Source organism: Scaptodrosophila lebanonensis, unplaced genomic scaffold (assembly GCF_003285725.1).
Source record: "Scaptodrosophila lebanonensis strain 11010-0011.00,11010-0021.00 unplaced genomic scaffold, SlebRS2 tig00001412-arrow-pilon, whole genome shotgun sequence".
Classification (NCBI taxonomy): Eukaryota; Metazoa; Arthropoda; class Insecta; order Diptera; family Drosophilidae; genus Scaptodrosophila; species Scaptodrosophila lebanonensis.
The window spans coordinates 328,915-450,810 of NW_022060739.1; the positions used below are offsets into that span (position 1 = coordinate 328,915).

Sequence of the window (121,896 nt, forward strand, 5' to 3'; positions counted from 1 at the left end):
GCGCACCGACAATAAAACCAGCGACGACGACGACGACGAAGTCAACAATTAAGACCGGCGGCCGTCGCCAGTTACCGACGGTCAGACTACACAGGCAGCCGTTTCTATACCCTATAGTCAAGGGGCGAAGGGGTATGTTAGAATGCCAGAACTGGCTATTGGAACAAAATTATGAATGCATTTCAAATTCCAACTGCTGGGTGAAATATAACTGAAAAAGGTTAACACTTATATTCAGTTGTGTCTAAAAATAGACTTGAATTCACAGTAAGTGGGCGTTATTTGTTAGTATTACAAGTCTAATTTGCTTTCTTTGCATTTATTTTTTCTTTCGTGTTCGCAACAATTCACTAGAAATTAATGTGTTTATCTTTGAAATATTTAATAAATAATTTAAAACCTTTTTAATAGTTTTGAAAGAGACTTTATATTCTAGGTGAGTCTAAAAGCCTTTTACTGTTGATTATTTCATTATCGTCATGAGAAGTGTCGCTTTGCTTTAATATTTTATTAATTCGTATACAGTCTAATATACTTATATTCCAGTTGATCCTACACATACTCTAGCCTGGTGAAAAAAGTACGAACTTGTATTGACTTATATTGATCTTTAATTAGAATATTTGCCATTTTTTTAATATAAGTGAAAACATTTTATTATCCATTACCATTAATAGAAAAACAACGAATTTAAAGAAATTTAAAATATTTGAAGAACAAATTTTTTTAAAAAGAGTCCCAAGACAAAAATCTAATAAAAATAATTTTTACTTTTCATTATAAAGTCATATAAAACGCACAGATAATAGGTCGAGACGGACTTTGTCAGATCTTTTTATCATACGAGTATGTACGAAATGATTTGGAAAGAGTTTTTTTTTGTAGTCATAGCAGTTTAATTTGCATCTCTAGTTACCTTGAATGACTCTAGATTTCTACAAGTAATCTTGACAAATGCTTCTTTCTTTAGATTCCAATACCAATTTATTTAGTGAAGCTTTAATATTTCTAACCATGTCATGGTTTGACAGCAAATGAACTGCTGTTCCTAAACTAAAGCCTGGTGACCCTAAATAAAACAACCATAGAGCTGACAAAAGGGAATATAATTTTTCTTCATAGAAGAATTAAACGAAATATTGTTTTTGGTGTGAATATATGTAGCAAGCAAAAAAATCATAATAAAAATACAAATCAATATAACTATATCCGTAGGTTTTTCTTCCAACATTTTTCATCAAGGTTGATATACGCGTAGTTTAATAATCTGGAGTTGTTACTTCCCTGCTAAAGGGTATTCCCGCTGCACTGTAGCCTACCTTTCTCATATATTTATCACATTTGCATTGGGCGATCGTAAGTCTGTGTGTGTGTTGTCCGAGTAGCCGAGCCGCCTTGAGTGTGTCATTTCGGCTGCTTATCTGTGGAATGTAACTTAAACTTTAAGGATTATTACCTACAATAAATTTGCGCAGCCTGTTGTTGCTATTGTTTTCAATCTGTTGTTGTCGTTATTGTTGCTGTTGCTGTTGCTGCTTTTAAGGCTGTAAGCCAATACGTAGCCTACTATAAGCCCCCCACCCTCCACATTTTCCGTACCATTCATTGCTAATTGTAGCCATGGACATTACGGTGTTGCTTGTCTCTCATCATTAGCGCTAATTAAAAGTGTATAAACTTTCAGTGCGTTGTCAGCAACCCTGGGTGAAAGGATTGAAGGATCGCTTGGGGCACTCTGACAAAGGGGCACGTGCCAGGCGCTAAGTTACCACCTGGCAGCCACTAATGAGTCTGTCTCAAAGAGCTTCAAGAAGATTCTGTTAACTGATGTGTGATTTATGACGCCATCAATGGCCAAGAGTCTAAACAAGTCACACGCAAAAGTCAGCCAAGTGTGAGTTGTCGCGGCACTGCCTCTTAGTTGTGAGTCCAGCCTGAAGCTCGTCGTCCTGTGTACACACTTGAGTGACCCCCCCACACACACACACACTTACAAATCTCAACATACGGACCAAGTAACGCCCCCGAGTCAAATCATTCAACCATGGCTGATGTGGCGTCCACATTCATGGAACTTCTTTTTCTTCTTTTTTTTTTGTGTGCGGTTGTCAAAAATATATTTTTATTGCCACCAAAATGACAACACTTAACACAAGCCCCTACTCCTTGCGACCGTTTCGGGGGTTGTCCTTCGCGTTCTGCTCATTCAAATCTTCCGCTTGATTAGGCGCCAATTCGCAGCAAGCAAGCCAGCAAGCAACAGCAAGTTTCCGGTGGGCGTTGTCTCGCCCTGCAATTATGTAATGTGCGAATGTGTGCGATAGTTATTCAGTCCTATCCAGTCCTTCCCAGTCCTCCCTGGCCCCACCCCTTCATCGATGCTTCACTGCATTTGCAGTCAAAGGATTTAAACGACAACACGCGTCGTTGCCCGTTGCCGACACTTTCCTCATAGCATTTGCCTTTTTAGCAACATTTGTTTTTTGCTTACTGTTGTTGCATTAATTTCCAGTAAATTTGACAGAATTGTTACATTTGCTTGCTGCATTAAAGTTAATGACAATATGGCGCCGATAATTGTGCGTTCCGTTACCCATATGTGCCAAATATATACACGTACACTGCTGTCTGTCTGCCAACACAGGTAAGGGTTAAACGACTCGCGTTTGAACTGACAAATCGCGCCCGAGGCCGACGTCATGACAACTAGACCATAATAAACTTCAACACTGTCCGGAAAGGGTTAATAAAAACGTTCGCCTAGACCAAGGAGCTTACGCATAAAACTAGAAATGAGGAATGGTTTATCCGTTGGCATTATGTTTTATTATGGCAGAAGCCATCAGACTAAAGACTATACCCAGTGCCAGGCTCTAGGCTAGAGCTCAGTTTCGTCGCTACGTTGATTTTCCTCCAGCTTCTAGCCCGGTGCTGCCAACCCGTTAGACATGTTTGTGTGCTCCTCATACTCTACCACCTGAAATTGTTTGAGAACGGAGCATATGAAGTTTGTAAAAGTGTGTGTTACGGCAATTTAAAAGCTTTGTAAATAATGTTCGTTCTCGAAAAGATGAAATTAATTCGCATTTGTGCGGATAGAAAAAGTTTGAAATGACTGTCGAATTTTTATTTGAAACGAAATCATGTCTTAGCTTTGGAGGCAAAACTGACTCTCCTTCAATTGATCTACTAATATTTATATATTTTTGCTCAATTTTAATTATACATATATTTTCAGTTCATTTTCTATCCGTTCAATCAAGCTAAATCGCTTGAACTAAATATTGAAAAGTTGGCCTTAGTTTTTCTTTTGAAAAATGCAACCCACCAATGGGCAACAAGTCATAGTTAAATGTCCTAAGTTTTATTTAAAATAATAATCAAGGTTGGGTTCACCGAGTTTTGTGACAATTCAAATAGTTTCTTGACGAAACTCGAGAATGTAAAATTGCTTCCTGGTCTTAGACTTGATAATAAAGAATTGTTGGGAATATATTGCTTTTTGTTTTTGGATTAGTGGAAGCAAATGCAAATTTATGATGAAAACGCGCCAACCTTGCCCGAAAATATGTCAGTAAAAGGACGCGGTGGCTTAATATTTCGTTTTGGGGTCGACAACAAAATTTGATACTAGGAACCCACAATGTGAGTTCGTTCCTCGGGTAGGCACTTGGTTCGAATCAAGCCGCAACCATCATGACAGAAGCATGATTAAAAATGGCATAGTTACCTTAAAATTTTATAACTGTCCTACCTAGGACAGATCGTAAATAAAGATTAAAGAGATAGAATGAAATCTCTCCAGCGATGCATTTTTAGTAACCAACGATTCTATGAAACACAAATCGATAAAGAACTGCACGCTTCATTCACTTTATCTGCAAATATTCGATCTAATTAAAAGCTCTTGCTGTCTATGAAGAAATTAAAATTAAGTTTTGATTATGTGTAGTGCATTCGAAAGTCTTTACTTTCTGGTTACATTTTGCTTTTGCTTTTTCTTATTGTTGCGCACTTTTGTTCACCATTTTTGCCTTTGCCCTTGCTGAATGGTTTAGCTGCTCTGCATAAATTTCCCCTTAAGAATTGCCGCTGACAAAAGCTTTGAGAGAAGCGCTCGGTCGCAGGTGCCGCCGAAAGGGTAGCGCAAAGGCGATGGGTAGACCAGACCTGAACAGACCAGCGCATTGGGCAGGCGGCGTTACCATTCGAGTGGTGGCTGCCCAGCCCGCCCGTTGGTGCTTGGGTTCTTTGGCCGTTTTGTGGGTGTAGACAAGTTGCAGCGGTGGCAACAGCAACAACAACAACAACAATAATAGCAACAACAGCAGCAGCAATGTTTGTTGTGTGTTTTGCCTGACAACAGCCGAGAGTAGGGCTCGCCGCCATTTTTAATATGGCGCGCAGCAAACTCTCCATATACAGTATACACGTACACACACACACATACACATAAACAGCATCGACTTGAAGGTAGAAAAATGCGCTGCCCTTTGCCTCTCCGCCCGCCTGTTGCCTTCTTTCTACTTTTATGGGGAAGCTGAAGCTTCTGTTGCTGCTCCGTTGGATTTGCATATAAAACATTTGCAAATGTATGCGCGCGCACACACACTCACATAAACACTCATCCACACCAACACCCACATACAGACTAGCACACACACACACACATACATACATACATATATATACAGCCTGTGTGCTATTTGCATTGCTCGTTGCGGCTGCTGGCGAGTTTTGTGTGCGCTTTACCGTCATATAAATTTTCGATTGATATGCAAACTTAAAAGGAACCGCAAAAATTATGCTCCAGTGAGTTGGTTGGGGCTTCGGTCTCGCTATGGCTTGGTCTTTGGCTCAGTGACGGCTACACGAGTGTGTATTAGTGAGTGGGTGTCTGTGTGTGTGAGAGTGGGTCGGCCACGTAATAAAAATTCAACGAGCTGTTCTGCTGCTTGCTTGTTAGGGCTGCCTGTCTAAGTGAAAAGTTACAGTGGAGATCATGATTGCAAGAAATTGTCTAAGTACTGTTAGTAAATGGTCGATGTCCATTACAGCTAGTTAATATGTACTTGAAGCAAAATGTTTCCAAACACCAGCAATCCTCACAAAGTAGACCAGTAGTTGTCTCAAAACTTTAATACTCTTCTATTCAACATAAGACATTTTAGGATATAAACTCACATTTAAATTTAAAGTTAAAGAATCGTAGCATTAATCAGAGATGGCATGCAAGCTTTTTACAGTTTTTGTTTGATTTTCAATGATATGTGTTTAGAATGTAAAATTTTTGTTAAGCTGCATCGATGGTGGCAGCACGACAGATTTTGTTTACATTATGATAACTTAATTATATGATATAACCAAGAAGTTTATAGAGCCTTCTTTATTGGATTATTTGTTAAAGATAATACTACAATTCAGTTTTAGAGAAGCAGTACTTGAAATAAGAACCAAACACTGACAGAGGGTTAAAAGATGTCCAAATCTTGTTTGAAACAAATGAGAAAGTAAATTAATTAAGAATTAATCAAAACAACAATTTAAAACGAGCATAAATATTCTTATCATCCTGCTTAAGTTATGAAATATATATAAATATTCTTATCCTACTAAAGTTATGAAATACTTTAATTTATTTTGAAACAGAAGGCATAGCATTAAGCACAGAAACAATCAAAGAAACTGATATTGAGCAGCTTTTGTAAATACAAACAACGTATTACGTATTAGTTATAAGTATTATTTGTCTGATAGGAGGATACAAATATGAGACAAAATAAACAAATTTCTTATCAATTGGTTATTTTAAAATAATTAAATGAAATGAAATTTAAATACATTTTGTGTATATGTTTGTAGCCGACCAAATGTTAAATACTCTAAAAGGCTTTTCAATAAAAGATTCGATTGTAATAATACAGTAGAGTGTATACTCGCAGTTTGAGGAATAACATCTTGAAAGGTATGTAAAGCTTTGTTTTTGTTAAGTTTTTGCAAATCAAAAAGGAATCTTAATGAAATGTCATTCAGAGCGGAATTTCTCGTGAAAACTGAATTCTTATAGGCGTTGTTCTTAATCGATTGCCACTGTTTATGCACATTTATGTAGATGTTTGTGTTTGTTTAGAACTTAGCCACGTCTGTACAAATAGCTTTAGCTGGCATCCTTCTAATATGCATACATACTATACAAATGTACATACGTACGAGTATGTGCTTCTATATCCATGTGTGGGAGTGTTTGCGGTCTATTAAAGCGAGTTGGAATGCTCATAGATGTATATATCGCGTTTGCCAATGCTGGCTTAAAGACTTCAAGCTACTATCCACAGGATGGGAGCTTAAACATTTAACAAACCGAGCATTTAACTATGCGCGATCTCAACCTAAATCCCAGCACTCTGACCAGCTCACATGCATACTCGTATACGCTCTATCTGTATAGGCAGATATATACCGCAAGTCAGCGATTGACTGACATTTGGTTGCCTTTTTTTTGCATATTTAACAAGTTTTGTTGCAAAACAAAACACCATGAAATATTTCCAATCAAATTGAAACTGGCAGCATCAAGCGGCACCCGGGTGGAGAGGTGTGTGGGTGGCAGAGGCAGTGCTTGGGGCCTGTGTTGCAACGAGTTTGAATTGGAATTTGCAAAGTCATGCCCAAACAAATAACAAACGTATGTTGGTGAAAAATTGCAATGCCGGGCAAAGGCAATACGTTCACATTCGTATTCGTATTCCTATTCGCATTTGGCGTTGACTTTGAATGACAGATGAGCTGCTGGCGGTTGCAGCAGCAGCATCTGGCAATAGCAACAAATACAACAACAAAAACGACAACAAAAATACTAACAACAACCAATAACAGCCACAAAACGTTAACAATGAAAATGTCGCGCGTTTGGCAAAACAATGACAGCTGCAAAATAGCACGTGAAATATGCAAAAAAAAATAAATAAAATGAACAGAAAATAATAATAGAAGGAACAACAACAACAACGAAAATTGGTAGCAAAAACATTTGACAGCAGCAGGCGCTCGAAATTTAATTCAAAATCAACAGTGGCTGGCAGCGAGGCGCGTCGGAAACGGAAGTGAATGCGTCAGTGACGACGACGATGAAGACGCTGTCTCTAATAACAACAACAACAATAACAGCCAACAATAGCAACAACAACAGGCGCGATAAATGGCGGCAACCTGCGTTAATTTTTGTCTAGCGAATTGACTGACTGACTGACTGAATGACTGACTAAATGAAAGACTTACCAACTAACTGAACAAGTGACTGAATGAGCGAATGACTAAATGACTGAATGACAGACTGACTGACTGTTCGGCCTTTAGTTGCTATTGTTGTTGCCGTTTCTGCTTCCGCTTTTTACGTTCATTGCCTCTGCCACAATTTTAATTTTCCTAATGGATATCGATCCTTGCTTTGCGACGAAAGGCACAACAAAACGACGCTGGCAGCGACTGCGACGCCAACAGCAGGAGCAGCGACAACGGCAACAGCAGCGGCAGCGGCAACGGCAACGGCAACGGCAACGGCAAAGGATAATAGACTTCTTTATTGTGCATGCGACTCTATAAAAGTCAACTCTGGACTTTGTTGTTGCCGTTGTTGTTGTAGCGAGCGGGTTGGTTTACGTGCGTCTGACTGACATACAAACAACGGCGCACGTAACACACACACACACACGCTCACACACGCACACATATAGCCCTGCTGCATAAATACTTAAATACAAATACGGTCAGGCAGCATAGGCAACTACAAAAACAACACAAACAACAACAACAACAACAACAGACCCCGCACAATAAATAAACTGCTACGTCATGCAAGCAGCTCATGCGCCTCCTACGTCCCAAGTATTCGCCCGTCAGTTCGTCCTTCTGCCCATATTGCTATCCTGTCTCTTTGCCTTCTGTTTTGGCCTGTAGTGGGCGTTGTGGATGAGTGTAAGTGTGTGTGTGTGTGTGTGTGTGTGCGGGTGTACGGTTTGTGCTTTAAAGCCTGCCCGCTGGACATTTAAAATTAGATTTTTGGCGTAAGACGGCTGACCATCTACGAGTCCCGTCCACCTCCTCAATATACAACCATCAATACCGTTTGGATTATGCTATGGTAAACGGTTTTGGAAAGTCAGGATATTTTTACAACTTGAAAATGTTCCAAAATCTCTACAAATTTAAAGATAAATTAACTAATATGTTTTGTATTCTGCTCGACTTTTTGTCAGATTGACAGTTATAAGACTGAATATTCTTGTCTATATCTAATACGTCAACAACCTTCCATAAACGACGACCTAGCGGTCTTAACGGTGCAAATAAAGAACTTGGATCCGATGGAGTTGGCGCCCGCATTGGCAATAAATGGAATGCCAGAACCGGTATGCTTTAGCTCGAAGTTCTTATTAGGGAATTCGTTGACTTAGATGGACTTGCCACAAGTGGCATCGTGGGTGGCGAAATCATCTGCCTGTTACATGAAGTTGGAAACGAGATTCACTTCTTAATGATGAACCGGGCGCTTTACATTTAAAAAATTTAACAATATATAATTAATATTATTACAAATATTAAGAGTAATACATAGTCAATGTCCTCCAAGTTAAGATACAAATTTTCTGTTTATGTCATTAAAATAATTGTTTTAGTTTCTTCAATGTAAGTATGTAGAATACTTATGTGTACACCCATTATTAATATCAATAAGTATTAATAGGAACTATTTTCTAATACTAGCTAGTAGTTTCAAAGAAACTTTTTGCTCTTAGAGATTGAATAAACACCATAGGAATATAAACAAATAAAGATTTTTCAATACTTATGATTTGATTTGACATGAAATACAATTTCAATATATTTTATCAACAATAAATGTTAATTATTACATTTTTTAATTTCTTATCTTATTATCATTATTAATTTTGTAAAATTTCAATTACTTAATAAAATTTTTGACAATAATGTAGCTTCAAAAGAAAAAAAAGAAAAAAATCTAAAAGAACTTTAAATTTATGTATTATCCCTATTTCTGTCCATCTTCCAGCGGTTATCAATTTATTTACCTTTGGTTTCAAGTCATATCACAACATCCTCTAAAAACATGTGTAATGCAGAAATTTATTTAGGATAATAAATAAATGAAAAGTAAAGTAAAATTCATTTAGTTTTAAAAATGGTTTCCTGAAAAGTTTATTGATTATATTTACATTTTTTGACTTCTCCCACAAAGCTATAAATTGCATCAATATTATTATTTTTTATTCAGTTAAGTACGTTTTTCACTTAAATCGAAATAAAGACGAAAAAGACTCAGTCACTTATACCAGATGAAGGAAAAGTAAGGACAACTTTGCTGCATTTTTCAAACAATTTAAAATCTAACAGTGTTTCTCAATATTTAAAAAAAATTAAAGTAGTTTAAAGTAATTAAATAATAGCCAAATATGTTATTATTTATTAAATTCATGAATAGATGTAAAATAAATGTTTTGTTACATAAATGAGATGCTCCCTTTATACAAATCCTGTGAGTCTTAGTTAGCTTTTGTAAAAGTGAGTTATGTCTGAATTCAATTAAATTGTTTCAGATATATTATAATGCTTAGATTGTTCTTCAACATTGTAAATGTTGTACTCTATAAACAACAATAAACTTTCCTTGCGTTGCAATACTTTCATCAAAATATGTCAGTTTTTCACGCAGCAAAACATGGCCTTCTAAGCTGCCCCCTTCTATCCTTGTATCATTTGTATTGAATTTTTTATAAACTTGAATTTTTTCTTCTGTCCGTTTTGGGTTAGGCGCGAAAATGAAATGAAGCGCAAGTCAGGTGAGCCCATTGCTTTCCCGCAGCAGCCCCAACCCCGACTAAAGTTCATCCCCACTTTCGGCTTCATAGCTAAACAGCTAAACGTTGACCCTATCTGCTACCCTGCTTTTCATTCGCTGACTGTTTGCGTTGGCGCTGCTGTTTCGTGTTTCTATTTGCATATATTTTTGCTATTCGCTTAGTGTTTTGACAGTCATGACGGTAATATGGAGGCAGGGAGATAGCCATAGATATCTGGCATTAGACCACAGTAGGCTAAAGACTGTCGATTGCTACTATGGTGCCGCATTTGCATTTCGAAAAACGGGTTTGCAGTTTAGTTAGCTTTGCATTAGCAATGAATGGTTTTGGGCTAGTAGGGTGTGGGTGAAAGTGAGAGGCCTTCTCTGGCCAGATGAGATGAAATGAGATAATGTGAATGCAGCTGTTCAGAGACAACAACAACAACAACAACAACAGCAACTTAACCCACCTTGGCCATAGACAAGCCACAATTAGAGCAAAAGCAACAAACTTGAAATGGCCAATAAGTTTGGCATATTGTTGTTGTTACTGCCATTGTTTTGCCCACCATTTTGTGTGACTGACTGACTGACTGCCTGACTGACTGAGTGAGTGAGTGAGTGACATGTCCTAATTCAGAAAGCGCGCGCAGACTTTTACCGGCATTTCAATTAACCCAATTAATGGACGACGGGACCTAATTAAATTTTGAAATCATGCTGCACACTGCCCGCACATGCACACGCATACGCACACCCACTCACACACACACACACACACCCAAACACTTCTATGTATATCAGCTGTATATAAAGAGACGCCGCCAGTCAGCTGTTAGCCGTGCTTTGAAAGTAGTGCGTTTGAGAGAGATGGCAAGCTTTTTAGCGGGGCTGGGAGACGTCTGTTGGCTAACTAAGCGCTGAGACGCCGACTCAGCTATGAATGAGTGGCTGGCTGCTGGCTGGCTGGCTGCCTCATGATGACCTTGATTACAACATGACGGGCGGAAGCAGCGGCAAATAAAAATGGCAAAAAATAATGGCAACAGGGGAGCTGGCGAGGCAACATGATGCCATCGCAAAGAAGTGGCAACCAACGATGCCAGACTGCCGCCATTTACAACAAATCAACAGCAGCAGCAGCGGCAGCGGCAACTGGGTGTGAAGTCAACGAACTGGTAAAGCGGCAACAACACTAACAGTGGGGGCAACCGCAACAGCGCAACTTACCAATTCTGAACGTACCACAAAAAGAAGCAGCAACAAAACCAAGACCAAAAAAAAAAAAAAAAAAAAAAAAAAAAACGAAAACCAACCAAAACCCAGTCACGAACATTCACGACAGCTACCAGCTTATAGTGGGTGGTCGGCCACATATACAACGTGTGGCAACAACAACAACAACAACAATAACACTGAGACGGTGCCTGCACATGTCGGTGGCATCATTAAAATTGCACTCGCTTTGAAAAGCAGGGGCAATACCAAAGCCGCAGCCGAACAGACAAAACCCATACGAGCAACGAGACAAAATCAAAAGATCAATAATTATTATGATGTAGCTACAAGACAGCGACGGCAAGGATGCCAACAACAACTGCAATAGCAACAGCAACAACAACAGCACAGCATTACGACAACTTGAAGGCAAGCCGCAGCCAAGTCAGCACAAGGTAAGACGGCAATTGTATGCTCCTTGAGAATATCTCCGACGAACGCTGTTGCTGCTGCCAAAAGTTCTATTCGACAAGCGCATTACACAGCCAACAACGACAACAGCAACAACAACAGCAGCAACATGGAACAGCCCACAAAACTGATGCAACTTTTGGTTCGTCGCCAGAGCACCGATAGCGGAGCGACGCGACGCGACGCATCGGGGAGCTGGAGTTGAGTTGGGCATTTGCTTACAAGTGCAACCATTTTGTAGTACAAACTTCGAAAACCAAAAGCGAAATTGGCAAAACAAAGCACAGCATCAGCATCAGCACAGAACAAAATTTATATACGTACATATAAAATAAAAGCGAGGAGATTTCAATTTGAACGCCACCATTTGCAGAAGGAGCAACACACTCAGAGAAAATGGGTTCTTGAAGCCCAAATCACTGCATTACATTAATTTGAAATAAATTCTTATCCATCCAAGCAGATTCGAAATGTTTAGTTTCGTAAAGAAAACTTTAAGAGTCTTCAATGATCGTAAGTTATTCTTCAAAAATGTGTCACAAATATTGACAATACTTGTATGTTTATATTTGTATTCATTTATTGTTGAAAACAATGAACCTAAATTTTGAATGTTAATATGTTTATATATAGTATATATATAATTTTTTAAAATGCGACAAATACACAAAATGTATAATCTAAATTTATCTTTCTCTGAAGATATTTAAAAAAACACGAATTAAAAATGTAGAGAAAATAAATCTCCAAGTATTTTAAAGAACCTTTGAAGTTCATTTTATATTTTTAACCGCTCGGGAACATATGTATTTATGTGTCAAAAATTGTGCTTTTTATATTACAAATGACTTCGAGATATTGATGTCAACATTAAGCTAAATGCCGGAAAAAAGAAGACACTAAAAATGCTATGTTGGTGATAAAGATTTCTTATCTTAAATCTTAAATCGATATTTATTTAGAGGCCCGAAGCACAGCCGCTTTTTAAGTTGGGGGGCTGTTGTAGTGTCGTTAGTCCTTAGAGAATTAATTCCATAGCTTGATTCCTTTTAGAGCCTTTTCGTTTTTTATAAATTATATCCAATGTATGTTCGAATCCTTGCATTCCAGGTAAAACTGATACTTGGAAAATAATTGGTGCTAAAGCTTTCCTTGCCAACAATGTTGTGTTTGTTTCTGGATATAGAGGTGACAGCTTCAAACGAATCGATCAATTGTGGTTCTGTTTTTTCCTGAACACCACATTTTCTCTGAGTGAAGCAACAGCGCTGACGACGACAATGACGACGCCTGTGTGGACATCAAATGAATGCATATGTGGATATCAAACCGGGCGCCAGCTGCTTTCGAACCACCGCTGTGGCTGCTCTAAGAGGGGAGCCGCCGCCGGCTGGACGACATGCGCAGTGGCGCCAACCGATTGGCCCGCTTGGACGCCATTTAGAAAAAGCAAGGCGCAGCAAGTGCGAGCAGTGTAGCCAAACACCTGTTCTGCATTCGAACTTCCAGATGAGAAGTGTGTGTGTGTGTGTGTGTGTGTTTGTGTGGTGGTGTGGTGGTGTGGTGGTGTGGTGGTGGTGAACCAAGACGACAAACCGGTTGCACCACTTGCAACGGCCGTGGCAGAGCGCCAGCGATTGTGCGTCGACCGAGGCAGGCAGGCAAGCAGGCAGGAACCTTTAAAGTCTAGCCAAGCTCCTCTAACACAGTGCGGGCCTGCGGAATGGCCAAGCAGTGCAGAGATATGTTCGAAACGCAGCCACAGCCGTGTGGACTATGGGTGAGTGGTGGTGGGGTGGTGGCTGCGGCAGCACGGCGGCAACGTTGCTGATTCTTACTGCCAGACGAGCTAGCGAGCAAACGAGCGACCGGTTTAGTCGTTCAGCAGTCTTAGCGTTGTCAGCATCGTGAGTGTCGCGTCCGTCGCGTTGCGCTCGTTACAGCAACAACAACAACAAGAGTATTCACATAAAATAAAGCAACAACAACAGCGAAAACACCCACCACGTTCACGTTGTCGTCGTTGTCGTTGTCATCGTCATCGTGGTTGTCGCTGTCGTCGTCAGAGCTCGTGGTTGTCGTCGTCGCCGTGCCGTCGCCTTTGGATACGATATATGTATAGTATATGCGATAGATATACAGCGGCATTTTTACCTGTAGGGCAAAATTTTAGCGCGTGTGTATTTTGCGACAACAGCAACAAAAAGTGGGCAAAAGTAATCTTTGATTGCCAAAACTGTCAAGTGCCTTAAAGCAGCAACAACAACAGCAACCGCAACAACCAAATAACAACCAAACAACAGCAACAGCAGCAACAACAACTACAACATCAAATCAACATTTTGCTCAAAACATCAGAAAAAAAAATATATATATATATACGACAAATATAAACAAACAAAACAAACAACAAAAACAAATCTGCATGTGTCCTCAATCGAGAAAGGCGCGTTTTTGATTTTAGTTTTTTCCTGAAATTACGGTTTCAAACATCATTTCTTCGAGTGTTCGTGGCGCCGGTTTTTAAGCCAAATATATGGTAATGGCAGAGATTGGTGGCCATTTGGCTCACCAGCTACCATTGCACAATCACAATCAAACTGGATTACAGCCATCGCTGGTGATGAATCATCACCTGGATTTGGATTGTCATGGGCATGATGTGATAAGTAAGTACAAAAGCCGTCGGTAGTCGTTAGTTGCCGAAAAAACCAGTTTCTGTTTCCAATTAACAAATTTGCACAAAAAGCAATCCATCCAGAACATATAGTACGAGTATGGAGTATGGCTTAGTCAACTCTTCCAGCAATTACTCCATTACTCAGAAAATAGTTAAATGCAGGTTTGAAAAAAGTATACTCACACACACACACACTTTAACATTATCAACATATCATTTGCTCTAATAAAGCTATTTAGCCAAGTTAATGACTTATTTACGACGGAAAGCTGAAAGCGCCAGCAAACAAAACAAAGCCAATTTGCAAATAAAACTGCTTCCAAAAAACAAACTGTTAAAAAATTAATAGCAGCGAACGCATTCGCTGAACTGTAATAGACACGATCCGGCTAGAGAGCCTATAATGTCGAGATACTTTAGCGTTTTTTGTTTGTTTGACATTAAAAGCTTATCAAATGGCATTAACCTTGTTTACATTTTTATATTTCGATTAGTGGAACAACTATTTTTAATTTCTTCTTTGTATAAAACAAATCAGTGCACTGCATAAATAAATATATTTTGGTAGACAGGTATATCACTAGATAGGTGGATAGAGGGGGGTGGATTGGGGAATGGATGTATAGAAAACATAGTGATATAATAAGAATAATATGAATAGTAATGTCAAATTTCTTAAAACTAGTTGAAAATATCATTACAAATCTGAGCAAAAATGTTTCATTAAAGGATCTATTTCGTTTAGTGCCAAAGAAGCCTGTTTGATTCTTATTGTTTGGCTACCACCTCATAAGAAAAGAAAAACAAACAATGTATTTGCTCAATTGTGCAATCAATAAATATATTGTAAGCACCTTTTAAATATTAAACATATCTGGTAAATTAAAAATGCAATACAATATTTGTATTTCTCTGGCCATTGGAAATCTGGCTATTGCTTGCTTCTTTCGAAGAGATCATCGTAATCTAAAAAAAACTATTGATTTCATAATATAAAAGTGATGATTGGTTGTACATTTACAAAGTAGGGGGGACGATCCTTATCCCTCATATAACATCCCCAAATCAAGTTCATCACAATATCTATGTATACTTGTATATTTCAATTACTATTGAAATGGTTCTCATCTTTTGTATATTAATACTATAAATACTGTAAGTTTTGGACATAATTTGACGAAGGAGAACCTACTAGAAAATAGGAGGATATTCGAGTATATTGTACAAAATAAAGACAATTTCTTTATTAGATATGCACGAGTATTAAGAATACAAGTTCGTTTCATAATGATTAGCTTAGTTATTTACAAAGAAGTAGCAGCCTGTGTTGGATAGCTATTAAGCCATCTTATTTTCAATTTAAATTGCAGATATGAATATATTTTTTTAACATTTTATATACTTTCTAGCCCTAAAACACTTTCGTTATTCTAAATTCGACGCCACTCTTATACCATATTTTAATACTAATAGGCTTGGCCTATTTATGAGTTCGAACCCTAAGTCTAACCATAACATACACTTCAAGTATCTGTGAATTACGTGTGACATCTTTATCTTTATATATTCGATTGATTTCTTCAATCATTGCAGCATAGAAAGTACAATTTAGAAACATTTTAAGTGCTTTTCGTCTAGTTTTAGGAGTTCAACAGTTCAAGGATTCTTCCTTGCTATAGTCCACGATGCTGATGTCTTTTACCTGCATTTATCAATTTTATTATTATAAATCCATGATTATTGTCGCCGCATTAGCTGATTGTGATTTTAATTTCAATTCTGCTTTTTCCGACTTTTTGCGCGCTCTCTGCACTTTTGGCGGCGTTAGCTTTTGTGAGTTATTGCTGAATTTCAGTTAAAGTATCTTTGCCTTCGGTCAGTTAATTAACGGTTGAATGACATTTTAATGTGTGCGGAGTGCGAAGCAATTAAAAATCGTTGGAGCGCAAGCAAGTACGCTACAAATACTATACTATATGTACGATTATATACGATTATATTTAGAATGCGATTTGTCAAATGCATAAACGGTTTCGCTTGACAAATTTGCCAGGGAAATTGTTGGCGATGTGCATTTCTAAATTGTCTCATGAATTTTTAAACAGACATGCAAAAATGCATAAACCAGAAGTGTCATTAAAAAATGTGCGCAAAAATATTGAAATTTTATTTAAATTTTATTTGACGCTAAATTGTGACAAATGTTGGCTGTCAAATTTGTAACCAAACAAAAGACCGCAAAAGCAAAGCAGAACAAAACGAATGGAATGAAAAAAAAAAAAACAAAAACTGGGAAAATGTTGTGCCAAAAAAGTGAGAAATATATACAAAAATGCTATTTGTATGCATATGTATAAAAATCATAATCACAAACACGTTGTTGTAAACGCGTTGAATTATAAATGACCCAAAAACACCAGCAAATAAAAAACAGAAACGAGCATAGATACACAGATATGGATGTAGATACAAATGTATCTGGCAGCTGTGCGCTGCTTTAACTATTTGGCTTTAATTCTAATTAGTTTTAGTGCGCGCAAGCATACGACATACCCGTGCACATGAAATATTTAATGCACAAATTTTAATTTGAAAACTTTTGCGCAAAGTTTTAAGTTTGTGTACGTTGTGTGCTTTAAATGGGCGTTTGGGGGGCGTGGCAGCAGTGTGTGTAGTGCCAACTAAATACGAAAAACTTATGGCGAGTTCAGTTGATATTTGAAATGAAAACAAAAAATTTTGTGAGTGCCCCACTCCCCACTCCCCCTTCCCACAACACACTGCCATCCTCTTTGTTCATCTCAGTGCCTCACTCGTCAGTTGACAGACTGTGCGAGTGACCGTCGCTTTGTTTGTTTGTTGATTTTGTGCGCTGTAAACATTTTAATGAGTTTTTCATGTCCCAGGCACCGCCTCAAGCCCCCGACAAGTCAACTATACATACATATATACGAGTATATACATATACGAGTATATCGTATGTAGGCCCACACATGCGCCCGAACACTGAGCAACGCGACATGTCGTCGCTAACTTCTCAAGTAGTCGTTAAATTAATTAAATATAGTAGAAAAGAAATATACAAAAGACTCCAAGTTGAGTTTTGTTTACATAAGCGAGCAAAGTCGGCGGCCAAAGTGACAGTTTTAGTGCAAAACAGTAACAACAACAACAGCGAACAGATTGAAATCGTTGCCTACTTCTGGGCGCTACATAAACTGTTGTTTCTTGTTGTTTTTGCTGTTGTTGTTGCTGCAGATATTTATGTATTTGGCAGGCGCAACTTTTTTTTGGCTAATAAAATTGTAACCATTTTATGTTAGTCCGTTTGTCCGATAGTTTTTGATAGCGCCTCATAAAAAAATTGACAATTATTTGCGGCCATAAAAATCAAAACGATTTCCATTTTATAGTTAGCCAATTAGCTCAGAAATTTGCATAAAGCCTATGCAGTGTGTGTGTGCGTGTATGTTGTGTGGGCCGCAGTCTGTGTGGTCACGCTTCAGCTAAACTATAACAAATTGCTCGCCATAATTAAATTAATATTAATTACACTTAAATGCTAAAAAATTTCATTAATCGTATGCTAAATAAAATTTGTGAATTGTGGAAGTAGCGTCGTCAAGTTGATGCGAATTAAAATGGAGGAGCAAAAACAAAGCTAATTGTGAAAAATATATTGAAATGTGTGAGGACGAAAAAAATTTAAATATAGTTCAAAATATAATTTGTGATGTGACAATTATGGTTGCGTGACAATTATGGCTAATGCTGGCCATATTGAGGGGAAGAGCCGAATTAGTGAACGAACGATGATAACGCTTAAGAATGATTAATTGCTCGTGCGTTACGCAGTTAGAAAGTCAAATTAATTAGCATATATAGAGTCACATAATGTCAGCAACAATCTCTGGCTTAAGCTTTATAAAAAAGTATATGGCGTCCAAATTCCATGCTCTTATGTGGGGGTTAAGTTTGAATCGTTAATGCAGCTTGGTTTGTTTTTATAGGAAAGTAGGTTTTTTGTTTTATTATTAGTATAATTACTATTGGTTATAAGTGTTGATTACAAGTAGACAAATAAGCTTATTAATCTTTTAATTTGTGATATGTTGTATTTTTTGCCATTGGAAGCTGAGCAAATTTTACTTAAATTGTTTAAATCCCCTATTAAGCTTAATTTGTTACCAAAAATTATTTCGCTTTGCCATCATATGAGTATTAAATCTGCAATCGTCAGACCCTTTTGTAGAATAAGTGTTAATCTAAGGTTTTATTTTAGCTATTCCAACAACTTAACATTCACAACTTTTTAAAAATTAACTTATTTTTAATGCACTTTACAGATAATAAAAAAATACTAAAGGGTTTTCGAAAAACAAATTTTTCTTTAAGCTTTTGAAAATATTAAAATGTCTAATGTATACGTTTTTAATAAAAACATTAAGATTAATTTAATTTCAAATAATAAATATATATGTATGTAATTTAAATTTAGCGTTCTTTCCGTAGAGTTTGAAACACACCACATAAGTAATAGAAGGAAAAATAATGGGGGACTCATTGAAAGTTATATATATATATTTTTTTTTTGTAATTGAAGCTAGTCTTCAATTAAGACTATATCTAATTATCAGCTCGATACTAAATATTCAACCAACTAATCAAGCCATTTGAAAACAATAGCATATTCTGGAGTTCAAATGAATGACATTATATTAAGTCAAAAATTGATTTCTAGTGTACATTTATTAAACACAACTTTTTGAAATATCGTTGAGAAATTCTTCGATGGCATCTAAGTCGGAAAAGAAAATACAACGGTAGTAGTACATTAAAGTAATCTAAATAAATTTGATAAATACATTTCTCTCATCAACATTAACTACAGCTTTCAATTTTGAATCATACTTCAGACTCTCACATCACACTACTTCACTTCCCTTTCCAATAAATATCAGCAATTTGCATAAATCCCTTCTTTATATACATATATTTAAAAATAAAAACAAACTCGATTTTATGGCAATGTACGTCAGCAGCAGTTTATAATTTTTAAGCCATTTCATTATCATTTCCAGACAATATATTTGCCATATCACAGACCTTGGTCGATGGGCCGAATGTAGTGCCCGTTTTTTCCTCTTTCGCCGCCTCTCCCTCTATGCTGCTGTTTGTGAACGGAAATTCCAGGCATAATTTTCTAATTTCACAAGTCAAACGGACGCGCCAAGAGCTGTTAATTAAAGCCAACCAGTGAGCCAAGCGAAAACAACAACAACAACAAGAACTACTATACAGCAGCAAGCAAAATGAAAAAAATATATCTCACGCAAATTTACCTGAAAAGTAGTCCGTCCGTTTATTTGACTGTTTGGCTGTCTGTTTTTATTTTTTTCGTGTGTGTGTGTGTGTGTGTTTGTCACCAAAGGCAAATACATTTCAAATGTTGGACGCAACATGTGGCGCAGGCGCTGTCACAGCTGTGTGGCTTTGGGCAGGTATTGGGACTCGAGGGTGCCACCAACACCAACACCAACCGACGAAACATTGACATCGCCGTCTCCTCCAGCATCAGACTCAGGCAGGAAGGCATGTCCAGGAGGGACAGGCGAATGCCACACATTGATCTAGAGCCTGGCCGCATTCGCAGCGAAGTGCAAAATCAGATAAGCCACGGTTAGGGTTTGGAATTTATGATTTGCGCCTAAATAACTTTATCACCCAGCTCGTTTCAATTCGAAACAGATTGGACTGGGCTCGGGGTACTGCAGTATCCAGACTCGGCCGGAAACGGACCAAAAACTTCAAATGAAAAAAAAATAATAAAACGAAGCAAACAACGAACTGCTCATAAAATATAGACGAAATGTTTGCGCACGTCGAACGCCATCCACATAAATTTTGCAATGTTTTTTAGCTACGCAGCAATGTGTAGGCGGTGGAGGGACGATGGGGGGAGGTGCGTTGGGGTCAGGTCGCATGTACATTCGACGATTGGATGTTTTTCGGGGGCTGCAGTAGTTTATTTGGAAGTCAGCTGCAATTTATTGGCTGGATTATGTTTTCGTTTTATTTTTGATATTATTAAATATTTATATGGTCGCATGCGACGCCGTTGACTTCTCGGACGCGACATACAAAATGAATGAGCCCCCCGGTAGCATAGGAATGTCAAATTATTGTTGTTGCTATTAAAGTTGTATCGTGCTGTGAAAGTTCAAGTTAAAGCTCATGTGGCTCCCATGTGAATGACCAAATGTTTGGCCTAATTAATGCGCCACCTCTGGTTGACTGACTTGGGCATATTAAAGCACTGGCAATGGCAGTAGCGCTGATGACGTCGTCGGCTGCGGCGCCTATTAAAGCGCAATTAAAATTTCAGTTCTCTTAAAGTTCATTCAAGGTGTCAGCGCTTGTCAGCGCCACTGGCTACTGTTTAATAAAAGCAGCAGCGGTAGTCCAGGGACACGCACACACACACACACTCACATACATACGAGTATGCGCAAACTACAAACAGACGACTGGTCTCATGAAAAATGGAAACCACAAACACACAGTTCGTGGCAGCAAGAAAAAAATTTATTAAATTTCAAAAAAAAAAGTTAAAGCATATCTTTAAAAGAGAGTGTGCGAGTGTGAGAGAGGGGTGTGGCAAAGCGGCATGCATATGAGGCAAGTAGACAGGCAGCCTGACTGCATTATGACCAGCTTCACATAAATCAGCCGATAAATAATGCCAAAACCAGGAGACCGTGGGGCCAATTGGGAACTGTTTTAGAAACAATTTTGCAATTTTTTACAAATGTTGTAGATGTACCTTATAAATATCTCAAGGCAATTACTATGGGCTATCCTAAAAGACTTTTTTTAATAAGATTATGTTTAAATCAGTGTTTCTCTACTTTAAAATATATGTTTAAAATTGTTTGATAAGTATATTACAGAACATTTTGTAAATGCAAAAAAAGCTCTGAACTTTTAATATCACTTTTAAGATGATAAAACAATTAATGGACAGTGTGTTTGTTATTATTTTTGCACTACTGTATATTTTTGTGATTATTCGGTGAAAGAGTTTCGGGCAATAGTCAGTTTTAATTTCCATAACTACGAGTATATTGCTTATTACTGTGCGTTTAATGCGAATAAATCTACACATGTATAGACATCTAACTATCTGCATTTATAAAAATTCAAAAAAGTGAAACTAAAATTAGAGTTATAATCCTTTTGGCAATGTATTTGTTTTCATATGCCTTTAAATTTAACTTAATTAGATAACTAATTTTGCAAACTCCAAATTAAATATTAAAGGCTAAAGAAAACTTAAAAAGAAATGTTGATTTTCATAGCTCAAGAGTTTCTAATTTCCCTTGTTCTTGATAATTCAGACTGATATTTTTAGCTCTGAATAATATCTAACACCACCATGAAATGTCAACTTGAAAGCCCAGTTCTAATATTCGCAATGCGGCTTTTAATCACAAGAGTTATCTATGGGTTCCATAGTGTCTGCTGTCTACTGTCTGCTGGCCAAATTAGTTTCTCAAAGCCGGCCACGAATTGCGGCCGGTTCGGCTTGGGCTTGACATGCCACGCCTGTTTATCGCGTGTTTGTTGCACGCTGAAGGCCAACAGCCCGTGCCTCAAAGCGCTCATTAAGCAGCAGCAGAAGCAGCGGCAGCGGCAGCGGCAGGGCGATGGTGGCGTTGGCGGCAACAACAACGACGTCGCTGCATTTCCCGCTGGGATTTTGGGGCAGGCGCTTCGTTCTCGTTCGCCGGGGGAGCGCGCGAAACACCCGCTGCGCCATATGACACCTTTCAGCCAGCGGCGCGACGGCGGCACATGTGTCGTTAGTCTGCATCTCTGTATTGTATATACATATAAGTGAGTATGTGTGTGTGTGTGTGTGTGCTCAGGTGCATCGCTGGCTGGCAGTTGGCTCTTGGGTTGCTTGGCGTGTTGCATGCAACGCGCTCGTCCTCTCCTGCTTGTTTGCTCACTTTAATGGCGTTTGGACTTAAAGCTGCACTTTTGAGCTCCACACACGCCCCATCTCGCTCACATGTGCCCCATACTCTTCTTCTTTCATTGCTTTGTTCTGAGCGCCACTGCATTTGATGCTCTTTTTTACGAGTGTCATTTTTATAACCCACCCAAGTGCCTAATGACTAATTAACAAAGACAATAAAATATTCGCTGTTCCCGACCCAACTTTTAAAACAGGATGCTGTGCTGCACATTGTGACGAACATTTTGGTAAGCAATTCTTCATTTCTATGTTGATAGAGATTTAGTTTATACCCTCCGATATGTGGTTATATTCGGTTACAGACCATTTAAAATTTACGAATAGAATACAGAAACAGGTCCTGAAAATTAATTTAGATTGTGACGAACGTTTTGGTAAACAATTCTTCATTTCTCTGTTGATAGAAATTTGTTTTATACCCTCCGATATGTAGTTACATTCGGTTACAGGCCATTCAAAATTTACGAATAGAATACAGAATACAGAAACAGGTCCTGAAAATAAATTTAGATTGTGACGAACATTTTGGTAAACAATTCTTCATTTCTATGTTGATAGAGATTTAGTTTATACCCTCCGATATGTGGTTAGTATGTTTAATTATTCTTAATATATACCAGGCATAAAAGAGATGTAACATTAATTTGATTTATATTATATGGATATGTATTACAATTGCATAGTTTATTTTTACTTCACGGCACTACTTATTTAAAACCACTGTGCCTTGGTCAAGCACAAGTCAAATCTTAGTTTTTATGAGCGTTTGAGGTTGAGGGGGCTCTTTAAAAGCCAAGGCCTTGGCATATTGCGACTTACTTCATCACCATCATCAACAACAACAAAAGCAATAGCAACAACAATGGCAATAGCAATAACTACTTCAAGTTTACACTTCAAATAGATGCCATAGAAGTCGCCGACGTCGTCGTCGTCGTCGTCTTCGTCGACATCGCTAGCGCCGTCGCCACTCTTCGAACTGGCGTCGCTCTCAAATTTTAAAGCGACACTTGAGGCCACTTCGCAGGACTGCCACTGCTGAGAGTTGAGCTGCTGACTGCCGACTGCGACGCCGTCGTCGATTACCAACGGTCTTAGTCGTTGCATAATTTATGTATCCTATTACAAGCGCCGTCCAAAACTTCTGACATGACACACATTACTTATTTATAGGCTACAGCTACAAACTATGTGTATGACAAACTATGCCAAGTTGCATGACCGTCTCGCAGACAGCGACGCCTGTTCCTTTTTTTTGTTGTTGTCCACTTACATACATATAGTACATCTCAAGTGTCGTCGTCCACTCTCAAGCAATCAGGCAGGCAGCCAGGCTGGCGGGCTGTCAGGATAATGTTAGAGAGGCAGAGGCTGAACAGCCATCAACAGGTTGACCGCCCTCAAAAAAAAAAAAAAAAAAGAATCTCTGGATCGCTCTATCACTTGAAGGCCCGCATGCTGGGAACAGCAGGGGATCTCATTCATGGACACGGTCCATGGTCACGGCTCGGCTCTTGTACAATTAGCTGCTTAGACAATTTTATGACCTGGCGTCAGACGGTAGCCCGAAGTTGTAGCCGCAGTCGCCGCCCAAGTCAACAACAGCGGATGCGGCGAGTGTGTTTTCTAATTACCGTTACCTGCAAATATTATGACTGACAGACTGACTTAGCAACTCAACTATTACACTGTGAAAAACGATGCCTTCTAAGGCATACATTGTAAATGTAAAAGAAAAACAAGTTCTAAAGCAGCCTAACAATTGAATAAAAAACGTACGAATATTTTCAACACTCTAATGTTTCTGCTTTCGAGTTATATAGATTCCTTGACTCCTTCAAAAAAGAAAGCAGCAAAGCCAAGGAAATTTGACTTACAAACCTATATCGAAAGTGGAGAAAAATTAATAACAGACAACGATAAGTGACTTTTCTTATTTCAGTTGCTCTCTGTTCTTATACCTCAATAAAATAATTATACGTGTCTCATATTTTTGTAAGTTTGAAAATGTATTTTTAGGTTTGTAGTTTTATAGAACACAAAAAATTAGAAAAAAGTTACAAAAATCGTATTTCAATACATACAAAACGTAATGAGAAAATTTATTTCATTATATAGAATTATATGTGACTTTTCATGATATGCTCAAGAATAGTTTGTCACATACTTGTATAATTCATTTACTGAGGTAGAAGTTGAACGGAAATACAAGCATTTATATTTGTATATAACACTTTCGTTATTTATGTTTTCAAGGCTATTTTTGTGTTCTCATTCAGAGGTAACCTGATAAACAACTGCATGTGAATAACCTGACAATATGCCATACACATTTACATAACAATAAAGCCAAAGTGGGCTTTTGAACACAACTTGTTGACAGTTTTATAGATCTTCACAGACTCTACTCAGTTTTTGAGGTAAAACGAATGTGTTTTTTCTTTTTGCAATTTCTCTCAGTGTAGTTGTTGTTACTTACTACCTGTACACTGAATCTAAGAATCCGGCTCATTATGTCAAATTGAAATGTTGCAGCAAATAAATGTGGCACACGTTGCTACAGCAGGCTGGCAGGCACAAACTGGCCGAACAAGCTGCAACATTGCACAGCTCTTATTTATGAGGAAGTCGCTGCAACGTTTTGTCGCGCACAAAGTGGGCTTAAAGCTGTAGGCCGTGCTCCGGTAATAAGTCTCAGACGATGATGATGACGATGACGATGACGATGTGATGCAAACGCTGACACTGATGCTGATGCTGAAGTTGAGGCTATGGCTATGGCCATAGCTATGGCTGACAACGACCACACAGAGTACATGAATCATAGTCCTAGGAATAGGATAGTCCGGTGTGAGCCTTGCCTGGGGACTGGGCCATAAAGAAAGGCATACTTAAAACGCCATAAAACAAACAATTTATGCCTTCATTCGTAGCCGACTTGCCGCGTCGCTACAATCAACGCCGACAGCCGAACATGCCGAAGCGGTGCAACGCTCCTTTGAAATTCAAATTTTATGAAGCTCATTAAATATAAATTTGTCGTTCAGACGAACGCGAACGTCGGCAAGAAAGAGACCGACCGACCAATCGACCGACCGACCAACCATCGAATGGTCAGGCAGGCAGTAAGGCAGGCGGGGAGGTGAGGAGAGTGTGAGTGCAGCCACAGGCTTGTCGTTCGCTCTGTTTATATGCGATACCCAAATAAAATAATATAAATTAATTAACAAAACGAAGCCGAAATGAAGTTAAAATTTGCATGAACAGCAACAGCAACAACAACAACAACAACAGTAACTGTCTTTGGCGGCAGTCTTAAATGTGTCCGCTGACCATGTGCTCAGCGCTTGCGTGCGCGTAATCGCAAAGAAATAACTTGGGCCCAGCCCTATAAAAGGACGACATCAGCAGAAGGAGCAGCAGCCGAAGCTGCAAGCGGCTGGCGGCCAGGAGTTTCTTGGTCCAGCAAGCGCATCATAAAGTCGAGCCAACGACTTTAATGAGGTCTTAACTTTTTATAACGGATCGAGTCTGCGATTATATATATATATATATATATACGGGTATTCAGGAATGCGAGACACACCTTAGCCAAGGATCGTGCGATCGTCCCTAGACTGAAATTGCAACAAGTTGCTGCCGCCGTTGCAGTCGAAGTCGCCGCCTTTGTGGCAATTGAAATGAAATTAGTCGCATTGACATGTGCGGGCAAAATACTATGACCAGCAAAAAAAAAAAAAACAGAAAGAAACGAAAACAAAAAATGTTGCTAACGCATGTTGCACGCAACATGTGGACAAGCGGAGCAAGCCGCATAAAGCAACAGTGCAAGAGGTGTGCGCATGCGCAACAACACCAACATTTAACAACAGTACCAACAACAAGAACAACGCGAACAGCTTCGCTAAACAAACTCACAAGGCACAATGTTGTCTGTAGATTCTCTGGACCTCAACTCGGCTCTACCGACTTGATTGTGGGGCAGCAGGGGCTGAGAAGGTGGGGGGCGAGGGGGCATGCCACGCCATGCCATGCTTGCCTGCATGTTTGCGCAATATTTGCGACAAATAAAGCATAAAAACTGTTAAAGTTCACACGCGTCAGGTCAAATATTTACATAAGCCGCCTGTTAAGTCTACAGCGCACAGAACACAGACCCCCCATATACATACATACATACATACAATAATATATAGAAAGATAAAGAGGGACCCAAACCAGTGCTGGCTATGAAATTGTTACGTCTCGTCGTTTATACACAACATCGAAATTGTGAATCGAAACTGTTAAAGGAATTTAAGTAAACAATTGTCAATTACAAAATGTTTGCATTCAGTTTTTGTTTTATTAACAAATCATAAATCTAACCCGTTGCGAAAAGTTCAATAAAGTATAAAAGCACTTTCGTGTCAAGATGCTTAAAAATGCTGGCTGTTTATTTCTCTATTCCTGATTTCTACTCAAGTATGAGGAAATGAAAATTACCTCAAAGCCTCTCTGAGCTACTTGTATGAAGTGGTGCTGCAATATTAATTTATTAATTCATTTATTTTAAATAGGCTCGTATTAATTGTATTTATTATTTTATTTAAGCCTTGAAGTAGTTTTTAAATTTTATAATGACAGACTTTAGCGCAAATTTAAAGAGTTAAAATGGCTTTAAAGTAAAATTTAAAATAATGAATATTAGAAAATGGTTTCACATGGAGATCATAAATTGTCTCTAAATAAAAAAAAAAACGAAAGTGGTGTTAAGTCGACTATCATAAAATATTTAAATGATATTTAAATTTTAAAATAATATAAAAGCATCATAAAAACTTAAAGAACTTGCCTTTGGGATAGGTATGGTAGTCTTATTTGGTATATCCTAAATCATCGTTTAATTGAATTGAATTCTGGTTCTCTTTGCTTTGAAGGATGCAACACCCTAGAGATACTAAGTAGTACATGACACAGATCAGTGGTAGATTCGAGGAGTTAATTCTGATTCTGATTGAACTATGAAAGCTTTCAGTGATGTGTGCTCTGACTCGGGAGAATTAGGAAGTACTTTCTATGCTGCCCGTTTTCCATATCTTCAAATATGAATGTAAATACTATAAATGCAATTTAGTTGGATTGCTCACATAATCGTGTGTTTAGTTTCTTCAGTAGAATGTATGTGAGAAGCTAGTACATGTTTTGGTATTACTCGTAATTATTTCTTTTGAACCGGTGTGAAAATTCTGTGTGCTTTCTGTGAATTGCGGCTCGAGCATGTGGCACGCAGTTCCACTTCACTCGCCATTCGGCTGGCTAATTAGACGCAGCTAACTGCAAATGCCAAAAGCAATTATGATAAAGCCGCATAAATTATGGCCAGAAGTGTGCAGCAGCAGAAAACTAGATGCCGACACTGGCAGCGACACCAAAAAATGCACACACAAATCGGCTAATCAAAAATGGCTGTCGACATGCGTCGACACCCGCTAACCCACTCGGCCCGCTGAACCCCTAAACCTTGCCCGCTTAGCCGGTCGCTTAGTAGAGACGGCTCGGCTCGGCTCGACTCGGTTGGCCTTAAAAGGTTAAACTGCATTTTGAATTTGAATTTGTAGCTGTGAGCGGTTTAATTGCAACTGGCGGCTGTCAAAAAGGCCGCCAGCTTTTTTGTTTAAATCGGAGTCTCCACTCTGTATGTGTGTCTGTCTGTTTGTATTTGACGTGAGCATTGTTAGTTTTGACGTTAATTTGACACTTTTGAGCAGTTTTGTGAGCGCTTCAACGTCAGAAAGCCCCACAAGCCACACAACACAGCAAAGACAATAAAGTGAAACGGTTTCTTTTCCTTGACTGATAGCGTCTTTGTCTGCGGCTTAAATTCGTTGCTCGTTTTTTCTTCAGACTCTTTTTTGTTTTTGAAGGTGTACTCGAAATGAGTTTAAATGCGCTTGGCGCCTAGTTTGTGGCTGCAACACTTGCCGCTGTGTTAAAACACCATAAATAAATGTCGTCGTCCGCTTATCAGACACACCCAAAGACACAGAATGGACCGAATGGGTAGACGGAGACCCAATCGAAGAGAGTACCCTGCCTCAGGTCTCACTTACATCCTGCGCACATTTGCGTCGGCGTCGGACAGCAAGGCAAAAAGTCGAAAGAGAGACAAATGCGTTGTCAACGCAACTGCCTAATAACCCATCATGATCATCACTTAGTCGATGGCGATCCCAACTGAAACGAGCGAACGAACGAAAGAAACGAGCGACGATCGCTCGACTTGACCAGTTGAACAAGAAGCTCAGCTCGACTCCGACACTATCGCAACTTGTCATCTGTCTGTGCGTTGCGAACACGAATGCAGCAAGGCTGCAATATATTGTTGTTGCTGTTGGTTTTGTTGTTGGTGCTGCTGCGGCTACGGCTGCTGCTGCTGCTGCGGCATTTTGTTTTGAGCCAAGCCACACAAAAAAGGTCATTTCCGTTGTTGGGTCCAGTTGCTCTGACTCTGAGGCTAACTTTGAATCTGTCTTGGATTCTCTGGCATGCTGCTGCAGTGCAGGCAATGCACACACAAGAAATCTGTGCACACACACTCATACATGCATACACTCATATATTTAAATACATACAGTGGAACCTGTTTAAGTTGGTCAACATTTAAATGGATGGGCTTATTTGAAGCTCTAATTGGCTGTACAACTAGCTAATCTGTACGTGAGCTTAACAGCCAGCTGTATTTGAATCCTTATTACGAGTTATATGTAAACACTGACAAGGAATCATCAAAAGATTTAGAATAATAGCCTGTGGTAATTGCCAGTTATAACTATCTAGTTAACGTTTTTCTTGATGAACGATTGACGACTGGTTTGCTGCTACCACGCCTTAATCTTTTGGTGACCCCGAGCTACTTGATGAAGACTGAATACCTATCGATGCAAATACATACACGTATGTAGTACTGATGGTCGCTTGGCTTTGGTTTACTGTACACATTCATTACACACACACTTATGCACACTTACACACATGTACGCACGCTGGCATAAATTGTTGCAGCCATGTCCATTTTGAGTCCAGGCACTCTTTGATGTCGCGACGGCGGCGGTGGCGGCAGCTTCTACGCTTGTCTTGTATTCAAATTTGGCTTCAATAAAACGACAGCCAACAGCAACGGGCAACAGCCAGTCAGCAATAACAACAACAACAGCAACGGCAATTCGAAAATCAAACACTTCAAAGTGGTGTCTGGTCGGTGGTTGATGCGGTGGTGGTGTCGTTGGCGGCATCGCCATCGGCGGCTTCTTTTGCTTGGCCAACTAAAGATGAAGGTGAGGCTGAAGCTGAGGCTGAAATCGATGTTGTAGCTGGGCAACTGTTTGCATTGATCAGTTATTGCTGCGCTTTCGTCGACATCTTCTTCTTTTTCCGAATCTTCCATGTGGTTGTTGTTATTGATGGTTGCTGCTGCTGCTGCTGCTGTTGTTGTTGTTGTTGCTGTTCGGTGTTTTGTGTAATTAATTAGGCAAATTTATATGTGCGCGTATTGTCGGTTCGCCTTTTTGATCTGAGCAGCATGCATTGAACTGAAGATAATGTTGTCAAATCTTGAAGAAAAGAGACGAAAAAACACAATTGCACTTAATTAAGCGCCAAGTCAGGCCTAAAACAAGCACACACACACACACATATATATCAAGATAATTGATGGTATCGTAAATAGATAGTGCAAACAAATCAAAAACCACAAAACTTCCTTTGCGAACGGAAGGAGACACGAACACGGACACAGGCCGAAGGACAATCAAGCAGACATTGCCAACCCACGCAAAACTAAAACAATGGCCCTGATTGTCGTTGCTGACCATCGGTGCCTAATCAGTGTTGGCCAACAGTCCGCACAAGGACAACTCTCGTGTATCTTTCCAGGCTCGTTCTGTCGTTCATTCGTTCGCTGTCCATTTCGTATCTACAAAATTGATGAGTCTGTCAAAATGTGAATTTTTCGAATCGTTGTCGCTGCTCCGCTGTCGTTGTCTCTACTGCTGCTGCCGCTGCTGCTGTTGCTGTTGCTGGCACGTGTTCCAAATCAGAGATTGGTCCCAAACTCAAAAAAGAGCAGCAATACATTCAAGGCGCTGGCAACTCGTTCTCGCTGTCATCATTAATTTTTAAGCGCTTCGCTTTGCTTCTTCCCTTTTCATTCCTTTGCCTTTCCGTGCAGGTAAACGGCAGCGACGCCAACAAATACCTGGAAAAATGACAAATTTTCCAAGAAGTCACGCGTATGAGAATGCTGCTGCTGTTGCTGTTGCTGCTGCTCATGATGATGGTTGCTGTTCCATTATGATAGGCTTTTTTGTGTTTTTTTTTTTTTTTCTTCCAATATGTTTTTTTAGCATGTCTTGTAAGTCGTTCTGTTTATGAGCATGTGAAATTCCTAGACCACTTGGTACTTGTTACGCAGCTGCTGCTCACTTTTGTACTTTAAGTTGCCGTTGGCATTCTGTGTGGGTGCCCTTTGTGGCCGTGGCCGTGGCCGTGGCCGAACCGAAAGCACTTTGCACATTTGGCTAACAAGAAGAGACAACCAAAAATTTCATTCACAAATGCGCCATAAATCAAAGGCCACTGCACTGTGTTGTTGCAGCCTCAGCGGCAGAGGCAACAATACAAGTAAGTTCGGCTTTATCAAAGGTCTAATACTCTACACAACATTTATGATTCATTTCCGAGTTTCATATTTGAAATGCAATTAGACATTGCAATGATAGCTTTATGATTACTTTGCATGATTTGCCAGACTTCTCTAAAGATTGGTTTAAAAATCCCTTTTGAAGTCAATTTGATAACAAAATATTGGTGAGCTTCATTATTTATTTGCAGAGAACAGTTTCTTTGCTTATAGTCGGGAGGTTCTACAAAAACAAAATCCTAACGATAAAGATTATCAGCTTATCAACTTAATTCTAGTATTAAATAATATAGTAGTAGACAATCGATTTTTTCTTAACATATTTAAATAATTTCAGAGTTCAAAAAGTACCATTCCCCAGTTTCTATAATAAAGCCAATGGTTTCAAATAGATATATGGCTACTATCTCAACTACTTATTAGATTCTTAATGTCTTACAATCCTTAATCTTAAAATTGAATTTCTTAGAAATACTATAATTATTCCAATATAATATAATATTCCAATATAAAGTAAAGCCATTATTCAGAATTGTTTCTTTGCCCTCTCCAATCAAACTTTCATTTGGAAGTTGCTGTAATAAATCCAAGTATGTATAAGGCTTCAGCAGAAAGCAACAGCACATTTTTTTGGAAAGTGTATAAACAGAGACGAGCGCACAGTAGTTGCTTTTGAAATCACGCGCATATCCGCAGCTTCCATAATTTTGTGCAGCAGGTACCAAAGGCAGCTCCAACGGCAACGGCAGCCACCACCAATGGATGATGCTCTTATACAGAACGTCGCGTATCTTATCGATGCTTTGCATTTGCATGTTGCTGCAACATGTGAAGTTGTCGACAACAGCAACAGCAACAGCTACAGGCGGCAGCAGCGGCAGCGGCAGGAACAGCATCCAACAGATATTGATGCAAAGAGTTGTGCACTGTGCAGTTTGCAATGTTTGCTGTGTGTGTGTTTTTTTTGTATTTTTATTTTTTTGTTACCAACAGAAAAAAGAGAGAGAGAGAGAGAGAAAGACTCTGTTCATTTCCTGCGGCCATTGCTGTCCATTGAATAACTGACTGAATGAGTGGCTGGCTGGCTGCTGTTGCAATTTTTCTTGTTCGATTTGGCCTTTGTAAGATTGCCGACACGATAAGTGGTCGAAAGCAGCAGAAACTCCACACAATGGCCGCACTCCACCCAGCTTCCCTTTGCTCTCTCTCTGCTCGTACATGCCCTTTGCGCCGGGCGGCCATTGTTTTCTTGATATGTTTATTGGCATTGAGGCGGGCCGCGTCAAAAGTCAGACTAGCGCAGACAGCACATCGATCTTGTTCATGTCATAGACCCAACTGCTTCACGATTCAAGTCCCCACCCCCCAACTTCACAATCCTCCCCACACTCCTATCGACCCCGCGAACCTAGCTAGACAGTTTGAAAAACGCGCCAACACAACGAAACGCATGTAATTAGATAAAAACGCTTAAACGCGCAAGATACTCGCTCAGATAGTTAATGACGTTGTTGTTGTTGTTGTTGTTGTTCTTCTTCTTCTTCTTCTTTTTGTTGTTGTTGTTGTTTCTGACGATGATGAAGCGCGGGCACTGGACGAGAGTCTCGTTCATGTTGTAGATTTCTTTACATTTTATCTACAAAAAAAGGAGAAAAAATAAATAATGTAAAAAAAGCACTACAAGACAGGCAGGCCGAGAGCTGTCAGGGGAGTGGAGTGGGGGGCTGGCCAGTTCAAGAGCAAGCCAAGCCAAAAGGTGCGGCGTTCGTCGTCATTGGCTGCCATTAAAAATTTAAGTACTACAAAATAAAGTGCGATGAACGCTGATGTAAAATGCTGAAGGTAAAAGGCAGGGACAAAGGCGAAGGAAAGTCAGAGCCTTGGCCAAGACAGCTTCCTCAAAATAATAATAACAAGTGAATACAATGGCAGCGCAACCCCACATACTACACGTTGCCTTAATTGAAAAATGTATTGTGCCCAGTGGAAAAGCCGTACCAGAAATAATATCTGTTGATACAGTATCAACGTATCAAATAATATTGTTCAAGAGCGCACGAGTCTATAAAACTTACATCCAAAAACTTCCTTTCAATTTATTTTTTCTGATTTATTTAGGAAAATGCCTTGTATTGTTGTTCAAATTCGCACTACAATAGTAGGAACTAGGGAATAAGGAAGACAAATCCGTCAAAAAAAGTCGTACGGCTTTAAGTAAATCTAAATAGACATTGCAACCAATTCCAAAAGTTAATATGTTAGTCACTAAAGTCTATATATTGAGCGTGAAACTTTAATATATTCAGAAACTGAAAGCCTTAACTTAAAAGAAAAATTAAATATACCTGCTATATATGTACATATAAACAATAATTATACATTATCATTTAATTTTGTGAGATGAATGAATTGACCAATAAAAAATCAGAGCCTTAATGCAACCACAACTAAGAGTATTTAGAGCTAATAAATATCTAAAAATATAATATTTTAAAATTATAAGGAAAAAAACAAAATATGACCCAATCGCTGAAGTGATAGAGTCCCTAAAAGGTCCAAAAGAATTTGAATTTATTTTATTTTCGTAAGCTTGTGAATGAAGATTTTTGTTGTAGCTTCCTTTTGGAAAAAAGTAACTGCCAATAAAATGCAAATAATAATAGCATTAAAAGTCGTTGTCTGTCCTCTTCTGTACCTTAATTCCTGGCCAACAAATGTACTTGGTGGTGAAAATTGAGGTATTTAAAGCAATTAAGTGGCATTCGATTTAGACAGTAAAATTGTTTCATAGGTTCATGTACATACAACCAATAGTGTACTCAACACATGAAAAAATTACACGCAACTTGTCGAGTATCCGTTAAAAGTGAAAAAGCCACAACTGCCGCATGCCGCAGCCGAAAAATTCATAGACGACATGAAATTGCATTTGCGTACAAAAGTGTGCTAACAACGAAAGGAAAAAATAGTCGCATGCAGTAGAGTGTGGTGGGGAAAGTGTGGAAAACTGTAAACTAAAAATCGACATCCAGGCAAAAACCGCGCACCGCAGCCAACGCAGCAAGCGACGCTCAACCGCTGCAACAACAACAACAATGTCGATGTCTACTAGGACGACGCACAACCCCCAAAACGGGCAACGCCGCAACCCCCACGAAAAACGAAAAAAAAAATTCTGCCCACGACACGAACAAAATGGCAACATAACATGCAAAAGATACGCCGCAAAAGCGGAAAACCCCCAAAAAGATACAGCCCACACCCACACACACACACACAAACACACTGCCAAGTCGGGGCGCAAGCACGCACAGAGTCACACACACACGCACGCACACACAGACAGACAGACAGACAGACATAGAGGCACACTAGCAGGCGCGCTTAAATTCCCATTACGGCCATAATGGCTGCGGTAGCTGTGCGCCTGTCTGTATGTTTCAATGTGTATGTGTGTGTGCGTGTGTGTGAGTGTGTGTGTGGCGGCTGGCAAAGAAAAATGGAGTGCAGCACTGCGCAGGATCATTAAGGCAACAAAAAAGACAGGCTGCCGGCAGGCGACACCTACACAAACAAACAAACACACACACATACTCGTATACTATACACACGCACATAAAATGCGCACAAATGAATGCGAAATGTCAGTCAGGCCGTCAGATACGCAGCTGAAATTTATACAAACAAGCGCAAAGACGGACAGTTGGACAAACAGACAGACAGACAGACAAGCGAACGCACAATCAGACAGTTGGGGCAGCAAATAAAACGCACGCATAAAGCAAAAGCAAACAAGGCGCTAGCGGGAACAAAAGAATTGCCAAGAAGATACCCAAAAAAAGTAAATAAATGCGTACAGTAGAAATCGATTAAGCCGGACATTTTGAATATTAGAGTACGTCAAAATATTGAGGAAATTCTTAACAGAATTTAATTCTTAAACAGCACAGAAGCGACCATTGATTGATGCAGAATTTCCTACAATTGTCATTTTATGCTCTTTTTCTTTACTAACTGAAAAACTGAGGCTGTTCACAAGTAACAATTTTAAAAGAATTAAAAATGGATTAGATGGAGAGACATATAGGTACTATATACGATACATTTCTAATAAACATACATATACTCGTATATCATTTACTTTCCATAACAAAATTTATTCATGAATTAAACATTTTTCACTCACGTGCCCAAAAGATTTCATTGACATTTTAAAGGAAATTAAATGGATGTCAATTGAAATGTTTGAAAAAAGAAAAATATATTAGCAATAGTTTACAGAGTCAAGAAATTGGACTGCATATTTTCCATAACAAAATTTATTCATTAATTAAACATTTTTCACCCACGTGCCCAAAAGATTTCATTGACATTTTAACGGAAATTAAATGGATGTTAATTGAAATGTTTGAAAAAAGAAAAGTAAAAATATAAGCATTAGTTCCAAATTTAGAGTATTACATAGAAAAAAGTAATATCTCACCTCGACTAGGAAATTTGTTTTGCTACTCCGCCCTCATCCACAACATGTTAACTAACTTAAGATAAAGACTGAATTAATTTCATAAAAATAATTTGAAGTGAACTTTAATACTTATAAGAAGTATTTCAATTAAAAACCAGCTTATCTGCCTGATAACAATTTATTAGCCAACAATTTATTATTAAGGCTGTTTTTTAATGACCAGAAAACACTTTCTAAAAAACCTTCAACTTGAAAGTAAACTTGTAGAGAAAGTTCATACAAATACCGAAGACTTCAATGTCGAGTCCTGTTTGTGTAGGATGGCAAGCAAAGTTTGAGATCCCCACTACAATCAATAAGACCAGATAAGGAATTTGCTTCTACTGTTCAACTGATTAGGCAATTCTTCCTACCCGTTTTGTAATTAATTAGCAACAATAGATTTGAATTGTTAAATCAATCGCCTAGTTGAACTGCCTGTTGTAGGTCTTTTGAGGAAAACCTTAAGCAATTTCAAAAATTCCTAATTATTTCATAGCTTTGTTATTTCCACAAAATGGGTTTGAATTAACAAATCTATATGCTTTAACAAAAGAAAAAAAGTCATAAGCTTCCCGATAAGCAACTTTTACTGTAAATTAAGAAAAGAAAAAAACCATAGTAAATGGCAAAGGAAAATGGTGGCCAAGTACACACACACACATACACACATAGACCAACAGGAACAGCAATAACACAAACACATACACACTTGGGCGCTTCGTCACGTTATATGGTGTATATAACAGACACGCAGCAAATTTACCTCAAATGCCTGCTGCTACAGATACGGATACATACAGGCGCAGATACATTTTTTAAGTCCCACAGCAGCACATACATATATACAATACACATACACATAAATACAAAGAGTAAGCGGACAAAAGCGCACATGCCATGGATTTAGCAAGAGGCGGCTGCTGGGCGACTGAGACATGAACATGGAAGTAAATGATGATGCTGCCACTGCCACATGGAAGACGAAGCAACAACAACAGCAACAACAACAGCGGCAGTTGAAGTACTACTTGGAGCAACAAATACAAGCAAACAAGCGATGCTATATAAAAAAGAAATGCTGGCGAAAAAAATCAGCGAAAAAGACAGTACAGACAACAACAACAAGAGCAACAACAGAAAGAAGAACAACATCGGCAGCGGCAGCAACTTGTCTGCTCCGCCTTTATAAATAATTCATGTGTAGCACATACACACACACACACACACATACGTAAATACATACACACACACACACACGCAACGAGTGCGAGAGATACGCAAGATATACCCCCAAAAGCAGATACAACTCTGAGATACACAGATACAACGCCAGCGATACACGACGTTTAAAGATACACGACGAGGAAACGGCAAACGGGCCAAAAGCGTGTTGTTGTTGTTGTTGCTGTTATTATTGTTGTTGTTGTTGCTTATGCCGCAGCAGCAGCAGCAGCAGCAACAGCAACAACGAAACATTTAAAACGTGCTAAACGCGCGTCAAAGTTTTTCTTAATTTTTTTCAACGGGGAAAAAGTTTTTCCCGCCAACAAAAAGGAAAAAAATGTATATATGTATGTATGTACATATAAATAAAAGTTTCACGCAAGCCGCCCTAAAGCCCTCAGAGGACCGAAAAATAAAATAATAATAACGTGACGCGTTCGAAGGATCTCATTTCGCACAATCCCACATCGGCGTGCACTCAAAAAGAATTTTAGTTCTGTACGCAAGAGAGATTTTCAAATTGCTTTATTTTATTTTTCTTTACGTATAAATATATTTTTGTAGTATTTATTATATGGTTGATTTATTTAAAAAGTAATGTCATACTCGTATGTTGTACATTTATTATTACTAGTTGGTCCGATTAGTCTTTAATTGTCTTTTTTTTTTTTGGAAAAAAACGCCTGTTCTTATATTCGGAAATAAATAGATTATAACTTAAATGAATTCACTTTTAATAAGTTTTGCTTAGTAATTTTTTGTTCACAATTAGTTTTATTTCACATAATTCCATTTGAGCTATTCATTAAAAATGTAACACAAAATGTGTACTGAATGTATATAATATTTAAATATGCAATGTTTCAAAATATTTTCCGCTTTAAATAATGCACTATTTAAATATTGGAACCCATTTGTATTTATATTTCCTTTAAACTTTTCTAAATATTATATGCTTATATTTAAATTAAAAGTTCTAAACTTTTGTTAAATTTTATGATTTATATATTTGATTTTTGATTCTTTTTAAAGCAAATGCATATAATTTGTTTTACTAAATCTCTTCTTCATTTGACCAAATTATATATATACTCTATTAGTGACTATATATAGTATGAGTATAATTATTAAATTATATTCTTGAAGCAATTTTATTTCATGTATGTGTTCTTAATACATTTCTTAGCTACATGTAAATCTATTAATATCTGATGAAACAACGTTCTAAACTAAGTATTATTAACAGAGTTACACAATTCCTAAAGAGAGTCTTGGAAATTACTTTTTCTCTAAATGTACATACATAGACATACGAATATATCTATGCGTATTTACTGGGAGCTGTATATGCACCCCGACTTTGAAGTACATAATGTGGCAATGATTGCATTGATTTTTTTTTTGTTTTTTTTTTTTGGCAAAGCCTGAGACCCTTAGCAGTGCGGGCTCAGCCAAAACTTTTGGCGTTTTCAATTTTCAACTTTTCTCCAACACAACTTTAATGCCTGAGAAGGAGAAGGGGCGGTGGCAGTCAGTATTTGGACGTCGTCGTTCTCTATGTGTTGCCTGCCTGCCTGCCTGCTGTTGGCGAGATTTATGAATTTTTCAAATGTTTTGCTTGCCGCGCGCAAACTTTGGTGAAAAGTTGCCACTAAGCTGCTTTCCTGCTCGACTGCCTTGGTGCTTTTTGCCAGGCGCTGGGTAAACACACGGCTCGGAAATTATGTTATAACTGTTTGTTAATTAGTGTTGCCTTTGCCCAGACATTATTGCTATTTGTTTTTGACTTTGCCATAATTACTAAAATAAATTGCAAAAATGCAGCTGCAGCTACAGATGAAAACACGGAATATTGAGAGCCGTCGGCAAATGACAAATTCAAGTGCCGTCGGCAAAAAGCAAAGCAGCTTCCGCTTATTATGGACGTTTTTTTATTGACAAGACACTGAATGGCTTTGTTAAAAGATTTAAAAACTAATATACCCATAACTGTTATAGTTATTGTGTTTTGGCAGAGTAATAAATTGCGAAAAGGCAGAATTTTATTGCAGAGAGAGGTGATTAATTTATTACAGAAATGTGCCTTCTAGGAATATCTAGTATTAAATAAATTAAATTTTTTTAAACAAATATAATCAGTATGTTACAAAAGAAAGTTAAAAGTTGCTTAATAACTAAAACATAAACTTGAGTTCCACAGTAGCAAAAAGTTTGTTTTCAACACATGTGTAAGGCACAAAATCAATAAAACTGAACATTACATGAAAGCAGCGAAGGATTTTAATTAAATTTTGTGTATGAAGTGCATTGGGAAGTTTGTTCGGTTGCGAAGTTAGTTAAGAAATTATTGTTTTTCGAAAAGTGGTTTTATAGTAAAGAGGACGCATATGATATTTGCATACCAGAAAAAAAATTGCTTAAGCTCACAAATGATTTGTAAACGATAGTTTGTTGATATAGACAAATGAAATGTTTGTGCAATATTTTTATGCATATTTATTAATAAAAAAATGTATCTATCTATTTTGCAGAAAAACAACGTCTATCCCACTGCGTTGGTTGTGGCGGTCAAATACACGATCAGTATATCTTACGCGTTGCACCCGATCTGGAATGGCATGCGGCGTGCCTGAAGTGCCAGGAGTGCCGGCAATTTCTGGACGAAAGCTGTACGTGTTTTGTGCGCGATGGCAAAACCTATTGCAAGCGTGATTATGTTAGGTAAGTATCGCAAAGGTACATTATTTTTGAGTTGCACGCGCTATTAATTTTCCGAAAAAAAAGTATCATGCGACAAGGTTTTTCAAATTGTAACGGCCGCCGCTTGTTGGCCAACCTAATTAGAAACGTCTTGTCAAGAACTTTGTTCGGCCCTGTTATGGAAATTCTAACGATGGCCCCACATGAATATTTATTTAAATATTATGTGTGCTTATTTGTAGTTTCATCATCGCTAAAGTTATGACGTGCAATAAAATTTTGATAGCAAACAAACATTTTTTTGTTATCACAAGTGTTGGAAGCGTTGCTAACTCGCTTGACCGACCAGAAAACAAACTATTTGCTATGCAAATCTTTGAATAATTGATTAACACGTGCAAAGCTATAAATTAACACTTTCCTTACACATTGATGATTGATGAACGGCCGGCAGTTCCAGGCACAAAAGATTTTTTATAGCCATAAACAAGCTTCGACTGCGGTCGTGGCTCGGGCTGCGGCAGCGACTTTAGCATCTGTTGCTGTTGTTGGAGCTTATGATGTTCTTGTTGTTGTTGTTGTTGTCGTTGACGTCGGCACTTGAACCTATTCAAGGCTATATTTACAAATTCCCAATAACTAATCATGCGCCCCTCCCTCCTTTTGCAGGTTATTTGGTACAAAATGTGATAAATGCGGCAACTCCTTCAGCAAAAACGATTTTGTGATGCGCGCCAAAACGAAAATCTTTCATATCGAGTGTTTTCGTTGCTCATCTTGTGCGCGACAACTACTGCCAGGTGAGTAAATCGAATCTAAGAAATCCAATCCAATCCATTTCAATTACGAAACGCTTCGGTCTGACCGATGTTGTTTTGTTGAGGGTCCTTATAATATAAAAAGATTACACTGAAATGCAAATTAAACAAAAGAAACAATTAACTGTCCAACGAAAGGTTGGAAATAGTATTCAAAAATCCAAAGATAATACAATTTTTGTATGGAACTAATGCTTTAAAGGAATCAAATACACAATTTGTACTCAAAAAGGCCTCCAAAAGTGAATAGAGAACAAACGAAAATCGAACATTAATTATAGAATTTTATTTCTGATTTTTTTATTTCTTTTCAAAAGTATTTCAATATTGAATTCGCATGTCTAATTGATTTCTTGCATTCAACTTAATAAGTTTCTTTAAGACAAAACGAGAATGTTGTAGAAAACTTTTACTTCAAAAAAATGAACATGCTTTGAGCTACTTATGATCATCTCATGGATCAGGCAGACATATTTAAGAAGCATATTTGGAGAAAAAGTTGCATTCTCTAGAAACTGCAATAAATTATTTATGTATATTGGCTTCTACAAAACGTTTTAAAGTTGAATTACAAACAACTTTCGTTTGGATAAAGTGTTTTGATATTGAAATCGATTCCCAAAATATTTAAATTAAATTCTAATGAAACACATTTAATCAATTTCTGTCTGATAGGTGATGAATTCGCGTTACGGGATGGCGGCGCTTTGTATTGCAAAGAGGATCACGATATGCTGGAGAAGTCATCGCAGAGCAGTTTAACATCATCATCCGTGGAGAGCAACAACAATATTAGCAGTAGTAACAACAACAATACAAATCTTAGCAATAATAATCATTCCAGCGAACTGGGCTCAATGTCAGGTGAGAATACATAACATACGACAGAACGAGTCTTATGTAAAGCAACGACGAAACGCCTGCCAATTAGTCTAAATTGCGGTGAGAGGCGGCGGCACTATAGAGTGTTAGACAAAGCGGCACGCTCGTGTTACATTCTTAGAAAAACAGCGTTACATCCTTGTAAGCGATAAAGTGTCAATAGAAATCGGCAACGTCAAACAATGTACGACAATTGTCAAACCATATCGTCAACATAATCTCATTGTTTAACGTTGTTGTTGCCCCTATTCCTGTTGTTGCTGTTGTTGTTGTTGTTGTTGTCGCTATGGCAAGTCACAATTGCCGCATCTTATCAACACGAGGCGGTGTTGTCAAAGTTTAGGCGTTGAGTGTGTAGCAAACACTAGACAGAGAGTCTTCATCTATGGGTCTCAAAGCTGCAGCACTCGACTCCAATTCGAATGGTCGCCGCTTGACGAGCGGAATTTGCAAGGGACGAAGGGGCCGGTGGGGGGAGCAAACAAAGCTCAGAGTTGCATCGAAGCGTTCAAGCAGGCAAACATTGAATACTTCTTGGGAATTTCTGTTTCCACATTTAAGTGAATGAAGCGACGACGTGGTCGTCGATCGTACGATCAATCAGAGAGCATGCCCATACACGAGTACTCCTGCATCTCATTCATTCTAAATACATACAAGTATACTCGTATTAGTAGTTCCATGCTAGTTTTTTGTCCCTTGATGTTTGTTTATTTGTTTTGAACTTGAAAAGTGCACAAACCGGCCCGTACTGGCGCGGCAAGTGTTTGCCAAACTGCGTGGCACCGGTGCGGCATGCGGGCTTTGAAGTCTCACATATTTTGGCAGCTCTTTAATTTGAGTAAAAGTTTTTTGCCATTTTGGCAAGAATGCACGATTTCAGGTCATCGGTACTCGTGGTTAAGGTCTCAAGTGATAAGAGAGCGACAAATTTTCAAATTTTCGATCTACATGTTCAAAAGGCGCGCCGCGTCGCGTCGCGCCGCCCAGATATAAATCATTTGTGTTCTGGTTCTATGTTTCCGAGTCCCATAGATGCGCCATGCTCTCTGATCAGTCATCGATCGATCGATCGATCGAAAATTAGATAACAACTTGTCAGAGGGTTGTGAAACACGACTTAATTATGTGGCATTGTTGACGTTCGTGCACCGTCTTTGATCTCTCTCCATGCCACCTCGACTCGACTGTCTGCTATTTTTGGGTGGTATTTTCGTCTATATGTCAATTGGAATTCGCTTTGTAGCTGTACGTAGACCATTTATCAGTGGCACTTCAAAGAGGGCGCAAAAATAGCGCACGCAAAAAAAGAAAGAGACAACAAATAAACGACCTCCTTTCCATCTTTCTGCTTCTCCCGGCTACTTACAGACTCTGGCAGTGAATCGGGCTCACATAAAAGTATTAGAGAAAAGCGACCGTCAGGTCCGTCGGATGGCAAACCCACGCGAGTGCGTACCGTACTGAACGAGAAGCAGCTGCACACGCTGAGGTAAGTTGGACAGGTCCAAGAAACGATGTCAAAACTGATCACCACATCTTTGCAGAACCTGCTACAATGCTAATCCGCGACCTGATGCGCTCATGAAGGAGCAGCTGGTTGAGATGACGGGTCTGTCGCCACGAGTTATACGCGTCTGGTTCCAGAACAAGCGCTGCAAGGACAAGAAGAAGACCATACAAATGAAATTGCAGATGCAGCAAGAGAAGGTAGCTAAAAACCTATTCCAATTTTTCCAATTCACCAGCTTATAATTTTATTTTTAACATTATTCAAGGAGGGTCGCAAACTAGGCTACGGCGCCATGCAGGGCATTCCAATGATTGCCAGCTCGCCGGTGCGCCACGACTCGCCGCTGAATCTGCAGGGCCTGGATGTGCAGACATATCAACCGCCATGGAAAGCCTTAAGCGACTTTGCGCTCCACGCCGACCTCGACAGCAATGGCGCCATCAATACGCACACGCCGGCGTTCCAGCAGCTTGTCAATCAGGTAGGTGTTGAGACTTCAAAACTTTTATAAATTTCAGTTAATTTGTTGTGGGACCTTAGTCTTAAAACAATCCCAAATAAAGGATTTTCTTCTCATAAAGACTGTAATAAAATATCAAATTATACGTTTTCGAACATTTTTCGCCAACTTCAAAAGATTCTTATATATTGAATAACTACAAATTTTATTCAAATCGGTATTATAAAATATGAAAAAAATGAGTTTTATTTTTATGAAATAATCACCTTTGCTTGAGTAATAAAATAACTAAAAATATAACAATCACTCTTTTCTCCTATAAATCATGTTTTAAAAATGATTCCATTCTTCCAAATGAATGCTTCGTTTTTTCACATCTCTACCTTCTATTTAGACGTATACTTAAAAATGTTCATAAGATAGCTCATATAATACGCAAAATATGATGATGCTTCCTATTCTTAATAAAAAAAACCAAACTCAAGAAATAATTTCTATCTCTATGAACTTATTTGTTGAAATATTTTCTTATAATCTCTTTTATAATAAGTTTCCCCACCTAACGACCAGTATATCTTAATATTTGAAAAATATTTGCTGGTTTTTTAATAAAACTTTTAAGACCTTTCAACTGTCAGCAAAGAATTGTTTGTTAATGTAACTACTGGTTGTTTCTTACAGATGCACGGCTATGACTTGAACGGAATGCCCGTCCTGCCACCACATCAACCCCAAGGACCAAACCCACCGCCGCCGGGCCAGCAAATGAACGGCCCGCCTGGCGCTAGCAGCTTGGACTCGGGCATCACTTCACACCATCATCCGGACAGCACAGACTCCTATGTGACTTACCTGGAGAGCGATGACAGTATGCAAGGCAGTCCGTAGAACAGACAAGAAACGAATCTAATCACAGCTTCTTTTGTTGCTCCAGAATCCAAGCTGGCGCTGACGCCGTCATCCTCGTCATCGGCATCGGCCGCGACATCGATCTCCTCGCCACCCTCGTCGGCGGCTCACACGGTCGGCGGGGGCGGCGGCGGTGGCGGCTTGGGCGTGGGCGGAGTTGTGGGTGGGGTCGTCGGCGCCGCAATGGGCGGCAGCAATCAGTCAGCTACGGAACAGCTCATGCAAATGCTGCAGAAAGTTACCGGCTCGCCTTCATCGCATGCGGTGCTCTGAGCGCGCCCACTGCGGCAGATAGTGGGCGTGGCAGCGTTACAGTTACAGCTGCTGTGAAACAGCTCGCGGGCTTGTGCAATGTAGCGGAGCTTTCTCTCAATTTCATTTTTGATTCGGTGCCAAAAATAGTCTGTGGGCCAGTGGCCGTTAGCCGTTCGTATTCGTGGCTGACTGTGGGCCTGAGTCCGTAATTTCCTTTGTTATGTAATATAATTTTGTTGTTTTTTGACATTAAATTAATTGCGATTACGCGCAAAATGCTCACACACTTGAAAAGTTTAAACAATAATAATTATTTTGTTATCAAGCAACAAAAACAAAATGCAATGTTTCTTCTCGTCACGTAGGGAATTTCATTAACAAAATTGTAAATAATTTTTATATTTTCATTACAAATGCAAAAATTCATATGCGTACCATTTATCAAATGCAAAACAACACAAACAAATAAAAAAATAAAAACAAAATAATATTAAAAAGAAAAAACAAAAACAAAACAAAAACGAGAAAGTGACTAAACCTCGAGTGTATTGTATGGAATATACTTTAATACTGAAAAGTAAAGTAAACTATAAAACACACTGGGCAACTTGTAAATCGAATTGAAAATGACCGAAGCAGCTACGTGTTAACGAATCGTACTGCGAGAAAAAAAGCTTAAATAAGTGAGAAACTGTAACTAAATCTAGACTTATTTGTTAGTTTTTAGATATTTCCGAAATGCATTAACACAAAGAATAATAGAAAAGGAGACAAACAAACAAAACAAAACACTTTAAGGCAGCGAAAGTACCAAGGATGTTTATAATAAATTGTTTCGTGAAACAACTAATGTATTTTCAATAATATTTAACTAATATTAACAGTGCATAAGTAATTTTAGTAATTATAGAAAATGTTTAAATGAAATTATAAACAAAAATAAAAAGAGAATAACAGAAAATCACACCATAAGTTTGTATTAAATTGTTTTTTTTTTTTTTTTTTTTTTTTTTTTTTTACATATATACAATTTATTAAACTAGTTTTCTACTACCAATATGGCAGCTTAAGCTAGTTGAAAGTTAGGGAATACAAAAGTTGTCTATAGTAAGCATCTATAGGACGCACTTATATCTATGTACATATATACAATATTTACAATGTTTTACATTAGAAATGAAATTATATTTTATGATATATATTATATATTTTATACAAGGGATCTTGTGGGGAGATCCTTTGGATGGCACTTCTTCAATCTTCTCTTCTTAGGTTTGGACAGAAGCCGCCTCGCTAGTGCGTTGGGGTGACTGCCGAGTCGCTTCTCGTAATTGCTTGCGTGCATTTGAATGACATCGCCAACCTTGGGGACACATAAGTCTCTTTCGATGTCCCTAGTGCGCATATACCAGGGAGCGTTGCATATTTTTCTGAGTATTTTAGCTTGCGCAACTCTTATTTTATTTAGGTTCGATGCAGCGGCAATGCCATAAATTGGTAGCGCATACTTCCATATTGGACTTAATATGGACTTGTATACTGTCACCTTACTGTGCAGAGACAGCTTGTTGCAGGGTGCAAGCAGCCATGCCATCTTTCCGGCTTTTGCCATGACCGATCGCTTGACCATTGTTGTATGCTTGCTGAAGTTGAGTCTTCTGTCCAGAATGACACCAAGATATTTGTGCGAATTTGTATGACTGAGCGTGGACCCCAACATTGTGATATCTCCGCATGACGACGGCCTTGTTGTAAATGTGACATTCGCACACTTGCTGGCGTTGATACCAATGTTCCAATTCAGAGCCCACTTCTCGAAACTACTTACATACTGCTGTAAGGCTTCCGAAGCTACATCGATATCTCTGCATCTGGTAAGCACCACAGTGTCGTCTGCGTAAGTAGCTATTAGTGCGTCATCCTCGTCTACTCCAAGGATCTCTTGCGGTGCAGGCATATCAGCAGTAAATAATGTATACAGGGTAGGACCGAGAACACTGCCTTGGGGCACTCCTGCACAAATTGAGCGCCTCGTGGATTTCACTCCATCAACAGCAACTCTGAAGCTTCTGTCCCTTAGAAAGCTTTCGATGAGTTGAAACAATTGAGGAGTTAGCATGCCTTTCAATTTGCAGAGGAGACCATCATGCCACACTCTATCAAAAGCTTGTTTAATATCCATAAACACAGCCACTGAGTACATCTTTTGCTCCATGGCTTCCAGGGCGAAGTTGACCACACGGTGGAGCTGTTCCGGTGTTCCGTGACTTCTTCGAAATCCAAATTGCCATTTTGGAATTCTGCGCGTCACGGCTTCGAGCTGGAGAATCCGGTCCAGAATCACGCGTTCCATCATCTTCCCGAGGGCAGGTAGCAGACTAATCGGCCTATATCCATCTACTTCAGTATGCTGTTTCTCTGGCTTTGGAATCATCGTAATTAGCGCCATTTTCCAGCAGTTTGGAAAGTGCCTCAGCCTGAGTATGTTATTCATGAGCAAAACAATATACAGCAGAGCCCTTGTGGGGAGCAGTTTCAGCGTCCTGTTGTCTAAAAGGTCTTCTCCAGGCGCTTTTTTGACCTTTAGATTTTTTATCTGCTGTACCACTTCTTGCAGTGTAACTGGGCTTGCAGGCAAGGCCATTTGGAATGGCATCTCCAGCCTAAGCTCGACTACCCTTCGCCTATCTGCTGATGTAAAGTCAAAAGGCTTAAATCTTTCCTCTAGGCTGTTTGCAAAGATTTCAGCTTTCTGCTGACTGGAATAGCTCCATCCACCTGTAGGATCCTTAATTGTGTATTAAATTGTGGGGATCAAATTGCTTAGTGAAGGGACTTTTTAAAAAAATAGCGTCGCGGGCTACGCATGCCAAAGCTGGATGCTGGGACATCACTCTTCAGTGAGATGGGCTGCCAGTTTTTGTATTTCAAATATGCTAAGCAAGTTGTATATGCGATCTAGAAACATGACAACAAAAATTGCATTAAATAGACTTTTCCAGAGAAGTCAGGAGGATTCCTTCTTCCCCAAATTCTAAGTCATATGTAAGATATGAAACGTATGATACAAACAACTTTCTAAGACATTCCATTGCAATAACTGCTCTACAAAATCCCGATCGAATAAATTCAAGGAAAATAATATGACACGATAATAAACAGATGGTAAAGTAAACGCAGTTGGGCATGTAACTGTGCTGTGTCTTAAAAAGCCAACTGAAGTTCAGTTACTGAATTTCCAATTGCAATGCCACCAATTGTTACCGGAATCGGCGTTTTAAAATCCCAAAGTGGTGGGAAAACATCTAAATTGGTAGCACTGCCACCATAATCATCGATACGTTTTCCCATCTCTAGCACAGCTGTCACATGGAAAGAAGCAAAGCGTCAAAATAATTGTGCCGCCGGAGTGGAAAATAATTTTATTTTTGTTGAAATAGCTACTATTCAATTAAAATTAAGACGCAATGTCGATAGCAAAGCGTGTTCAGGTAATAAAATAATCATAAAATAAAAGAAATGAAGTAGTAACTGTTGAAATTCGTATTTTTAGCAATGGGCCACTTTTGCTCGTACTTGGCACATTTATGATTGTACCTGGCAAAATCCTTTTGAGTCAGCTAAGCTCATCAAAACACATCTAATGGGACTGCACAAGCCCATATACCATCCAATGAGTAAGTTAACTACAAAATAGAGTTAAGTTGCTATACTTTTAAGTTAAAAATGTGTGCCGACAAGCGGTCTCCTCATTACGTCACATGTGCGCGATTTGTTGTTGTGGGTATGCAAGCAGAAAAAAACATTTATTTGCCCTCCTTGTTTCCCTATGAAATGGTAATTATGAACAGCACTGTATAGCTTCAATATCTTTGATGCGCTCTGTTTTTCTAGGTTACCGCCTAAGCAAATTGTGAGCTTCAATCAAGTCATAAACTTAAATACGTCTTTGCAGATGATTGTGGCGACCATGTGGTACTGATCAACACAAGGGAGATTGCGCTACCCGGTGATGAGTGGGTCAAGCGTGTCTACTTCCATCACACTGGATATCCTGGTGGTGCTTCGTGGACTCTGGCCTGGGAGCTGCACTCGAAGGATCCCACATTGGTCATGAAGAAGGCCGTTTACAACTCGATGAAAGGCAATCTGCAGCGCCGTCACACAATGCAGCGCCTGCATCTATATGCGGATGATCAAGTTCCAAAGGATATACTAGCGAATGTTACGAACCAAATACGCACGCCGCGTACTGTGCCTCAGCGTCTCGATCATATTGATAAAGAGACACTGGAGAACTTCCCCACGATTATGGATTATCCAAAGGACTACATCTTGCGTTAATTGCGGTCGCATTTTTGTTAATTGTAGTAAATAAATACGTTTAAAAAATGACCATCGTTCGTTTTGTGTGTTGGCAATGCCGCCGACAACAGCTGTGATGCTGCCAGACTGTGAATTGAAGTTGTCACTTTGCCGGCTACAGTCGAAGTCGATAGTGATTTGCAATTTATGCTCTCACAGAGACGCAACGCCCACAAAGAAATAGCTTTGGCGTGTGATCATATTGTACAATTAAATTAATAAAAGGTAAGCTTAGAAACCTTTGGGACACATACATACATGTACGTGTTTGTGGTTGTCTTATCAAATACGTTGCATGATAAATCGAGCTGTGATAAGCTTAATCGCACTTTTTATTTATTGCACTTCAATGAGATTAACGGGATCTCTCTTTCGTTTGCAGTATTCAAACGCGCCTTGGGCACGACACAGGCACAACTTTTGCTAACTCAGCCAATTTATAAGCTTCAAAGACGCAATATGGGTCGTCTGGGTACAGTGGATCCGAGCTCCTATTCTGAGCCAGACCTGATTACCACCGAGCACAGTGCGCTGAACTGGACAGTGGACTTTGCGGCAACAAAGTTGCGTGGCAGCGTCTTGCACCGCTTCAATGTGCTGTCCACCAATCTGGACAAGATTGTAAGTGACAAAGATATGTCTTTCTACCATTTCTGTTTTAAATATATTTTCCCTTTCCAGCTGCTCGATGTACGCGACATCAATGTGACGAACGCCACGTTGCTAGCCGATGGCTCCGAGTTGCCTATCAATTACTTCATCAGCGATCCGGTGTCTGATATTGGACAAAAGCTGACGCTGGAGTTGCCAGCCGGCACTGCTAAGGGCAAGTGAGTATATATATGAGTAGTGCGCTAATCTTTATTGGGCCAATAAATAATGCCGTTACCATATCTCGGTTGTAGCTTGAACGTTCGCATCGATTACGAGACTGCCAACAATGCGAGTGGCCTGCAGTGGTTGACGCCCGAGCAGACGCTGGGAAAGCAACATCCGTACATGTTTTCACAATGCCAAGCCATTCACGCACGCTCTGTGGTGCCCTGCCAAGACACGCCATCCGTAAAGTTCACCTATGACGCCGTGATTCAGCATCCGAAGGAGCTGACGGCTCTGATGAGCGCCATTATCGACAAAAAACAGGAGGGCCAGACTAGCTTCAAGCAGGAGGTGCCCATACCAGCTTATCTATTGGCCATTGCCATTGGAAAACTTGTGTCACGCCCCTTGGGCCCCAATTCAAATGTTTGGGCTGAAGAGGCTATTGTTGATGCCTGCGCCGAAGAATTTTCCGAGACAACCACAATGCTAAAGACAGCCTCCGACCTGTGTGGTCCATATGTGTGGAAACAATACGATTTGTTGGTTATGCCGCCTTCCTTCCCATTTGGCGGCATGGAGAATCCTTGTTTGACCTTCGTCACGCCCACCCTGCTGGCCGGTGACAAATCGTTGGCCGATGTCGTAGCTCATGAGATTGCCCACAGCTGGACGGGCAACCTGGTGACCAACAAGAACTTTGAGCATTTCTGGCTTAACGAAGGCTTCACCGTTTTTGTCGAAGCAAAGGTTGTGGGTCGCATGCAGGGACAAAAAGAGCTGGACTTTAAAATGTTGAGCAACCTCACCGATCTGCAAGAATGTGTAAGCGCTCGGGGCTTGCCCTTTCCATTTGACTTTAATTTATAATTCAACGTTTTATTCAGTTGCGCACCCAACTCGCCGGCACGCCAGAGCTCAGCAAGTTGGTTGTTGATTTGTCCAACTGTGGACCAGACGATGCATTCTCCTCGGTGCCTTACATGAAGGGTTCGACCTTCTTACGTTATTTGGAAGACTTGTTCGGTGGCCCCAGCGTCTTTGAGCCATTCCTGCGTGATTATCTGAAGAAGTTCGCTTACAAATCAATTGTTACCGATGATTTCAAGGGGGCGCTATATGACTACTTCAAGGACACTGATAAAAAAGATAAGCTGGGGGAAGTTGACTGGGAGCTTTGGCTTAAAAGTGAAGGCATGCCGCCTATCATACCCAAGTAAGTTTGATAACATCATTGTGGTATAATTCTCCGTTCACACAGCTTTTGCTTTCTCTGTAGATTTGATGAAACCCTATCTAATGTTACCAAGGAGTTGGCGAGAATTTGGAGTAAAAGTACTGTTGCCGAACTAATTGACAACAATAATATAAAACAGAAAATTTCGATACATCAACTAATCGACTTTTTGGGCAAACTGATCGAGCATCAAGATATAGTGGATTTGAATGAGCGCAAGATCGAGTTGCTCGAGGACACGTACAATCTGAAGCAGTCGAAGAATGCCGAAGTGCGTTTCCGCCTCAATCGCTTGATTATACGCGCCCGCCTTATCAAACGTCTAGATGAGATCATTGAGTTTGCCAACTCGAATTTCCGAATGAAATTCTGTCGTCCAATTTATCGCGATTTGGCTGCCTGGCCTGAGGCCAAACCCATTGCCGTGCGTAATTTTGTGAGTGTGCGCGACCAAATGATGGCCGTCTGCTCGCACACAATCGAGAAGGATTTGGGACTTAAGTAGAATTGAATTCTAAATTAATTAAAATTAAAATATGCATTTCAAAATTTCTTAGTGAACATAACGTCAATTTCAAGGATTCTTATATCCGCCCACTTGTGGTCTTTTCGTTTTATTATTGTTTTTATTAAAAAATAAGCAAAACTACGTTTATAACAAGTTGATTTCAATTTTTAATGCTTCTCCGTGTACGACCCAATCCACCGGCCAAGTAATTTCGTAATTTCTCTTCTGCTTTTTTAAATAGTTTTCTGTTGCCATTGTGCAATTTGTGTTGTTTTTTGTTTAGCTGGCAATTTAATTGTCCAAAATTTGTGGCTTTTGTTTCGGTTTACAATGTGCCAATATCATTGTTAATTTTCAAAATGTTGTATTCAGTTATATGCGTTTGACTAATATCAAATCGTTTCGTCTATAACATACAAGTAATCGTTAAATTTCGACTGCTATGCGACTGCTGCTTGCCCTTCTGCATCGTCGCCGTCGTCTTTTTGTCATACAATTTTCAATTAAATTCTTTTTAGTTCGCCTCTTCATAGTTTACGCTTACACACACACAATTATTAAATTTATTATTGTTTTGCTGCTCTCAATTTCTTCAACTTTTGCTGTTTCAACTATTCAACAATTTGTTTTTTGTTTTGTTTTTGTTTTTTCTATATATTTCTTTTACATTTAGCAAATGCAACGCCTCAACATTTGACTCCTCGAAATCTCCGTTCAGTTATTATTTTTACTTTGTGGACAATTTGTTTGTTTCTTGTTTTTTTTTATATAAATTTCATCTTTGTGTTGAGGAATAAAAACTATCACGCACTGGAATTATCATTGGAACGGGATGTGGATGGACCGGCACCCTGATCATCGCCTAGGACGAATGTGGGACTCTGGCGGGACGTTGACGCAACCGGTTGGTAGTGATAGCCCTCGCGATAACGTTGATTCGGTTTAATGCGAGCGGTTTGACCCAAAGTTGGACGCTGATTGTTAAGCTCATTGGGTCGTTTGGCTGAAAGAAAAAACAGGAAGTTTAAGCACTTTTCCATTTTGTTTATCTTACAAAGAAATTTAATATTTTCAATAGCTTGAACATAGAGGACGATTTTCAGCTGAATTGTGGGATGCGTGTATCGAAGTTTTTTAATCTACAAGACCAATCGAAGTTATCCTTAAAAAGTTGTTGCAAATTGGTTTTCTATTAATCCGCATGGCCTGCGGTACTTTGCTAAATTTTTATAATGATCTTAGAGCGGTAATTACCTCAGAAATGGCCGACAATGGTAATAGACTGCCGATGAAATGGAAATACATTCCACAAGGTTTTCGAAATTACGAAATTGCGGATTATACTTTTCTAAAAGTAAAGCAATGGCCTGATATCCGTAGAAATAGATCAGCATAAAATATTCATAATTTATCAAACGAGTGGGCGTTCTGAGATTGCCGACAAATTGTAAAGTGATTTGTGCCTAAACTCTATCAGCTTAAATACCAGTCTCAAATTGTTAGGTGAGTGATAAACGTATCAAAACTAATTCTACATTTACTATATTTCAATGTATTCGGAAAACACATTGCAAATGGCTGAAATATTGAGCAATGTTTATTTGAAATTTATAATTCGTAATCATTGAATTTATTAAAAAAGTTCGATCCGCGACTAAATGTAACCATTGCTTTGGCCGTTCCGAATATTGAAGAACAGAAAAGCTAAATAAAAGCTATAGCTGGGGATTTCTTACCAGGTATATAAGGCTTTTGATTATAGGACGATTGTTGCTGTTGGTTGTACACATCAGCCGCCGTGGTTGGCGCATTTCCATTGTTGTGGCTGCTGTGCTGATACGGCGAGTGGTTGTTGCCCGGCTGTAGGTCTGTGCTGTTCAGCGGACTCATAGGCGTCATTTCCCGATCCTCGATAAACAGTTCGCTGACATCGTCCGGCACCTGACGATACTGAGTCCAGGGCCAGGAGGCGATTCCCGAAAGTAGTAGAGCCTCCAAGGCGCACACGTAGCCTATTATCTGTTTATTTGAACATACAAGTGGAAAGATAAATTGAAAGCTCAATGAATAATTCCTTTTCGGTTACTTACGCCCGTGGCCAGGAGTGTGTCTTTTGAGTGCTTCGATACCCAAGTGTACTCTGTGGCGTAGAGCACCATGTGAACAAGCAGCGTGGAGCTCAAAATCAATATCAAACCAATACTCAGGTACATCCACGTATTCTGTGGAATTAAAATGCAATTTAAACTGGCTTTTAGATGCAATTTTCGCGAGCATACTGACCACTTTCGTCCAATTGAATGGAAACATGAGCGCTATATGCGATATATCCAGAAACAGCATGAGACATGTGATGAGTAGTGAGAAGAGCGCACAGAAGACCATCAGCCTTAGGCGTCCAATGAGTGGCAGTAGAAAGAGGCCCACCTGCACGGTGCCCGCGGAGCATTCGCAGGCAAGGCAGGCAGCCGAGGATAACTGCAAGGCAATGACAAGATTTGCATTTTTAATAATCAAATATAATAAGTTGAAAGTTAGCTACTTTCGTATCTCATAATAAAAGGTAAGCAAAATGTTAAGCATAGACCTTTGTGGTCTAATTCTCAACTGATAAGTATTGCGAATTATACAACTTTTCTGGAAGCTGATCATTTAAGTGCTAGCAGTATATGTGCATGCGATTTAAATGAATATTCCCAAGGATGAGATTTCCATGATTCCGGTCTTCGTGCGGCAAAAGCTGAATGAAATTAATCTAAACTAAACCAATCTATTACTATAGTTAATAGTTTATCTGCTAGCTACTATATATGAATTGACCTGCTCCCTATATAAAACAGGACTTATACTTAACAAGAAAGGAATGCTAAAGTCGAGCAGGCTCAACTCTTAAATACCCTGTACCACCCCACAAAAAAGTAATTAAATTAATTAATTAATTTAATTTAATTAATTAACTAAATTAATTTAATTAATTAACTAAATTAAATATAAAATATTCCATGCATGCATACATACATTTACATTTACATCAGAATCGTGCCTTATGCGCGTTGTGTACTTGTACATATGTATGTATGTGTGCATTGGGCCTAGTTATATGGCTATAACTTTCTTTCCGATCATTCTATCATAATGAAACTTGGTATACGGATATATAATTACGAACCTAATGTGACTACCAAATAGTTAGTTCAAAATTCCAAGAATTACGGGAGTTATAGAAAATCGTTAATAGGGGGGGGGGGGGGGGGGGGGGGTGGATCAGAAAAAATGAACAAACTCGTCCTTTCTCGGTCTCAGGAGAATCTGTATACCAAGTTTGGTTATTCTAGCTCTTATACTTTCGGAGATCCTTGCGTTCATACAGACAGACAGACGGACAGACAAACGGACAGACAGACGGACATGGCTATATCGACTCGGCTTGTCATGCTGATCAAGAATATATATACTTTGTGGGGTCTACCAAGCCTCCTTCTGTGTGTTCCATGTGCACTCGCACAAAACTAATATACCCTTGTACCCTTTGGGTACAGGGTATAAAAATGTCATTTGCTTTAATGTGTACCTAAAATCGACCTATTTCATTTTTAATATAAATAGTTACAGAGGCACACAATTAAAAGTTTGGCAGAATTCTGGCAAACGAGTGTGGGCCGAAAATGGATAAACTATGTAAATGGTATGGCTTCCACAAAAAGTTGTTGGTTCGTAGCTGCTTTCTTTGAAAATTGTATTTATTTATTTATTTAAATGTATGTCAACAAACATTGACAGCCGACATGGGAAAAGAGCATATAAAAATTATTAAAAAAAACCTTATAAGCTCGGAGAGCCTAAGTGGGAAAAATGTAATTAAATTATAATAATATCTGATAAATATATATTATCAAATTAAATAAATTATATTGTATTATTTGCCATTTAGCTAGCTAAGGCCCGTCTCACAACCAAATGTGGTCAGAGGCGCGAATAGATCTACCAATATAAAAAGATAAAACTTAACCGAGTTAAGGAGTTTGGAATTAATTAAAAACTAATTTAAAAAAAAGCAAAAAAAAAAAAAACAAATTAGATCGCTCGTGATAGCTCATTACTATACAACAGCCTATATATGTATGTATATTACAAATACTTGAGCTTCATAATTCAACATCATAAAAAAGTACGCGCGCTAATAAAACAAATTTTTTTTAACATTCTGGTTATTTATCAAAATAATATGAGTATTTAAAAGAAGAACAATTGAAAATATAATGGAACAAGATACGATTCTAACTAACTATGTCATAACCGGAAGGAAGGTGACACATTCTTGAACGCAATTCAACTGGCAAAAAAACTAAAGATCATAACACATTACAATTTTGAGTTTATATAATAAAAGGTACTACTTAAGACTAATCCACGCATTACTTACCACCAGTAGTATGCGCACAATCCCTGTAGGCGATTTCAAGTGTTGCGGATCACAGTGTAGGGCGACGCCCCATGGCAGCGGTGTATGGCCGTTGCGCTGTTTATAGTTGGCGTGCGAGTCCCAGGAGGTGCACGTGCCGAGGGGCGATTCTAGGGACAGCGAGAGCTCACCGGCCCTGCTGCCAGCTATTTCAAAGTCTTGCTCATCGTCCAGCTGACAGCAGACCGGCTCCAGCTCCAGTTCACGTATCTCGTCCAGCAGCAGTTCTATCTCGTCCGTGCCATATAGATCAGATACAGACGGTATATAACGTTGGGGTTGTTGCATTGCCCGGTACGGGATGTGTCCCACATCACCGTTGCGTGGCGTCGCGTTTGAAATGTGCGGGGAATGTGCAGCCACAACCACAGCCACGGAACTTTTCTTGCTCTGAAAGTAAAAAGTGGTAGAAAATTTTTAAAGACGCCCAGAGGTATGCTGCATTGCTCGGACGCCCATTAGCCGACGCGACTCGACGCGACGCTGACTGCGATGTCAGTCATTAGCGGTAATTTAATGCGTGACACACAAATGTCTGTCACTCATACGCCATGTGTCGCAGTCCCCAAGCGACGCCAGCCGACAGCAGACAGCAGACAACATTTTAATTATGCGCGATATTTGCTTTGTGATAAACTGAAATTAAATCGAATTGCTTTTGCAACTGCCCCAGCAACATACTATATGCGAGTATGCAACACTTTCTGGCATCTGCGCCGCATGCATGTCACACTCGGGCAATTAACACGTACATACATGCACGTACACGTACATGTCCTGCAGTTGCGCCTCCGCTGTGTGAGCATGTGTGCATGTGTGTATGAGAGAGCTTTTACTGATGGCTACATGAAAGCGACTCCACTGAGATTTCGGTGCCTGCCATTCGCCCCAAAGCCTGCCACAACATTTTCCTTGAGTTGTCATAATCAGGACACAAATGAAGGTAGCATTGTTGTTCTTCTGCTGTTGTTGCTGTTGCTACAGTGTACAAGGACTCTGAGGCAACAGAATGGCAGGACAACCACAACGCTACTCGTATTCGTATTCATTTTGCGGGCTTGGGCCCAGTGCGCTGGCCAGTCAACAGTCAAGGAAGCTGATGCCCAACTAATGTGGCTACCGAGTTGGAGATGAGTGCCGGACGTGAAATGTGAGGTGAGTCGAATAAGTTATTCGTCAAAAACTGATTTTTAATTCAAGGGAAAACATTGCAGATTCCGATAAATGAATTGGATAAATTTATTAAGTCACTTCTTAAAACCCACGTTTCAGGTCTAATAACGTATAGTATGTATTTCTGTGTGTTATGAACCTGATTGAGTTCATTAGATTGACTATTATATATAGAATAACAATTATAATGACATTTACGTTAATTAACATCAGTTTTATTGCACCATACATAGGTCAGCTATTCGATAAAGCGTTCAGGAATATCAGCCTATAGTGTCCCTTTACATAAAAATCATAAATACTACATGTACTTATTACTCGGAAATGCGGTAGAGCTAGGCAGTGATTACATTTATGGCTATAACTAGCTTAAATATTGAACTATCATGATGAAACAAAAACATAAGAACTAACCGAAAGTAATTGTCGAAAAAAACAGAAAAATTAAAACAGGGGGATATAAAAAATCACTAATAGCGGAAGTGAGTTCCCCCTATCAGAAAAAAAAAAACACGGACAGACGGACATTACTATATCGACTTGCCTTGTCATGCTGATAAAGCATATATACACATTAACATCTCACTCTTTCCGAAAATGATTTTAATGAAGTAATGTCTATAAAAGTAATGTATAATAAAAATTGGCATACGGAGCCTGGGTCTACTCCTAGCCAAGGCATATTTAGTACAGATGAGAAATTTAGTGCCTAGTGAGAAATTCATACTTTTAATTTGCAAAGTATATACTATATATATGTATATATACGTACACTTTCTTTTTATACCCTGTACCCGTAGGGTAAAAAGGGTATATTAGGTTTGTGCAAGTATGTAACATACAGAAGGAAGCATCTCCGACCCCATAAAGTATATATATTCTGAATCAGCATGACGAGAAATCGATCTAGACATGTCCGTCCGTGTGTCCATCCGTCTGGATGAACGCAAGGTTCTCAGAAACTATAAAAGCTAGAATAACCAAAGTTGGCATCCAGATCCTCCTAGGTCCGAGAAAGGACGAGCTTATTTTATTTTTTGGAATTTTTCCCCCCTTCCCCCGCTACAGAATTACGTCAATAGCGTCCTCATTTCAAATGCTACCTAAACCAAACTTTGCACACATAATTTATATATAATTATCTTCTGTTGTTGTTTGAAAACCAATAAAAGAGGAACGTAAGGATGCAACTCATAAAAATGCGGATGCCTTTTAAATTATGATTTTTATTTACATCATTACATCCTGCAATGGTGACTTGAAAAATAGTCTTGGTCAGAAAAAGGATCATCATAAGTATGTACATACAAGTATACTTGTATACATACTTAAGTATATAGACATGCCTGTGTCATCACGCTGCCATCTCTAATCCATAGTTGAACATATGTCGCGCTTTGTATATATGTATATAACTAGTATGTTTGTTCCTATGTATATAATGTATACGTGTATGTGCGTGCTTGTGCAGTGGACAGGCATGTAACCGTTTTCCTCTCGCTCTTTTTTGCATGTTTTTTTCGAAGTTTTTGTTGTTGCTGCAGCAATAGTTGTCCTTGCTCCACTTTGCTCTTGCAGAGCAGCCTCAGCCGCAGCAGCAGCAGCAGCAGCAACAGCAACAACTTTACTTTGTTGGCCAGCCTATATACACACATACAAACATACCCACATATGTATGTATGTATATACTGGCAGATATGCGCAACGTTATCTCAACATTGCTTATCGTCGCATCTATCTGTGCAGTTTTTTCTCCTGAGGCAGCAAAAATTGTTCCGCCTGTGCATGCCTTTGTTGCCAGCACAAGCACTCCTCGCCGCCTTCTCTATCTATGTATATACTTGTATAGTACATATGTTCAAGTGTTTAATGATTGGCTTTAAAGGGGTCTTCGGCACTCCAGCTACTCACTACTTAATGCAACATCAGACGTGCGCTATCGTCGTCTATTGCTGAGGACGTTAAACTCTTCAGTGCTAAAGACAATGAGCGACAGAAGCACCCCAACGTTAAAACCTTCTAGCTATATGTAGATACGTAGATACGTATTATACTATATATATGTATGTACATATGTATATTTGTGACTCGCCTTTGCGGCAGCGCGCGCCCAATTTGAAATCAATTATGCTTATCTGCATATAAACTGACTTTACAGGGCTTCCTGTTTAAGGGGACACTTGCGCCATCTAGCGGAAGTACTGTCATTATAGCTGTTATTTCTGCTGTTGTTGTTGTTGCTGTGTATGCAAATTTATTGTCACTGGCCCTCGCCTGGCCTAACAGTAGAAGCAGAAAAACAACAACTTTGCTGCATTTCTTATTTATGAACATGTATAGACAATGGCTTTACTCTGTTGCTTTTGTTTGAGTTTTGAACGCTTTTAGACACACACACACACGTACACGCACACACACAAAGCAAACACACCACAGTACTGGCACTGTAGTACACACACACACACACACACATGCATACACATACAAATGTACTTCGCATATTTGCCGCATTCAATGGACCAGAGTTGCGGTAAATAACTTTTAATAGAATTTTTAATGGCCAGTCAGTATATTCGAAGCGAATGGAAGAGAGAATATGGCCGAATAAAGGACATACTTGTATGATAAATATGGGCATAAATTTACCAACACTCCTCATTCAATGTGGCGGCAACATAAGATGGACTCTTCCAAAATAACTGACAAGGCAAATAAAAGTGTTCCTTGTATTTGAAGTATGTAATTGATTAACGCTTTGTTTGGCCGTGATGCATATTTGCAACATACCATTTATATGGATTTGTTTCTATACATATTTTAGAAAAGAGCTTGATATTTATTGGATAAGCATCTGAAACGTTCCCTCTTTCGATTTCTGCGACCTGATCATATGTACACATGATTTTATCGCCAATTTATTTGGCTAATTTCCCGTACATTTTGTGATTTCCGAAAGAGAGCTCAAGTTCAAATGTTGTCTTATGCAAAATGGAATAAAGTCGTGTAACCATATATAAAATGATTAATTTTCAAACCGTGTTAAATCAAAGCCGTGCAAAAATGTGTATATTCCAAGTGCACAGGATTCTCTCAAGAAGAGTGGGCTTTCCACTGTCTTTTAACACGAATTCCACGAATATTTACTTTAATTAAATATGTTTATAAATGTTTTCAAAGGATTTGATGTTCATTCACAACATTTTGTTAATGTTTGATTTATTTGACAAAGACCTTTGCTTATAAAGATTAAATTATCACCTCCAGCATATTTGTTGCAGAAATGCAACATACATTCAATATATACATATGCTAAAGCCCAGTAAATCAAAAAAAAAAAAAATAAAAAGAAGTGAATATTTTTAGATGATTCAATTTACAAAATAATTTCTAGCAGTTCTTCTGATGATTATAAGTAATATATTTGTGCACCTGTAGTTTTATTTTTGTTGTTGTCATACATCGACGCGTTTAAGGCCAATCGTTTTTAGAAAGGCAATATTTCAAGAAAGATATACATAACATATCTGATGCTGATTATATGTTATCGGTACACTTTTGGAGTCTGCCCTCGTAAACAGAGTTCAAAGCTCGGCTCAACGACCCTTCATCGATTCTACCGCATTGAACTATTGAGTCGAAGGTGTTATCAAACAAAGGGTTGAGTCCAAATGATTTAAGTTAAACAAATAGTTATCAAAAGGAGTTAAGTCCTATAAATAGGATCTGTGTTTATTCCTAGATCAAATTTTATTCATTGATTAAAATTGGGAAAAAAAACATTTTTCATTAAAAAGCTGCATTATTCTAATATTTATTTTTCTTACTTTTAATTACTTATGTTAAAATAAAATGAAATAAACTGAAACTCATTAACTATCAATAGTTCATAGCATAATAACGATTTATGAAAGGTTTGATTAATACAGGAAAAAACATTGATCAGATTGAAAAACGTATGAATTTAAATGAGGGCCACTTTGTGAGCCAGTACAGTAAACAAACTATATATTGGTCGACTGGAAGTGTAGAGCACTCACAGATATAGAACTGTCACTAGACCATGTAAGGAAAGGGCTTAAAGTAAAGATGCGCTTGGAAAGTAAAGATTTTGGAAGCAGAAAGTGGGAATAATTTTAAAAATATACACTATATGTGTACATCGTGGCACTGACTTTAAATGTAGATTTTTCTCTTCATTTTACTGGGATTTTAAATTTATAATTACTATAAATAAATTTCAATTCCGTAAAATATTAGGCTTGAAAGCTGAGATATCCCTAGGATTGCCTATAAATGTTTTAATTCCACCGTTTTATATTCCAGGCATGGGAATCAGAATTATTTTGCGAATGTACAGTCGAGGTCTGGGAGTCAGTCAGTGGACTGTATTTCTAGCACTTGCATTGAAAAGTTTATAATCAATTTATTTGTTTTGTAAAGCTTGTTAATTAAAAATACATTTTAATGCTTTATTGATTAATGCAAGCAATAGGTAGAAGCAGGCGTGGCAGAAGCAAGAGACGAATCGATGCATTCGTCTTTCTGTTCATCCATGTGAGCATAGAGATCTTTTATATGTAGATTTGTCTTTGCTGTATGTAGTCCAAGATAAAAGCTATATATGATATATAGCTTCCATAAGGTCCAATCGATGCAAATGCCACTTCTAGTATCAATCAGTTAATGAACCCGTTTAAGCATCTATTCACTTTTTCATGATAACAAATCAAGAGACACCAGGTGGGCGTTTCTGTTGGCTTTACAGCTTCTTTAGAGATAATTCATAAGCACTGCCCTGTAACGTAATAGCCGCGACCCCAAATATTTTAATAATTGTGAAATACCTGACTGTTAGTCAATATCTATTGCACGCAGGTATTTTTGGAGCTTTTGCTATAAACTTTGCCCACGTGCCTAAGCATGTCTATTAATTTTTCAATAATCTCATATTCCTGGAAACAAGCTGACCTCTGCTTATCACACACACCCCACATTGTAGGTACTTCGTATAAATAAATTCGCTAAGTATGTAGAAAACAAAATCTAGTTGACTTGCGCCTGGGCACGAAGCGTAGCATCGCGATTTATGTGGCAGCTGAAAGCGCTCGCCATTTGGCCTGTTTGCGGCGAACAAGAAGGATGAAAGACGCGAATAAATTTTTGGCAAAATATTGGAATTTTATTTGGTGCTGCCCAAAACATAGCGACTGAGACTGGCAGACGGCATTTACCCAATTTGGCGCGACCAATGCGGCGGCGACTGCTTATTATGCCGCCATGCCCCATGCCCCAGCGCATTTGTGTGTCTGCTGTTGCTGGCAACGCTCGCGGCCCCTTTGCGGAATTATCGATTATAATGAATATTTCATTAGGACGCATGCAGCAGGCAGGCAGGAGGCAGCTGGATCCAGGCAGCCAGCCCGAGGAGCAGAGCGGGACAGTGTCGACAAGTCGCGCCCTGGTACTTGCCACTTGGCACCTGCCACTTATGCTGGCTTTATTGATTTCCGCTTCCCTTAGTTTGCATATTCTCGCAATTCTCGGTTCGCCTCCATGTCTTTCAATTAAAATGCAGCGTATTTCGAGGAGTGTTAATGCAGATGAGCAGCGTCCTCGAGTTGAAGAATTATCTGTGGCTACGATAATTATGCTCGACATAAGTATTTAAAACATTTTTGGGAAGATATAGAAAGCTCTGTTCTGTGCATAAAAGTAGAGAACTGACTTTCCTAATAGAAGAAATGTAATCATCAAGTGTGAGATTTCCCTAAAGAATTTACTTTATTGCTATAAGATAATTATTTTAAGACCGACAGAACGCAACAAAGAAACCATTCAGTGTATATACAAGTTGTTTATGTGAACAAATTATTTTATAATAACAAGTTGCTCTCAGGCAAATGTTTATTGAATATCCAATAATTTCATATCACTTATTAAAGTAGCGTTTTTGAAAGAGCATGCATTGTCTTGTTGAATAACAAGTTGCTCTCAGGCAAATGTTTATTGAATATCCAATAATTTCATATCATTTATTAAAGTAGCTTTTTTGAAAGAGCATGCATTGTCTTGTGGAATACAATTTGCTTTTCAGATTAGCTAAAGCCTAGTGCGTAAGAGTACTTGCAGAGTTCAAGTAACTGACATGATGCGGTTTTCTTATAGCCAATATTTTTAAAAGGTAGTTTAAAAAGGTATACAAATATATTTATATTCAGAGTTGATTCTTTTACTAATGAAATGAGGTGGTGTTTGCGAAAATAAGCCTTTTAAAAATATGTGTTGGAGTGACCTCATAGGTGGTAACGAAGAAGAAGAATGAGACTTTTCAAGATTTTTGTATTATGTAGCAACTCGATTAAAACTCACAATACAAAGCGCCAAGGTCGTTAACAGCTTTTAGGAGTTTGTTAGCCAGATTGTTAGCCAGAGTATAAAAACAATACAATACAATTTTGTTTATTTAGAATAGCTGCAGCTTGGAAAATAAAAGCAATATTCGAAAATGTGGAATACATGGATTATTCTGTGGAATAAGTGCTTCATATAACGGGTATTACAGATAGCTCTTTAAGGTTATATTTGAATTAAAGTAAGTCAAAACATAAACAGAACCACCACAGTGTTCACACCTAATGCTATTGCATTTGTCAAAAACATGCTTCAGCTTTTTAAATAATAACTTAATAATTAATTCCAGAAAGTCTCCTACTTACTTATATTTCGAGATGTATTTGCATAATTATATTATTAAAAAAGTCTGAGCTTTCAATACTTTTCAGGTAAATACTATAACAATACCAAAAGATAATTTAAATAATTATTTAAAAAACCTAGCATTTCTTTAGATGACAGGAGCAGATGACCTTAAAGAGGTATTATTAACATAAAACACTACAAGAAATGATTTTTATGCAAAATTTCCCACAGTCTGGAGGCTGTTCAGGATACTGAACATTATGTATGCACATCTTTGAATGTGATACAAAGAAATCGCAAAAACGTGCCCGTCTTTCGTGCGACAATCGCAGCACGACCATTAATACAAACAAAGCAATAAATGATTCGGCCAAGGAAAAGGTCACTTCCAGCAACCTACCCAAGACCTTAATCTGAGGTTACTCTGTTTAATAATTTGTATACCCGTCAGCTTTGTCCGCCACATTCTTGGTTTTCCATTATTCGAGTTTTGTCTATAACGATATCAATACCCTGTACCCAAAGGGTAAGAGAGTATACTAGTTTAGTAGTATACTTGATCTTGATCTGTATGCGCGCCAGAATCTCAGCAAGTACAAGAGCTAGAATTACTAAACTGGTATTGAGGTTTCCCTAAGCCATAGGCAGATCAAATTAATAATACTTTTGCTTTTATTTTCAATGCTAATTTAATTTCTTTTAATATTTTATTTAATTGTTATATTTTTATTTATTATTATATTATCTGTTTTTAATGAAAAAATATTTGTTTAGTTTTTATTAAATGTGTTTTAATTATTATTTTTTAATAAAAGTAGTTTTTATTTTATTTTTATTTCGATTATTTCATATATTTTGTATACATTCCTTTGTATATATATTTTCATTTTTCTTGATCATTAAATTTTTTTGATAAGTTATATATTTTATACATTTTATATACCTAATTGTATTTAATTTGAATCTTTTTGGGCTTTGGTTATTGGTTCAAGTTTCACTTATTTAATTTTTTAAATTGTATTTTTAATTTATAAAAATTATTTAGGAAGAGAATTAAAGTTTTTTATGCTAAAAGTGAATAACTAATTTTTTGAACAGAAAGAATAAGAGTGTTTTATCAAAAACGTCATTTATCTGAGTTTTTAATTTTTAATTAGCGAATTTTCTTCAAATTAGAGTAGAAAACATGTAATTCTGAAGAAATAAAAAACTACAAACCCCGATTATGCGCATATTAGCGAATAGTGAAAGAATGTAGTGAAAGGAACTGCAATCAGACAGGAGCGTATAAAACACAGATTTTAAACCAACATAAATGTTACAGAAAAGCTAAAGCTATCTTTAAGTTTCATATTTGAAACATACCAAGGGGCGTCCAGTACGTGTTCAAGAAATACATAAACTTTGTGTTCGTGCAATCGTAAGTACTAACAAACTCATTCATATTAATTAATAAAACTTTTCTTTCAATTTTCTGTTAACAATCACGTTCCAAACTCATCCCTACTTGTAAATAATGCATAACGGAAGCGCAGTGTTAGATTTAAATTGTGGATTCGTGTATTTGGAAACCAGGTTTTTGGCCCTTTATTACACTCACTGTTCTGCCACACTGACATCCTTCCCCCTTCCCCCCTTCCACCACTCTGCGTGCCTGTGGCAATGTGGGTAATTAACATGGCGACAGACATGCCAGCAAGCGAATGACAATGGCATGTCGGTTGGCTACGCAATGCGGATCGTAAAAAGTTTTTTTTAAAAAAAGTGAAAAATTATTAAAGCAGCTGCGCACAAAGCAGGAATCGGGACTCACAGGTGTGCAGGTGCTCGGGCTTACGTAAGCTTGCTCCTTACGGGATATTTAGCGTGCTACGCTGTGCATATCATGCTTTATGCGCTCCGCTGGCGCTGCGCATGAAATGAGCACCTACATAGGTTTGCTCCTCCCCGTCAGGCACTCCATCGCCCTCACCTTCGAGCAACTACCAGCTCTAAGCCCGCAGGTCCCCTGACACGTGAGCTCCATAAACTGGCAGCGTCATGTTATAAATGTGTGGGGGTATATAAATGTATATGTGTGTATATATTTATATAAATGTATGTATGTGTGTATGTATGTTAATACATATATCGTCGACTGGCAGACACGCGAACCGTTTTCACTTTTGTTACAAATCTTGCGTCGCTTTGCTTGCTGGCTTCCATTTTCCCTTTTTTGTGTTTTTGTTTTAGCAAGAGAAACATAAACACCGCCATTAAATGCTAGCTGACCCCAAACGCTGACCCAACCGTACAGTGACCGAGCGACCAAGCGCGTGCCACTTTCTGTGGCACTAACAAAAATGCAGCCCCTACCCCTGACCTCTCTCATTCCACATCATTTGGCTTAGTTGCCGTCGCGTGCCTTTTGCTGCTTTCGCTATTTTGGCTTCGACTCTGGCTCTGGGCTCTTGGTCTACAAGTATGCGTCCAAACAGCAGCACCAGCAGCAGCAGCGCTAAACAGGCGACCCCCACCGAGCGGTGCAACAACCTCGTTGAAAAGCAATTGTGGCAACATCTACAGTACAATCTCGAAGTTGTGATTGGGGTGATTCCGTCAATTTTATACTTTTTAAATTCTTTTTAAAAACTTCTTAAAACCAATAAAAAATTATTTGAAATTAAACTCAGAACTCGATTGACGATTTTATTAAAACTAAAGTTAAAGGTAAAAACAACTAAGAATTTAATTCGAAATTAAACTGAAAAATGAAGAGAAAAAATATTTTATAATATAATTTACCTTGCACAAAAGTGTTAAAATATAAATAGAAGTAATAATAAAATTAATTAACTCAATTTTAAAATGCATGTTAGTTTTTCATAGAAGTAGAGAGTCCTAGTTTTAATTGTTTATAGACTTATATGTTTTCGTTTGTTTTTCATCTAGAGATTATATACAAATTTAAAATCGAATTGAAAGTAAAAGAAAGAAATAAAAAGAAAATCGCTTTATTGAAGTGATTTGATGGAAAAATGGAAACCAAATAGAAGGCGAATAACATATTTCGAAAAGGTGCGAAGTCGTTATTAATAATCCAATATCTAAATATTACAGTCGTTTTAAAAGGATTTTATTTCACCACCATTAAAAATTTAATTATTTCTTCGAAATTCTTCGGTATATATTGGTAGTTAAAATAAAATAAGTTTATTCTAAGATGATATTCATGAGAGTGTTTATTGAAAATTTCAAAAAAAAAAAAATAAAATGAAAAGTAAAGAAAATTTTAAGATTTGTTGAAAAGTTTGTAAATTTAAAGAATTGTTAGTTAATTGAAATTTGTATTGATACTTAAATTTGATATGAAATTCTAATTTAATTTACAATCAAATTATCTATTCAATTGGACTAAAATTTAATAAATATACTTAAGATAATAAGTTTGATTTAAATGAAAGGGGGGCTAAGAAGCTAATTTTAAATTTCTATGAAATTGTTAATCGAATTCGAATGAAATATAATATAATAATGGTGTTGGATTTTTAGTGCAAACCGAAATTATTGGAGCCTATAAAATTTTTGATTAGTGCATGGATCGATCGCCATATTGTTGTTCAACTGTGCTATAAATGTGGTGGCAATGGCAATTGTAATTGCAACTACAACTACAATGGCCAAGTTGCAAGTGGCAAAGTGCTTGCTTGCTGGTTCGCTGGTTGGCTGGCTGGTTGGCTGGTTGGCTGGTTGGCTGCCTGCATTTTCATGCGACCTTGAACTAGTTTCATTTCTAATTTTGGTTATGTGAAGTTTTGGCACAACTCGAGACTTGAGCAGTTCACATCTAGGCAAGTGAGTGAGTTTGTGTGTGTGTGTGTGTGTCTCAGCATATTAATAATGAAAGCAATTAATGCTTCTACCGACTTTGTTCGAATACGCCAACCACAGTAACTTAATTAAACACGCTCGCACTCAAGCCCAGGTTAGTGTAGGATTTCTATGTGACACTAACTAAAAATAAACAAATGACCCGAACGCTTAAATGCTTGCCATCTGAGTGTGAGTGTGAGTGGGCATGTGGGCTTGTGTATAATGAAGCCAAAGAGTTGCTGACGCTTTGAGCTGTGAACTGACGAAAAGGAATGGGGCGGGATGGATGAGCTGTTTTGGACTATGAAAAGGCGCTTGCGTAGACAGGCTGAGTAGTGCAGAGAGAGAGAGAGAGAGAAAAAGCGTAAGAGAGTACAACTCAAACATGGCCAGTGTAAGCTGTATACTTTAAGACACACAGAGAGAAGACAAAAAGAGAGAGAGCGCGCGCACGTGAATAACGAAAGTGTTGCTGTAGTTGTTGTTAGTGTTGTTGTTAGTGTTGTGTAGCTGCTGCTGTTGGCTGTTGTTATTGTTGCTTTTATTTGCTGCTGTACGTTTGCGTTTTCGCAAAGGATTTCAAGGAAGTGAAATAGCTGCAGACAGGATTTTGCTGACGATGTTTTGCTGCCTGTCACTTCCTGCATATACATATATACATGCATATGTGTGCATGGGTGTGTGTGTGTGTGTGTGTGTCTGCCATGACGCTATGCTAGACCAGTTAAGACTGGAACAGTAGCCATTGCTGTACGAGTAGTTGTGCCTGTTTGTTGGTTAGCATTGAGCCGCGTGTCTATGGCCTGCTTCCTTTATATATGTACATACATAAATATACATATAAACATAACTACATAAGTGTGTATGCCTGTGTCTGTGTGTGTTGGAAAGTGTTATATTGACATTTGCTACATTTTACTAACGCTGGTGCTCTAAGTGCGCCAGTATGATGATTTATGCTGCTGCACACACACACACACACACACACACACACACGCACACACACTCTTAAACACGCTACAGTGGACAACCTATGCAAACAATCCATGTCGTCAACATTTACGAGCGTATGTGTGTGTAAATGTGCTTTGAATGTGTTTGTAATAGCATCATGCGCTATTTTTGTCGTGGGGAAATTTATATTTATACATTAACGCCCACAACTACAACAAGCGCAGCAACAACAACCAACAACAAGAAAAATAGCAGCGCAAACACGCCCACTCACACAAACGCACATACAAGAAAAGGACGTGTTTACACGATTATTTCAATCGTTCGTTCAACTGTGAAATGATTAAGAAACCCCTTGCTTGACCTTTATCCGCACATAGCTTTTCTGTATATCGTGTTTTTTCCGTCCTTATATCCTTAAATCTTTGAAAAACACTCAACACTTAAACGATATTTCTGTCTCTATCGGATCCCATTTTCCATTTATAAAGTCTAAAAACAATACTTGTATTTTGTAGTATTGAAATATATATAATTTTCAACGCCTTTAAAAGGTTTTATGTTTACAGTTGATAAATATGCTTAAACTTTGCAAATATGTAGCCGAAATGTACTATTTATTTTCTTTTTTTAAATATTAAACTGTTCTAGTTTTGAATTTTAATTGATTTTTTGTTGATGCTTTCCGTTTCCGTTTCTTTTACTTTTAGTTTATCTTGTTATTTGTTGTAGAGGCTTGTTGTAGAGGCTTTTTCACTTACTTGTATGTTCGTAAATCACGCAGAAATTACGGGTTGGGTCAAAGAGTCATTTCAAAACATTCAAGCGCACAAAAGTATGCTACATATAAGAATTTGTTTTGAGTGTGGGCTTCTGTTGACTGCATAGGGAGGGCCCCCTTAAGTGGGTGGGAGACTTGTATGAAAGCATGTGTGCTCACAAACTAGTCAAATAAATTTACACTTGACCCACCTTTTTCCTTCTGCTGCTACTGCTGATGCTCTTGATGCGCTGGTTTCGGTTTCTTAGCAAGCTGCCGCTTTTCAAGTGGCGTGGAAGCTGCGAACTTTAACCGAAATATGCGCGCCACGTTCAACGGTTGTTGTATGTAGTTGAAGCTCGTGTTTGTTGCTGGCAGGCAAGGGCACCGTCTAAAAAATCTTCCAAATTGCCTTTTTATATGCTTTTAAATGTTGAGAGCGCGCCTCGAACCCCGCCTCCGAAGTTCATGCACACAGTCAGATCATACGTAGACGCACGCACGCACACACACACACATGCTACGTTTTGTTGTGTTGGTGTAAATGCTACACACACACACACACAACCGCAGTTTTATGTCATTTCATTCATAGGCCCAAGTTGCCAACACTGAAGGCGGCTGTCGTCGTCTTTATATTTCGTATGTACAAAAATCGCAGTTGTTGTTATTGTTGTTGGTGCTGTGCGTGTGTGCTGCCAATGTCACAGTTGAGAGTAAGTGTGTGTGTGTGTTGAACTGTGATTTTATTTAATATTTTGTCGTATACTTGTAGGCACGCACTTTTATTTTTACATTTATTACCAAAGCACTTGAACTTATTGGAACTTGCGCGATGCCAAATTTTTATATACATAGACAAGTAGGTATTTTTTCTATTTAATTTTATTTGTAGTGCTCATCAATTTGTAATCGAGACACGGTGTATACTTCGCACGCACAGTCGCACATTTATCGAATTCCCCTCAATTAGCAGTTCGCAGTAAATTCAATTTTCATTTTCATTTACATGCGTGTTAAAACAATTTTCATTTTTAGCACAAAAATCATTATTCAGTGCGCCCGAAAGTAGGTACGGTTTTTTTCGCTGTCTTTTGGGCCATGGTGCTTTCAACATTTGCTTACACACACACACACACACACACAGACACACACACACACACGAAGAGACTCACACACACAAAGGCGCAGCTGGCAGCGTTCAACGTTCAACTTTCAATGGGCAGATAGGCAGGCAGACACACGCGTTGGCTCGTACACAAAAAATACACGCACCCTGGGTGCTCACGGGATGCGGTGCGGCGTGGGGCAAGGGCAGCACCACACTCACACACACACACACTCGCGTCAGTCACACACGACGTGCAACGCTACGGACGAGGCGCAGCAACCGCAAACCAAACAAGACGACGACGACGCCAACCAACAGTCAACGGTGAAAGCCAGGAAACGACTGAATGCCTGACTGATGAGTGCACGGGCCCACGCCAAGCTCTCTCTTTCTCTCTCTTCTTTTTTCTCTCTCTCTCTCTCTAATTCTCTCTCGAGAAAAAGAGAGCAAGCGACATAAGACGTTTGTGCTCCAATTTAGAGAGGGCGCCAATGCCAGACAGAAGGTCCTTTGCAGCCATGCTGGTTCCCAATTTTGGTTCCAATGAGAAGTAAAATAGAAACAGACTTTACTGTAGCTTTATAATTACGGAATCCACGTTTCTGGTATAGCACTATTACAAGTATTAGACTAAAAACTAAACGTAAATTTAGCTGGTTATGGATAATTGATTTAAGCAAACAAAATACTTATCATTTTGACAAATTTAGATTAATACTTGTAATCTTAAAATGAGAGCTTTAAAAAATAACAATATTAGCTCGCAAGTTCTCTTGCATTTTGCATTCCCGTACTTCTAAGATCTGATGTTTTATGTTGTTTCAAAAATATTTCGATTAGTTCCTTTTTGATGACATTTGTAAAAAAATGTATTAAAAATTTTCCACACAAAGTGACGTTACGAAACTGAGAATATCTCCTCTTCTTCTGTTAATGTTTGTAGATTGTACGAAGCGTCAATCAGACACTATTTAGAACATTGTATACAAAATGTTTCTAATTTATACATTTTTTGAAAATAACTTGATTTGCAACGAATTTATCACAACGATTATAATTTTTGTAAAAGTCTATTTGAAGGTTTTTGAAGATAAATAAGATAATAGTATTAAAAAAGGAAATCAAGACAATCATCAGCAATTCTTTAGGGTCCAGGACTTACAATATAACGAGCCTATATAAAACGAGTAGAACGTTAAAGTCATCCGCATGATATTTTACCATACACATACAATTAGCTTATTTAGACCAATCATTCTTATGATAATCATATTATATAATGCACGGGGCATTACAATACAATACAGGATACAAGTATGGCAAGGCACTTTACAAAACGATTGTTCGTAAATACCTTCCACCCTCTATTCTCTACTATATTACATTTAATTCAACTAGGAGTTTAGTTTTAATTCATGTAGTATTATTTATATAAATATCTCGGCAAGGTCGATCGTAAAGACCAAATTTGCTGAAAGACTCTTTCATGTCACTCAATACAAAATTCCAGGTCACAAGAAAATTTATGTTTTCTACCATTTTCGTTTTGTCCGTGCGTTGATCACTAATGAGTCAATTTATCAGTTAATCAGTCAGTATATATAGATATATATTTAGGTTAGTATATAAGGGTAGCTATAAACATTTTATGCGTATAAAATATATCAACTTTGGCGTCTCTAGCTGTTATGTTAAAAGTTCTCGGTGTCTATTCGGATGGGAGGGCGGTCGAATAGATCGACGGATATGTCTATATCGATTCATCTCATCATGCTGAAATCAATTGTACTGCTACGCCTCCTTCTGCGAATAATATGCATATGGACCTTCTGCCATTGATTAATTTATACGTTAATTAATACATTTTCTTTCAGCCTAGATGACTTCTCTTCTGCTTATCTCGATAGACCTGTCTGTAAAGCAGGTTCTCTTAAAACGAATAAATTCCTTTTTGTTGTATTTATTTCAGTTCCCCGATAAATTATTATTTGTATAATTTAATTTAAAGTTCTTGGTATTTAAATGTTAATTTTATTAACATTTTATAGTGGTTTTTTATCTTCTTTCAAATTACTAACTGGATAGTGCAGTTCTAACGAAAAGGGTTTTAAAATTTTGTTTGTCCTTACAGCAAGTTTCTTTAGTTTTCCCTTAAATTGTTTAATAGTTTTTAGAATGTCTATGAATGTGTGTTTACATATTTTTTTAATTTGATCCGTGTCTCATTTTATGGTGGATCACACTTTTAAGGAATTATGTTTTTTTTTTATTTTTTTCCCGTCAACTACGCAGTAACGGATTTTCCGGATGTAAAAATGCAGCAAACAAATCTTAGAGTATTATTTATTCCATGTTGATCTGTACCTAAGTGTCACCTATTCAATCACTGATAAGGGCTAGCGATGCCGACAGCTTCATCAGCGTTTTGCACTCTTAGTCAGTCGCGCAGCGTCAACAGAATCGAACGGACGAACGGAACGTGAAAATCGATTGATAAGGCAGCAACAGTAACGAATAAAATATAAACAACAATATACTATATATAGGGTACATATAGATCAAGCACCTTATACAAAGCATCGTGCAACGTTTCATTCACAGTTGCCGAACTATGGATAAGTACGACCTACATCTCCTCAGTAAGATTTCCATAAAAATGTTAACTTTTTACTTTTTGCAGACTTTGGCAAGAGTTCAAGTCGTTTCTGAAGACGTTGCTCTGCTTTCTGCTGGCATTGTTGTTGCTGCCTTTGTTGCTGTTGTCATTTCTATGTGAGTAAAATACCAATGTCCGACCCCATCATGCAACACCCGCGCTCGCCCCGATCGTTACGATCGGCCTGCAACGTTACAGATAAGGGATTATGTCAGGCAAATGAGCACATTAATCAAACTTCAAACGCACCGACTATAAATAAACGACGCGTGGGTTGAGTAGCCGCCCCCTGGGCTATACTATTAGGGATTGGTCGGTAGATCGTTTACTGAAGTTGTTAGTTGGCTGATAAGCACAGGCTGGTGGGCACGCTGTTTATTTTGTACTTTTTTGGGTTTGTTTACTTATAAAAATAGAGACGCGACGCTGTGCAGATTACCTGTGCAGTCCAGACGAGCGGGCAGCCTGAACCTTGACCGAGCAAATTACTCATAAAAATTTGCAACTGATAAGAAGCGACGCAATGGCGGGAATGTCAGCTGTGGGGCGATAAAGAGCGAACGTAAAAACCAAAACAACGACGGAATATTTCAAGCATCGCATATTTTATTTCATGCTCTCCCTTCGCTCTTCCAGGCGCCCACTTCGGCAACGAGCTGGCCAACTACGTGCTGAGCATCAAGTATCCCAATCTGACAATATCCAATTCGAAAAAGATACGCAGCATGATCGACACTCCCAAGAATGCAGGCATCTTTCACTTTCTGCTGCAGGTGGAGGGACCCTGCTGTTTCGAACGGATCAAGCAGCAATATGCCGCTCAGCTGACGGACCTGCGCGACAAGACGGGCATGCTGCGCTTTCCCAAGCTGCGCCAGAAGCTGGTCACATGCTGGGGTCAATACGCATGGGTGAACGATAGCAGGTGGGTGTAAAGGTTATGGCGATTCAACGATGGCTGAAAAGGTTTGGGGTAAACGAAATGAAGAGCCAATAAGATTCTACCACAAGAGAAATCGGTATACTATATATACAAGAATTTCGCTAAGTGCAGTTCTTAGAATGCCTTTTTCACCTCCTTTGCGGAGGTCCATCGAAAAACGTTCTATATACATATATGTACATATGTTTTGTAAAAAGGTGTTCGTCAAAAACAAACAATTTACAATTCTAATTTCCTTATCCATTCTTTTCATTTTTATGATTTTAAGTTAGAGCTTTCGTATAATTGTACATACAGTGAAAACTCTTTTGTACCGGACACTCACCTAACACTCAAGAGGATTGTCCGCTTAAAGGGACACTTAAATACTTAGTACACAGATCAAAAGTTCTAGAATAAGTGTCTGCCTAAGAGGGGCGTCCAAACAAAAGTGTTGTCCATTAAAAGAGTTTTCACTCTATAGTATATATTTTATCATATGCTGTTGATTTTAATCCGAAATACTTTTGTTCTTCAGCGGTTTCAGTATCAATAACCATGTTCTGCTCAGCACCCACAAGTATCGCGGCCGTGCGGTCAACGAATCGAACATTCAGGAGTATGTAAGCGAATTGGCTACCAAATACATACCCTCCGACCTACCACAATGGCAGGTGATCGTCATACCTACCACATTAGCAAATACCTCGACTTCGGAAGGAGAGTCGCCAGAAGCGAATTCTTCACCGGAGAGATATTACATTTTGGTAAAAGTGCATCATTTGATAATTGCGGAGGAGGATGACTTGCATGTTAGTGAAATGCTCCAGCTGCAGGACACAGAGCGACGTGCTGTGCTTGATATGGAGGAGCTAGATCAGCCACCTAGTCATCAACTTTCTCACTTTGTGCGTCAGCCACAGCACATTCGTAAGCTGGTGAAGCGCTTGGTGCGTCTCGTCGTCTGCCGCTGGCAACAGTTCATCTACGAATTTGAATCGCTGGAAACCCCCGATGGATATACCCGCGTTCAGGTGCGCGATCTTAGCCAGCTGTTGTCGTTAGCCCTGATTGTCATCGTGAATGTGGTGCTGGGCTATAGGCATACGATGGATATGCGTAGGAAGATGCAGCGAAGATTCAGTGGCTATCGCAATGGCATGGGTCGTTTGCAGACCATTCAAGCGATTTTAAGACGTGAGTGTGAGCAGAGAAATCTCAATTGGGAGTTGGCAACAGCAGCGTTGAGCCACAGCCTACAGCCAGCCAACATCGCAAAGGCGTGGACCAAGTTTGTGTGGCGCCTTAATATGAACAATGTGCTATTGTTGCCCTATCACATTTACTGCGAGCTAATGGCTCTTTGGGATGTTTGCTTTCGCGGACGCACCAATTTCACGGACACCTATTGCGCTCGACTACATCTCTATGTCCCGCTGCTACTCTACGCGCAGCTGGAGCTGCTGAAGATCTGCTATGAGTTGTTCAAGGCACCTAGAAACATTTACGAAGTGCTGTTTGTGCAGCCTACGCGGGAGCTCAACATTCTGCACAAGAAATCCTATGCGGGTCGCAAGATTGTCTCCTTTAGCAAGTCTATAGATGGTGCTGCATTGCGTGCTCGTCATAAGTTTGGCGAAAAGCTGCGTGAGTCTGACTTTAGTTTGACCTGCTTGGCGGGTGCGGTGCACGATTATCTGGAGACCTTTGCGCAAGAATTGCCGGTGCCAAGTCTGCTGAATACAACGTGCCGGACCGTGGAGAAGGGTTACTTCACTGATCGTACGGGCGATAAGTTGGACCACATTGGTGGGGTGGTGTTCTTGCAGTTGCCACTTCGTCTGCCGGATGCTTTGCATGCCCAACAGCTGCATGCGATTGTGGAGGGAATTAGGCAGCAACAGATTATTATTTATCTGGCCTCTATTGGACAGACCAAGTATAGTGTGCTGACCGCTCTGTTCCCGCATGTGCTCACGAAGATCTTCATCAATTTCTTCTCAAATAACTTTCCTATCACCATAACGGAGATTTATGGCGCAACGAGCGAATTTCAGTCCACCTGGGGTCAACGTGTCGAGGATGTGTTGCTATTCCGTCCCCCACAATCCAAGACCTGTCTCTCGCTGAATCTGCATCGTTTTGGCGACAAATATCGACTGGCTATTATGGCCGATACGCATCTGGCACCCGATCACACAATCATCACTCGTTCTTTCGAGCATTATATGGAAACGGTAACCCTTTGATTAATATGTCAGGTTTTGTGTATTGGGGGTTTGTAAGTCTGTCTATAAGTTATGAAAATAATAAAGTGAGAGAGGACAAGTTGAACATTATATAGTTCCGCCTTGGCCCATGGATGAAGTAAGAAAGTATCGCATGGAATTACGTGACCATTTCTATGGAAAAATGTGGACATCGGTAAGTGGAAGGTTAAGACAATATTATCGCTCGTCTTTTAAGTGCGTAATCATAGAAGGATACCGCAAGGCACTTTAAAGGACAAGTAATGAACAACCAAGGCCATGATCACTGTCCATCTGAGCAATCATTCGACTTTAAGCCATGCCAAAGCACACACTCTTCTCTCAACACACCCCCAATTGTCCGGATGACCAAGGAAGAACCTCCAGCGCCCACTCAACGACAGCAAGCCACTCAGACGTGCAGTAATGGCGGAACCCATTTATGTCCGCATCATATACCGTTTGATGTATCACGGTATAATAGGCATCATCAGATGACATCGCTGCCAACCCATCAGCATCAGCTGCTGGGGCCATCAACACATGAACACTCCCCGATGTGTGGAGGTGCTGAGGGGGATAACTTATTATACTCCAACAAGAACTTTCATCAACACAACAGCAATGAGCGAGCTGAACAGATGGGTTGTGGTAACGACGATCCGTCTCGCAGTCACGAGAAGCACCAACACAATTGCTTACACAAATGTCCAAAGACTTCTTATAGCTTTCTGGAGTCGGCGCGCGAACACCTAAAGAATGCAGATGCACGCTTTAATGCCAAATTTCCATTACCACTAAATGATTCGTCACTTCTATATAGTGACAGTGATTCCACTAGCGGTTCAAAGAAGACTCGCAAGTCAACGCACACGGTGATCAGCGCAAAGAGTGGAGAGGATTTGCGCACTATGGTGCGCTCCCAAATTAATATGCAGCAGGAGATTAAAAAGTCCATAACGCAGCTCACAGATCTTACGGATCGGCTGGTGCTAAAGGAGTCGTCTATGGATTCGGATATGACGTTATCGTCTTTAAGATTACCGACGATAAACGACCCTAACGCGCTGCGTAAGGACAAAAGGGAGATTTTGCTGCACACACAGCGCTTGTGTGATGAGCGTAACACACCCGAATTGCCACGACCCAAGTCGGCTCCCAAGACCACGAATACAAAAACGTATGATAAAGCGACACATTCGAAGAACAAGGCACGTAAAGATGTGCTACCTTTGGTGCAGACTGAGGGATTATCGTTAACCGTGGACGATCTAGTCAGCTCCAAAGTGATTACGCCCATGGTGCGCAAAATTCAGCGCATGTATTTAAACAATTTGCGCGAGGAGATGGCACTGATGGAGGATCTAGAGCGTGTGCCCCAGCTTGTAAGCGAGGTCTACAAAACAGCAGCTGTGCAGAATAAGTAGCTGAGCAATTTCTCCCGAACTTTATAAATATGTGTTACTTTGTTATATTTCATAAAATTACACAATTTCCTTATATTTTGTACAATTTACACACGATCATTAAAACACATACACAACGTATTTTGTTTGAATTTGTGCCAGTTAGTGTTGCAAAGTGAATGTTTGAATTAAGCTGTTTATCAGCACTAAAAGTCGCAAGTCCTCGCTATTGATGTATCGATAAATTGAAAACTTTGTGGTTCGCTCATCACTGCGCGCCGCTGTGTTCAGCTATTTCATTGTAATTTAGCATTTTAAGCGCTAATACTAGACTACGGTTATAATGGCTACAACTGCATTGGCAGCGGCTTCTTGAAGTAATTACTTGGACTGTAGCTCCTTCATTTGTTTTTAAAATCGCAATACAGAAAGGCACAGACAGCCGCATAAACATTTGAAAAGGAGGCGGCCGAATTCCCCAACATTGATTTTTCGTGATTTTTTTGTTTGGTGCATCTGGATTTGGTAACAATTGTTGTTGCTTGTGAAAGTTAAAATGAGTGGTAAGTAGACGAAATTATTGTAAATTTAATGGTAAAATAATTTAGTTTGGTGCAAGCAATTAAAGACATTGCCTACTTTTGGGGCGCAGCGTCTACCAAACAAGCCTGTGAAGGCACCTGCGCGCAGCTGTCTAGCTTCCACCCCCTTCAGCAATTCCTTTGCACAGCCGATGAAGTCATCATTATTTACATCGTGTTTTTTCCTTTACAGGCGACGAGAGCTGCAGCGACAAGCAGACGCTGAACTTGTCCAAGCAGCAGTTGAAAAAGGTGCCAAAGCAGGACGATGCGCAAAACATACGTAAGCTGATCCTGGACGAGAACGAGCTGCAGAAAATAGACAACATCGACTCGTATCTCAAAATTGAAACAGTATGCATAAAGAATTCACATTTTAAATTGAGTTGTAATTAACTTTCTAAACTGCTTGCAGCTCTCGCTGAGCAAAAATCAATTGCTGCGCATGTATGGCGTTTGTCGTCTTCACTGCCTGCGTGAACTGAATCTCTCCTTCAATGGCATACTCTCCATTGAGGGCCTTAAAGAATGCTTGCACTTACGTGTGTTGAACTTAGAAGGCAACAACATAAAAACCATTGAGCATCTCAATACAAATATCAACTTGGAGTGCCTAAATTTGGCAGAGAATAGCATAGGCAGCATATCGGATATATCGTTCTTGCGCAATTTACGTGAACTCAATCTGCACGGCAATCGGTTGACACACTTGCGACAGTGTGACAAATATTTGCCTGCCTCTTTGGAGACGCTGACGCTTGCCAAGAATAATATTCTTGACCTTAATGAAATATGTACGTTGTCGCATTTGAATAATTTGCAGAGCATCTCAATAACGGAAAATCCCTGTGTGAACATGACGTTGGGTGCCAATAGCCTGGAGTAAGTAAATTCTATAGTAGTAGTAATACCGATTACTAAATTTTGCTGCTCTTGTAGCGGCTTTGACTATCGTCCTTTTGTGCTGAACTGGTGCATGAGTCTGAAGTTCATCGACGGGTATGTGGTCGATCCCATTGAGAGCCTTAAAGCGGAATGGCTGTACAGTCAGGGGCGTGGTCGTCAATTTCGCGTCGGGGAGCAGGCAGCATTGGCCAAATACTTGAGCTCCGCCTGCCCACTGGTGGGGAAGGCGTTGGAGAATGAAAACGATCGAAAGCTGCGATTGATACTCAGCAAAGCGCAGCATCACCAGCGTCAGCTACAGGAAGAGATTATGGATAATGCCAATCACTCGGCCAGCACGTCGCCCTCCTCGAATCGCAAGAAGCCATCAAGTCGCATTCAGTCGCCACGTTGTGAGCCTTTAAGTAAGTTAAGTCCAAAATAGTTTAACTGATGTCGGTTGCTGTTTCAGTTTCACGCCTCAGCGGTCGCCAAGGCTCACCAGAGTCCATGGTTAATAGCTATCATGGGAATAGTTCCATGGACAATGGCTCCAACCACTCGCACACCCTACAGATGTCGACGTCGCTGATTGAAAATATCAAGAATACTGATTCGTTGGACAGCTTTTCACTTGCGAGCAGTGGCATGTCTAGCAGTGTAACCACCAAGACCTATAACTCAACGGAATCAACACCACGCAACATAACGCCAAATCCTTACAACGGTAGCTATTTGAAAGTCCATATCGCAAAGCAGGCCTATATATTCTAGTTTATTGTTGCTTAGAACAAACCTTCATTGGCCAAACGCCTGCTGGTGGACCGCTGGCCGCCGCCTCCAAAATGGTGCCTGTGCCTGAGACGCTTATGAGTCCCGACGTTTGTCCTGCAGCAGTCGCACAGCGCGCGACAATTACGGCTCTCAACACGCAGCTACACAAAACAAAGGTGAACAAAAATAAAGGTGAGTGACAGGGGCAGAAATTTGGAAAATCTTAAATTATTCAGAGTCAATCGAAATGTATGTAAATTTGAAATGTCTGCTCTCACTCGGCTAACCACAGATAACAAATTGAACTTGCCACGCATGCGTAGCCCGAATCTGAGGCGCAACCAGAGCCCCAACACGAGCCCACGCAAGGCGCACCAGGCACAAAATACCACAAGACAGCCGGACAAGTCGTCGCAATCAATGCCAGACGCTGGCGACTTCAGCACCGATGATGACGGCGATCAAATCAATCTTGAGAAGCTCAAGACTATACGAAAGATGGCGGCGCAACGTACGCAGCAGCAACAGCAACAGCAGGACAACAACAGCCTGAACTGCACGGAGCGTCTGAACGAGCATGTGACTGAAACGTCTGCTGTGACCATACAAAAGATATGGCGTGGCTATCACACGCGTAAAAAAACTAAAGACATTGCCGAAAAGTTGCACAAGCAACGCACGCATGAGTACATCGAGTAAGTGGTAACATGCTTTGGGTATATCTTTTGGTGGAAAAAGGGTTGTAAAATTATCTGGTGAAATGATGACTGAAAAAGCCAATTATAACTTAATTACTCTCAACAGTCCATTTATTATTCACACTACATTTAACGAATATAAGAACATATTTATGTATAGACTTTAGGGTCATGTAGCGATTTATTATTTTGTTGATCAATAATTTCAATTTCAAAATTTGTAGTCGTTGTATCCATAAAACAGTAACTTATTGTTAAAAGAGCTATTTCAATTTCACTTCGAAAAGCTGTATCAACTTTAATTATGTATCCTTACCTCTTACATCCCAGCAAACTCAACAAGGACATGCTACTGACCAAAGCACAGCTGGAGAATGAACGCAAGATACAGCAGTTACAGATGCAGGCCATCAATGCCTTGTGGAAGAAAGTTTCTAGCATGCAGATAGATGCCAAACCCAGCGACGAGGACAACAGTGTGGAAGCGGGTGAGGGCAAGCCCGCGCAGGTTGCCAGCAGTGGACAATTGTGCCTGGATCAGAACTCTGCGGCCGTGGTAAATGATCTGGCTAAGCGTTGCACAATGCTTACAGATCAGGTGCAACAGCTACAGAGCTCGATTGGCACAATTGTTAATTGTTTGACCATGGTGTGCAATCTGCCGCAGGACACGCTGAAGAAGTATGTGACGAATACGGACAGCGATGAGAGCATACAGGTGGTGGATTATTCCTCGGAGGCGCGCGATAGCTCTAGCACGCAGACAGACCTGGTGGCCGTACACACACCACAAATAGAGGATCTTAGTAACTTTCCTTTCACAAAGCTACGTCCTTCGACGCTGGCTCTGGACACAAAGCATGATGGAGGTACGGCGCCTGCGACCAGGATAACCAGTACGGCTATTGTTGAGGAGCCGAGCAGCAGTGTCGATGATGAGGGGCGGCGGAGGAAGAAGCATGAAGCTGTCACCGAAGTCGATGATGGAGAAGAAAAGGAGGACGACGAGGCCTATGAGAACTATACGGTGGAGGTTGCGGAGTAGACTGATATATTTTCTAATAACAAACTCAAATACCAGTGAAAACGCTTTTAAGATTAAGATAAGAAAGATCTCAGAATTGCGCTATCATAAAACGTAGGCTTTGTAGCTTTTGCAAAACACAATTGGATTCATGTTCGTTCACTTCACAACAAAACCAAAACTATTAACAGGAGTAATTAGTCCTTATTTTTGATTTTTTTTTTCAAGTGAACAACCACTTATTTGTTTCAAAAAAAGAAAAAATTGTAAGCAAAAAATACAAAGGTAAACTTTTGTAATGCACAAACAATTTATGTCTTATTTCTAAATAGTAGACCTATAGGTATTATGTACACTTCAGTCTTCATCGCTACTGTCCTCCGTCTCGTCCTCTGTGTCGTCAGCCTGAACTGGGCGATTTGTGTTGGGAGCCAATAAATCGTCCTCATCGCTGCTATTACTTCCTGACCGTGGTGGCGGCGCGTTCAGCTTCTTGGCAAAGCGCTCTGGCCACACACCCGCCTTGGTGTACTCCTTGACATGTGCCGGAGTAAGCACTTTACAGATCTCAGCTTTGACCTTGTCACCTTCCTCGATGGGATCCACCAGAATGAAGTCGCCGCGCTTGACCCACAGATTCTTGCGAAACTTTGTGGATATAGAAACTGGAAAGAGCGGATAATAAAGGTTGGTCAACAAGAAGTTCGTAATCTTGCCAAGCTACTTACCTAGAAAGTTTTCCGACTGTGCTACTGATGGTTCAACTTCAAGCAAATTGTTGCCGCGACTGCTAATCTGATTTACAGTTTTCTTTTAAATCGTTTAAATGTATAATAAACATAAACTATGTATTTACCACGCGCACGATTTGTTGTTGTTCCTTTGGCAGCTCATAGTCGTCCTCCATCATTTCCTTGATCACATGCTTGCGGCGCGTTCTATGCGACATGGTGGATACGTTCCTTAGACTTCACTCGGTTACCGGTGCTTCAATTGTGTATTTTGGGTGTGTTTCCAACGTTTTATGCATTTAACACGGGAAATTCTAAAACAAACCACAACCGGTGGGGTTAGCGATGCTGCAGCTCTTGTTATCGATATGCACCCGATACCGCTATGCTCCAAATGTACTTGTTTTGCGCGCTGATAAACACTGCTCATCAGCTGTGCTTAAATGAGCAACAGCAACATTTTGCAGCTATCTGGCAGCGCTCGGTTTCGTGAACGGAATTCATTTCAAAATGATGGAATAAAGATTTTTTTTTTTTTTTTTTAGTTTAACAGCGGTTTTTAATTTAACAGCGTTAAAATTTGTTATCGACATAATGAAATACTCGGTACAACGAGAACTTTTGCTTAGCAATGCTATTATCTAAAGCGACCTATGCTTACAACTAATTTGGGTATGTGCTACTGCTAATTATTTATTTTTATTGCGTCGCCTCAGCATGCGCTCCTTTAGGGACACTTCGGTGGTTGGCACCTTTGTAGACGGTGCTCGTTGGTTTCCATCTTGCACCTTTTTAGATTTCTTTAACCTGTAGACATAAAGAATGTTAATTGAATAAAACGAGCTTTTTGACGCTTTTTCTTACAAATCATTCATAAGCGCATCAATTTCCTTTTTCCAAATGTCCTTAAAATCGTTAGTAAAGTTTGTCCAGTAGTCGAAAAATTCATCTGGCGTGCAGTATGCTAATGCTTGTGAAGACTTTTTTGGCGCAAAATGATAGAAGCGTGTTGTTTCCAGAAAAAGCTCGCGGCACTCCTCTAGGCGTTGATGGAGCTTGGCCATGGATTTGTCTGCACTGATCATGAAATCCTTCATTTTGGACTTGAAAGGCTCTAAGCTTTGCTCGCTGGATGAACTCAGCACTTGTTTGGTGGTCTCCTTGCAGGCTAATATATATTCACTTCTGTTAAAAACGAATTTAAGAATAATTTTTCATCCAACTTACTATTCAGTTTTCTATTTAAATCCTTAATCTGCTGCCTGACCTCTTCGAAGTCCAGTTGCGCCGCTCGCTCCACGTCCGCCGGCTCTGGTATGGGCAGGCGTATGTCCTTTGGATACACACCTTCCTTGCGTCTCTGGGCGATGTATGTGCGCACGATGAAGTGCAGTAGCGTTGTCTGAGACTCCTTCGACTTGACATCCTTCAGCTTGCCCAGAATGTCGAGCGTAAAGCCATCAGCTTGGCCACGCTGACGATTTCCACCGTTCATATAGTTACCGAGAGTTAAAATAATAGAGAACACGAGCTTGAGATCTTCACTTTCGGTGAGATGCTGCGACAACTGGGCCACCGTCTCCAATTTACGCATCAGCAGCGTGTAGGCTTCATCGAATTCTGCCTGGAAGACGATACAGGAAATTCGCTCGGTGGCCATGGAGATCAATGAAATGTCCAGCAGAAACTGCTCTGGATGATCAAGTGGCAGTTCGCCACCGGCGGCCTCCTTGATTTTCTGCAGCTCCTCCTCCGTAGCTTTGATATGGCTGATTTGCTGCAGCGTCTCCAGACTGACCACCGATGTGTCCACATGGTAAATGGCATGCTCGATCTCACGTGACGGCAGATGGAGACTGCGCGAGAAGATTCCCACATTTTTGGAGCGATTCGGCTCGAGCACTTTGATGAATTTGAAGCTCTTAACCTTCGGCTCCTTCGGCTTGCTTACTGGCGCGATGGCCTGGCGCGAGAAGAGCTCCGTAAACTCGTCGATGTTGTCCAACGGCGTCTCTTCGATTTCAGTCCAGATTTCTTTGACGGGCGGCGGCGGCGTCGATGCTGTACTCGTTGGCTCATCCGGCGAGCTGCCGCTGTTGTCCGTGCTGTCTGTAGAATTGGCCACGGAGGGTGGTCGCGGTATTGCTGGAGCGGACGTTACAATGCGCGTCCAATAAAGCGGCCTCATCGGCTTGGGCGGGTTGACTGCACTTTTGCGCAGCGCTGCAGAATTAGAAGTGATGTTAGTCATAAATCTGGTTGCTCGAGATTGCAATAAAATACTTACTGTTTGTGCGATGAAACCAATTGCCCTCGGCCGGATTGGGGAGAGGTGCGGGTGAGAGATCTGAGGCGGATTTTGTGCTATTAAGCGGCGGCGGTGGCACTGGGCCAGTGCTAAGTGAAAGGGTGGGCGCTGGGGGTGGTGGTGGAGGAGCAGGTCCAGGCGCTAGCGCAGGGGGTGGCGGTGGGGGCGGTGGTGCTGGTGCTAGTGGCGGGGGTGGGGGAGGTGGTGCAGGTACTAGTGAAGGAGGCGGTGGTGGCGGTGGGGGTGGAGGAGCGGACGGACTTGTCGGTTTACTTTGTGTCTCCGCTCCTTCCTCAGATGCAGCTCCTTCCCCTTCCTCTTTTTCCACTGATGACTGTTTCCTTTTCGCACCACACTGACAAGTTTCGCTGGATAGCTCATCCGTTTGCACCTCCGCATCCGCGTAGCTTCTGTGGTCCGCAACCTCCACATGATCACTTCCCTGTGTTTTGTTGTACTCATATATGGTCGATTCACTGGCGTTGATCAAATCGGTCAACTGCACGCAACGTCTTGACGGGCGTCTCGGCGGTTCATCCACGCTGCTGAGCAGCTCGTTAACCACCGCATGCATCTCGGCCAGCGTGGCGCAGTTCAGCAAACGCTTTCGCAGAGTCTGCTGCAGACTTTTGTTATCCGCACCGGCTGTTTCCGTTCTTGTTGCTGGCGCTTTGCTTAGCGCTGGCGTGCTAGAGAAGGGCCAGGCGGCCACCTTGTCCAGTTTTCCTGGTGTCAAGGGCAGCGAGGTGGTTGGCTGTTCCGTGTGTGTCCACTGGTACATCTCGTACGGCTGTTAGGCAAAAAAAGAAGAGAATTAAGAGATAAATCCACTTTGGAAAAATTAAGAATAGAAAAGTCAACAATTATAAGAACTGCTGGCAATCTTACTCTTCTTTAAATGAAAATCACTTTTGAAGCACCTTTTGAGTTTGTAGAAAATCAAACAGAAACATTTAATAATATAATCACTTGCATTAAGTACGTCAATAGTTGCCTAATTGGTTTGTTGGAGGTGCAGAAATGTCCAATTTAATAGAAGTGTACACAAATGTTGGGTGATGCCTCTAATCAGTTCATAAAAGTTATACATATGTCTCTTCAAAACTAAGCAGCGCATATTCTAGAGGACTGTGCAATCTTAAGGTTCTACTTATACCTTTAAAACCGGGATATTTACTTTAGGGAAGCTTAAGTTTGTTTAAAAACATACATTATTGGTTCTTCCAATAATTTAATTATTTGTTATTTCCTAATATTCAATTTCTTTGATAAAATTTCAAATTATTTGATGAACCAATTTTTATAGAATTCAGAGTTTAATTTAATGGATTTTGTTGCACTTCGAACATTTGATATTGTTAGTTGCATATTTTTTAAGAAAACAATTAATTTTTCCGATATACTACGCATTTTCTTGAATAGCATGCCGTTCAGAACAGCCAAGCCTGTGACGTACTTAGATAATTTACAATATTGTCGGTATTTGCAATATTGAAGTCACTAAAACGTAGTTTTTCATTTAAATAGCACGGTTCTTTTGTATACATATATGATTTTATGTAAAATAATTAAATTTCCGATGTTTCAAACTTCATCTGCATATGTGCTCCCCTGAACATAAATTGTAATAAGAATTGTTCCTAAATTAAGATTATCTTTATTTGTTGATTTTCGGAAAGTATGTGTATTGTGACATCATTGCTCTAAAATGGTATTATGCTAAATTATTGGATTATTCTCATCTCGCTGTATTCTAAAAGCAGAGCTAAAGATCTCATATTAGCCATTGACTTCTAATTGCACGGCTTGAGTGGCTGGCTGGGAATTTAGCGCTTTCACAGTTGGTCTCAAGTGTGTCGAAGAGCTTAAAAGCAGCAGCCTTCGCCCTCGCCCGTGTTCTGCCCCCTCTTGCAGCTCTCCCCAAGCTGACAAGTAAATGTCACAAAGTGAACTGCGTTCTGGCTTCACATTGCATCGCCATTGCCATTGCTAGTGCTAGTGCAAGTCATTGTCATCGTCATCGTGATTGTCCCAGGTCGGGGATTTGCTTACAGCTTTATATTTAGTTCACTTTTTGTTGCTCACCTCTTTGCAAAGAGGGGGAGGGGATGGGAGCTCTAAGGACGGGAGCGAACATGCAAATTGTTGCCGCCAAAGTGTAAACACTTGCGCAAATGCTATAAAGTGCGATAACACCACCCCCCACAAAACCCCCCGTAACTAACTCCTTGCCACGCCCAGTTGTTGCCGCCCATGTGTTGCACTTGATTTGCATTTCTCACCCTGACACGCCCACCCCCCGCCGCCCTCTGATTAGCGTGTGTGCGACACTTGGCAGTGTCGCTTCTTGTCGCTTCATGTGACATAATTGAATTTCAATTTTTAATTGCATTCTGCCACAACAGTTTGGGAGTCACAGGCAGACGCACAAGCACATACGCATAGTTTTAATAGCACTGCTTGTTTGCTCTCAAAGTTGTTCGTTAACAAAGGAATCCTACAAGCTGATAAACTTGCCAAAAGTAATAAAAACGCACAAACTTTCAATGAGTAGCAACAGCATAGACAACAACAATGGCATCAGCAACAGCAACAGCAACAACAACAATAACAAGCAGAGCAACCAGCAACAACATTAGCAACGATAACAACAACAAAAGCGAGGAGCCAAGAGGACACTTTTTGGCCTGTTGCCCGAGCTGATGACGCCGTGAAAATTTGTGATATCATAATCTCAAAGCTCAAGTATCATCTCACATAGAAAATCACTTAACGTGTCGTTGTCTGGACATTTTCAGAGGTGGACATGATTGTCAACGGCCGATTGTTGTTGGGGATTTGAGGTTAAGCTGCTGCTACTAAAACTTTGGACTCAAGTAATTTCATGGACATGAGCGGTCGCATTCTTAGCCAGTCTTTCATTATTGCTGTTTCTGTTGCTGTCAAGCCTAGCCAATAACACTTAACTTGAGCTTAAGCACGGCATAGACTCGTACACATATTTGTAGTACCAAAAAGTTGTGCCTAGGTAATGGACAGAAGTCGGGTGGCTTTGCTCCAAGCAATTAAAGTCACCCGGCTAAGCGGCAAATGGTGTTGAAATGTTTTTAACAGTTTTGTTTATTTAACTTTTGACTTTTAGCCACATTTGAAATTGGCATGGCGGTCAAATGCCACAAAAAACGGCAACTCTTCAGCTTTGTAATGCATAGAATCCATTTGGCTGAGACTGCACTGTAAAAAATTGTAATTGCTTTCAAATTGGGACATAACTGTTTAACTCTAGTTTTGAAATTTCGAAAAGTTATTGCTATTCTAAATCAGCAGTAAATAGGCATTTGGGGTCACCTATGCCTTGTCTATAACTCATTGTTAAGAAGCTGCTAAGGCTAGCAACAACTGAAAGATCACTCTTAGATGTACAAAGATATTTATTTTAATTTAAGGAATAGGTATTCAAGGGGAGCTTAAATTTGTTTAAAAACATTCATTTTTGATTCTACCAATTGAACATGAATTTTGATAAGAATTGTTCAAAATTAAGATTATCTTTATTTGTTGATTTAACATATTGCCAGCAACCAAGTGCAAAGCTATTAAGGCTAGCAGGAACTAGAAACGTTTTCTGCCACTGCCTGGTTTTGGGTCCAACTGAAAGATCACTCCTAGTTCTACAAAGATATTTATTTCAATTTAAAACAAAGGTATTCAAGGGGAGCTTAAATTTTAATTAAGATTATCTTAATTTGTTGATTTAACATATTGCCAGCAACCAAGTGCAAAGCTGTTAAGGCTAGCAGGAACTGGAGATGTTTTCTGCCACTGCCTGGTTTTTGAGTTGGAGCCTAGGTCCAACAGAAAGATCACTCTTAGAACTATAAAAATAATTATTTTAATTAAAAAATATGTATTCAAGGGGAGCTTCAATTTGGTTCTACCAATTGAACATGAATTGTAATAAGAATTGTTTTTAAATTTAGATTATCTTTATTTGCTGATTTAACATAGGAACTGGTGACATTAATTGTCACTGACTGCTTTTCGAGTTAAGTCCAACTGAAAGATCACTCTCGGATCTTCAAAGATATTTATTTTAGTTATAAAAGGGTATACCCGTTTGTATTGGAATTCAAATTCTTCTGGGGTGATTAGTTAGTAACAAACAAATTAACCTAACTTCTCAGTTGGCCGCCGAATAAGTGCATTATGTCTGAGAGGGATTACTTTAAAGGGACAAAATGGATATTGATGAATAAATAAATACTTTTCAGAAAAAGAATTCAAAATCACACAAAATCTTGCTATAAAAGATTCTAAAAACATTAAAGCTATGGTCAGGTAAGGTCCAAAGTGGTTTGCTGCAGCATAAGTCTAGTATCTAGTATCTCTTTCAACATGGAATTGCTACGAATATTGTACGTTTGAAATTTGATCAATGTATTGTTTAAATTATTCAGAAACTGTTCGATTTTTTTAGTGTATGTATGCTTTATGTATATGCTTCCAGCTGGCCACTGTCGGCGTAAGCAGCTACCCCCTTCCCTAGGACGGCGCGTCTGGGAGCTGTGGCTTCATAATTTCGCATGCAAAAAAGTGCAGGGAGTTGGCCGAAGGCGGTTTCGTCGGTGGTGGCGGCAACTTGACGGCTACCAAGTGCAAAGTTTTAACAAGTTCTGACACTTTCAGGCTGGAAACTAGGCAGTCAACTAGGCAGCAGTTGCTCGTCAGCCGTGGGCGGGGGGAGGAAGGACGAGGGGAGGTACAGAGACCACTCTACTCTAGCAAGCACTGAAGTGGAGTGCATTGGTTGCTTTCTCTCATGCGCTTTTTGCAATGGAATTGCTAATTTCCGGCAAAAACTTTGCGGTTATTCTCTTTTTTTTTTGTGTGTCGAAGAAAACTTCGACGTTGACAACGGGGCGTATGAGTAATATGCAGATAGAGTGCATATACATACATAGTAGCTATGTACATGCATATACATAGCTGCAATGCCTACAACTACGACTAGTTTTCAAGCTGTGCTATCAGTGGCAGAAATTGGCATTAATGACACGCCAAGCTGGCAATTAGGCGACACCCAGCTTCGAAGTTCGAACTTTGAAATTCATTTCGCATTATTTCCGTTGGCGTCATTGCATTTCCGGTGCTGTGCCTGTTTCTGCAGCTGTTCCTACGGCTGACCAATTTCCGTTGTCAGAGTTCAACGGACTCTTGAAAATTAAATTCTCTACTCACGCTAAATGTGTCCTGTTGCTCGTTGGAAATTTGCTTCAACACGCCCACATATTTGAGATTATTGCACAACTGCAAGGCCATGGCATTGATCTCCGTTTCCGGGATACTGTTCTTGCTGTTCAGCGTCGAGATGAGCCATTTAATCAGCATTTGACCTGCAAAGAAAAAGGAGTTTGTTTAGTCAGCAAACTAATGTGATAAGAGAAGAAATTCTGGAAAGGGGCATAAACTTTGTGCCACAGCAGCTGCGTCCATCTTGGCCGCATGCACAATGATTTATGTGCTTGCCAGGCAGGCAACAATGAGAAGGCAGAAATAAAAAGAATAAATAAACAAGCAGGCGCTTCTCTGGATTGACTACGAAATACCCTGACACCGATTAAGAAAAGGAAATGGTTCTCAAAAACAGATGAAATAAAACCGTTTCGAAGCTTAATAATTAAAATCCGAGCTAAAACTAGAAAGTTTTATCTTTAATTAGACGAAAAAGTGTTTAATCAAATTTAATTGATTAAGCGTACAGTAAATACTTTATTTATACAAATTCAATATTTTTTCTGTTATATTATCTTTTATTATTTTTTAATACACATACATTGATTCGGAGTAGTTTTTGTTTTTGGTGCACTAGAGAAAATGCAGGAAATGTTGGTGCTTTTTATTTATAGGACGCATTGATTAATTTTATTGGCAAAAAAGTTCAAGTAGGAGCGGGTAGGACGGTGGTTCATTTAAGCTTATCCTGTTTTGGATATCAGCACAGTTCTACCTATACCTATGCCTTTGATTAGACTTTATTTAATCCTCCTAATAACTGATAACTGCTAAGATAATGCTAATTATCAATAAATTTGGAATATTTAGACAAGAAATTAATATAAGAGGAGCAACTTTCTGTCAGGTTATCAAAATTAAAGCATTTATTCAATATAATCCTTCTATTAAATTTGGGAATCAAAAATGAAAGGGGGCAGCTCCACTTTTTAATAAAAGAGAAGATAATAGAATTAAATGAAGAGTTTAGTTCAATATTAATATTATTTTTAAATATTATTAAAATTAGAGAAAATAATTAAACAGCAGATGCTAAAGTCGAACAGTGATTGTAATGTTTTGCAAGTTGAAGCAAGAAAATATGCAAATCAATAACAAATCTTTTCTAGATCTTATACAAGATTAAGTTGGAATAATCACTAAAAAATTGAATGGAAGATAATATAACAACCATGTACTATATATACGTAAAAGTACACATAGAGTAGTCGTAGAATTTTGAATATCGTCATGGGTAAGATAAAACTAAGTTCAGCTCAGCTTACAAAAATACACAAATGCTTGCGTAGTATGTGTATTTTAATTTCCATACAAATATATACAGCTAAGTAGTTGGACTATTGACTTGAAAAAGACGTCATTAATTGGCTTTTTAAGAGGAGGTCCGATAAGGGAATCTAAATTGTCTAGCTTTCAAGTCTGAGATAAGGGCTCTCCAAGTTAGAGTAGCATCCGCTCTTTCCAGCTGTTCCATGCAGTTTCGTCGACTTCCTCCCTCTATCATTTGGCTGGTAGAGTTTAATTCGGCATAAATAAATGTTGTTTTGGTATTATTTTGCTCATTTGGAGGAAAGTTAAGGAAGTCAAGGCCCCAAAAACTTACGTTGGCTGTCAGCGCATGGAGTTGGGGCAGCCATCGACTGTGGGCGCAGCTGCAGGTCAAGCGCGTGGGCCACGCGAATGCGTAGAATATGGCAACTGATGTCAGTCAATGGAGGTGATGAGGGTGCGGATCGAGGGGTGCTGAGAATGGCATCAGCTGCAGGTGCTAGTGGCGGTGCTTTTGGCTTGAGCTTTGGCTGACGAGCGCGACGAGCATGCTCTGCCGTCATGGAAATTAGTTGCAGATAATGTGACGCCGTTGGCTGCATGTGGGGCTCTTTCCAAACTTCCGGTTCGCGCCACATAATGAGCCCAGATCCACGCTGCTGCTGCTGCTGATGCTGTTGGTGCTGATGCCGTTGGATAACTGCGACTGTGGGCACGTGCCCTTGGTCGTCCCATTTGGCCAGCAACGGACACCAAACGTTGCTGAGCATTTTTGAGGCTATGTGTAATATTTTACGGGTTATTTATTCTTTACACCCGTGCCGTGTTAATGCGCGCACTCGACTGTTTTTCTTTTTTATAGCACCAGCGTCAGCGTAGTCGTGGCTTTGTCATATTTTTCATTTCGCAAAATTAAATATGTCGTACTTATCAAAAACATAATCAATTCTCGGTGTGGAACATGACGTGAACACCACAACCATCGCCACCGACGACGCTGCGTTATACTCTGATAAGTCGCAGCTAGTTTCGTAAAAGATCATTTAGTTTGTAGACGTTCGGGTATTGCTATAGTAGTCAGCGTAGGGCCGACGCCGTCTTTGGCAAGGTCGTTAGTCATATAGTCAGAGCACAAGAGAGTGACTGATAAGAATGAATGAAAGCTGATAGCTTAAGGGGCTGCACTTTAATAGCTGTTATTGATTTGAGTATAGCTACATATACTATATGTGCGTCGGTTGAATCATGTGTTTAAATTTATAGCGCCCTGCTATATGCAACATATATTCGTGCACCCCACTTGACAGCCGAATCAGATAAGTTAAACAGAAAGCCAAATTGGAAAACCCTAGCGGCAATTTGTTGCACAGCTCATGCTATTCGAAGCAATAAAAATATGATAGAGCTGATAATAAGACGTAAATTAGTAATTAAACAGAACAAAGACCAACTAAAAGTAAAGCTTGAACCCAATATTCAAAAATCATGAATCAGGCAACGAAATGTAAATCAAAATTAACTTGGCTGACAAAGGCAGAATACTTGTAATCCATATCTCTTCTTACTAATTTGTACAGATATAGGAGACTAACAGAGAACGAAAGGTGCATCGAAGGAATTAGTAACTGTGACTAGAATAGTGTTTTTTTTTGTTTTTATAAATTTGTGCTAAATAAGTAAAAGATATGATTCCCTTTCCGAATGCTCTTTTGCAGATTTTAGAACTCAAGTAGATACAAAATCGTGGTATTGAGAATGTTAAATATTTAGTTCTAACGAGTAGTAAAATTATTTTCAGGCTTTTAGGATAGATAGTTATAGCCTGCTACTTAGCATATCACTATACGTATATCAAGTTTATTTTTGAACAGCTCGTGGTATTCGTAGCAATAAAATATGAAATAGATCTGATAACAGGAAGTAAATTAGTAATTAAACTAATCAAAGACTAAAGACTAAGAGTAAAGATTGAACTTAGCTTCCGAAATATAATCGAAAATTAACTTGGCTGCCAAAAGCGGAATACTACTAAATATCTTCTCCTTCTGCTGCCTACAGATAGAGGACGTCTAATAAAGGACGATAGGCAGTTAGTAAATAACTGTGTACTAGATAGTTTTTTTTTGACAAGCTTATGCTACATAAGTTTGCCATATATATTCGTCCATAGAAGATATCATTATTGAGGCCCAGGACAAGAAAAATCGATCTTAAAGAACGCATTCAAAGCGTGATATGTAAATCCTATTTAATAACTTTTGATGTGAATCAAAATGTCTGAAACTGTGTCTTAATTCCCTTCGATTGACAAACAAAAGCTTTAAATAAGCTGTAACAGTCTGTGGAGTCAGTTGTGGAGCTGTGGAGTCAATTGTAATAGCCCTGATTTCCGTTTGCGTTCTTTTCGGGAGGGTAAGGAACAGGGCTTATATGAGTCGTTCCTTAAGGGGTTGGGTTTACTTATTTATTGGGGCGATTACTCCGTTCTTGATAGTTGTGAGTTGGTGATTGTTAGGTGAATGCTCTTGAAAAATAGATTGATGTCTTATCATATGACGTCAGCAGCTGTTTGATAGTGCACGGCTGCCAAAGGTAGTGTGCTGGAGGAGGTGGGCGGTGGAAGGGGGAGGGGGAGATTGTAGGTAGCACGCGTCGCTGCATAAACGCCAGCTTAGCTGTGGCCAGGGAACTTTTGATGAAACTGCGCGCCGCCAACAAATTTGCATAACTGCTTGGCTGCATTTCATTGCCGGTCGGTTGTTGATGGTGCTGGCAAAGAAGCTTCAGGGCAGCGATTGCAGGGTCTGTGTCTGCTGCTGCTGCTGCTGCTGCTGTTGTTGCTGTTGTTGTTTTCTGTTGTCTATGGAATGGCGTTGCACGCATGCATGCGTCGCATTCATCAACGGCAACGGCAACGGCGAAGGCAACGCATCGTGCTAGGCAACACTTTCGCTGCCATCAGACAACACAAATGGCGAAAATGAAACGATGCCAAAAACCACAAAGCAGAACAACAAAGGATGATGGCATAAGGGCGTTAGTAGCGATGGTAGTTCCAGGAGAGGTTCGGTTGGGAGGTAGAGCAGAGGACGCCGAAAATATTGTTTCATTACGCGTTGCACAAACATTGTGCGCAAACACACTTCCTCTCTTCTGGTCCGGCGCGGCGTCCTTCGCTTAAGCTTGGCAACGTTACGTTGCCGGGCATATAAATCAGATTTTGACCAGGGCCGCAAGAGCTGCCGTCGTTGATGAAAAGTCGCGACAAAAAGCTGCTCCAGCAAACAGATGGCTAAGCGGGCAATACGGGACAGAGAGTTGCGAGTGTTTGCGGACAGGCGGGAGGCGGGACGCGGGACAGGCGCTTAAGCCACAAAGAATTGATGGCCACTTCAGACAATGACAACGACAACGGCAACGACAACGGCAACGGCAATGACAACCGAGAACCGAGAACTGAGAGGAGGCAGCCGAGAATGGTAGAATGGAGCAGCAAGTGCCTGCAAATTGTGCGTCCGGTTGCATTTCAGAATGCAGTTTTGTTCGCCATCGAGGCGTTAAAATGTTTGTTTGCATTAATTTGGGCGCATGAACCACAGACGACGAAGTTGAGCGGATGAGCTTACCAATTAGCGCATACCGCAGGCAATTCAAGGAGATTTGTCTTTGTGGGCGTGGCCTAACAATGCTTCTCCTGCTTATAGGGAACCCTTTCAAAATGTTCGCCAAAGTTTGGCACTTCGGTGTCTGTAAATAGTTCTGCGGCTGCATCATTGGAATTTTTAAGCACAAATCTGCCCAAATTGGAGCCTTTGTGTCTGGACCCCAATTGAGTGTGAGTGCGAGTGAGTGGATGTGTGTGTGTGTGTGTGTGTGTGTGTGTGTGTGTGTGTGTGTGTGTGTGTGTGTGTGATGTGGTATTTGTAGAGTTTCGGGGGCATATTTGCAAAGCATACCAAGTCCTTACATACACAAATATTGTTGCATAGATGTAGGGATTATTGATTAATTAAAGAGATATAATAAGATTCTGCTATATTAAGCAATATTTAAAATGTTCATTCCTTAAAACATGAAAACTTTTTATAACCTCCAGTATTAAAACATTACAAAATTTAATTATCTGCCATTACCCTTGGATTGGAAAGTTGACTCTTCAGATGACTATGCCAGGTCGTTAGAAAGTTTCATCTCAGAACACCAGGAGGACCAGGAGAAACTAATTAGAATGATTTACGAAACAGGTCCAAACACCGTTTTTTCATTGCGCTTTATTACTAAGAAGGATACGTTAGAAAACTAACTCAAACATGCTGCACTAAAACAAATTCGATCTAGACTTTCAGTTCCACTCAAATAAAGCAACAAATATCTAACAAATTTCACCTCAACTCCTAGGGGTACAGATTATTGTGGTGGAGGCCTGCTTAGGAATGACGATTTTTACGAACTTTACGCGATGTTTGAAACTATTTTATAGAATCAGTAAAAAGTGGAAGCTATGACGGACAGCCTAGTTTGCCCAGATACTGTTTTGTTTCAGAGAACGTGTTGGATGCTTTCTTCTCCACAGCTACGGCAGAGTTTATTGTGCAATCATGCATCCTATTAGCAGTTCGACCTATTTCATAGTAGTCCGTTAGAGCTCCCGCCACTATCTGAATCCTGTTTCTGCTGCCTCAATCAGGCATCTTAAATGAAACCTGGAGGGGTAGAAGATGCCCGCCTCGGCCCTCTTTTGTCTTCGAGTACAAATCTTTACAAACGACAAAACTAAAAAAATTTGTAAACCAAATTCTATTCTAACTATTGAAATTAATGATTTTAATAATTTGTATTTGTATTCTATAAATGTAATTTCGTATTATATAAACCTATATGTGTATTACATTTAAATTTTAATTTTTCGGTAATAATAAGATTTCGATTGTCAAGCAAACTTTTGTTTTTTAAATTGAATTGAATTCCCTTATAGAAGTTGTCAAAGAATCTATCGAAATCGAATGTGAAAAACTAAAATGGAGTACTGCCCTTTAAGTTGTCGCTAGTTAATTAGAAATTAAGTAATTTCGAAGGATTTTAATTCAAAACAATTGGTTTTAGATTTATGTAAATACATATATTTTCTATATTATGAGCAACAAAAAATTCTATAACAATACTAATTAAAAAATTCTATGATATTTAGCACTTAAGACTCAGAGAACTGTTGCCAGATTTGAGGCTAATATTCAGTTACCAGATTCCAGCACATTTCCCACAACATCGTGAGCTGTAACTGGTCCATTTGAAATTTATTTTAGCTTCGGCTTTTCCAAAAGGAATCACTCCTGCGAAACACGTTTAGCTAACGCTTGTAACTTAAAATGTTTGGCATTTAGGGCAGCGGGTCATAATTCAATTGCTGATTTGATTTGAGTTGGAGCGTAGTAACTAATTGTTAACTCTGTTAAGCAAACAATAAACGCAGCGAAACGTGGCGCAATTCGAAATTTGCGAGGCAACAAAAGTTAAGAAAAACAAACGAAAGGCGCAAGAAAACGTGGCAAAAATTGACAGGTGCTGGTGCCAAGAGGTGGAGGGGAAGGGGGAAGGGGGGAGGGGAGTAACCTTTACTGTTAGATTGGGTTGTAACTTTGCGCTTCACTTGAGTCTTAGAAGCAACGAGGAGTAAGAATATGGGGATAGAAAAAAAATTCGACAGACTTACCTTCGAACTTTTCATATGCAGCGAAGCTTAACTTTTCCGGTACATAAGAAGAGCCGCGTCGCGGGCCAGCACCAGCCATAGCACCACCAGTAGGTTGTTCAGGTAGCTGGGTGGCTGTTGCAGAGGCGGATGCGGCGGCGGCGGCGGCGGCGGCCACTGAAGCTGCCACCGGTGTCGAGGTGGCTGTCAGTGCGGCAAGCTGCTCATTGGCGGGGCTCTGTGCGCTGCCACTGCCCTGGACCGCTGCTGCCTTCTCAGCCGTAAAGCTAGCGACTTTCTTGAGCACATTGCTTGACAGCAGCGGCGTTGTGGGCGTGCCAAAACCGGGCGGCGGCGGCATAGGATCCACATGCCCAATGTCATTGCCATCATCGTGCTCAGCGCCTTCAGTGGTCGTCGCCGGTGGGGGCGCCTGAGATTGCACAGCTGTTTGGGATGATTTAAACGAAATTATAACAGTTGATTGCGTTTCCGTAGTGCTGCCTGTGCTGCCTGAGCTGGGGACGCAGGGGGGCGTGACTGTAACGAAACGAATAGACGAACAGCATGATTTGTTTGTTGTGTGCAATTTTTTCATTTTTTTCCTATTTTTTACTTAAACACTTTCATTTGCTTAAAGCAAATTTTTACGAGCACCGAACGCGGAGTGCTTAGCGAGCCTGCCATACCCTCAAAATAAATGCTCAACCCCCTCCATCCAACTCTAACAAGCCGCTTATCGCGCCCATCATCATCGTCATCATCATCATCATCATCGTCGCCATCGTTGGTACCGTCGGTAAAGAGGAGCCTCGCGCGCTTTACCCACGTGTATCATTCATTGTTCAACATGATTTAATTAAAATTTAAACTTTTTTTCGGCCGTCTACACTCGAAAGGCTGCAAACAATGGAAGCACAATGCGCAGGATTCAGTCCGCGTGGTGGCGCTGAGATGTGGGCGGGCTGCTTCCGGCTGACATTTTGTAAACAATGAAGACGTGTTTGAAATTTTTAAGTTTTTACAGATGGAGCCCGTCTCCAACCCCTCCTCCCCCAAACCAACCTCACGAACCGCTTAAACAGCGCGTGCTGGCTTTAACTCGTAAGCCCCGCGTCGTCGCTTTCATGGCCTCAGCCTCATTTGCCGTGCAATTAGGGTCTGGGACGTGGGGTGTCGGGACACAATTCATACGTGTGTGAGTGTGTCGGAAAAAGGGAAGGGTAGGGTTGGTGGGAGGCTATGTTTTTCGGTCTTGGGCAAGTTTTATTTTTTATTTCGCAGGCAATTATATAATTTTTAAAAATATATTCTGGGCGCTTGCATAAATGTGCCAATAATTACTTTGGACCCTAACTGCTCGTGTTTGTGTTTAATATTTTTTGTTGCTGCTTTGTTTTAGGAACGCGCTGCTGATCGGATCAGTTTCAAGGGGCAACGAGAAAGCGAATAACTTAATTAAAAAACTTGTGTTGAGGTCATTTGGATAAACAACGAATTAATAATCTGTAGCTCCTTCGTTTCCGTTGTCCTAGATGATGCCTTCAAAGGCACGATTCGATAATTGATTTTTATAACCGGATGCGAAGACTGACTAAATTGAAATGCATCGAACTCAAAAAAGAAACCAAAGGCATAAAGAAAAATGTAATACAATTAAGAAAAAGCTTTAAATATTATTTTGAATGGAAATAATTGATTCTTTCGTAAACTACTCGAAGAATTTCTGTTGTACATACGAGTATGTGTAATTTTTAATAAATGTCAATTTTTATGCAATTGGCCTTAGACGAATATTTGATTAGCATTTGATAATCACTTGGCTAATGTAATTAAAATGACTTTTAAATGCTATTAGACAAGCACAAACGGCCTGTTTAATTTTTCAGATCAATCTTATTTGTTTTGTAAGTATTCAATAGCCGTTAATTTCTATAAATTTTAATTTAAAATCAGTCGCTGCGTATTGGCCAAACATTTTCTGGGTGTTCAATGCTGTTGGGGATTACTACTCGATGACCATAAATCCACAGATTGTAACAAATGCCAAAAACGAAAGCTGTTCTTTATTTTGGACAATTGGAAAATTGGAAATACTGTGCGATGCCCATAACTGTTTGATAACTTTTGGGTAGTATTTCATTGCATTATTTCATTTTGTATGGACATTACAATAGATATGTTTCGGATTTTGGAAACTTTCACCACGCACACTTATTAACTGCTGCTATTGTGGGGGTATTTATATTTTTTATTCAACATTGTTGTCATCTGGAGACATGTCGCTCCTCACTTCAATTATAGTTGGCACTCTGGCTTACAGTTTGACAAGCACTTGTTTCTGCGCTTTATTTGTGTTTGCCTTTGAAATTGGCGCAAAAAAGGGACAAGCTTTTAGATTTTGGACCTAACATACACCCACACACACTTGAGTGGGCACCGGCTGTGCTCTGAAGTGAGCTGGAGTGGGGGACAACAAAAACAAGAAATGTTTTTGGGTTCGCGACTCGCCTTGTTATTTGCGTCGGTCAAGTGGGAATTTAAATAATTCGTGAACTTTGGCAAAACGCACAAGCGCAAACAAACACACATACACAAGCAAGCGCAGACACACACACACACACACACACACACACACACACACACACACACACACACACACACACACACACACACACACACACACACACACACATGAGCTCCCAACGTGCCGCACTTAATGCGTTTGTAATGGCAAACGATGTTGGTTTTGAGTTCGCATCCCCCTCGAAGAGGAAAAAAGAAAAATACCAGCTCTGCCATATGAGTTTAAATGCTTTGAGTTGCCTTGAATGAGTAATGAGCAAATAAATGCAGAGTCGCACCAATATCCCCTGTTCATTATCCTATATTCCCAGCCCCACTACTTTTCCCATATCTTTAGGACTCACCTGTGTCTGTTGCTTGGATCGTTGTTGGTGGCGTCTGCGTAACGGCCGTAAAGCGAGACGACAGATTCTGCAGTTCCACTTTCTTGGCCTTGGATATGTTGAATAGCTCGCCATTGCTGAGCGGTGAGCCCACGGCGTTCGTGGAGCCTTCGGTCGTCTGCGGCGAGGATGCACCTCCACTGCCCAAAACCTGGGCCAACTTCTTGCCCAGCTGCAGAGCCATAAGCTCGTCCGGCGAGCTCTCCGGCGTTGCCTCGGCAGCGATTTCTATCTGCTGCAGCAGCTCCTTTTCCGCTTCCTCAGCTACTCCATTGACCGTGATCAGGTTGTTGGGGTCACTCCCTTCGATGTGCAGATGTGTGGTTCGGCTGATGCTCAGGCAGGCAAGCTTATCGGCGTGACAGCGACGTTGCAGCTCCAGGACAGCGCGTGCTGTGCTCGGCGAGAGTGTGTCGCCGGAGGTTAGACTTATCTCGCTGAGCGGACGGTCCTTTGTTGCCTGAGATTTGTTGAGCAGCTGCAGGCGAAGTTGACTTAAATCGCTGAGTTCGGCAGGCGTGGCAGAGAAGTAGGGATTCGGTGCCTCTGGGAGTACTATCGCTATTTCGCTGTTGCTTCCAGGGGTGCGGGGATCTGTGAATAGGGAATCGGTGCTTGAGCAAGACAAGGACATGGCGCTAAAAATGCCCCGTGAGTGTTGCCGGCGATGATGCCGATGATGTTGCTGCTGATGCTGTTGTTGTTGCTGGTGTAGCGTGAGCGTGGAACTGGAGGCGTAGCAACAATCGTCGCTGTTGCAATTATGAAATTCGCAGGAATCGGTGAAATCCAAGCTGAGAACGTCGTCTGGCAAGGGCAGCAATAGAGAAGGGGGAAAGAAGAGAGAGAACAGAAAGAACAGGCAAGAGAAAGCCCAATTGTTGTGCAATTACTGTACACTCAAAAATTAATGTTTCAAAATCGTCTACAAAAATAAAATCAAATGGAATGTTCATAGTCAACCATTGACTTACAAAATGGATAATTGTAGATGTAATTGTAATTGCCATATTGTAGAGGAAAACAATTATACGCAAGTGGCGTAATTTGTTGTAATTTTTGAAGTTAATTTTTGTCTTCGTTTTTATTAGCTTAACAGACTTGAGCTTAACAAACAGAAACCAAACGATACTGCTGTAAAAAGCATGTTTTTCAATATATACCGGACCCATTTCACTAAATTATAGATCAAATTTCGCTGTTTTAAACAAATATAAACAATTTAGTTAATTAAAAAAAACTGATCTTATTTCAGTGCATATTACCCAAATAAGAATAAATATGCGATTTTTGGCAAAAAAAGGCATTAAATCAAATAATGAATTTTTTACGTCAAGTCAAGCTTCGTGTACAGAGTTTAATTCCCCATTTTATGCAACTTGATCGCAACATTTGTAATTGAATTGAGCAGAATTGGCAACGAATTGATCAAGCAAGGGATTCTTGACGATCGAGAACAAATTAATATTGAATTAATTAATTGATTAATTAATTAAATTAATATTGAATTAATATTATTATAAGCCAGAATTCGAATATTTAGAATACGTTCTCGTTCGCTTTATGTGTGCGCCGATCATTAGTGGCGTCGGTTTAGGGCACTTTTCTATTGGTTGCGTGAGCTATATTTGAAGAATCCCATTTGAAAGCTAAGTTGATCTTTTCGCGTTAAGGATGTGCCGTTGTAAATAAATCAGTTTTTCCTAATTTTAGGATGCCATCAGTTCTTTGTTGTTTCTGTGAGTGTATTTCGAATCCCTATGCAGCTACAAATTATGAGCTAGCTGCCTAAAAATGTCTAATTAAAATAACAAAATTATGAAAAAAGTACGACAGCTGCTTTTAATAATTTATGGTCGGCGGGCGCTTTGGACACGGCTCATTCATAAGCGACGCGCCATGTGTAAAAAACAATTAAACAAAAGTAAATAAAAACAAAGCAACGCTCGCATTGGAAGCCAGTGGAGAGAGAGTAGAGAGGCAGAGAGAGTGAGCAAGAGCGAACAAAAGTGTGAGAGGGGAGAGCGACTGGAAAGCGTCGCTTAAAAGAAAGAAAAAAACCAAAACAACAACAAAGCCCATTAAACGGCAAAATTATGAAAATCTATATGGAAAATGGCCAGAAAAGAAAAACAGCGAAAAGCTTGAAACACAATATACCAACAACAACAGAAACAACCTATAATAACAAACATAAACAGCTCAACAAAAAGGTTAATACAAATGAAAATGAAAAGAAAAATTCGAAACAAATGTAAAACTCGAAACTGGTTTTCTGGCTGCGATGCTTCTGGAGTAATTTTTGTTTGTTGTTGGTATTGTTCTTGTTATTGGTGGGGACTTGGTTTTGCTTCTTTTTTTTTTTTGGTTTTTTGGGTGCGTTTGTCTTGTATATGTACATATGTGTGTCTGTATGCGCGTGTGTAAAAACAGGCACGCACACAAATTATTTAATTTGTTGTGGTACTAATTAAAACAAATTAAAGCAAGAACAGAACAAAAAAACAACAAATACTGAGGTCAGCAGCAAACAAAACATAACAACAACCAGAGCAATAATTAAGTAGAATTTAAAAAGTCTAGGAAGCCTCTATAAGTAGACACCTGATGATGCTGGCAAGAGCCACCCACAGCCAATTACCTTACAAATCTGTGTCGGTTTGTGTTTGTTGTGCAGTTTGTTTAGCACTTATAAGCACACAACTTTTCACTTTTCACATTTTCTAATTAGAAAGAAAAACCGTTGCCAGCGACGACAGCAACGACAGCGAAGCGGAATCTTGCGGCGATCTGCTTGGAAGCGAGTGTAAAGCGTTACTAAAAAACTGGTTAGGCGGCATGGAAATGGAAGCCGCGCTGGAAATTAAGCCCAGAGAGAGAATACTAGGTGGATTGACAGAGAGGTAGATAGATAGATAGAGAGAGAGAGAGAGAGAGAGAGAGAGAGAGAGAGAGGGACAGACCAAGCCTAAGCATATGCATGGTAGTTCGGCTGCTCAGATTGCATGACATAAAGGGCGAACAGACAAAAGAAGCAGCACAAGGTGAAATATGCATAGTAAGGCGTGCTCCGGCTTATGAACTTGATCGAGTTGTGCAGAATTGAAATTGGTATATATTTTCCATATGCACTCAAAAAGTAGCCAATAATAGTGGAACACTTGAACCAAGGCAAAATATTTGAAATGGAATACATTGTGCACCATTTGAGTAAATTCGGGAACAACAACAGCAACAGTTTCGGCTTCGCACTGTTTTAGAGCTCTGTTGAGAGAAAAAATACCAGCAGCTGATTCTGGCGTCATCTGCTCTTCTCCAACATTCCCCACATGCTCGCTCTTTTGTTTTGCTGCCTCATCCGCAATTGTTGTTGCCGGCTCTTTTTGTTGTTGGTGTTGTTTTTGTTGCTGGTGCAGCTCTTCAAAGAGCTGCTCGATGAAAGCGCAATGCTCGCTGTCGTTTATTTTTTCTAAGCTTATATCGATCGACGTGGTTTGTGTCTGTGCTAAGCTCTGCATTGGCTTTGTTGTTGTTGTCTGCGGCGGCTTTGGAGCTGTGCGTTTGCGCGGCTGCCTTGCAGTTGCGGTAATCGATTGTTGCCTGACAGGCGTAGCTTCCTCATCGGTGGTATCGACACGCTGACACAACTGCTTGAAGCTGCGTCTGTGTTGTTTTTTCAAGCGCGGCGGCTTGGTTGGTGCAGCAGCTTTTTAAAATGGGCAATAAAAATATAAGTGCTTGCTTTTAGGCGGCAGTCATTTAAAAGTTTGCTGGAGTCAATTGAGAGTTACAAACTTGGCATGCAGACACAGAGATAGGGAGGCAGAAGAAGAGTACTTGAAAAATTGTAAACAACATTTAAGACTTGAGAATGCAGTGAAAGGGAGATGAGGAAGCGACAGTAAGAGAAAGAACTATATTGGATGACTGAGCGAACCAACATACAGTGGATTTTTTATATATTTATGTGACGAAAATCAAAAAAATTTGAAAAAAAAATTAGTTGGGTCCGACTGTATATGGAATTGCGAAATGAAATAGAAGTTAGGAAAATACTTCATAGCCTCGACAAAGCAGTAAACCCATGTATGATGGTCATGCAAATCTCATTCTGTAATATCACTGCGATCTCCTTGTTAAATTGAGATTTAAATTATGAGTACTAAATATTCACTGTTTGAGGGCACGAATAATGAAACGGGTGATGTCGGTGCGATTGCCAAACACAACAGATGAACTCTCGACAATTGTTTCTACCAAAAGGGGAAAGGCTTGATGCCCTGAATCGGTTGTTATTATAGATACACATATTAAGCCAGAACAGATTGAAGTACAAGAAACCCAACAAAAATTATGAAAGATTTTGCTGAAAAGCAACAAAATCGGAATAAAAGAACTGGCACCATTTTGTGAAAACACACCACTGTGCGTAGCACAACTTAACAACTTTACACGAAATTGTACAAGCAAGACTATTAAAACTAATTGCCATAAATATTAGCGGTGGCTGCGAACTTGGGCGCAGGCGGATGGACGTGGCAAAAGGCAGTGCCACGCAGCGTTGCCACGACCGTCATCATGAATCCCACAACCACAGCCACGTGCCTTTTATGCAAAACTTTCTGCGTGTGTGCCGCCACCTCCAAGCGGTAGCTATAGTAAGTGTGTTTAGGAGGAGGGTATTGAAGGGCGTAGCAACAGTGCTTAATTGAGCACGTTGCCAGTTGCAGTCGACAAAACTAAACCAGCAACTCTCAATGGTAGCTAGTGACGACAACGACGACGATGACGATGACGACTACAGGCGGACATGGCCAAGCAGTAGGCCAAAATAACAGCACGGCTTTTGATTTCGCAAAAATGGACGAATGTCTGCCTGCCTGCGCCTCCACATGAATTATGAATTTATGCATTGAAAAAGGCAAAACTTGTGAATATGTTGCCTCCTCTTCTCTCCATGATGCTGAAGCAACGAGGCCGCTGCTATCTATTTACAAAACTGGTCCAGGCTGGGCTGGGCCGGGCCGGGGCATTCTAAAAAGGAATTTTTGATATGAGCTTGCGCGCCTTGGCACGTTTAGGATTTTTCGTTGATTTGATTTTGGACTTTGCCTGCCAGCGCGGTTGCCTCCCTTTGGCCATTTTTGTTGCTGCAATGGCGCTGCAGCGATGTTGCTGTGAATTGCTTTTTGATATGATATGCCACTCTGCCTGCCTTCCCCGGCTTGTGCCGCCTTCTTGGACGCGCTTTTGTAAGCAAAATTTGTTGAGATATTTCTGCGCAAATTTTATATTTCAATTTGCTGGTGGGTGGCTGCTAGGACGGCACAGCAGGGCCAGACCTGAAGACAGAGTGTGCTACCAGTAGCTTTTGAAGTCGCATTTTTTTTTTTAATAGACAAGCTAGTGGGTTTCGGAAGGAAGGTTATAGAGAAGCCAGGGTGTGTGCGAGTTATGAGGAACGTAAACGTGCTTTTATATGCTGGCGTCAACATTTCTTAAAGCATCAGCTTAAAGATTCCACATGAATAACTAAAAATCCATAAATTTTTGATTTCACTTTGCAGCGCTCAGTAGAACTATTATTTGGCCAGTAAAACGCCAATAACTTTTCAAAAACAACAGCAACAAGAAAAGCGCTACTCTCTCCCTCTCCAGAAAGCAAACTGCTGCTGCTTTGGCTTATGATGAAGAACTTGCAGATGGATGCTGAGGGGGGATGATATAAGCGTTGGCCATAACAACAACTATAAAGTTAAGCTCAGAAAATCAAAAAGTCTAGCGCAGGCAAACAACAAAAGCTGCGAACGGGGCCAGAGGAATGGGAGGAAAGGACTGCAAAGAAAAGCATAGTAAGAATACAAAAACAAAAATGAAAAGACCAAGGAAAACGAACTCGGTGTAGAAAATTTCATAAAACTTCAATGAAAATGAAAACTTTTCCAAAAAACTTGCCAAAAATTCTTATTTAAACTACGCTTAAATTGCAATAAAGCGGGTGCTGGGTGGGTGTTCATATGGATTGGAAGCCTAGGAAGGCGGGAATTGGGAAGCTATGGCAAGCAATCGCCAGAGTTGCATAATAAAACAAAAGTCAAAAAGTATCACAAGAAATCGGAGATATATAAAATTGATATAAAGCACTGTGGTTCCAAATTAAGAAATAAGCCTAAAGAAAAGTTTTTTTTATTGGAAAAATTACTTGAAAAAGCGATTAATTAAGTTGTGAAAAGAACGTGAAGAAAATAAAATGATCTTCATTCCAGGGAGCAAGTCGCAGTTGTCTGTTTTGTCTGATTTCATGAGCATTATAGCCATAAATGACAGAAAATAAAGCATGTTAAAATCGGTCTCTCTGTCCTGTTCTGTTTCGTTTAGCCAATTGCCCGTCTGAAAGTAGTTTGAAATACATATCTATCATCAGCTAGAGCAACCGGACCAAACAGGTCTCTATCTTTTATTATTATTCTATGGTGGTGTTTATCACCCCTGAAACAACTTAAGGAAAACTCAGGTGCAAATAATAATTTCTGCCTTTTATGAATGTCTTTTGATGGGATATAAATCAAAGTATTTTTTATGACATTTTCTCTCGAGTTATTTTTCAAAGATTCAAATAAACAGAAAATGTTGTTCTGACATTTTTTCTTCTTTATAAATGCTGAAAGATTTTTAATCAATATCCGAAATTTGTTACAGCTATCAGTTTTAAAATGTTAATTAGGAAATTTAATCAGATATGATTTTTATACTCTGTACTCGATGGGTAAAGGGGTATACTAGTTTCACATTATAAATTGCCTTTTCAGCGATTTATATATTGTAGGAAAGTGTTTGTTAGAACAGAAGATATTCATATATTCCTTGCTAATTTCAATTCTACCTATGTATATGTATTGTCGCTGTGTCACGACAACTAGCCCAGATCTAATTTAATAAGCATATTGAGCATAATTGAGTTGAAAAACCAGTTCAGAATTTGGAACCACTGTACGGTGATGGAGATAACAATAAAAAAGTTACAAATTTGAAAAATGTCAATGGGGGAAGGAGTGGTTGCAAGGAAGTACAGCGCAGTCGAATCATAAACTGACAAACTGAATTTGATGCGGAAAAAGAACAACAACAACAAACGAAATCAAATGAAACCAAATCGAGCTGGGCACTCGAAATTGACTTACGAAAATCTATTTGTTCACTGGCATCCAATTGTCCTCTGCTGGCATCCGGCGTCGGTGCATCGGAGGCATTCGCCTCCACATAGGTGTGCGTGGGCAACGCCGGTGGTGGCGCCATGAGAAACGCATCCCGAATGCTCTTCTTGCTCATCAGTCGGCTCAGGACTCGCGCGCGACTCCCCCGTCTCTCGCCATGGCGCAAGACAGTGGAGCTATTGGCTGACTTTTCATCGGAAGTCGCAGTGGCTGACGCCGATGGTGATGGTGACACACCCGCGTGGGCATTTGTGTTGCCCATTCTGGGCAGTTGACTTCGTTGTAATAGTCGTGGATGTATTTGTTGTTGTTGTTGTTGTTGCTGGTACTGGTGATACTGGTGCTGCGACTGCTGTGGCTGCAAAGAAGTTGACAAAAATCAATTAAAAAGTTTTCAATCAGACGCATTGTTTGTTTGGATAAAAGTTTCTGTTCGAATGATTTTTCTGGGAAAATGTTGCAAAAATATGAAATGAATTAGTTGAGCAGGTGCGGATTAAGGGGGATTGGTTGGAGGACTGGTTGCAGTGGCAGTTGACACAAAAAAGTTAACTGGACTGTGGTGGAGATTTAAAATGATTTTCTAGTAGTTTGTTGAAGGTCTCACATATAGTAAAGTTCTGTATTGTTGACATCACTTCCTGACCGAGCTAAATAAATCTGAATTAATGAAGCAAGCATTTTGAAAAATAATTTCAAACTACAGTTGCTACAAATTTGAACTAAACGTATTTGTAGAAAGTTACCAAAACTAGTCCTTGAATTTTGTAAATAGCTAGAAGCGGAATTTCAAAACAGATCAAGTGAGAGCGAAGGATTGCAAGCAATTAAACCACAGTCATAAATTGGACAGAGGTTTCTGTTTAGAAAATATATCATCACTTATGGCTAGTCTGAATGTAATTATATGTAAATTTGTTGATAGCATTTGTTGGGGTAGGAGCAGTAACTAGAACAGGGAGAAAGGAAAATGAAGTGAGCATTTTAGGCTTGTAAAAATTATGTTCTAAGACCATTCAAATGCGTATACTCATTTAGTGTGAGTGTATGTTATGCCCAGAGCGAAGCGTGGATCAACTATAAAGAAAGTTATGTGTAGAAATGTCAGTATTGTATTCAAATACCACCAAGGCACACCGAAACTTGTGTGTTCCCCATATTGTCACGATAGCATTCATTAGGAAGCCAGAGAGTAACTAAATTCAATTGGAAATATTATTACAACTATTTGTCCGTCTCAGTGCGGAACAGGTTGGAAAAATAGACGCCTTGAACATGGGATTTGCTATCTGCTTATAGACAAGAAATATCTTCATGCCAAATTTGTTCACGCTCTTCAAATGGTCGGTCAGGCAGGTCTATATTGATTCGTCTTAAGTTTTGGAAGTTTGTTCGAATTCCAATGATACTGCAAAGTAGTAGCTGCCATAGAAACGATATGTTTTGTTTTATTTAAAAGTACATTTTTAAGTGCACTACTTGAATTGTTTTTAATTTTTCCCACTCCAGCATTAAGTATTTCTTATTATAAGTATTGCTCCTACACGCACTCCACTTGCTTGTCTCGATAGAGTTCTCAAGAGGTGAATCAAGTAATAAATTGTTCACATCAAAGATTAGCGATAATTTTTAATGCTAATGAGCTCCATAAAGTTAAAGCTCTTATGTTCACCTGCTCTCAATTGCTAAGCCCCTAAAAATTAATCTGCGTTACATTTTATCAAAAAATAATCTTTTTGTTTTTGGTGTTTTAATGAAATAAAATTTAATGCGCTCTTTGGTGGCCAATGACGCGCTCACTGTTCGCTCGTCATAAATCACAATAAAAACAAATTAACACAATTTTTATCGCCTGTGTTGTTGTTGTTATTGTTGTTTTTGTCGATTTTATTATGCAGCCGGCGAAGCGTCACGTCTTCGTTTCCCGAGGCTTTTGAACATAAAAATAGGCTACTAATTGAAATACTTGAGAGCGCGTTGAAATTTCGTTTGTTTTTTATTTTTGCTCGCATTGTTGTTGTCGCTATTGTTGCTTTTATTTCGTTTTCACGCAAAATTAATTGACAGCAATAAATTTTGTAGCTCAGGTTGGACTTGGACTGGACGAAGGGACGACGCCAAAGGCGGTTACCCGCCCACCACGTGACTCATGAGGCGTTTGCTTGTGCATAATGAGGACGCCATGTCCTTCGCACAAATCAGTTTGCAATTATGAAAGAGAGCGAGAGCGCAAGAGCGCGGCGGAGAGCGCGTTGGTGAGAGCGAGATGGATTGGGGCGCACACACATTGTGTGCTTAATTGTGTCAAAAACGCAATTTTGTGCAATTTGTGTGCCACATAAATGGAATTAAAGCGAGAGGTACAAAGGAAAAATGTTCCGAAATGTACGCACATGTGTTGTTCTCACACTTACGGCGAGGCCGGCACACTTAGGCGCACTTCCGGTGCAATTTATACAAATTTGTGTTTGCTGTTTTCTATTTTTGTTTCCTCCTAGGTATGTGGGTGTGTGTTGGGGTGCGGCTTATGGGCATTATGAATGTGTTTTTGTGTGCCTTGTGCTAATGCGCCAAGTTCGTGACAGCGTCTATTTCCGCTAGACTCACTTCACTTCACCCCATCACCAGCACGCGCAGCCTAGCAGGACCTTCATCATGAAGAACTCTCTGCCAAGCATTCACTGCACTGTTCACTGTTCACCGTCACTGGCCATCAATAATGACTGCCGTGGTCACACACTTCCGTGGCGTAATTCCACATTTTCTTTATGCGCGACGATTTCCGTTTGATTACAAATTTCATTTACCAAATTTTACGAGTGCTCCTCTGCTCATGGCCCTCAGTAGCTGCAATTTTGCTCAAACTGCATTCACCATCACCCAAGTGTCAAAGAGTCGACAACGAGTCGAGTTGGCCCAAGTGTCAAATGCAGCGCACACGTAAACAAAACGAAGCTCAGTGGCCGACCAAATGGCCCGAATGGCCCGCTCAGCTGTTTGCCTAGGACAACAAAAAGCGAACCGGACCGAACCGAACCGACTCGACTCAGTTTGTCCCGTTGCGGGAAAAATCGATGGCACACTGAACAGAGACTGCCGAGACGAGTAAGTGCCTCGACAGTGGCACTGAGAGAGCGAACAGACATACGTGCCAGTACATTTAAGAGAGCGCTAACTGATAACAACAACACCTATACACTGAGAGTCGCTTAGAGTTGAACGGATATTTTGGTTACAGGGGTGCGCTACGAGAGCAAAAATAACTATAAAATAATAAGAATCAATTTGAAATGTATGTAAAATGTAATTAATATTATCATCGTTATTATAAATATAATATTACTATTTTTATTGTTAACTTTATGTTTTTATATTTGTATTATGTTGCTTTTAACATTTTCAAATCCATTGTTATTATTTTTAATATTATTAGTTTATTCTTTATAAAAGAGTATCTAACAGTTATACAAATAGTTTCACTATCGGTAAAAAAGCGGCGTTTTTAAAAAATATGTTAACTATTATTGTTGAATCTAAATGAACTTTATGACCTTGCTTAAATTTTATATAATTTATATTTAATTCTAATAGCTGGTATTGTATTGTATTGGCAATTCAATTGCTTAATATTCATCCATTATTCATAGACAAACATTTTAAGAAACTCCAGATCTCGATATATCCAATTGATTTAAAGTGCTATTAACCAAAGGTGTTTTGTATGCCTAAGAACAAAAAACGACATCAAATGTATCGAACTGTGTAGCTCATTGCAGTGTCGCTTCAACCGACGAAAATATTTTTAGTTTTATTAGCATGTGAGCGCGTGATTTTATTTTAGTTTGAAGCTGTGGGCTTTTGACTAACGCTACTTACTATATATGTTCTGGGGGAAGTAAAGCTATTGCTGTGACTCATATGTATAGTCCACAGTCCACGCATAGTCCAGTGGCTAAAGCTCTTTGTGGAGAAGCTTACACACTTTGGCCTGCCGGCAGTTCTCAATAACATTCGCTGGCTTGTTTACTTTGTTTATCAGCTCCAGCTGATTATGTGCGGCTTTTTTTATATACTTTTATGTAAGTATATATATGCGAGTAGGGTATAGTACTTGTATATACATATGCTATATAGGTACCCATCCATGCCCCACTCCACAATTTAATGTTCGCACATTTGCCGCTTCACGCGACATTTTAAATGCAAATTTTGTGTCGCTCATTTCAAATTCTCAAATTCTACACTTACTCATATAATAAAATGTTTAGCAGTTCATACCCAGTGCTCCCCCCATTCCTCCACCCCCCTCCCCACACCCAACCCCAGCAGTGGCTTGTTATCGCTTTAGTGTGGGAGGCGCGGGGGTTTTTGTCTGTTGGTCAGCTGCTGTTGTTGTTGTTGCTTTTGTGTGATAGATATGTGCGCGGAGAGGTTGTTGTTGCTATTATTTGTTGTGAGCATTGTGTTAATTTTTTATGCCTTCGCTGCTCTTTGGTACTCTTTTTTTTGGGTCACGAGTGTCAATCAAAAGTTGGCATTTTTTTTTTTTTTCAGGTTATTGCTGGTTTTTTTTGATAAGCCAGTTGGTGGGCTGGGCGGTTAGCTGCTGAGTGGCCAGCAGTGCGTAAATAAATTTATATTGTTGACGAGCGTCATTGATAAGCCCCGCATTCGACCCATCAGTTGATCAGTGATGGGGAAAGGTGGGCCTGGCAGGTGGACAGATGTGTGAAAATTGCCGTCTTCTTCTGTCTGGTCACGTACGTGCGCCGTTTTTTGTGCTTAACATCACACTCTTAGAACAGCCCTGTCCAAGAAATCCGCTTTTATTTATACTATAAGCGTTCATTATGGGCATACATGTAATGTGAATTATTTGTTGTAGCAACAACAAGTTAGATGCTGCGACTTGCGACGTGAGATGCCACAGATTTTCATTTTAATTAGACTAATGCATCAAATCTAATATGCTGCCATTGTTGCGGGTGAAGTACTTTATATACAAGTAGTAGAAGTAGAAGAGTCTATCCAGGGTGTGGGACTGCAAGTTTTGACGCTGAGGCGTGTATGTATGTCACTTAATTAATTTGCACGCTGAAGCGACGTTAGCAGAACGTTAGTTAAGTTTCCAGCAGTGAGTGCCAGGGGAAGAGCAGTTGCCCGAGATGGAGATGGCGACGGAGTCGGAGGCAGCGTGTTGCATTCTGACACATTGTTTGACAAATTGCACGGCACTGGGGAGTTGGCTGGTTGCAGTTGGCTGGCGGCGTGACGACGTTCCGAACGGACGCACCAGCAGGACGATAAACTAAAGTAACAAAATCATCAAAGCCAAACTTGACAGCACACAGATATATATACATGTACACACACAACTCATAGCTTAATGCCAAAAGGCAACTAAAGCGGCTAAGCACAGCCAAACAAACGACGACCCACACAAGCAGGTGCAGCTCCAATAGCAACAAGAACAACAATGTTGCAAACTGTCGTCGCTGCCATTGATGACAACGCGAAAATGCGTTGCATCGTGGGGAAGATGGGCAGGCGGAGAAAGCAGGTCCAACTCGTCGTATGAGCAACAACTGAGCAACTATTATCAGACAGTGGTCTGATGCAGAATAATCCATATGACAGTATTACTTTAAAAAAGGTTATACGTTTATATGATTAAGAATTCCGGAGTTTCGACTTAAGCGAACTGGAAATTCAAAATAAATGGCCATCGAAATTGAAGTACCTAAAGAGTATAAGTTAAGAACTATTGCCATTTCAAAATGTCATCGATATTAGATAGCTTGACAACTTGAAATAAACAAAATCCTCCACATAATCAATGCATAATTTTTAACAAACACTAATTACTTGGACTTGAGCCAGCTGAAATATATACAAAATAAAATATATGAAAATCTTAATTCATTGAGCATCAGTATAAAAGGAAAACTTAGAGTCGCTGGCTTACAAGAAATTATCAGCGGCAGATGTAGATATATAATGGTCAGAAAGAGAAATGTTACAGGAACCATATAGTTCGCAAATGTTGTCTGGTTTAGTTTTTTTTCCCAGCTATTATTAGTGAACGCTCTCAGAAATTTTTTTAATTTTCCTGTTATTTTTTTGTGGATTCCTTATTAGGTCGGGAATTTTTGAAACTTTTTAACGATATCCGAAGCATATATGATATTTATTTCTCATACAGCTGCCATAGGAAACCAAACTTAGAAAAGAAAAACCATCGTGTTTGCTGATAAAAATATCTTTAGGAAATTTGGTATTTATGAGTTTTAATAAGTGCATCACTTTTTCAAAATCGGTGTACCAACAATGTTCGTTTTAATTGAAACAAGAAAGGAATGCTAAAGTCGAGCAGGCTCAACTCTTAAATACCCTGTACCACCCCACAAAAAAGTAATTAAATTAATTAATTAATTTAATTAAATTAATTAACTAAATTAATTTAATTAATTAACTAAATATTAACAAATTAAATATAAAATATTCCATGCATGCATACATACATTTACAATTACATCAGAATCGTGTCTATGCGTGTTTGTGTACTTGTACATATGTATGTATGTGTGCATTGAGCCTGGTTATATGGCTATAACTTTCTTTCCGATCATTCTATCATAATGAGACTTGGTATACGGTTATATAATTACTAACATAATGTGACTACCAAATTTTAGTTCAAAATTCCAAGAATTACGGGAGTTATAGAAAATCGTTAATAGGGGGGGAGTGGGGGGGTGGATCAGAAAAAATGAACAAACTCGTCCTTTCTCGGTCTCAGGAGAATCTGTATACCAAGTTTGGTTATTCTAGCTCTTATACTTTCGGAGATCCTTGCGTTCATACAGACAGACAGACGGACAGACGGACAGACAGACGGACAGACGGACATGGCTATATCGACTCGGCTTGTCATGCTGATCAAGAATATATATACTTTGTGGGGTCTACCAAGCCTCCTTCTGTGTGTTCCATGTGCACTCGCACTAAACTAATATACCCTTGTACCCTTTGGGTACAGGGTATAAAAACTGTGGCTGAAGTCGGGCTGTCCTAGGCTAATACGTTCTACTTGGTTTTAAATAGATATTGGCTTCGAATAAGAAACTTATATGTATGTTTTCGTTCTCACTTTGAAATTAGACACAACGACTAATACTTTGACTTTTAAATTAAACAATTTTTCCAAAATAATAATATTTCTCCGTACTATTGTTCATTTCCAGTTGTAGAGACGGTTGGCATACATTTATTTAATTACGAGTATTCTAATTTTAGTAACACTGCCTGCTTCTAACGTAAATAATTGTTTATATCCATATACAGAGAATTGAAGTTATAGAAGTCGATTTCTTTTCTTATAAATATATTTTTTAATATTATTTACTTTAAATGCCAATTTTTCCCACAGTGCAGCATCAGAGCTGCGGGAGCAACAACAATATTGTCGCCTCGTGACAGTCGTTCGCTGGTGCGCACGCGAATTTTGCACATGGAACAACAAAAACAATAATAACAGCAACAGCTATGACGACGACATGAGTATGCCCGCGGGTCTTACAACGCAAACAGCTGTCCGACTTGCAAGCTCCACTTGGCTCCTGGCTAGCTCTATGCTTGCCTGGGCGCTTTGATATCCAATGACAAAGTCAGTTATAGTCAATAAAAAGCAATGTGCAGAGCGTTGCTCTGTGGCGGTGCAGCTTAGCCAACAGATGGAGCTGCTCCTGCCCGTGGCAGGACATGTGATGGGTGGTGGTGTTGTGGAGGTACGACTATTTGGGAGCTTGCATTCTGCGCGGTTAATATCGTTAAAACAAACAACAGCAGTTGCAGCATTTTACGCACAGCACTGCCAACTTTCGAAGATGACAACGCGGCTGCCGCAGAATTTAAAAGTGGGCGTGACAGCACCAACATTGGCTTTGACAGTGGTCCACTGGCCTGACAATATTGAAACTAGGGAAAAAGCTGAAGCAAGCTTTTAGGCGACACAACAGCATGCAACTTTAAAATACGAGCACAAATATTCAACAAAGACCAAAATTGCTACAAAAGTAATACTGAGGATCTCAAAATTATGTGAAAACAAGATATTCCAATCTTATTGGAGGTATTTTTTAATTTTAAATGGCTTTATAGCAACGTTTGCCAACTCAAAAGGAAACCTAATTTAAAGCCTGTGATGAATTTTTTCGGTTCAAATAAATAGGTTATATTCCTTGTAAATGCTCTGGATTTGAATGCCCTTTATCTACAACATGACACTAATAGCTTATGATAACGTTAAAAAGGGAATATTGCAGGACTGACTTGGATTATAAGTTTTGGTGCCTATACAATTTTTACAACTCTTTTTATAACTTTTAAGGTTTTCAGGGTGTGACAATACGGTTAAGAAGCAGATTTAACGCATTGGAGGTAACTAAAGTAAGCCTTATGGAAGACTTCACAGATACGGCAAATAAGTGGCATAAGTGCCATTTAATTGAACAATTTCTGGAAGTCTGTGAAATTGTCAAACCCTTTTAAATGCATTGCGAATTGTGAATTAAAATACAAAATCTCAGAAGTAATATGTATATAAAATATTGATTACGCTTCTGGAAACTCGCAATGAAAATAAACAACAGATTTCCTAAAGAAGATTAAAAATTCCCCATAACATTTGAAAGAGGTTTTTAAACAAAATCTACAATGCAATTTTTTGTTTGAGACAAGAAAAAAAAAAACGGTCAAAACAACATTCAAAAAAATAAATAAACTGGCAATCATTTCAACAAAATTGAATAGTACCACCAATTGGCCAATTATTGACTTTAAAAAATGGTAGTATATACAAGTATTATTGACAAATTTGAATTTATTTTCATATTATAGGTGAAGTGAAATTATTTGAAAACCAATTTGAGACTGCATTGAAAAGTTATGTCTGTCTTCATTGCGGCTTTTCAGTATCCGTAAATGTTTGTTATGAGATGTATAGTAATAAATGTGTAACTTATAAGTAATAAATTAATAACAAAATAGCTTGTAATTAATATTATATACACCTAGCCCTCGCTTAACGCTAACTCTTTTAATGCTAACTCGGCCTAACGCGATTGCAAAATTGCTACCTTTTCTCTTTTAACGCGGTGCAATACCTCGTTCTAATGCGATTAACAAAATCGATTTTTTTATTTTGTCGATTATAGTATGAGTATTTTTGGGTATAGTAGAAAAAGGGAAGTCCCACTTTCTACACCATCAGAGTAAGAATGAGTGCATACTCTTATGTCCATACATAAATAGTTGCTAAGGTGAGCAAAACTTTATTTCTTCAGACGCGCACATAGGAAGATTAAAATTCTTGTGATAAGTGAAATGGTTTAACCGTTGAATAAAATAAAATGGTATTATACAAATTGCAGTTTCTACATGGCAGCAAAAGAAAATAAACCATATAAGGAGAGCTGCTATGAAGCTTTACGAGCCACTAAACAGTCGAAAATTGCTGATTTTTTTGCCACGCAAGGGGAGCCACCATATAAAAAATGTTAATTACTAAAGGTGCTATAAATGCCACTAAATGAATTTTCATTTTATTTTAATACATATGTGTTCTCTTTTTACTTTTGAAAACTTTTGCCATTTGAATAAACCTTTTTATGTTTTTGAAACTAATAAATTTTCCGCATTTTCCGAAGTTTAGGAACGTAGCCCCTCATTTTGTATGAAAATACATGGCTCGTTTAACGCGATTTCGCTTAACACGGCGTTTTCAAGTGTTTTCAAGCCCGCGTTAAGCGAGGGCTAGGTGTATTAGGAATTAATTATATTTTATTTATCGACTAAAGCACCGTCAAAGTTTTAACTCAACTTCGCGCTGCAATTTCTTCATATGTACATTTGTGGCCTTTAATGTAAAAGTTGAATATATTAAGTATGTATATTTTGCAATGGAAACTAACGGCTTGCCATTTCGCTTAGAATAAACAGTTATTTATAGGGCCTGTCTATTTTCACTGACCACAGCGACCTGCTGATGGCCAGGTCAGCCCATGCCGAAGGAATGTGTCAGGTAGCCAAATGATAGGCACTGGTTGCAAAAACTATTCGCAAAATGTTGTATTTTTGTTCTAGTGGTCTTGTTTTTGTTGTTGTTTGCTGTACTTGTGCGAATGTAATGCGAATAACTCAAATTTGTTGCGAATTTGGGTAAAAATATTCTGAAATTAATTAAAATGGTCAACAATTGAAATTTGAGTAAAACGTGTGTGTAATAAATATATAGTATTCGCCAAATAAAATACTTGCTGCATCTTTTGAAGTATGTGTACTTCATGCCACACACACACACACACACACATTAATCTACACACACACACACACAGACACAAACTTACACATGCACATCATTGCAGCGCTGCGACTTTAATTGCTTTTGTGGTTTGTGCCAAATTAGATTCTGCGGTTTGGCGTGCAACGCACACGGGTGTGACAAGTGGCAGCAACAAGAACAGATGCACCAGCAACAGCAGCAGCACCACCACCATCAGAAATAGCACCAACTTGGCTGGTGTGGCCAAGTTGCAGCTTACCCAGTTGCTTTGGATGCTGTGAACTTGACGCGAAGGCGCGACGCACATCAATTAAAGTTGTCAATGACAACGAGCGAGCTCAGCCTTGAACGGAGAAAATTAGAGTAGCGTTTCGAGCTGACCATTTACTTATTCCACTTGCCGTTCCCCGGCCTTTGCCCAGCCAGCACCACCATCACTAGCGCCACCGGCGGCCGCAGCAACAACAACAACGATGGCAAACATTCTAACATAAAATGGTCGTTGCCGCAATCAAATGGCAAGCCATATCCCAAAAAAAAAAAAAAAAAAAAACAAGTAAAAAAGCTAAAGTCGGGTGTCCCGACTTCGAAATACACACACATAATAACTAACTGGGGGTATTTCCAAAATTTTAGTTCGAAATTCCAAGAATTACGGGATTTACGATTTGCGGGGTAGAGGGGGGAGGGAGGGGAATTCCAAAATATACATTTTCTGCGTATTCACATAAGGCATCTGGGACTAAAATTTGGTGTTCCTAGGTCTTATAGTCTCCGAGATATAGGCGATTATACGAATGGAAAATCGGGAAAACCCCCATAGGGGGGAAGTGGGGGGGAAAATCAAAAAAATAAAACAAACTCGTATAGAATACACACATAACGCATCTTCGTGCAAAATTTGGTGTCTCTATCTCTTATAGTCTCTGAGATCCAGGTGTTCATACGGACGGACAGACGGACAGACGGACAGACAGACAGACAGGGCTAGATCGACTCGTCTCGTCATGCTGATCAAGAATATATATACTTTGTGGGGTCTGCCACGCCTCCTTCTGCCTGTTACATTTTTCAGCTCCCGCAAACCTAATATACTCTTGTACATTTCATGTACAGAGTATAAAAATAAGAAAAAACGACGTATAAACAAATCAAATATATCTCGTGTACATTTTTAAATATTTTTCTAGCCGTCGGCCATTGAGGTTGTTCTCATCTCTATTATTGCTGTTGTTGTTGTCGTTATGGTTGCCCTGCCTGCCCTCACCTTTCATTTCCATGCCCCTTGTTATGAGCCATGAAAGAGATTTATTTCTGTTTACGCCAAATGTAAAAAGTTTTCGCCCAAAAAAATTCAAGTGTCCGTAAGCACTCAGCCCATCACACAGTCTCGAGCACAGTAAACACTTTAAAGAAATTGCTTTGCAAGTTTCCTAACCATTTTCGAAAATTATTCGTTATTAATACTTCAAAAATATGAAAGAATGAATATTTATTATGGACTTGGAGTCTAATTACTGATTTATGAGCTCCCCAAGCACCAACTCATGAATTCTCATGTTAGCTCGATAGCTACCAATAGTTAGTTACTTCGATAACTTTCCATCATTATTTGCGAACTACAACCAGTTGTTGTTATTCGTTTGATTTGAAATATAATAGAACACTTTTAATCTTTAGCTTAATAAAGAAAATTAGTTTATCAGCACTTCCTGTTAAAGAAGCACAAAAAAAACATTCATCTTGAATAAAAAAAAGATTTAAAAGTTTTCCACAGCCTTAGTTGTAGGGCAACTTTTATATACATTTGGCATTGTTTATTTTGCGAAAGGAACATTCACTGTAAACTACATTCCAATTTGGCTCTATGTGTAAAGTCCATCCCTGCCTGCGGCAAGTGAGCTTGAACTTGCTGCTGCTGACTTTTTATTTTGGAATATGTACGAGTATGTATATATTTTTGTAAGCCTAATGCTCTCTAATTACATTGATGCTCAGAGTCAACAGTCAAGGTAACAAGGCAATTGTTGTTGTTGCTGTAGCTACTTCTGCTCTTTTATTGGGGCTTGTTTGTTGCCTACTTTACGGCTGCTTATCATCATTTTTAACTTGAGTTGCTGCGGCTGAAGCCCACAGACGGGCCTAATTGTCGACACCGGCTGGCCAGTTCCAGTGCATTGAACTGACGCCTGAGGGCAAAGGCCGGTCAGCTTAGCCGACGACTAGAACGGCTCTGATGTTGACACCTATAGCTATATAAATTAGCCAAGAACAAGGCTAACTGTGAGTCGCGTCTTGTCGCCAAGAGCTCGAGGCGCAGCAAGCACCTGACCGAGAAATGTCAACAAATGCGAATGTGAGGTGGGGAGTGTGTGCCTTATTTTTATTATGCGCACTTTCAACAACGAGGCTTCCACATACACACACAAACACACATACACTGTTAACAAGCATTTATATTTATTTCTATTTTTCCTCTGTCTATGTGTGTGTGCGAGTTTGGAGGAAATTTATGAAGGGCGTCTGGCTGTTGGGCATGGGAAAAAAGCCACCAACAGTAAACAGCATAAAATGGCGCGCAATAAAAATAATTGCAAATTTCGAAATTTAAGTGTAGGCGTGAGTTTACGTTTAAAGTACCCACATACTCATATACTAGTACACACACATGCACACGCACTCACACTCGTGCACATGACCACATGGGCGCACAAACAATGGTTGCTGCTGTTCAGCGCTCTGTAAAATCAGCGCTCGATTTTCATTCTTTTTTCTTGTGGTTTTTTTTTTCCTCAGTATTCTGGTTGCCATTTTTTCACTTGCAGCCTGGTAAGTGGTGTGTTTGTGTGAGTGTGTTGGTGTGTGTCCGCGTGTGGTTTACAATCTGTTTCGCAACTCACGTAAAATATAAGGTAATTTGTGGAAATTTGATGTTTATCGTAAATTGTTTTTTATTTGCGCAATGTCACCATTTGTGGTTGCCACATGAACACACACACACACACATGCATATTCATAGAGCGAAAAAAAAGTCGTTGCAGACAAAGCGACAGAGTTGCCGGCGGTATTGCCATTTGAGTGGCCGTGCAAACTGACCATTTTCCTGCTTAACAACACTGACAAGGCAATAAGCTATAAAAAAGGCAGCAATTTGCATCAGGATTTTACCAATAGTTGGCGATAAAGGATAAAGTCCTGAACTATCATCTTTGCAGTCGAAATTTCAATATTAATAGAACATTTATGCTTTGGTATTGCATAGATTTTTAATGTACTTCTTAATTAAATTATACTTTGGTTCATTTTCTGATGGGACCATTACAGTTTTCAAAGTACTAATTAATTAAAAATCAATTTAGCTTCATTCAGAGTTGAACTGAGATGAAATTAAAAGCCACTATTTAGTAATAATTTGCAATTCCGGCAAGATTTGTTATACCCTCTGCTTAATAAAAGATCTACATAGCTTTTGCTGACAACAGTCAAATTTCCGAGTTATTTTTGTAAACAGCCTAATGAGTTTTAAATCTAATTAAAAATCAATGAAATATACTGCAAAATGATCGATTTAAATAAATAAATGCCTTCATGACTCTGCTCAGTTATTAAAAAAAAGCATTTTGAATAAAGCAAACCTCCGCCTTACGTTTAAGATGTTATCTAAATGTAATTTAATGTTTTTTTAATGAGCTATACAAATTTAAGCAGTTTTTTCTTCTCAATACACATAGATATCCCCATTTTTAAACTATATATTCTCCCTGCTAATTGTATGTATATATACGATTTGTACATACAGATATCCATATATCCTTACACTCCTCTACTATTCATTTTGTCTTGCTTTCCCTCTGCTGTATGAATCGCTTATGTCTACAATTGCGCTCAGGCTGGCTATAGGGCATCTTCTAGTCGAGCACTCTCGACTGCAGCATTCTTAATTGCTTTTAATTGTCACACAAACAGCACCACCCCCCCCCCCCCCCCCCCCCCCGCACACCCTCTCCACCAGACCAGACCATGAGTGGCCCGATGAGTGGCCTCACAACAATTGCAACATTTTTCAATTTACCTGCGTCAATTTTGTTGCTCCCTTGCCGCAGCTCGTCTCGCTTGCTGGTATTGTTGTTGCTGGGGCCGTAGCTGCTGCTGCTACTGCTGCTGTCGCAGTGGCACTCGACCTGGTTCGTTGCTTTCGCTTTGGCACATATAATTTTGCATAGAGTAAACAACGTTTGAGCCCGAAAAATGTAAAGCCCACTAGCAAAATGGCCGCCGCTTGGTAGACGTATGCAAAAATGTCTGCCTCCATTTTGTTTATTTGTTCGGCAAATACAAAAATAAAATGCAAGGCCTGCCCAGTTACATACAATATTTATAGTTTATTTTTATTCATGTATATATATATTTCATATATATTATATTGATATTGTATAATATATGTCTGTAGTAATAGTAATAATAATAATACCAGTATCTGCTAAAATTACAATTAAACATTAGAGTTAATATTAGTTTGCATGTTTAGCGTAAAATTCAGTAAAATTCACACACGGCAATTGTATCAATCGCTCGTGTTTCTCTCTGGCATTTGTTTAGATAAATCGGGTTCTAATAGTTTACAATCCTCAATGAGGGAGTGAGAGAGAGGGTTAAGAGATATTAAATGTATAACAGATGACGAGTTGCACATTTAATTTTAATTATGGCATAATTACATACAATATTTC

General features: G+C 39.5%; 8 protein-coding genes across 12 annotated transcripts; 5 read left to right on the forward strand and 3 right to left on the reverse strand.

The window, feature by feature from the left end:
* Window positions 1-13,782: 13,782 nt before the first annotated feature.
* LOC115631707 (insulin gene enhancer protein isl-1) lies at window positions 13,783-44,670 on the forward strand. Its single transcript, XM_030528534.1, has 9 exons — window positions 13,783-14,217; window positions 39,212-39,401; window positions 40,050-40,180; window positions 40,874-41,062; window positions 42,452-42,572; window positions 42,628-42,790; window positions 42,859-43,074; window positions 43,735-43,921; window positions 43,988-44,670. Exons 1-9 carry the CDS (start codon window positions 14,085-14,087, stop codon window positions 44,233-44,235), a joined length of 1,578 nt encoding a protein of 525 aa, XP_030384394.1. The 5' UTR covers window positions 13,783-14,084; the 3' UTR covers window positions 44,236-44,670.
* A 2,913-nt stretch (window positions 44,671-47,583) lies between these two features.
* LOC115631018 (39S ribosomal protein L13, mitochondrial) lies at window positions 47,584-51,296 on the forward strand. 3 transcript variants are annotated; one of them, XM_030527631.1, is made up of 7 exons: window positions 47,584-47,708; window positions 47,771-47,894; window positions 48,965-49,203; window positions 49,264-49,412; window positions 49,488-50,226; window positions 50,289-50,617; window positions 50,681-51,296. In XM_030527631.1, the coding sequence occupies exons 1-7, from the start codon at window positions 47,685-47,687 to the stop codon at window positions 51,141-51,143; spliced, it is 2,067 nt and encodes a 688-aa protein (XP_030383491.1). In that variant the 5' UTR covers window positions 47,584-47,684; the 3' UTR covers window positions 51,144-51,296. The 3 variants fall into 3 exon arrangements, with proteins under 3 accessions (XP_030383491.1, XP_030383493.1, XP_030383492.1); XM_030527632.1 differs by lacking the exons at window positions 47,584-47,708; window positions 47,771-47,894 and adding an exon at window positions 48,701-48,807; XM_030527633.1 differs by lacking the exons at window positions 48,965-49,203; window positions 49,264-49,412; window positions 49,488-50,226; window positions 50,289-50,617; window positions 50,681-51,296 and adding an exon at window positions 48,173-48,612.
* Window positions 51,297-51,680: 384 nt separating this feature from the next.
* LOC115631766 lies at window positions 51,681-70,113 on the reverse strand. The gene is made up of 6 exons (XM_030528602.1): window positions 69,259-70,113; window positions 55,570-55,998; window positions 53,430-53,624; window positions 53,237-53,368; window positions 52,883-53,165; window positions 51,681-52,149 (listed from the first exon to the last, which is right to left on the reverse strand). The coding sequence occupies exons 2-6, from the start codon at window positions 55,894-55,896 to the stop codon at window positions 51,950-51,952; spliced, it is 1,137 nt and encodes a 378-aa protein (XP_030384462.1). The 5' UTR covers window positions 55,897-55,998; window positions 69,259-70,113; the 3' UTR covers window positions 51,681-51,949.
* Window positions 70,114-72,619: 2,506 nt separating this feature from the next.
* On the forward strand, window positions 72,620-76,110 carry LOC115631193. The gene is made up of 4 exons (XM_030527883.1): window positions 72,620-72,776; window positions 72,838-72,929; window positions 73,450-73,738; window positions 74,274-76,110. Exons 1-4 carry the CDS (start codon window positions 72,769-72,771, stop codon window positions 75,982-75,984), a joined length of 2,100 nt encoding a protein of 699 aa, XP_030383743.1. The 5' UTR covers window positions 72,620-72,768; the 3' UTR covers window positions 75,985-76,110.
* On the forward strand, window positions 76,020-77,531 carry LOC115631194. The gene is made up of 2 exons (XM_030527884.1): window positions 76,020-76,159; window positions 76,215-77,531. The coding sequence occupies exons 1-2, from the start codon at window positions 76,094-76,096 to the stop codon at window positions 77,409-77,411; spliced, it is 1,263 nt and encodes a 420-aa protein (XP_030383744.1). The 5' UTR covers window positions 76,020-76,093; the 3' UTR covers window positions 77,412-77,531.
* A 171-nt stretch (window positions 77,532-77,702) lies between these two features.
* Window positions 77,703-81,659, forward strand: LOC115631080 (centrosomal protein of 97 kDa). Its single transcript, XM_030527727.1, has 8 exons — window positions 77,703-77,953; window positions 78,165-78,325; window positions 78,387-78,853; window positions 78,911-79,269; window positions 79,329-79,583; window positions 79,646-79,822; window positions 79,923-80,325; window positions 80,659-81,659. Exons 1-8 carry the CDS (start codon window positions 77,947-77,949, stop codon window positions 81,371-81,373), a joined length of 2,544 nt encoding a protein of 847 aa, XP_030383587.1. The 5' UTR covers window positions 77,703-77,946; the 3' UTR covers window positions 81,374-81,659.
* Window positions 81,641-82,426, reverse strand: LOC115631081 (probable RNA-binding protein EIF1AD). Its single transcript, XM_030527728.1, has 3 exons — window positions 82,209-82,426; window positions 82,081-82,147; window positions 81,641-82,017 (listed from the first exon to the last, which is right to left on the reverse strand). Exons 1-3 carry the CDS (start codon window positions 82,299-82,301, stop codon window positions 81,710-81,712), a joined length of 468 nt encoding a protein of 155 aa, XP_030383588.1. The 5' UTR covers window positions 82,302-82,426; the 3' UTR covers window positions 81,641-81,709.
* Window positions 82,427-82,675: 249 nt separating this feature from the next.
* Window positions 82,676-121,495, reverse strand: LOC115632047 (protein cappuccino). Of its 3 annotated transcripts, none has more exons than XM_030529019.1 (9): window positions 121,239-121,495; window positions 106,792-107,182; window positions 99,572-100,204; window positions 96,663-97,181; window positions 89,630-89,784; window positions 84,371-85,181; window positions 83,311-84,306; window positions 82,948-83,251; window positions 82,676-82,890 (listed from the first exon to the last, which is right to left on the reverse strand). In XM_030529019.1, exons 1-9 carry the CDS (start codon window positions 121,476-121,478, stop codon window positions 82,773-82,775), a joined length of 4,167 nt encoding a protein of 1,388 aa, XP_030384879.1. In that variant the 5' UTR covers window positions 121,479-121,495; the 3' UTR covers window positions 82,676-82,772. The 3 variants fall into 3 exon arrangements, with proteins under 3 accessions (XP_030384879.1, XP_030384881.1, XP_030384880.1); XM_030529021.1 differs by lacking the exon at window positions 121,239-121,495 and adding an exon at window positions 109,632-109,725; XM_030529020.1 differs by lacking the exon at window positions 121,239-121,495 and adding an exon at window positions 109,432-109,561.
* Between the last annotated feature and the right edge of the window lie 401 nt (window positions 121,496-121,896).

Coding starts and splice junctions, on each gene's coding strand:
- LOC115631707 (XM_030528534.1), top strand. CDS start 14,085: ATGGTAATGGCAGAGATTGGTGGCCATTTGGCTCACCAGCTACCATTG. Junction 14,218..39,211: donor TCATGGGCATGATGTGATAA/GTAAGTACAAAA, acceptor TCTATTTTGCAG/AAAAACAACGTCTATCCCAC. Junction 41,063..42,451: donor CGAACTGGGCTCAATGTCAG/GTGAGAATACAT, acceptor GGCTACTTACAG/ACTCTGGCAGTGAATCGGGC.
- LOC115631018 (XM_030527631.1), top strand. CDS start 47,685: ATGTCGATAGCAAAGCGTGTTCAG. Junction 47,895..48,964: donor GCCCATATACCATCCAATGA/GTAAGTTAACTA, acceptor TTTCGTTTGCAG/TATTCAAACGCGCCTTGGGC. Junction 49,413..49,487: donor GCCGGCACTGCTAAGGGCAA/GTGAGTATATAT, acceptor TCTCGGTTGTAG/CTTGAACGTTCGCATCGATT.
- LOC115631766 (XM_030528602.1), bottom strand. CDS start 55,896: ATGCAACAACCCCAACGTTATATACCGTCTGTATCTGATCTATATGGC. Junction 53,369..53,429: donor CATTCAATTGGACGAAAGTG/GTCAGTATGCTC, acceptor TTAATTCCACAG/AATACGTGGATGTACCTGAG. Junction 52,150..52,882: donor TCAAAAGCCTTATATACCTG/GTAAGAAATCCC, acceptor TTTTTCTTTCAG/CCAAACGACCCAATGAGCTT.
- LOC115631193 (XM_030527883.1), top strand. Junction 72,930..73,449: donor GTTGCTGTTGTCATTTCTAT/GTGAGTAAAATA, acceptor TCGCTCTTCCAG/GCGCCCACTTCGGCAACGAG. Junction 73,739..74,273: donor GCATGGGTGAACGATAGCAG/GTGGGTGTAAAG, acceptor TTTGTTCTTCAG/CGGTTTCAGTATCAATAACC.
- LOC115631194 (XM_030527884.1), top strand. CDS start 76,094: ATGGATGAAGTAAGAAAGTATCGCATGGAATTACGTGACCATTTCTAT. Junction 76,160..76,214: donor ATGGAAAAATGTGGACATCG/GTAAGTGGAAGG, acceptor GCGTAATCATAG/AAGGATACCGCAAGGCACTT.
- LOC115631080 (XM_030527727.1), top strand. Junction 79,270..79,328: donor TCGCATTCAGTCGCCACGTT/GTGAGCCTTTAA, acceptor TTGCTGTTTCAG/TTTCACGCCTCAGCGGTCGC. Junction 80,326..80,658: donor CGCACGCATGAGTACATCGA/GTAAGTGGTAAC, acceptor CTTACATCCCAG/CAAACTCAACAAGGACATGC.
- LOC115631081 (XM_030527728.1), bottom strand. CDS start 82,301: ATGTCGCATAGAACGCGCCGCAAGCATGTGATCAAGGAAATGATGGAG. Junction 82,148..82,208: donor AACAACAAATCGTGCGCGTG/GTAAATACATAG, acceptor ACTGTAAATCAG/ATTAGCAGTCGCGGCAACAA. Junction 82,018..82,080: donor ACAGTCGGAAAACTTTCTAG/GTAAGTAGCTTG, acceptor CGCTCTTTCCAG/TTTCTATATCCACAAAGTTT.
- LOC115632047 (XM_030529019.1), bottom strand. CDS start 121,478: ATGGAGGCAGACATTTTTGCATACGTCTACCAAGCGGCGGCCATTTTG. Junction 107,183..121,238: donor GAGCAACAAAATTGACGCAG/GTAAATTGAAAA, acceptor ACTTCTTTGCAG/CCACAGCAGTCGCAGCACCA. Junction 83,252..83,310: donor TTTAAATAGAAAACTGAATA/GTAAGTTGGATG, acceptor AATATATATTAG/CCTGCAAGGAGACCACCAAA.